The following is a 136,357-nucleotide window of genomic DNA, read 5'->3' on the forward strand; positions in this document are numbered from 1 at the left end:
ATTGCTAAACTCAGGGTTCTGTAAAACCGATCTCCACCTATTTATATTTCTCTTTAAATATTTCTCTCTATCATTTGTATCAGGGAGTGGAAATGGTGCAGCAAAGCAAGATTTGGCTAATTAAAAATAAAACTACAATGGCTTCTTTAGCATCTTAAATCACTGGCTGGCCTGGTTAGCATTGACAATGTGAACCACATTCTCTATAGATTTTCATTAGCTGGCCAACATTTTCTAATCCAGCAAGTTTCAGAAGAAACAAAAATTAAACGCTTGAAAGAATTGAACAAAGCGACTTTGCTACTGACGTTTGCTTTGCATCAATTTGCTACCTGGAGGCGTAGAGGGGTGAAAAACAAGCTGTTAGTAAACAAAACCAAGAAGTAAGAAAATAGTCACCCCAACATAATTTTTCATTTTGTATCTTTAATTTCTCATCGTAATAAGTTCTGTAGTGTTATTTCAGTTAGTGCAATTCTACACATGGCCGCTAGGGGCGCTGACGCGTTAGTGACCAAGAAAAGATTGAACACACCAGAAGAATAAATCTTCCTGCTGAAGGTAAAAGGAGCTCAACGTGTGTCTCGTCTTTTCTATATCGCAGGTCAGTAAAAATGTATTTTGATGCATAAATGTTTTGTCCTTTAAGAGTTAAGAGGTTATAGACTCGAGAGTCAACTGGTGGGTCACTTTGTGCAGCTTTGGACGGACATTGTGTAGAAAACGGGACGTATTTCTGGAGGCTAACTAATGCTAATGCTAGCGAACATTGTACATGTTGAGCTGAGAAACAGTTGAAGGACTAGAGATTGAATTCATTCTGAACTTATTGTATTTTTCACTTTTGAAACGGTAAAAGACATTTTTCTGGTGTCTTTTCTTTATGGGTTATTAAAAAACACAGAAACAATGTTGTTGTCAAACTCAGTGAGTAAATGGTTGCATGAAGAGACAATATTAACGGAGCAGTTTGTAGTTTTTTTGTGTTAGAGATAAAATACTGTAATGTTGTTAAAACAGTGGATACAGTTAAAAGCTACATTGCTTAAATATTAAAGTATATGTTGTGCAGAATACAAATTGTAAAAGCTATTAAAATAGTTAAAAGCAAATCCATATATTTTTATTTTGACAGTTAAAAATACAAAAGGTCTGAGGAAAAGGGACAAGATATTTGAGTTAAAACAAAACTAATTGGTTTGGAGAATTAAAAGCTATCTAAAGTAACAGAGGCAGGTACAAACTGGCTTCCTGCACATCAGTGCTTCCTTCAGTAACAACTTCCAGAGTGTTGTGAGCACAATCAAATGGGTGTCATGTATGGAGCATCGCAAAAAGATCCGATTTTTCAGTTTACAGTTGAACTGAAATGGATTTGATTCAAGTAGGTGCATCTCTGCTTGTGAGCAAATTAAACCTAAACACTAAAACAAGTTGGAAGAATTAAAAAAGGAATCTTTAAAAATATATATACATATTGAGAAAGTATCAGTATGGAAATGACAAATATATGATCCATGCATCTTAACTGTGAATAATAAATGTTAATCACTTATTTCTTTATTTTGGGAACTTGGTGTCAAAGCAATTTTCTGACTTTTCTTGCATGTCATTAAAAGTATTTGATTGGAAATGGTTTTAAATTTTTCCTACAGGCATAAATAAGTAAATGTTTCATGTTTTATCTCTAAACTTTACCTTCAGTATAAATTATGTTTCACCTCTAATTTCCACTTCTGCCTTAATGTTAAAGAGAGTTGCTGGTGTTACAGGAGCATGTTTTCTATAAGTTTATTCTGCCTCTTCAGCTCCACCAGCACGCATTAAACTTTTGGTGCAATTTGACGCGCATTAAAAATAAATGGTATGGTGAAGTTTTAATGATTTAAAAACATTTAAAATTGCATCCAGCCAGAGCCAGGGAGACGATCTGTACTTGGAAAGCTTTTGTTCATTTGAGCTAGGATCAAAGGTAAATGTTTCATACAGGGGGAAAAAAACGTGATTTATAATTTATAAGGAAGTTGTGATTCATGCTGTGCTTTTATAATGTTTTCTACCACTTTGTCAGCTCTGAATCTCATGTTTTATGCCTATTTTTAACCTTTTTCTTATTCAGAGCACTTTGAAATGAAAGTTACAATCTTTCTGTAACTTTTACACCGTTAAACTTGCTATAGTAACTGTTTATTCTTGCAAGGAGTCTGTTTTTAAGCTACATTTGAGATGTACAAAATTAATAAGTAATAATTAGGTGCATTTTAAAATTGGTGTCTGAATTTTCTGGTTAGTTTTCTTAGTATGTATCATATTACTATATATCTTTATCCTGATATATATTGATACTGTTTACTGGTGGTTATATGAGTGTAATTTATTCAGGATTAAACTATATTAGTTGTTCTACCTTGTGCTTGTCTTTATTGATCTGTATTGTTCCTATAGTCATAATCCTGCTCTAGGAAGATGTTAAGATGTTCTGGTAAAGTTGTTTCATTCCCCAAATGACATATTTATGTTGCATTTAGCAAACAGAAATTGTTTTGGTTATCCTAACTTAATGACTTAATGTTTGAAAATGGCAGCAACTTTTTATACAGTTTGTAAATATCTGGTTTCTACTGTACACTATCTATGGGTGAGTAAAAACCCAAATAACTCAAGATGTGGATCAGAAAAATCTGCCATGAATAGATCAAATTTGGTCTCAATGAATGTCAAAAAAAACAAAAAAACATTTATTTAGACCAGAATTAATCACTTTATTTTGTACATTTAACATGATGCTACCATTATAAAGAATATTCCTTCAGAGTTAAAGAATTTCTGCTATTTTTTCTTTCAGTAAGTCTCTCCATGAGGATTAAAATATTGCAGCAGAGTTTCTGACAGGAGTTAGAAAGACGTCAGTACGCGCAGTCCCAAAGATCTTATACAATCTTATTTCAGCACTGCACATTGAATTAAATCCCCAAAAGCAGGACTGGAACCAGAACCCTCAAGTTTTTGCCTCTTATAGAACCAGCTTCAAGTTTAGATGGGAAGATATGAGCTTTGCTTCTAATTTTGCTCTAAAATTGTTCCCCAAAGCTGCTCTGTGTTCTCTCAGTGTGCCTTACTGCAGCCATTTCTGTGTTTATACTCACCCTCATACTGTTGGCTCTGTTTTTCTCTTCTTTCTTCCTGTGCCCTCTCTGCAACTGGTCCAAACAGACGGCGGCATCTTGGTTTTTTTGGCTCACTTTCTGTGAGAAGTTTTAACTTTAGGGATGAAGTGAGAGCTAAACCAGGAATAGATCATTACAAGGTAAAAGACATAATCTGTACCCAAGTTTTTAAGCACACGCTTTATGCATGAGGCCCCTGAGCTCCATGTTGGCTAATGATGGCTAACTGTTTTCCTTACAGTACGACGGTTTTCGTGTAGCAAATGAAAACATACATTGAGGTAAGACAGCTTGGTTTATTGTACTGCACTGAAATGTTTAATTTGTACATTTTACTTGTGGTTTTGGGTCGGCTGTAGTTTTTGGTCTTTGCTGTTGTTGACGTGTGATGCTAACTGAGCAAGTATTTGCTGATTTTAGGGGATTAAAATGGCTGAAAGCAGATTTTTAACGAAGTACTTTGATTTTATAATACAGGCATGTAAATAACGAATGCTTTGAAACATTTTCACGTTATGTTTTAACCTCAAACTGAAATGTTTGTCTTGGGATTTTATGTGATAGAGAAACAAAGTAACACATAATTGTTGTGAGGTGGAAGAAAAGTAAAATAATGCGGTTGTTTTTTAATTATTTCGTTTTTGTTGTGTATAAATAATCTGAAAAGTGTGTTGTGCATTTAGTTCAAATGGTTTCCAGGCATGCATAAATATGGAAAAACAAAGCAAAAATACAAAAATATATTTTTTCTTTATTTCTGTCCATCCTTTCATTCTAGTGTCTGCCCTTCTTTCTCGTTTGTATTTTAACTTTTCTTCCTCTCTTCTTCCCTATGTGCCTTCACTGATTTTCTTTCATGTTGTTTTGTTAGAAAAATGTGCAGCAACCTTGTTGACAGTTTAAAGTTTTTAGCTGCCTCTTTTCTTAGTCTTGCAAAGCTCTGTCCAATATTTCAATAAAATATATTTCAGTTTGTGGCTTTAAAATACAGATTTGAATCTAAGATACTGGATTGTTAATTTTCTCTGGGCCGTATTTTGAATTGTAACGGTTGAATGTTTTCCACTTGACTTTAGGTGAACATTTGACAAAAATTTAGTTTCTTTTTATCTTTTTGCTGTGATTATTGAAGCTATGATTTTAGTCATTAATGCTTGAATAATTAGAGTGAATTCGAGTAAAACATAATGACTATAATGAATCTTAACCTTCTGAATGGTTTGCTATAAAATATTTTCTTCTAAATGTGCAGGAAGCACATTATATATGATTTGCTGGGTTTCCTATAAACTAATGTTAATTAAATCAACTCCTATTAACTGCTTGTAAAAGATGGGAATCAATGACAAACTACTAAGTTGGAGCTTAAAATGTTGTTGTACATTTTTGTTTTTAAAAAATCAGTCATAGGAAAATGAATCCGGACTATTTCTGTAGCGTTGTTCCAGGGTAAAACATGGCTGCCATGACCTTGCCTCCTGTTTTCTACCATGAGAACCAGCTAAATAAATCTGTCCTGTATAAATTTAGAAAGTTGATGAGCTGACACACACACACACACACACATACACACACAGCGGCAGTGTGTGTTATCTGGTCAAAACAGGACCACATTAGTTGCCTACTCCCTGACACTGAACTCGGAGCCATTTATCTTATGGGGTCTCTGGTTACTGTTGCTGCACTTAGAGCATTGCGACTGTCAGGTTTGGGAAACTATCAGCCACGGTGCAGCACTCTGAGCAGATATATGATGGGGGAATGAAAAGTTGATGTGTGTGTCGCTTTATTTACTGTTTGTGGAGTGATAAATAGTCATGAGTGTTATGCTGTATTGTAGATTCGGTGCGATACACTATAGGATTAAGCTTGAATGATTCAGAGTGCTGTGATACTCAGACTGATACTATGCACTTGTTGTTTTTCAGAGGATTTTCTTTTCTAAGTCCATTCACAAGGCAACAGGAGAAATAAGTGAGAATGTTTACTTGGTTCTGATTAGATCTTGTTTGCTGTTCACACCTTTTGTGTGATTCTAGTTTTTTCTTTCTATAAAGTTGGAGGAATACTGATTTCTGCAACTTTTTCCCCACTACTTCTTTTGTCAGTTTGCCTCAATCATTCAGTCATTCACACACTTTGAAATCTCAACAGAAGTGGTTTTCAGTTTCTAAGGCCTGGCTGAGGTGTCTGTGCTAACCTCATTAATTCAGCTTATTCTGGCCTAATTAATCTTTGTCAAAGTAATTACAGCTATCTGGAGTTACCGACATAGATGCAGCAATCTCAGATGTTTGTTGTGGTGTAAAAAGCTGATCCAATGCGAATTCAGTTTGCATTTAATTGTGGTGCAGAGGAGATTAATATCTTGAAGTTACAATTTGGTACTTTTAAATATTGATGCACCAGATTATCGGCATTGTATCGGTATCTGCTGACATTAGCTGTAAAATTTAATATAACTCACAGATATAAAAGCCATTGTTTTGATGAACCAGTGACAATGAGTGTTTGAGTGTTGTCATCGTCTTAGAGAGAGCAAATGTCAAATAAAGGTGACATTAAACACAATGCAAGTTGAAAGTGTATCATTTTAGCATTTGCATTTGGTAGCTTGCTAAATTGATCAAATTAATGCAGTATTTTATTTCCACAGTAGAGAAAACCATATAGTTTCAGTAAGTCGGTATAGGACCAAAATATCGGCATTGGTATCGTTTATTGGTTATTGGTTATCTGCCAAACGAGTTTTAGTAAATCAACATTTAGGCCAAAAATCCAATATTGTGCATCTCTAATTTTAAATTAGATTTTGAGATTTATTTTAAATTCAGATTATAATCTCCACCTGGAAAACATGTCTATTTAAAAAAAATGCTTCAGCCAAGTTAATTAGTCACTGGAGCAGCAGTGAGTTTTCAGAAATGCAGAATAATGGAAATATGAATCTGTAGTCACATTGGGACTAAAGAGGATTTAAAAAGGTTTTGTTTCCAGCTTCCTGTCTGCTGTCTAACACCTATTCTGCTCTCTTTTTGTTCCGCTCACTCACACATTCTCATTCATTTTTCACTGTTTGCTATCTCTCAAGCTGGTGGCTATACAAACTACTATGACCCAACTAACGGTCTGAAGCCACACCTGAACAGGTAAATTCAAACCGAAAGTAAATGTGACGGATGTTGCATAATTGATGACATCACAGCTCACCTGGTTTGTAGTTTTTTCCTTCAGAGCAACAGAACCAGGAAGTAGAAGCTCTGAGGTGAAATCAGAGGCAGGTTGATAAAATCTTCATGAGGAAGGAGAGAAGTTCTGATAAAAATTTGGAAATAAAACTTTAACTAAATATTTAATTTTCAAATCCAATATTTATTTTCTAAACTTCATATTTAATGATCTATTTTCATGTCTAGTTGTTCAGTCAGACGCTCCATCATGTTGTCATGTTCCAGTTTTTCTCCACTCAGCAACAGTTGGTGAACAGGATTTAATCCAGTTTAGTGTAATTGTCTTTCTTGCTACTAGTAGCAGAAGGTGCAACAATATGTAACATTGATCTTTAGTGAGTAAATCCTTGGTGTTTATGTCCAGCAGAAATAGAAGAGGCTCCATGGGGAGATCTGTCCTTAGAATGTCCTCAATCTCCTGTTTCATTTCCTCCCAGAAGGTCTTTATTTGTGGTCAGTCCCAGAAGACGTGTGTGATGACCGACCATTCCACAAATTCCTCCAACATCTATCTGTGGTTGGAATCCTGGAAATGAAACTTTTTAATGGAGTTCTATTAAATCTGGTTTTTACTTTCCAGTCAACCTCTTTCCAGATTTGGTTTCCAATCCATTTATGGCACAAAAATGCACAGAAAAAAACTCCACTCCGTGTTTTATCAATCTCCAGTTCAGTGCAATAAATTGATGCTCTCAGTTTTCCCATCAATCCACCAATGGAGACACCAAACTGTGCAGTAAGAGACTGGTGTATTCAGTGTTTCTGTGCTTTGAACCCTCATCCTATTTACTTCTATGTCAACGGTGGAGCAGGAAGTGGAAAATCCCACCTGATTAAATGTATTGACTCTGAAGCAAGCACTGCTCTGGATCATCAGATCCATCAGTAGCCTCTTCTACTGATGGAGAGGAGGCTGACATATCAAATCAAACTGTCATGTTGACTTCATTTACAGGAACAGCAGCTTTTTCTATCAATGGCTGTTTGTTACATTCACTGCTCAAACTACCCAGGAGTCTAAAACCTCCCATTCAAGGACTTGATACTCAACTAGATGAAGTCAGATTTGAGCTTTTAAATGCTGAAATTATTGCTACTGATGATATTTCAGTGCTTTCAAAACCTCTTTCTGCTGATGTGGATGCAAGACTGAAAGAAAAGGAAATCACTGAGATTTTGGAGGAACGTCTGTTTCAGGGTCGTTGACGTATCAGGATTTCCATCAGGGGAAATTAAACATTTAAAAATATGTTTATCCATTGCAATTATTAGAACATTTGAAATGTTGTGCACACAGAAATTATAATTACAAATTAAAATGAGACGTTTTCAGAGGTTTTTTATCAATATGATTCGGCTGTGGTCTTAAAAAATGTCATGTGGTGCGACCGTGATTTATCTTAAAATAAAGTATTTTCCATCATTTATTAAATATTTTTTATAAGTTTAATTTTACTGAAGGTGTTTAAAAACAAAGTTTTTAATTTCTTTGTATTTTTCTGACAATTATGACAGTTTTTCCCCAAAAATGAACCAGTTCCATTTATAATTGTCTTATATTTTTCTTCACCATTTCATCAAACTGTGTTAAAAATAAATAAACTCCAGTCACTTGAGGAAACTGTATTAGTGATTAATATTTCTGCTCCAGAAATTAGATATTCCATTTTTAGTTCAATACATTTACTTTTTAATTGGTCACCAAATGATTTATAGAATAAATGTCGGCCAGTAAACGGGTCAAAATCCTTTAAAAAATAAAAATAGTATTACATCCAGTAACAGTACATTACAAAAAACACAAATTAAACACACCAATTTAATTCACATCAAAATTAATGCAGTAATCAACTTTGTAACAAACATTTCAAACAGATCCTCATAAAATCAGAATGTTCAGTAGATTGATTTTATTTTATGAACTTTTTAAAGTTTTATTTTAAAAACTTAATAAAAACAGAAATGTTCAATCTCCCAAATGTAAGAACAATAATGACAATAGAATAATTCAGTTGAATTGAATTATTTTAAGCAGAACCAAGTATGATAAATAATGTAATCATTCACAAGTTCCCCAAATGTGAGCTTCTTTCAAAACGGAAAAGATTTCAATGAACTTCTAAACCATCATATTACTCCTGGGTAGAGACGCTCCCATCAGGGTTTTTCCTGCCGGTTCTGATCACCATGAGGTCCGATCACTGCCGATCACAGATACCGATCACATGGATTGGCTGTTAATGTTTGGCTTTAGGTAGAAATGCTACTATGTGATCTGGCAAAATGGAGCCATAAAATCACCTCATTTAGACAAAAACATGTCCAATACTTGCAGGCTCATGGCTAATTGTTCTGGTTCTGATGGCTTGTTTCTGACCCAGTAGAGTAATTCAGCAGAACACAGGGAGGAGGCAGAGGAACTCCATTTGTTCTCTCAGATTATCTCATGTTAGGACATAGAGAAAGTTACATTAAAACTGTTTTAAAGTTTCCTCCTCAGTACCGCGTAGCGATGGTCCAACAAAGAATTATTGTGATGATTAATCAGGTTAAAAATTGGCTCATTCTGGAGATTTTTCATTTCACCATTTACACCTTTTTTATACAGTTTTATACATTACATTACGACAGCTTGTCCTGCTCTCTCCCGTCTTTACTGATAACTTTGCCTGAGCTATTTTTAAAGTGACAGTTTTTATAGTTATATTCACATTTTCAACATCATAACTGGATTACTACAAACCTAAGAACTGGGGGATTTTCTTACTTTTATTTTTACCTTACTTTTCTTCATCTCCAAGTTGAACCAGGACAAAATGCCTCCGGCCGACCCCAAGGACATTAGCAGTATTATTCAACGACTTCAGTCTATAGAAATGAAGATCAAACAGCTGGAAGTGAACTTTGAAATCAGCGCTAACTGTGGAAAACAGACAACTCTTCCTCAAATCAACGGAGAGGCTGTACGCCTCGCATCAAGCAGCTCACCCTGGAACGCTCTGGGTGCCAAGCCGAAGCAAAAGTCTCACACCGCAGATCCAATGAGGCGACTGACAGGGAGAACCCCTCACCTGGACGAATCAGCGTGGCCGGCTCTGAGCCGAATCCCACCTTCAACCTCAACACCTGCTCCACCAAAGAAAAATAAACAAGCAGCTGCAGCCAAAACGGTTCCACCAACCCCGCTCTCAAGGTCAAAGCGATGAGCCCGAGCCTCAAAACATTCTGACTCTGTGGGAATCCCACTGAAAAACAGATTTTCTGTACTCCAGCCTGAACCTCTGAGTGAAACCTTGCCTTCAAACATCAACAATGAGGCAAGACCAACACATCCACCCCCCAAAGCTCCAAAGGACAAAGCGACCACCAGGAAAACGAAAGGTATGCCAAAAGTGCTTATTGTTGGAGATGAGGCAGTAAATGGAATCAGTCACGTTTGCAATCCCAAGAAAACGAGAGTGATTTCTTTTCCTGGTGACACTGTATCTGATTTAACTCGCAAAGTTCTTTCGCTAACCGCTGATCAGCCAGATATTGAGTCTTTAGTTGTGCATGTTGGAGCCAACGATGTGGCAAAGCAGAAATCTGAGATTCTGAAAAAGGACTTTAATATTCTACTGAACACTATGGGAAAGTTAAAAATGAAGTTATTTCTCAGTAGTCCAATTCCATCACCTCAATGGGGAGACAAAAAACACTTCAGGCTGGACATGATAAACAAATGGCTGATTAAAAGCTGCTCTGCCAGCTCAGTGACCTTCATCGATAACCTCTGGATCTATTGGCAGCGCTTTCACCTTTTTGGAAGAGGCGGACGCAATCTTAATAAACATGGGATAAAGCTACTCACTGCAAATCTTTTTCATTTTATCAACAAGGACAGCAACGTGATCATCGCTTCAGAAGAACAGGCTCAAGGATTTCTGACTAGGATGAAACTCTCTGCTTATCAGGAACAACCAGCTTCAAAACAAGCTGATATAACATCGACTGAAGACGGAGCGACTGGTTCCCTTCCTCCTTCCCCCCTCCCTCTCTGCTCACCCACTAATTCACAGGATTCACAAGATACACATGGAGAAATGTCTTCTGGACCGGAGTTTCTTAAATTTACAGATGGAATGAATCAACAGGTTGTACTTGTTACGTCTCCCCTTAGTGCTCACGTAGCAGACCTCACTTCATTTAAGCCACCTGACTCTAACTTCCCAGAGGATCCATCACTCTGAGTTTCTGAGGTCTGAGGCCGGGGTCCAGATTTTATCTTTATACCCGTCTTGCTCCAGAATGTGTCTGGCCCCTCGGCACTGCAGAACAAGACATTACCTGTCCGGATCACTACAAGAAAATTTACAAGAAACAGAAACATAAAATACAGCTGTTTTAATTCAAACATCAGACTGATACCCTGCCTAAAGGAACCTCAGACTGAAGATCTCTTGGTCTCCAAGTCACTTAAACTAGCTCTTTTAAATACAAGATCTCTCTGTGCTAAAGCTCTATAAATTAATGATTTCATCACTGAGCATAATATTGATGTTATGTTTCTGACAGAAACATGGTTGAATGATAATAATGAATCGATCGTACTAATTGAATCTGTGCCTCCTAACTGCAATTTCTTCAGTCAGAATAGAAAACATAAGAAAGGAGGAGGCGTGGCTTCAATATTTAAGAATACCATAAATTGTAGTAAAATCTCTTTGGGTCACTTCACCTCTTTTGAGTATCTTGGAATTGAGGTTAAAGGCCACAAACGAACTTTGACAGTAACTCTATACAAAACTCCAACTTTTGTGGAAAATTTCTTTACTGACTTGAATGAGCTTCTATCTCTTATATGTATTGATTATGATTGTTTAATAATTGTTGGTGATTTCACCATTCATGTTGACAACCCCCAAGACAGAGGGGCAAAAAAGCTTGCTAATATTTTAGAGACTTTTGGTCTAACACAACATGTCAAACAAGCAACACACACTCAAGGACACACACTGGACCTGGTTATCAGTAAGGGTGTGAATATTTCCAATGTCTCTGTAACTGATGTTGCCTGTCGGATCACTTCCTGTTATCTTTGAAAGTTCTTTATCTTTTAACCCACTTATACAAACAGCAACCATCACAAAACGTTCTCTCACTGAAAACACAGCAGAAACTTTTAATCAAATCTACTCTTCTTCCTCGCCCTTAAGCTGTAATGATGTAGATAAGTTGGTAAATGATTTTCAGTCTAAAGTCTCAGATATCATTGCTTCCATTGCCCCAATTAAAATGAAGGTTGTCTCTGGCAGGAAGAAATCTCCATGGAGAAATGCACAAACAGTTAGATCTGCAAGAGAACTCTGCCGTAGGGCAGAACGAAAATGGCATAAAACTCAACTTCATGTTCATTGTGACATCTATAAAGAAAGACTACGTAACTATCATTTAACACTAAAACAAGCAAGAGAGACTTTCTTTGCAGATGTCATAAACAAAAACATTAACAATGCTCGAGCTTTATTTGCAACAGTTGACAGAATCACAAACCCTCCTGTGACGTTACCGCCTGAATTCCAATGTATTGCCGCCTGCAACCAGTTTTCCAGCTTCTTTTCAGAGAAAATTCAAAAAATCAGAGGATTAATCTGTACATCCACTATAAAGTCAGTACCAATGCTGTGCCCAAACAAAACAAATACAGGAAAAATGACCCAATTTCAACTACTTAATTATAAAACCCTACAGGAAATTATAAGTCAACTAAGCTCCAGTTCCTGCTGTCTGGATGTCCTAGATCTATAACTCTAGAACATTTCTTTAAGAAAGTCCTGCCTGTTATTGCTGCTGATCTGATCCAAATAGTAAACTCATCGCTCTCGTCAGGCGTTTTCCCCCAGGCTTTGAAAACAGCAGTAATCAAACCACTTATAAAAAAGAACAATCTGGGCAAATCACTAATGCAGAATTACAGGCCGACCTCTGACCTCCCATTCATCAGCAGAGTTATTGAAAAAACTCTGTGTAAACAATTAACTAGCTTCCTAACGATAACCAAACGCTTTGACTCCTTCCAGTCTGGTTTTCAGTCTCACCACAGCACAGAGACCGCCCTCGTAAAAGTGTTCAATGACATCCATATAAATACGGACTGTGGGAGAACCACAGTGCTGGTTCTGTTGGACCTCAGTGCAGCTTTTGACACTGTTGACCATGACATATTACTGAATCGACTGGAGAGTTGGGTCGGACTCTCCGGTCCAGTGCTAAACTGGTTTGAATCCTACATAAAGAACAGGGATTTCTTTGTTTCAATTGAAAACTTTTCATCAAAGAGGTCAAAGGTCACATGTGGGGTACCCCAAGGTTCAATCCTAGGGCCCCTTTTATTCAATATTTATATGCTCCCACTAGCTCAGGTTATAATAGGAAATAATATTAGCTACCATAACTATGCAGATGACACACAGCTCTACATTACGATGTCACCAGGTGACCTTTGACCCCATCCAATCACTGAACAGATGCTTAGAACAGATAAATGTGTGGATGTGTCAAAACTTTATCCAGCTGAACAGAAACAAAACTGAAGTTATTATTTTTCGACCTAAAGAGGAACGATCTACAGCAGGGGTCTCAAACTCCCGTCCTCAAGGGCCTGTGTCCTACAGTTTTTAGATGTGCCACAAGTACAAAACACTGGAATGAAATGGCTTAAATACCCCCTCCTTGTGTAGATCAGTTCTCCCAGCCTTGCTAATGACCTAATTATTCTATTCAGGTGTGGTGCAGCAGAGGCACATCTAAAAGTTGCAGGACTTCGGCCCTCGAGGACTGGAGTTTGAGACCCGTGCTTTAGACTCAACTCAGCACAGAAACACTGAGGAACCAGACCAGGACCTCCAGACCCCAAATCCAGGAATCAGAGGTTCAGTGAATGTGGTGTTGAAGGTGTGGAGGAGGATCAGTGAGTCAGAGGAAACTCTGTAGAAAGACAGAATGCCAGCAGGACAGTCCACATACACTGCTACTCTGGTAGAGACAGAGGAGGAGGAGAGACGAGTTTCTATGTTATTGTGACAGACAGAGTAACCCTTAGCGTCAGAGCAGTTCAGACTGCAAGAATGATCATTCCTTCCAAACCAACAGTCTCTACTGATTCGTTTCCTCCTGATTCTTCTGTAACTCACTGATATATAAACTCCTCCTCTCCACTCGACCTCCCAGTAACAGCGACCAGTCAGACCAGTTCTACACAGCAGCTGAGGATAGTTATCAAATCTGTCTGGATGATCAGGATATGACTGAAGCTCCTCTACATATGTCACCTTCCTGTTGTCTTCAGACAGTTTGAGGTTTCTGTTCACTGTGTTTGTGTCGATGGTGAGTTGACAGGAATCTGATGGAGAGAACAAACACAATCTAGCTGCAGTTATTGATCATTTATTGACACTTTGATGATGACTCCTGAATGAGTGATGTGACAGTTTGAAGATGGTTGAATGTGAGCTGCTTTGTTGTCATGAATCAGATGAAAAACACACTTACACTTCCTCAGACCTGGTGTCAAGAATGGGACTCCAGCAGGCTCCACCCTGAAAGGAGGAGGGGGGTCAGACCATCAGTCTCTTTCAGCAGCAAACATGGACATTACATGTCTCTCAGACGCACATTGTCCTCCACTGAGACAGGAAAAGTCCAACATTTGGATTGCAAACTGCACTGGATGTAGGAAGGACAGTTGGTGCTGCTGCAGCACAACTCATTTCTCCAAACACAGGAAAAGCTCCAACAGAGAGGAGAAAGGAAATCCCTCAGTAACAACCTGAAGAAACTCACTGAAGCCTAAAAGGACAACAGGAAACTAAGGAAACATTTCTAGAAGCCCAACCTGATTTAATAATCAGCATTAAAATACAATCAATCTAAACTCTGACACAACACCTGGATACCTGTTCCATCCACACTCCCACACACAGATGAAGGAATGAAACACTAAACAGCCCTGCTGCTGAAAACCTGCTGTGGCCTCACTGTAATATCCAGAAATACAAACATTAAAAAGGAGAAGCTGCATCACATTCAACAAAGAGTTCAACAAGAATCAAAGATTTGATCTCTGAGCTCAGACTCACAAACCAGGGAGAGGCTTCCATCATCACACACCTCTGACAAACACCTCCAACCTTTCAGCACTTCCTCTACCAACCAACACCACCAGGTGGCGCTGCTGCACACATTTACAATGAGACCAAGAAGAAGAAGCAGCATCCTGAATCCAGCAGCTGCAGTAATGGCTTGTGAAAGTGTCCAAGGAGCATCTGGAACCAGAACCAGCAGATCCAACAGTCCAGAGAGTCTTTGTTTGCATCTTTCCTCTCAGATTTCCAAGCTGCTCTAAGAGGGAAATTACATCATCACTCTACTGATGATGTCACGCTCTGATGTCACTGATCAGGAGCTGCTGGACTAAAATGTTGGATTGTCCTGCTGTTGCAATCAGAGGCCTCATGATATCAGGGAGGCAAAGGTGGCACCAGAATCATTGATTACTTTCAAACTAACCAACAAATCAAAAAGCGCAAAGCGACTTGGATGTAACTTGTAACGCAACGCTTTATAGAAATGTAATGAAGTAGAAAGTACAGATACTGTAAAATGTAGTGAAGTAAAAGTTCCCACCATTAAATCTACTTACGTACAGAAACATGAAAAATGTCCTAAAGTTCAGTAACAAAGTTCTTGTCCCAACAACCAGGATCAGGTGAAGGACCTCTGCAGTCCCATGATGCTTCCTCTCCCTCTTCTAAACCATCTGATGGGCTGATATCATCCCTCTACTTTATCAATAAAATGTTTTTCTTACGATTCCATTATTTATCCTAAATGTGACGTCAGAGCTGTGGATCTGGAATCTGATTGGTCGGATGGATATTTCCCTGGTTTTCCAACATGAAGGGTCTCTGCCTTTTTCCAAGACATTGGGAATTTTTCCCAAACTTTATTGAACAATCCCAAAAGCTTTCCCAACTACTGAAAACCTAAACACATTAGTCTTTTCTTGGATCTGTCTAAAAGGTCTTATTATTGTTTTTCATTTCTACCACAGTCAACAGAGCACAATTCTACTTTTTCACCATCATTCACTGCAATTCTTCATTTCCTCTGGAAAACAAGGGATTTCCATTCTCTCCTGATTCCTTTCATTCTTTGGATAATTTTCCAGATGTTTAGTCAGAGTCCCTATTAAACTATTAAACCCATCCCACTCTTAATTTTCTTTGTGAGCCGTTCTTAGTCTGGAGAATATTCCAGAAAACTGGGTAATGATCTCTGCCTCCAGATGAGGCGTCTAAATATTTAATGATCAAATTAAACATTCAGCTTCAAACTAAATGTTTCCCAGCAGACTGACTAAAGACATTTCTCCCTCTTCCTCCTCTATCAGACCTTCTCTGCTCCTGCAGCAGGTTCCTCCATACCTGAGAGCTTCCAGTCTCCAGTGTGGATCCTTCAGTCCAGCCGACAGCAGCTTCACTCCTGAGTCTCCTGGATGATTGTAGCTCAGGTCCAACTCTTTCAGATGGGAGGGGTTGGAGGTCAGAGCTGAGGCCAGAGAAGCACAGCCTTCCTCTGAGACCAAACAGCCTGATAAGCTGCAGACACACAATTCATCACATGATGAGAAAATGAGAACATTGAGGTAGAACCCAAGATCTGAACTGATGGATGGATGGATGGATTTGTAACATGTGGAATAAATAAGAAAGCCAAGCAACTGCTAGGATCTGTAATAATGTTTCTTTTTGCTCCTAAGATGCAGCAATTTGTCAAGTGCCCAGAGTTACCTGAGAGTTTCCAGGTTGCAGTTTGGACTCTTCAGTCCAGCAGAGAGAAGCTTCACTCCTGAATCCTGCAGGTTGTTGTTACTCAGGTCCAGTTCTCTGAGACTGGAGGACTGGGAGCTGAGAACTGAGGACAGAGCTTCACAGCTTCTCTCTGAGAGGTTACAGCCACTCAGTCTGAGGAGACAGAGAGAAAAATCTGTTATTCAGCAAATCAGAAATATTTATTTCTTTATTTCCAGTCAAGAATTTTCTTCTTGGAAAGATTGAAAGGACTTTTTACTTCACATATTTTTATGTTGACTTTTATTGTGAATTGGATCATTTTGTAGATGGTTCTCCTGTCTTGAAGGATTGAACAACAGACAACAAGGAGGCTGGCAAGAGAAATATTACAATCCACCATGAACTAAATGAATCCAGTGTCAGTTTTAACAGAAAGAGTCCAGTGGAAATCTAGGCTGAATATCAGCATCAGAGCTGGTTTGAGGGAAAACACCAGCTTCAAGCAAAGCAGAGAGAATCTCAGATTTCATCTTTCCCTTTTTAACTGCTTGGATACAGAGATGGAAAACTGAGCAGCAACGGACAAAAGCTGTTCCTTTGAGCAACAAGCTAACTATTTAGCTTCAAACTAAATGTTTCCCAGCAGGGACGTCCGGTTATGGCGTCTTACTGAGCAGCTGCTGGGCTCTGAGCTCCGACCAATATATCCTGCATTTAGATATCTAGACCACTGCTAAGATATTTTCCGTACGAGCAAACTCCCTGGGATTCAATTCAACCTGCCAAGATGCCGAGTAAACAAATTAAAAGCGAAAACAACCAGCAAAGAGGGATCCAGGTTGGAACCAGCTGAGGAGACGGAGAGGAGGAGGACTGACTCGCTGAACTTCGGTGTTAAATGCGACTTAACTCGGAACATGACGACGTTGGATTTGGAAAGAAGAGACTGTAATAGTATGGAGTGTAGTGACGAGGAAGGAAGGAGTGGTCGGAATGAAGATAAAGAGTGGGAATTGGTGGGAAAGGGTGGAAAGAAGCAGCGAGCTGCTGAAAGAAAGAGGAAAAAAAGGAAATGAGGAAAGGACTGAAGACACTGATAATGAAGGAATTGAGGAAGGAAAAGAAGATCCAAAAAGACAAAATCTGAACATTATAATAAGATTTGATGAAGGAGAAGGAGTCAAGAAGATTGATCCACTTAAACTAACAAAAGCACTTAAGACACATGTTGGGGAAATTAAACATGCTAAAGTACTGAGAGACGGAAATCTTTTGATTGGCTGTAATTCTGAAGGTCAGGTTGAAAAGGCAAAAAAGCTTGGATGGGTGTGTAAAGTCAAAATTAGAGCAGTTGTTAAAGTGGGTGAAAAAAGAAATAATGAAAGCAAAGGAATTATAACAGGAGTGCCGTTAAGTGTTGATATGAAGGAATTAGTTGAAAATTTGAAAGAAAGAAACAAGGAAGTAAAAGGAGCACGAAGAATGACAAGGGGTACAGAGAAGATTGAAACAGAAACTGTGTTGCTGGAGTTTGAAACAAAAGAAATGCCAAGGGAGGTTTTCTTTGGCTTGATAAGATTTAGTGTCAGGGAATATGTGCCCAAACCAGTGAGGTGCTTCAACTGTCAGGAATTTGGCCATATTGCATAAATGTGTAAAGGAAAAAGGAGATGTGCCCGTTGTTCTGGAGACCGTGAATATGGTAAATGTGGAGTTGGAGTTAAACCAAAGTGCTGTAGTTGTGGAGGAGAGCATAGTGTCGCGTTTTGGGGATGCGAGGTAATGAAACGACAATCAATGATACAGAAAACAAAAGTTACGCAGAAAGTAACGTATGCAGAGGCGTGTAAAGTAGTTGAGAAAGAGAAACAAACTGGGAAATCTCTAACAGGAGAAAAACAAGTAATTTCAAAAATTATGGAAATGGTTGAAAAGAAAATTGAAGAGGAAAAAAAGAAAATGGTGACTTTTATTGCAGGAGTTATAAATGCAACATCGGATGTGAAATCAAAAACGGAAAGGATTCAGATTATTGTAAAGGCAGCGTGCCATAGTTTAGACTTAAAGAATATTCGGTGGGAGGACAGAAGGGGAGAACTGTGTAGTCAGGCAAGTCAAGAAGGATAGTCTCAATATTGCAATGGAATGCCAGGAGTCTTCTGTCAAATGGGCAAGATTTTAAACAGTTTATTTACGAATTAAAAGAAAAACCTGATGTAATTTGTATACAGGAAACTTGGCTGAGGCCTTTTTTGGATTTCAAATTAGATGGATATATTGCAGTTAGATATGATAGAGAAGAAGGAAATGGGGGAGGGTGTCTTTCTCTGATTAAAGAAGGTATTCCGTATAAAGTTATTGGAAGAAAAGGAGACTTGGAGTATGTTGCAACTGAAATATGGGTGGAAGAGAAGGTACTGTTGGTTCTAAATTTTTACAATCCTTGTAAAAAGCTTGAGGTAAGTAAACTTGAAGAGATGGATATGAAAGGAAATGTTATTTGGTGTGGAGATTTTAATGCACATCATTCATTATGGGGTAGTGAAAAAATAGATTATAATGGGAACATTTTAGAAGAATTTCTAGATAGTAATAATTTGGTTTGCTTGAATAATGGAAAGAAGACAAGAATTGATATAAATTCAGGTAAAGAATCTGTACTAGATCTGACATTTGTTTCTAGCTGTTTAGCTCCACTATGTGATTGGCAAGTTAAAAATAAGTCATTTGGTAGTGATCACTACATTATAATCAGCAAAATAAGGATGGGCCAGGTGCATAGGCCTGAAATGATAGGAGGGAAGTGGATATTTGAGAAAGCAAATTGGGAGGAATTTTATAACCTATGTGATAGGAAAATTTTAAATGTTCAAAATGATCAGAGTATTGAAAGTATGAACCGAGTGATTAGTCAGGGTATTTTAGTTGCTGCAGAGGAGGCTATTCCAAAAACATCAGGGAAAAATAGGAGAAAGTTAGTTCCATGGTGGAATGAAGAGTGTAGGAAAGCAGTTAGAGAAAGAAATAAAGCATTTAAATTGGTTAAAAGGTCTCATAATTTTCAACATTTAATTGAATATAAAAAGCCACAAGCCAAAGTCAGGAGAACAATAAGGAGCACAAAAAGAGAATACTGGAGAGGTTTCTGTGACACAATTGGCAGTAGTACAAAACTAGGGGATGTTTGGGGGATGATCAAAAAAATGGGAGGAGATAGAAGGGAATGGAGTTATCCTATACTAAATAAAAATGATATAGTAGCTGTAACTGACAAGGAAAAGGCTGATATGTTAGTGAGAACATTTGTGGAGATACATAGTGGTAAAAATTTATTAGGTAATGAAATGGAGGGAAGGGAGAGAACTAAAAAGGAATATGATGGAATCTTAAGAAGAAAGGAGAATGATAATGATCTGATGAATTATCCTTTCTCTATTGGAGAGCTAAAAAGAGCTTTGGATAGAACTAGGAATAGTGCTCCAGGTAAGGATGAGGTGTGTTATATTATGCTAAAACATGTAAGTGAGGAAGTTTTAAATAAATTATTAATTTTATTCAATAAGATTTGGAAGGAGGGGAGACTGCCTTGTAAGTGGAAAGAAGCTATTATTATTCCGTTGAAGAAACCTGGGAAAGATCAGAGTAACCCTGTAAATTACAGACCAATAGCGTTAACATCTAATCTGTGTAAACTGATGGAAAGGATGGTGAATGAGAGATTGACACAATATTTGGAGTCAAAACATTTAATTGTTCCTTATCAGAGTGGTTTTCGTAGAGGGAGAGGAACAATGGATCCTATTTTATGTTTAGAGGATGATATTAGAAAAGCTCAGATTAATAAAGAAACTGTTGTTGCTGTGTTTTTTGATGTGGAGAAAGCATATGATATGTTATGGAGGGAAGGGTTACTGATTAAATTACATCAGATAGGTATAGGAGGTAATATGTTTAATTGGTTATGGGATTTTTTAAGGGATAGAAATATTCAAGTTAAAATAGGATGTCAGTTTTCGGAAATATGTAAAATAGAAAATGGAACCCCTCAAGGAAGTGTGGTAAGTCCAACATTATTTTCAGTTATGATCAACGATATTTTAAAGAAATATCCATCGGTTTTGGTAAGTCACTTTTTGCTGATGATGGAGCATTATGGAAAAGGGGAAGAAATGTGGACCATCTTATTGTTAAAATACAGGAAGGTATAGATAAAGTGGGTAAGTGGGGAGTAAAGTGGGGCTTTAAATTGTCAATTGGAAAGACAAAAGTAATGTTTTTCACAAATAAAAAAATAGGGGTTGATAAAAAAGTTGTGTTTATATGGGAAAGAGTTAGAAAGGGTTGATTGGTTTCGTTTTTTGGGAGTAGTTTTTGATAAGAAACTAACTTGGGGAAATCACATAGAACATATTATGGAGAAGAATAAAAAGGTTCTAAACATTATGAGGTGTTTAGCTGGGTTGACATGGGGTGCAAATTTCGATTCCCTTAAAAATATATATGTGTCTCTAATTAGATCAAGAATAGATTATGGGAGTGTGGTGTATGGATCAGCAGCTAAAACTAGGTTAAAAAAGTTAGATGTTATTCAAGCCAGAGCACTGAGAATATGTTTAGGGGCAGTTAAATCAACACCAATATGTGCATTACAAGTAGAGTCAGGAGAAATGCCATTATGCATTAGAAGACAGCAGCTAATGGTCAATTATTGGATAAGTTTAAAGGGACATAATGCAGATCACCCGGTTAAGAAATTATTAGGAGAGTGTTGGGAAAGAGGAAAGAAACAAATGGATAGCTTTGGGTGGGTTGGGGATGATAGAGCGAAACTTTTTAATGTATATTGTAAGGAATTTAGTCCAACTGTATTGTGGCCTTTGAGACCGACATGGACTTGGAAATATATTAATGTAGACAGAACATTAACAAATATTAGGAAAAGGAACACATTAGATACTTGTCAAGAATTTTATAATCAAATGCAGAATAAATATAATGAATATTTGCAAATTTATACGGATGGGTCGAAAGACCCTAAAAGTGAAGCAACCAGTATAGCCATAGTGATTCCTGAATTAAAGATTAGTATTTCAAAAAGAACATCTGATTATTTGAGTGTATTCGCGGTAGAACTAGGTGCTATTTTAGTAGCTTTAGAATGGGTGGAGGAAACTGATAGGAATAAAATAATAGTTTGTAGTGACTCTCTATCTGCGTTGATGAGTATCGGAAAGGGACGTACAAAAAATCATCAAAATATTTTATATGAGATTATGGCGGTTCATCATAGGATATGTGAACAAAATAAAAATGTTGTATTATTCTGGACTCCTGCTCATGTAGGTATTATGGGGAATGAAAGAGCGGACAGGCTGGCGAAGGAGACAATTAAAAAAGATGATATTGATATGCAAATAAAGTTATCTAAATCTGAAGGCAAAAGTATAATTTGGAAAGAAAGCAAGAAGATATGGGAAGCTAGGTGGGTAAATGAAATAAAAGGAAGACATTTATTTAGAATACAAAATACAGTCGATGTAGAAAGGATCAGAGGATTAAACAGGAGGGAAGAGATAATTATAAATAGAATACGAACTAGGCATAGTTTCCTAAACGGAACTCTTTTTAAGATGGGGAAACACCTTACTGGTTTATGTAGATGGTGTGATGAAGTAGAAACAGTGGAACATGTTTTGATTAAATGTAGGAAATACGCAAGTCAAAGAAGATTATTAAAAACAGAACTAGGTGTTAGTAGGGAATTGAAATTTGAGAAGGTGATCGATCAGCTGAATAGTATTGAGGGGAAAAAGAAGATTTTTCGTTTTTTAAAAAACACTGGGATTTTTAAGAGTCTTTGAGGAGTAGGTGGTAGGAGGCAATAGAGGGCAGTAGTGCAACATAATTGGATGCAAGCTGCCGTTAAAATCTAAAGAAGAAGAAGAAAGAGGGATCCGACGCTGGAAGCGAAGCGGAAACCGATACATGGAGGAGGCTAACGCTAGCTCGCTGACCTCTGAAGCTAACCTCCTGGAAGCTATCCAAGCCTTGGAAACTCACTTTACCAGGCAACTACGGGAGATTATAACTTCAAATCAAGAAATTAAAGACACAGTTGGAGTATTCCTCGAGAGGTTTACCTCTGCAGAATCCCGCATTAGCAACCTGGAGGACGGCGTCGCCTCGTTAACAGGCAAAGAAGCGACCATACAAAAGAAAACCCAGGATCTCGCTTTGAAGGTGGACGAGCTTGAAAACAGAAGATCCAACCTGAGACTCGTGGGTTTACCCGAGAAGACAGAGCAAGGGGACATCGCTGCTTTTCTGCAAACCTGGCTGATGGAGGTCCTGGGGCGGGACGCGTTTCCATCCCCCCCATTATCGAGCGGGCCCACAGGCTGCAGGGCCAGAGAGCTCCAGGCCGCCCGCCACGCGTGATCATCGTGAAATAACTAAACTATCAAGACAAGATGAGGGTGATGACTGCAGCCCGTCTGAAAGGAAAGATGATGTACAACGGCGGCCATGTGATGTTCTTCCCTGCTATCCGCGGATGTGGTGAAACAACGGAAACAAAACGACCGGGTGAAACAACAACTCCGTAATCTGAATATAAACTTTGGACTGATATTCCCAGCAAAGATGAGGATTTTCCACCGCGGTAAAAGCTTCCTCTTCCACACGCCAACGGAGGTGGAGAAATTTATACGGGAAACAAAACAAACTGATGGGTAACCACATTTACATGCTAGATGGCGCCAACGAGGTTTAATAAGGATCAATACTCCAATTGATCGGTGATCCTGGACAATACACATTTCCACTAAGTCTCCCCCTCTTAGCGGTGGGGAATAAGTTTTAGATACCATGGTCGGGGTTCGCAGTTTAAGGTTGAGGTGCGAGTTGTTTAAGTAAACGTTTTTTCTGCTCCTGTTGTTCTGGGATCAGTAGCAAAGCCAAGTCACAGAATAGAGGGGAAGGGGAGGTGGAGATTCCCACTGGTGGGAAATCTCAGGAAAGTCTTTTGTGTTTGTAAATGTTCAGTGTCTCAAGGTGCAATGTTCTTCAAGTTGTACATTTCAAGTTCCTACAGTTTAGACAAAAACAGAAAGAGGTGATAAATGGACATTAAGCAGAACTGAGTCCATTGTTGATGTGATCTCCTGGAATGTAAGAGGCCTTAGGAAATTGATCAAACTGAAAAAAGTAATGAATAGACTTAAACAATACCATCCAAAAGTGGTTTTTATCCAACAAACACATTTACTTACAAACCAAGTTGCACGTCTAAGAAGAAGATGGACAGGTCAAGTATTTTCCAGCTCATTTTCTCCACATGCTGGGGGCGTGGCAATTCTTCTTCATAAATCTTTACCTATTTGTATAAAAAGGACCGTCATAGATCCTGCTGGGAGATTCATAATAATCCAAGCCTCACTGATGAACCAAAACTTAATTTTGGTTAACCTGTATGGTCCTAATATAGATGACCCTGATTTCTACAATAATTTGTTTCTCTCTATTACAGCTTTACACGGTGATGTGATCTTTGGTGGAGATTTTAACTGTACTTTAGATCCTAATCTCGACCGATCATCGGGTTTAGATTTGTCCCACCCTAAAAGTAGACGGGTTATACAACATTTTATGTCTGAACTAAACTTAAGAGATATATGGAGAGTATAGAATCCAACAAAGAAAGAATATTCTTGCCACTCAACTACCCATAATAGTTATAGCTGTATAGATTATTTCCTAATTTCAAACTCTTTGGTTACCAGAATTAAGAGTTGTGCCTACAAAAGCATATTGATCTCCAAACACTCACTATGCATGCTTAAATTTTCACTCTTAATTGTGTTTAGACATAATCCTATTTATCGATTAAAACCCCACTGGTTGCAAATACCCAAATTTCTGAAATATATTGAAATAAATATTAATGATTACTCCAGCCTTAATAAATCTGAGACTACAGCATCTATTAGATGGGAAGCCTTTAAGGCTTTTATACGGGGTCAGATGATAAGGTACACAAAAAAAAAAGCTAATAAAATATCATGGAGATGCTAAAACTTGAAGAACAAATAAAAGAGACTGAGCTGGAAATAAATCTAAAGGGTTCTAAAGAAAAGCAACAAGAACTGCAAATATTGAGAGCAAAATATGACAAACTATCTACTAACAAAGCTTCATCAGAGATATTCAGATTGAAACAATCCTACTACCATCAGGGAGAGAAGGCAGGAAAACTTCTAGTGTGGCTCATTAAAGCTTTGCAGAATGAGAGGGCAATAAATGAAATTACAACTGCAAATGAAAACACTACTGATCCTCAAAAAATTAATGATCTCTTTAAAGATTATTACTCAAAATTATATACGTCTAAAGGCCACAAACCACAAGCATCACTTGACTCCTTTATTAATTGTGTAAACATCCCCACACTTAGTGAAACAGCTAAATCAGAACTGGATATGCCAACATCTATAGATGAACTCTCAAATGCAATAGATAAATTAAAATCAGGAAAATCACCTGGTCCAGATGGGATTCCTTTGGACCTATATAAAATATTAAACAACAAATTATTGCAGCCCCTGTATAATATGCTATTGGAAAGTTATACCATTAAAGAATTACCTCCTTCCTTGTGAAATGCGATCATAACAGTTCTACCTAAACCTGGGAAATCTCCCACTAGATGTGAATCTTTCTGACTAATCTCACTTATAAACTCTGATGCCAAAAAATATCTAAAGTTCTAGCAATCAGGCTTGAGAAATTTTTACCATCCCTTTCTGACCCTGATCAGAACGGATTCATAAAGGGGCGGCAAGTTCACCACGGTATCCGTCATGTTCTGAATATAATTCATGCTAAATATGAACATCCTGATACAGCTTTGCTTTCACTTGATGCAGAAAAAGCATTGGATAGAGTGGAACATAATTATCTCTACAAAGTTCTCTCTCAATTCGGTTTTGGTAGTGTTGAGGAAAAATTATTATTTTTAGTGTTTAATACAGTTAATCTTACGGCATGTGTAAAAGGCATATTGAACACTCTTATTTTGAACAAATTTCTTAATTTTGAACAGGTTTGTGTTAAAGATTTAAAATTAAACCAGATGGGCAAGCATTCAGACCACAGGAGGCCGTAAAATTAGCATCTTCTCCAGGGCACTATTACTTGAGCCTGGGGGAGATAACTGGAGAGACTTTGGATTTCACAGGCATCTGTGAAATCTTATCTCATGTTTCTCTGTACCCAAAATGACCGTAGAACCCAGGAGGCCAGGACGCAGCTGTTGGCTCTTTTGTTTTACCAAGAGAGCAAATGGCCTTTGATCTTTGGCGTAAATTAGGGGGAGTTTCTAAGTTTCTCTGAGTGTCCAAAGTAGCTTCCAGTTGGTCAGCCGGAGGTACGCCTTAATTCAATATATTAAAAAGGGAAGACACACCTTCAGTATAAGACTTCGTGTACAGGAGTAAAAATTCAGAGAGCTGCCACTATTTTGGTTTTTTGCATCTGCTCTCTCCAAAGACGCGTCTTTGTTTTTTTTGTTTTTTTGTTTGTCTTTGTCTTTGTCTGTCTTTGTCTGTATAAGGTAAAGAATGCATATCTCTGTTCCTCTGCAGCTTTGTTGTTGATTCATGTGTTGCTTTGTATGGGATTAAACTCTGTGATTCTGTGACGTCAACGCGCAGTGTTGTTTTCCCTGTGGCTGCACATCGCCCGCTGAGAGGACCCGGAAGTTTAAGGAAGAGAGAGCCAAACGTTTTGTCCAAAGTTAATTTATAAATTATTCTTCCTTAATAGTAGTTATTTCATAAACTGGATTAAAATACTTTATAATAAACCCTCTGCCTCGGTTATAACTAATAACATTATATCTAAATCATTTAATCTAAGTAGGGGACACGTCAAGGCTGTCCCCTCTCACCCTCCTCTTTGTTCTGGGAATTGAGCCACTGGCTATTGCCATAAGGAAAAATCAAAACATACATGGTGTCAGAATAAAAAATATTGAATCTAAAATTGGACTATTTGCCGATGATATTATGTTAATGTTGTCCAGTCCAAATTGCTCAATCCCCCAACTACTTAAAACTATCAATGAGTTTAGTTATATTTCTGGTTATAAACTTAACGAATCTAAATCCGTCATCCTATTTTTAAAACAGGCTGAAAGAAACAATCCTCCAATTCACACAACATTTCAGGTGGCAAAAGACAGCCTTACTTACTTAGGCATAAAAATTACTCCAAACATAGATGATCTGGTTCAGGCAAATTACACGCCGGTGGTTAATTCAACAATGGAATCACTTGATAGATGGTCTACCTTACCTATATCTATGATTGGCCATATAAATATTCTCAAAATCAACGTTCTCCCTAAATTCCTATATTTTTTCCAGGCTATCCCTCTTAATCCTCCTGACAGTTTTTTTTACAAAAAGTCAAACCATCCTAAATAACTTCATTTGGAACAACAGACGAGCCAGATTATGTTTATCATTATTATATCTTCCATATGACAGAGGAGGGCTAGGTGTGCCAAATTTCAAGTGGTATTATTGGGCTGCTCAGCTCTCTAGCGCATCCTGCTGGTTTTCAGCAACTGTTCTGTCATGGGTAAATATAGAAAATATAAATACCACTCCTTTATCCCTAAATTCATATCTATACTCAAGGAAATGCAAAGAGTTATTAAAAAAATACTTCCAACCCATTTGTTAAAAACACTATCCAAGTATGGTATGATGTACATAAATTCAAAAATGAAATACCAACACTTCCCAATTCTCCCCGATCTGGGGCAACATGACATTTGAACCAGGTAGGAAAGACATGGGTTTTAAAACATGGTATGCTAAAGGTTTATGCAAAATTTCAGATTTATTTGATAAAGGGATTATGATGATTTTTGAAGATTTGAAACAAAAATTTGACATTCCAATTAAACATTTTTTTAAGTTTATGCAAATCAGAAGTTTTGTCTTGGGTACTCAAAAGTCTCTAACATTACCTAGTCTTACTTCTATAGAAGAACTGGCAACAAATTGCCATTTGAAGAAGGACCTAATATCCTGCTTTTATTACATCATCAGAGACAGAATCCCAGACATCCTCACAACACAAAAGACTGGCCTGGTGTGAAGACTTGAAATGTAATATATCAGTAGAGGAATGGCAGAGGGCCTGTCTGAAGGCACAGACACAATCTATTAATACTCAGTTTAAGTTAATCCAATACAAATGGTTGATGAGAACATATTTTACTCCAACATTACTAAATAAATTTAATTTCAACATTCCGGATACATGTGCTAAATGTGGAGATAAAGACAAATTGATTCACTGCCTTTGGGAAAGTCCTGAGATTCAGAATATTTGGAAGGAAGTTTTGGATAAAATTTCACTTATCGTCGGTACCAAACTTAATCCCTGTCCTGGTTGTGTATCTTAGGGATTTTTCAAACTCAAACTCAAATAAGCAAGGTTGATCAAAAGTCCATAATTTACTGTTTGGTGCAGGACAAATATAGTACAGCCAGTCCTGGAAATCTGTAACCAGACCCCAATTAATAACTTGGATGTGTAAATGATCAAGCTCTCTTGCCTTGGAGAAACTCACCTTTATGATTCAGGGTAAATACTGTGTGTTCAAAAAGATATGGGAAAATTTTTGCTATTCTTGGAAAATATAAATACTCATAATGATGAATGACTGAACGTACTCTAGTTAATTTTGCTTATGTTTTTATTCTTATAGTGGCTATAAGTCTGTTATCCTCATGTTAATACCAAATTTACTCACTGGCTCGAAAAATGTAGGAAACTAAAACACTGTTGTCAGGATGCCTAGAACCAGGGAGGAAGTTGCCATCACCTCATACCTAGCTTGTGGACTGAGATTAAATCTCTTGGACTAAGTCTCAACATACACCCTGAGATAATAAACTTAAAGTACTCTGTCTCACTGTAATCAATTGTTTGTCACCTTGAATGTTTAAGTTGTTAATGTGTTTTCTTTTGGTTTTGTTAGGGGTTTTGTGCATTTGTGAGTTACTTGTCTGTGTCTCTTTTGGATTGTAAAAGTCAATAAACAGATTTTGAAAAGAAAATGTTTCCCAGCAGACTGACTAAAGACATTTCTCCCTCTTCCTCCTCTATCAGACCTTCTCTGCTCCTGCAGCAGGTTCCTCCATACCTGAGAGCTTCCAGTCTCCAGTGTGGATCCTTCAGTCCAGCCGACAGCAGCTTCACTCCTGAGTCTCCTGGATGATTGTAGCTCAGGTCCAACTCTTTCAGATGGGAGGGGTTGGAGGTCAGAGCTGAGGCCAGAGAAGCACAGCCTTCCTCTGAGACCAAACAGCCTGATAAGCTGCAGACACACAATTCATCACATGATGAGAAAATGAGAACATTGAGGTAGAACCCAAGATCTGAACTGATGGATGGATGGATGGATTTGTAACATGTGGAATAAATAAGATAGCCAAGCAACTGCTAGGATCTGTAATAATGTTTCTTTTTGCTCCTAAGATGCAGCAATTTGTCAAGTGCCCAGAGTTACCTGAGAGTTTCCAGGTTGCAGTTTGGACTCTTCAGTCCAGCAGAGAGAAGCTTCACTCCTGAATCCTGCAGGTTGTTGTTACTCAGGTCCAGTTCTCTGAGACTGGAGGACTGGGAGCTGAGAACTGAGGACAGAGCTTCACAGCTTCTCTCTGAGAGGTTACAGCCACTCAGTCTGAGGAGACAGAGAGAAAAATCTGTTATTAAACAATTCTTCAAAATGTGTCATTTTTCCAGTCAACAATGTTCCTCTTTACTGATTTATGGGACTGTTTTATATATAATTATGTTGCCTTTTGTTGTGAACTGGTTCAGTCTATAGATGGGCCTCCAGCCATGAAGGACTAAACTAAAGGCAACAGGGAGGCTGGCAAGAGAAATATTAAATTCCTCTATGAACTAAATTAATCCCATGTCAGTTTTAACAGAAAGAGTCCAATGAAGCCTGAGAATCAAGGCTGGGCTGAAGAACAGCATCAGGCTTAGTTTGAGGATCAGCATCAGAGCTGGTTTGAGGGAAAACACCAGCTTGAATCAAAGCAGAGCAAACCTGGAATTTCATCTTTCCATTTTTTAACTGTTGGATACAGAGATGGAAAACTGAGCAGCAACTGACAGAAACTATTTTTTGAACAAAAATTACAACAAAACTAATGTGGGAAAAATAGAAACAAATTCGCTCCTAAAACAATCCAAAAACAAGCACTACCCAAACATTAAATACAGGGAAATTTAACCCAGTATTTAAATTAAAGAGTTCTGAAAACACCCCACCAACCTGACACTAAAGGTTACTAAACACATGGAAAACACACTTTCAGAAGTCACCACAATTAAAACTGCATTCATAAATATCACAACATTGAACGGCCCTCCAAATATGTTTTAAACGTTTTGTTGGAATAGGATGGGCCACCAATATGTTACGATCCTCATGTCATCACACAGAACTCACAAAATACAAAGTCCAGACCAGATGATGTTTTTAACAAAGAGGTTTTATTAAACCCAAGTCTGGACACAAAGTGGTTCTGGCAGTCTTGGTAAAATAAAAGAGTGAGAGAACGAACAACTAAGGCAGCAGTTGGCCGTCGGATTCAGGCCTCTGTGGGGCTCATACTGATTCTAATCTAACGTTCATAATAGTTATCTCTTCTTTCATTTCTAATTAATTATTATTCTTTCTATTGCTATACTGAAATTCAAATTAAAAAACAGCTTATTGATCCCAAAAGGAAATAAAATCTTGTGACTCAAATTAATTCAAATTCTTCAAAGGATTATTTTAGATATTAATGACTGTTTAGCTTAAAAGATCTCTTGTGGTCTGTATAACAGTGAATTTCAAGAAGGTTCTGACTTTATATTATATATATTCTAGATAAATTCCTCTACTTGTTTCTCTGAATATAGATGATTATTTAACATGTTGCTCATCCTCTTCCTGTTGAAACAATTTTATTTTATTTTTTATTTTTTTAATTTATTTCTCCACAAGAGATATTTTAAGCTAAACTGTCATTAATATCTAAAATAACCCTTTGAAGAATTTGAATTAATTTGAGTCACAAGATTTTATTTCCTTTTGGGACACAGAAACTCAAAATAAACACAGAAAACCTCAAATCATGAAACATTTCCACTTATTCTAGAATCTATAATTGCTCTCAGCCATATCTCTTCAATGCCAATAATATCTGTTAATGTAATTTATCTGAACAGTCTAACTTCCTGTCCATCAGCCAATCAGCTTCTTGTATTTTCTCAGTAGATCCATCAGTGGAAGCCCCGCCCAGCCCATGATGCTCCTGGTTTGTGAAGACAGAGAGACAAACTGAACTCTGATAGGAAACAGTTTCAAACTGATTTTCTCTCTCCAACCTCTTGGTTCCACGTGGAGCTATACTTGCCCCCCTGCTGCTCTGACTACCATGTCATTGTGGTTCCAGTAGATGGGTCGGTTTCCCAGGTTCATTCAGCATCATGTGAAAGATTAGTATAATTTTTAATTGGATGGAGTTTGCAAACGTACATAGCCAAAATCACCAGCAATATTTATAATTTAACTGTAATAAATACAAGCTGAATTAGCATAATGAATTTTAATCTTCAAACTAAATGTTTTCCAGCAGACTGACTAAAGACATTTCTCCCTCTTCCTCCTCTATCAGACCTTCTCTGCTCCTGCAGCAGGTTCCTCCATACCTGAGAGCTTCCAGTCTCCAGTGTGGATCCTTCAGTCCAGCCGACAGCAGCTTCACTCCTGAGTCTCCTGGATGATTGTAGCTCAGGTCCAACTCTTTCAGATGGGAGGGGTTGGAAATCAGAGCTGAGGCCAGAGAAGCACAGCCTTCCTCTGAGACCAAACAGCCTGATAAGCTGCAGACACACAATTCATCACATGATGAGAACATGAGAACATTGAGGTAGAACCCAAGATCTGATCTGGTCATTTTCACAAGAGGAAAAAAGTCAATAAATTAAATTGTCACTAAAATGAAATCATAATAAAAGTCTAATTCCGTTAAATGAGTAATAAAAATCAACATTTGTTACTTATTGAACGGATCAGAATAGAAACATCCTTCATTTTTACACAGCAGGGAGTTCAGGTTTACCAGCAACAAGTTTAAGGTAAATGGAAAAATAAAACATTGAAAAAAAGGTAAAAAATAAAACATAATATTAGGCTGTAGAGTAAGGACACATTTACAATAGAGGGATAATAATGTTGTACATTTAATACAAACATCATAATCAGTTTGAAAAAATGTGCAGCTGAGTAGAGCAATTTATAATCATATGTAAGAGTTTTTTGGGAGCAGTTCTGGTTAGAAAGTCTAACAACTCCTGGGAGGAAGGATCTGCAATAATGCTCTTTTTTCTTACAAAGCTGGATTGCAAGAGTCTTTGTTGCTCTGATCGTTTCACTGGCCTGGTGGAGCAGATTTATTTCTATAGATATTTTTATAGTTGATGCATTTAAAACCAGGAGAGTGGACCAATCACACAGCTGGTGCCTCTACATGTTGCCTGTGCTGCCACTGCTTGATCTCTGAAGCCTGGATCACCTGCACATCTTTTCACTCAAACTGGACACAGGCTGACCTGTATGGACATGGGCGTAAATCCCAGGTGGGTCGGGGGGTCCGGACCCCACAATCTTGGAATTGTCTCCCAAAATAAATCATGAAAGAAATCTTTGTATTTAAACAATATCAATATAAAAATGCAAAAGAAATAAAGAACAAAGTAAATCTGCCATTCATCTAAGAAAAGAACAAGAATAAATTTTAAGGAACCCCCCCACCATTCTTAGAACAATGGTTCAGTCCAAAGTGTAGGAGGAGCAACAGCAGCTGAACAGCACAGGCTCCGTTAGAGCCGCTGAAGTGAGGAGCTAGCTGTTAGCTGTGGCTCTGCAGCACAAACAAAAAACCCTCCACTAAGTAAATACTTAAAGCAAAAGACATGTAATACATTTTATTTACTTTCACTGCTCAATAGGAAGAAACACACTAACAAAAATCAGACCACAGTTTGTTCATTTCATTACTTCAGCTGAATCATGATAAACTGCATTATTATGCCTTAAATCAAATGTAGCAAAACTATCTACATTGCTTTCATAGACTTAGCTCCTTTTTCTGTTGAATGTTGCCAATATTTCAATTATGTTTAACTCTTTAACTCTTACTTTAGTAAGAAGAGTTTGAAACTGGAGGCGCTGAGTGTTACCACTAGCCGACAACTCCGTATGTGAGCCGAGAGCAGAGGGGCTATTGAAGCTGATAGTAATACAAAAAATAAAGTATGTCTTTATTTCTTATCATCTTCAATGTAGAGCCTTTAAAACCACAAAATAAATTCAGAAATTTTTTCTAGGAAACTCTGGTGCTCAGCTTTAAGTTTACGTTATGATACTTCCCAAATATTCAATTTCTACATATTTATAGGTTCTCAGTTGTCCAGGACATACAAAAACCCACTTGTTGCACATCCTATCACAGTTCCACTCTGGAATTCACTGAGTTTCTGAGAGCAACACATTTTTTCACAAATGTTTGTAAAAACAGTCTACATGCTTAGGTGCTTATTTTCATACACCTGTGGCCATGGAAGTTATTGGAACACCTGATTACGCTCATTGGGATGGGTGGTCAAATACTTTTTTCAATCTCTGCTAGCAGCTAGTGGATAGAAATAACTAGCATCTAGAAAGTTTTACCTGAGAGTTTCCAGGTTGCAGTTTGGACTCTTCAGTCCAGCAGAGAGAAGCTTCACTCCTGAATCCTGCAGGTGGTTTTTACTCAGGTCCAGTTCTCTGAGACTGGAGGACTGGGAGCTGAGAACTGAGGACAGAGCTTCACAGCTTCTCTCTGAGAGGTTACAGACACTCAGTCTGAGGAGAAAGGGAGAAAAATCTGTTATTAAACAATTCCTCAAAATGTATGTTCTTTCAAATCAACAATGTTCTTATTGGACAGAGAAGGAACTATCTTATTTTACACAACCTTTGCATTTGTTGTGAACTGGTTCATTATATAGTTGGACCTCCAGCCAAAAGGACTGAACTACAGTTAACAATGAGGTTGGAAATAGCATTATAAATTTTCACAATTAACTATATTAATCCAATTTCAATTTTAACAGTGGAGAAGTTTTGCTGCTTTAATATGTAACACTATGTCCAGCTGCTGAAGAAAGTCTGTTTCTATTTTGAGCAACACCCCAATGAAGAGACAATGCATCAATATATAAACTGCAACATGAATATTTACCTCATAATTAGCAGATTCCTATCTATAAAAAATACAGTAACAATCTGTGTCCTTACAGAGCTTTGTTGGAGGCTTTAACCACTGGCAGCAGCCTCAGAAGAGCCTTCTCTGAAGCAGAGTATTTCTTCAGGTCAAACACATCCAGATCTTTTCCTGATGACACTAAGATGAAACCCAGAGCTGACCACTGAGCAGGAGACAGTTTATCTGTGGAGAGACTTCCTGAACTCAGAGACTGTTGGATCTCCTCCACTAGAGAACGATCATTCAGTTCATTCAGACAGTGGAACAGATTGATGCTTTTCTCTGCAGACACATTCTCATTGATCTTCTCCTTGATGTACTGAACTGTTTCCTGATTGGTCTGTGATCTACTTCCTGTCTGTGTCAGCAGACCTTGTAGGAGTCTCTGATTGGTCTGCAGTGAAAGTCCCAGGAGGAATCGGAGGAACAAGTCCAGGTGTCCATTTGGACTCAGTAAGGCCCGGTCAACAGCTCTCTGATGGAGAGACTTTAGGTCAGATTTATTAAGTAATGAAGATTTCTTAGGTATTTGTGTTTCTTCCATCACGTCAGAACCAGAGTTGATAAAGGTCAGATGAACATGAAGAGCAGCCAGAAACTCCTGAACACTTAGATGGACGAAGCAGAACACCTTGTCCTGGTACAGACCTCTCTCCTCTTTAAAGATCTGTGTGAACACTCCTGAGTACACTGAGGCTGCTCTGATATTGATGCCACACTCTGTCAGGTCTGATTCATAGAAGATCAGGTTTCCTTTCTGCAGCTGATCAAAAGCCAGTTTTCCCAGAGACTCAATCATCTTCCTGCTCTCTGGACTCCAGTGTGGATCTGTTTCAGCTCCTCCATCATACTTGACCTTCTTCACTTTGGTCTGAACAACCAGGAAGTGGATGTACATCTCAGTCAGGGTGCTGGGCAGCTCTCCTCCCTGTCTGGTCTCCAACACATCCTCCAGAACTGTAGCATTGATCCAACAGAAGACTGGGATGTGGCACATGATGTGGAGGCTTCGTGATGTCTTCATGTGGGAGATGATCCTGCTGGCCTGCTCCTCATCTCTGAATCTCTTCCTGAAGTACTCCTCCTTCTGTGGGTCGTTGAACCCTCTGACCTCTGTTACCATGCCAACACACTGAGGAGGGATCTGATTGGCTGCTGCAGGTCGTGTGGTTATCCAGAGGAGAGCAGAGGGAAGCAGTTTCCCCCTGATGAGGTTTGTCAGTAGAACGTCCACTGAGGTGGACTCTGTAGCATCAGTCAGGATCTTCTTGTTGTGGAAGTCCAGAGGAAGTCGACTCTCATCCAGACCATCAAAGATGAACAGAACCTGGAAGTGTTCAAAGCTGCAGATTTCTTTGGTTTCACTAAAGAAGTGATGAACAAGTTCCACCAAGCTGAACTTTTTCTCTTTCAGCACATTCAGCTCTCTGAAGGTGAATGGAAATATGAACTGGATGTTCTGGTGTGCTTTGTCTTCAGCCCAGTCCAGAGTGAACTTCTGTGTTAGGACTGTTTTCCCAATGCCAGCCACTCCCTTTGTCATCACTGTTCTGATTGGTTGATCTCTTCCAGGTGGGACTTTAAAGATGTCTTCTTGTCTGATTGTTGTTTCTGGTCTGTGTGTTTTCCTGGATGCTGTTTCAATCTGTCTGACCTCATGTTCATCATTGACCTCTCCAGTCCCTCCCTCTGTGATGTAGAGCTCTGTGTAGATCTGGTTCAGAAGGGTTGGACTTCCTGCTTTAGCAATCCCCTCAAACACAGACTGGAACTTCTTCTTCAGACCAGATTTAAGTTTAAGTTCACAAACTGAAGCAAAATGTCCTAAATTAACACAATAACAAAAATCAGATATGAAAAAAAATCATCTTTTGAATTTGATTACATCACTTCTGAAGATGTTTTACATAAATGTGATTCCATCTCTTCAAATTTCAGTAAATGTGTGATTTATACATCAGGTTAAACCTTTGTAGAAATCCTCTTACTTCTCTCCAGACAGTCAGCCAGCTCCTCCTGCTTCATCCTCCGCAGGAAGTTCAGTGTGATCTTCATCACTGCCTCTCTGCTGCTCCTCCTCTGCTCTTCATCCTCACCTTCCAACACCTCATCATCTCTCCGACTCTCTGAACATTCTGTGTCATCTGGACTCAGAACTTTCTGGATCTTCTTCAGTTCTTTCTTCACAAAAGTGACAATATTGTCCTCCAGCAGCTGGAACAGAATAATAGATGAAGGAAACATCATGGAGCCAAACACCAGATGGATGTTGAACAGACTGACAGTCATCTGGTTTACAAAGAGCAGCATGAAGGTGACTTTGAACAGAACTCATGGTAAAGTAGTTCTTGTTCATGTACAGACCATAAATATGGAGTCCAGCTGTGTTTGTTTCTGCTGGGCAGACGGACCACTGGGAACCTCTGACCTCTGCTGGTCCACTCTGTGGAGGAACCAGGAACAATTAGGAAGTCAGGAAATATTCATTCATCAGTTTTCACAGATGGAATTACCAAGAATTTGACATTAAAATTCCATAAAGCAGAAAAACAGAGCATCACATAAAAATAATACAAAGAAGTTAGGAGGAAGATTAACTACAACAATGGAGACCAATAACATCAGAAACACCCAGTAGACATTTCAAAAAGTTGGTACTGATAGTGGACTTCTAACAGTCCACACTGTCAGCAGTTCTGATGCTGGTGGAGACAGTTTCCCAGAGGTTGGGGACAGTGGAAATGAAGACTCTGTCCACACAGGTCTTCAGGACAGTGTGGGACATCCATCAGGTTCCTATGAATAGATCTGAGGTGATGTGGACATGGAGGATGTCATGGAAATGTCTTCAACAGTCTGACATGGAGCCAGGAAGCAGAAGAACATCGTCATCAACACCCCAGAGATGAAAATAAGATTGTATTTTCAATAGAACAGATCAGCTGATTTTTGTAGATAGTAGATCAAACCTCTCAGTAAATATAACTGGGAACATCTGAGTTCTTACCGGTTCTATTTCTACAGTTACAACAATTAGTAACAGCGCACCTCTCTGATGATGGCGGTCCAGAAGATTTGAAGTCAGTCTTTTGAACCATTGAATTATTGCTTTTAAAGGACACACAGCTGGGTTCTGGTTCTTTTTCTTGTGTGAAACTCTGATGGAACCTGGTAAAAAAAAACAAAAAACTTTTTGTGGAGTTCTGTTTTAAAGATTAATTTTATTGTGACCGTTTGTAAAATAAAGAGTTGTGAGACACAACAGAGCCAAACAGATCGTCAACTTGATGTTTTAAATGATTCGTATCAGAATCGGTCCAATCCTCCAACATGTTCCTGATCATTGATCCTCCTGTCTGTTCTGGCCTGATATAGTGAGCGCTGTGTGAAAAGGGCTGTGGACAGTTAGAGATGGCGACCTCACCTCCGACGTTTCCTCTGGGGCTCATCTTCCCCACACAGAGTGGTTTTACAGGGAGGGACTCCCTCCTCTCTGTCCTCAGACTGATCCATGCTGCTGAATTCACATCAGCTCACACACACTTTCTACCTTCACCTGCAGAGGAAACACACATCATTCATCTGCACATCAACTCTGATCATCCTTTACATCATTAGAGCTGGAAAAAGATCAGCTGCTCCTCCTCTGATTGGCTCTTCTTCTCTGCTTCATATCAGTGTCAGGTGAATGCAGTCAGACAGCAGAGAGGCAGAGGAAGCTGCCATCAGCTGCTGCACTTCTACTATCAGTCCACTAGATGGTGACCCTGAGGTGCAACCACTTCACCAAATTCAAAAACGCTACAACATTAACAAAATGGAAAGGGTATGTCCCAGTTGGAGACCTGATAAATCACTGATTGGACGACAGCGCTTTTGAACCGGACGTTATCTCTTGATAACTTCCGGTCGGCTCGTTGTTGCGATGCTCTATAGCAGTGGTCCCCAACCTTTTTAGTCGCACGGACCGGTCAGCCCTTCGTAATTTTGCTGCGGACCGGGGAGGGGGGTGCGGTTTAGGGCTAACCCCCTCGTTTTTCGCGGCGGTTACGTTCCAAAAAGAACCCGTGATAGGCGAAATCCGCGAAGTAGGAACCTTTAATTTTTTTACAATTATTATACAATAAAATATTCCATAATACATTGAAACCAAAGAACAAAACCTTTTTACAGGCCCAAACATTTGTTTAACAAATAAAAAGTACTGTATAAACTTTTTTTTTTTTACAAATAACTACTGTACTGTAAAATAATAATTTTAATATGAACTGAAGGCAGATTCCTGTGCCCGAATTGCGGAGATCAGCGCCGCCCCACCGTGACCTGAGTTATTGGATTAGAAAGGGAGAAAATAAAAAATGATTATGAAAAACAAAGTATAGTAGGACAAATAGTGACTCGCGTGTATTTTACTGCTCTTCTGACTGAGCCGCTGCATCCTGACTCCCCTCTGTAGCGGGTTTTTTTCTTTTCTTCTAAAGCCCGCGGTGCAGGTGTGTTTTTTCGAGAGAAGAACATAGTTATCTAGTTGTTGTCGCTCTTTTTTCTTCTGGGCAAAAATATTCTTATAAACCGACATGCCACCATCAGTTATGTTAAATATGGCAAGCTGTTTTACGTATGTGTACATATTAAACCGCAACGTTGTTGACACATAGGTAGAGAAGAAGCGGAGAGACTGTTTAGCCAATCAGAATGCAGAACACAATGCATGATGCAAAGCGAGACCGCGAAAGGTGAACCGCGAAATAGCGAAGGTTCACTGTACTCCGATGTTGTTTTGTTACTCATTCTGCTGCAAGTTGGCTCAATTTTGACTCGCAAGACGTAACCGGTAAAATCCGGTTTAGGATTTTCATAATAAAGATCCGGAAGTAGTTCATTATTTCTTGCGCGGCCCGGCACCAATTGGTCCACGGACCGGTACCGGTCCGCGGCCCGGTGGTTGGGGACCACTGCTCTATAGCGTCCGCCATATTGAAAGTGGCTTATCTGCCAGCAAGCTAATACAATTAAATGGACCGAACTTCGTAAAGTGCTGTTCTACAAAGTATTTTAAGGTAATGAATGCCACTGACACAATCTCTCACACACTATTATATATATAGGAATGACAAAAAAAACTAATGGCAACGTTTCAAACTTGTTGATGTGATTATTTAATTGTTTTGAGGCACAATAATTACATTTGATACAGTTGATTCTGATAAATCATTTTTATTGATGAACACACACACACACACACCCACACACACCTTAACAGTGATGTATTCATGAACATATTAACATAATTCCATAATTCAATGTGCATTTGCTATTTGAAGATATGAATAAAAAACGTAACTTCATTAACATTTTAGGCATTTTATTGTAAAGATAAACTTTGACAATAGTTGTCAAACTTTAGCTACATATTTTTACTTTAAAAAATATTTATATGATATAGTGTATTATATTATTTATATAGTGTAATATGTCAAATATGCTGTCAATAGCAATGTGAAGAAAATCTAACAGACAAAATTATTTTTAATTTCTTTACATAAACTGTCATAATACTCTAATACTTCAAATTGAAATATTTCACTTAAAATACACAAAAAGTGAAAGAAAAAAAAGTGCACAGTACATGACAAATTTATTCATATTATACTGGCAACACAGAGCACAGGCAGGGGTTCAGGCTGCTGGTCAAACTGGGAGCAGTTCAGTGACTGGGCCTTCTGAGACATCTGGCCAGCTACAGGTTAAAGCGAATGATAAAAATGATCTAACAGTGTAATAGAAAATACATCCCTGATTCATTCACATTCAGGAAACTAAAACATATCATCACCATATGGGGCATTGGCTTAGAATCTAAACACAAACATTGTGGAGATGAGCTGCGAATCAGAAGTCTGAAGAAAAACATCTCCAGCTCTGATCTTTATGGACGTGTCCTGATTAAATCCCCCGCTCTCCACGCTGCTCTCTGGATTAATGTTCTTTCAGTCTGTTATATCAAACAAATTATTTTAATCTACATCTTACAGACACCATTAAAGTACCTTAAAGTAACCATGTTTGAGACAAACAGCGACTTGTCTTGCGAACTTCTAGGTAACCATGGCAACACTAAACAAATGGCTATAAGGCCCCTTACAGGTTTCTCATTGCCTCTCCCTCTTTAGAAAAACTACACAGTATAAAAAAAGTTAGCTAAGCTGATAGTCAGAGTAGTTAACTGGAGCAATTTAGTTACAAAGGAAATATTTCTCTGTTGTTTGGAAGTTTGTTTCACCGCAGAAATGCACAGTACCGGCCACAAAGTCAAGAAAATCTGCTTGTAAATTTACGATATTATTATCTTTAATTCTTACCTGTGAAAGGTAAACGCAGTGGGTCCACTTTGTACTATAAAATGGTTGAAACTAGACAACGCAGCACGTTCTCTCCACTGCCACTTTCAAGATGGCGGCGACGTAAGTAGGACTCGGCGTATACATATTAATGCCTATTGTCCAATCAGCGATTTCTCAAGTCTCACACTGAGACATACCTCTTCCGTTTTGTTAATGTAGCGTCTCTGAAATTTGTAATTGTGCCATGTTAATGTTGTGTTCTTGAATTTGTTGAAGTGATTTGCCCCTCAGGGCCACAGTAGCTCCAGGGTCTGGGGGACAGAGGCATAGAGGCAGATCCACACCTTCAACACGTCTGATGGGAGCTAGAGAAGGCATCAGAGTTCAGAACGTGTCAGATTAATTGCCATATTGCCCCAGTGGATTATATAGCAGGTTGCCCTTGTCATTGGTTGCTAAAAACTTTACAAGACCGACTGATTTTAGTGACATAGTGGGTGTAAAGTATTGAATAAAAATGTTGTGCTACATGACTGGCTTTATTTTTACTATTACATTTAACTTTATGACACACAAAATTACAAGTGGATCGTCCATCTTGTCTCCAAGTGTATTCTGGGTAAAGCTTGTCACCAGCCGTCCACCAACGTCATCATCAGTCACTTGGCAACAGATGGCAAACTATCTGGAGCATTTTTACGGACTAAGTTAACATGACTGGAGCTCCATGGAGTGAAAAGGATGGAAAAAAAGAGAGCAAGGAAAAGCCAAAAACTGGACGCATATTTTGTCTTGCAGATGAACCGGATTTTTTGTTGGCAGCGATTCAGACCCACCAAAACTGGCAGCCCAGCGAAGGAGCCGGACTAGTTACAGGCAGCAACTCTGACATTATTCACAGCTTGTGAGTTAACTGTAGACTGATTGTAAACTGTGTCAGCCCAGCCGCCTAGTTTACATCCCCTTTTCTCTCTGTCGGTGGTACAGCGGTGCCACTGAAAAAAATGAACTTAGGGGGTTATTACATTAACAAAAGAATATCATGTACTTTTAACTAAATAATTTCATGTTTCAAACAAAAACGCGATACAATCATGTTGGATAAACAAGAAATTCAACAACTTAACGTTTATGAAATTGAATCATGTTGAGATAACATGATTCATTATAGTCAGACTGATCTTGTGCTGAAGACGACGAGTGAGATCACAGGAAATCACGGGATATCACACGAGATCATGGGAAATCACGGGATATCACACGAGACAATCGTTTCTTCTCTCAACTTGGATAAAATGTATTCAAGTTGAGATAACGTGATTCAATTTAGTCAGATTGATCTCCCTCCAAAGAGGGTCTAGCGAGATCAGGAGATCACGCGAGATGCTAGCGAGATTATGGAAGATCACAGGACATAACTGTTTTGCACCTGGGAAAACTTCAATGCGGTTTTAGTCACACATTAAACTATAGATATTTGTTTTTCTCTGCAGGGCACTATTGGCACGTAAGAACTGCACTGTAACAAATGGCTGTAAAAACTACAGCATGAAAATACAGCAAGGTGGCTGGGTTTTGAAAATACAGTTCTGTTGTACCTTTTCTAATTGTTGAGTTTTCTTTCTACCCTTTCACCCAGTCCTGTCTTAAAACACTTAATGTAATGTAACGTAAAAAAATTTCTTTGAATTAACCTAATTAAATCATGGGAAAGATCATGTTTGTTGAGCTAACTTAATTTTCATGAGTTGGATCAACTTAAGTAATGTGAAGGTACCACTGTAACATAAATTGGTTTCTCGGGCCTGCTGTGGTGGCGCAGGGGGTTAGCACGCCTTAGTCCTTGGTGGAGGCCTTAGTCCTTGATGCGGACGTCGCTGGTTCGACTCCCGGTCCCGGTGACCTTTGCCGCATGTCCTCCGCCCTCTTTCCTGTCTGCCTACTGCCGCAATAAAATACGAGGCACTAGCACCGCAAAAACTCTTCGGGGAAAAAAGTTGGTTTCAACAATAAACGTAGCTTCAGCAGTTGCTAGCTGCTTCAGGCTCTGAGTTGAAATTGATAAAGTGTCAAAATAATTCGATTGCTATCCGCGGTTCTAAACTGCTTTGAATTTGTGTCGTTACATCATTAGGGACCAGCAGCCTGATGTTTCTGCTCTCTTGGTTTGTTGTACTTCATGTCTGATTGATGGATTTCAGAATGACAGTCTGTGGTGGTGAAACTTGTAAGCTCTGCTGTTGCGGGCAGGTCTATGTTTTAAAGTTATATTATCATGAGTTTTATTATTTGGGTATAAAGGACCCGGTCATTAGCCCCGCCCCCCGGCCCAACTCTGACTTGTTCCGCTTGTGGACAGCTCACCTGGTTTGTAGTTTTTATTTTCAGAGCAGAAGAATCAGGAAGTAGAAGGTCTGCAGTGAAACAGACTACAAGTGGCTTATGTGATCTGAAAAAAACTAATATTCTGACTGAATCAAACACATTTTAATATTTTATTTTGAAAGGAAGCAGCAGGAAAGTGTTGTATATAAACTTAATGGTGTAGAGCTCTCTTACAAAAGTCTCATTCAGAAATCCAGGATGAGACATAAACCCAAGCTTGACACATTAGTTCATTCTAGCTTCATCCGTTTCACAAAAACCAAACCAAACTAAGGAGGTGCGACTATGTTGAGCCAGGCCTAAATAAATCAGATGAATATAAATGTCTTAAAGAAACCATGAGTTGCTCACAGGTTCACTGATGCTACGCTAGATAAATTCCATTAGTGGAAGTCAATATTATAATGTGCGGATCTGATAGTGTTTATTTTTTTCTCTTTCTCTCAGTGAAGGCGGATGCTTTTATTCTCCTATTACCTTCCTCATCTGCTCTGTGTTCTGCTCTGTGTATTGTACTATCACTTTTGGATCCTCTCTTTCTTTGCATGTCTTCTGAATTGTAAACTATGGATCTGGGTTTGATGAGGAGAATGAACAAAGGAGAGCCTTCCTGCCCCAACAGGACATTTGCATCTGGATACATGATGAATTCCTGGGGGAAGTGAAAGACCCTGCATCTGTCAAATATTGTTGGTTGAGGATTTTTAAGATGTATATATAATTCAATTTTTGATGACAGGATTTCTGCTGTTTGGACTTGGCTGTTATCTGGTGTATCATGAAATTCAGAAAACATTGGCAGCTGTTCTGCCCATTGAGAGGCTGCCTGTCTCATACAAGGAAATGTCTTGCTGTGAACACTCAGACTCAGATGCTGTGGGAGCAGAACCACAAACAAGAAGAGATTCTTGCTGAGAGAAACATTTCAGTTGCAGTTCCTGAAATCTAAGGAACAAACCTTGGAGAATTTACAAGCTCGGCTCGGCAGGACTGATCATGAGTTTGGCTGTCTGGAGTTGGCATTGAGGTTTATCAGTGAGAACAATTATTGTCATCTGAATCTGAATGTTAAAAATAATAATAGTACATGACTGAATACTAAAATTAATTTGCAGCATTTTATTTCAGGGAGGGAAAAAGACCAAGACATGCAGACAAGAAGGTGTAATCAGTGACAAACACACTGGATTCTGATGGGTTTGGGCCACCAGGCTGAACTAAGAGCAGCAGGTTACTGGCAGAGGATTAATTACCATGTAACATATGTGCTGTTGGTTTTGTGAAACCAAATCAAGGTTTAATTAAGTCAGGATATCTGATAAATCATGGTTTAATCTTCTATCCTTTTTGGGAAACATCACTCAAAGTTTGAATCCAGCAAATAGAAACATGAAATAGTTTGTTCAGAGAAAAACCAAAGAAACATCAGCTGTTCATGTTGTTTGATTGCAGTTCATCAATAATATAATAATCCTGAAGATTAACCTTTGAAAGGAAGAGATGAAACTTTGACCAGAAATCAGAAGTGGATGTTTTCTAAAAACATCAGAGAGCAAAAACAAACAAGAAAGTTCCTGAGGTCAAAGTTCAAGTAGGAAAAAAGAGAAAACTTACAGTTTGTTCAAATGATCCAAAGAGTTGATGAAGAATATATGAACAACAAAATGAATCTAAACTGAAAGTAAATGTGAGGGATGTGGTGGGACTGATGACATCACAACTCACATGATTTTTAGTTTCTTCTTTCAGAGCAGCAGAAAGTCTGCAGTGAAATTAGAGGCAGGTTGATAAAACCTTCATGAGGAAGGAGAGAAGTTCTGATGAAAATGTTTCATGATGGAATCATGAGGAGAAAAGAGTCCAGAGAAAAGAGCAGCTGGTTCCTGCTGCAGTAACTGGTCTGACTAGAAATACAAACAGGAAATAATCAGAAAGATATATATTTTTATCTAATTATTCTCTTTCTTATTTCTGAATCATGAGGCTTTTCACATTCCTGGGTAAAAGTTACTCAAGACATCAAAATGTACAAATAATATGAATTCTGATTTACTAGAAGTTACCTGTGGAAAACCACAAGGGTCAGAACTGGGTCCTAAACTTTTCTTACTTTACATAAATGATTTATGCAATGAATCTAATTTGTTAGCATTTACTTTATTTGCTGATACATTATTTTGATCTGGTCAGTTTGGAGCAGCAACAGTTTAATGGAAGGAGAATTACAAATATTAATGATGAGACAAAAATAGATTAACACTAAATTATGGAAACATTTGTAATATTTAGTAACAAGAAAATAAAAAAATGAAAGTGCATACTTTAAAATGTTATGATTTAATAGAGATCAGAACAACATTGATTATTTACAAAGTCTATAATAAACTCCTTTCATGTTGTAAAGAAACATTGTTAGAAATGAAAGAAACAAACTATAAACTAATAGAAAATGATTTATTTAGGATGAATATTAAAAACAATTGTAGGTAATTTAGAGGGATTTCTAGTTTGCAATAATTTAGTGAGGAGATAAAAGTGTTTTTCTCTCTTCAAAATATTTGCTAAACAAATAAAATAAGGTTAATGATGTTTTTTGTGAGTTTGTCTACAAACTTAGCTGGAAATCCTTGAAGATGTTTTATAAAATTATACAGGAAATATTTTGCTGCTTTGATTTTGATGATGATTTATGTAGAACAGAGTGAAAGTTTTATATGTTTGTTTTTCTATCTAAACTTTTTTCAGTTTAAACTTTGTATTCTTGCCATTGACAGTAATTTAAACTTTGTTTAATTATTTCTATTCTTGTCTTGTTTTTCCAGCTTTGTGTTTTTTCTTGGTTTTGTGTTTGTTGGTTTTCAGCTCTTTTCCTTTAATGAATAAAATCATCATTTGAAAACTGTTTATTGAATTTAATCAGTTTTTCTTCATCAAATATTAAAATCAGTTTGATGATCTGAAACATTTCAGGTGGACAAAAAGGCAAAACAGAAGAAATCTGTAAAGGAGCAAATACTTTTCACAGCACTTTATGCACTGTTAGACCTTTTATTGTAATTTTACAGTAACTTACTGGCAACACTGTTGCCAGCAAGTTACTGTAATTACCATTCTACAGTACCTTTACTGGCAACAGTGTTGCCAGTAAGTTACTGTAATTACCATTCTACAGTACTCTTACTGGCAACACTGTTGCCAGTAAGTTACTGTAATTACCATTCTACAGTACTCTTACTGGCAACACTGTTGCCAGTAAGGCAACAGTACCCTTACTGGCAACACTGTTGCCAGTAAGTTACTGTAATTACCATTCTACAGTACTCTTACTGGCAACACTGTTGCCAGTAAGGCAACAGTACCCTTACTGGCAACAGTGTTGCCAGTAAGTTACTGTAATTACCATTCTACAGTACCTTTACTGTTATGATATTTCACAGTTAATTTTTACTGTGAGTGTGCTTTACAGTTATAACTGCATTACTGTAAATGTAGTTTCTAGTATAATACAGTAATTGTATTTTATAGTAAAGCTGGTCTACTGTAAACTTGTTTCACAACATAATGTCAGAGTTTTACTGTAAATTAAAGTTTACATTTCTTTAAGATAAGAATATTTTACCATAAACCGAAAAATTTCATAAAAGAAATTTTAGTCCAAGTACTGTGAATAACAGGTATTTATTTTCAGCAGATTTGTAGAAATAAAATCCATTTACATATTCGCAATGTCATAAAAAACAATGTCACAATACAATATAATGTGCTATAAAACAACAAAACCATAGAACACATTTCCTACATCAGAAGAACTTTTATTCCATTCGTCAAACAAAATCAGTGGGATCCGTCTTGTGGAAGCTGAACTGTAAAGAATAAGACAGACAATGTGGGAGGTCATGAGATGGTCAGGAAGTTATCTACATTTTCAAATCGACAGGAAGTTGACAAATTAAGCTGAAGTGACAATGTTCACATGCATAAAATCTTTGTCATAAAGCAGCATTAAGTTGATAATTTGTTTTAAAAAAAAATCAATTGGACTGAAGTGATAATAGAAGCTGCATAAAGAATGAGCAGGACTGGCTTCACTTCAGGTTTTTGGATTGTTTATGGCAAAAGCAGTCAGTCAGTCAGTCTTCAGTAATTCAAAAGATTGCGTACTACAAATGTCCCCAAGGGGACGATGAAGTACAACAATCTTTTTAGTCATTTTGTTGGTGCTGACGGATTACTGCAAAGGTGTGCCTAATAAACTGAAAACTGCATAGTATAAAAATACACCACACTTAAACGACTACACACTTATACATTTCTGTGATTTATTAAGAGATGCAGCGACATCCACTTTTTACCACGGACACAGAAAAGATGTAGGCTACTCTAAAGGGCTATTGTGTAGGAATCACATGGCATTTATAAATAATCATTAAAATCATATTAAAAAGGCTAAAGTAAAGTCAGAGCATGCAAGATAGGAGGAAAAGACAACAAAATAATAAACATTTACATTTGGTAAAATACTTACCTAGTTGGAAGTCCTCCATTCAAATTCAGCAAGTTGTTGGAAGAAGGTGGTGATCTGGGAGTTGACACTGACTACTTTCTTCTTGACAAGACTTCCCGTCTTGCGGCTTGTACCGACTTTGGCTGTGCATTTGGTACCAACATCTGGATTGATCCTCACAAAGAATCTTTTAACAGAAATAAAATATATTAATTGTAATTTTTAATGAAGACGTACAATACAGCAATCAGCTATGGTTCTTCATCATCAGTCAAACTGTCATTAAATTTAATTCATAAATGGCTTGGTGTAGAGTACTTGCCATTGTATCATCTCCAGCGTGGTGGATGCTGACTCCTGATACTCCAGATTGAAGACAGAATATGACCCAAAAAAGACAGCAAGGACGCTGGCAAAGTCATGTAGTTGCTCAGGCTGGAAAAATACCTTCTCCTCCATACTGACCATCCACCGGGTTGCAGACATCAAGCTATTTCCTAAAATAGACAAACCCTTGTCAGGCTAACGCTAGTGAGTAAAAGTACAGACTACCATAACAATTACATACATTGCTACGAAAAAATTATAGTGATAGAAAATATTCCTCTTACCAAGCATGATTACCCTTGGTGTAGTGGGTAAGGTCATTTCCATTTCAACAGACATCTTGGTGGAAGATACCTTTAAAACATAAAAGGAAAACTCTCTTAAATATGAATTACTGGTAGTAATTTATATTTAAAGGGCCAGTTCACTCAGATTACAACAGGTTTTTGAGAACCTCATCCCGGAGACTAGACTAGATTTTACTCCTACATCCTGCTACCACTCTGAAACAGCGGATGTGAATGACAGTTTGTGGGGCTAAATGCATTTTTTAAAGCATTACATTCCACAAGTGTTCAGTCTGACTTCTGCAATGGTGGTGACTCCTGTGCATGTGGGACCTGAATGCAGAAAATGTTCTGAAGGAAGCAGGACATTGCTCTATTCCACATGCAAACCGATAATTAGCTGTGTGTTGATGTTTCTTCACATGACTACAAAATTCTGTAAATTCTGAAGTACAAATGCTGCAGAATTTACACCTGTACATAGTTGCACCTGTTAGTACTGACTTAACTTTAAATTTACAGGAGCATGGTTTAAACATGTGAACAGTCCTTAGGTGTAACCAGGGTTGGAAATTAACTTTTTTGTCCACCTGCCACTGTGGCTGAACCAACTCAAAAAATAACAGAAACTACTTTAATGTTTTTCACCTTTGTCCTCATTTACAGACTCTTATACACTATGTTGGAGATGTAATGGTACTTTAGCAGGCTAACCAGCTGTAGCAAGCTCAAAGTTATAGATTAGGTTAGCTGCTCCTCTACATTTCCAGACTATTTTGTGGCTTCAAATATGTTTGAAGAGCTGTCTTTTTACCTGTTGTCTTGTCTTTTGAAGAGTTGAAGCTATGTTAGCAGTCAGCAGGACAGAACTGCACAGCCACTTGGAGGGAAAAAGCTTAGGAGTTAAAAAAAAAAGGTCATCTGAAGAAAAGAAAAAAAAGAACAAAGTTAGAAATTCATCCTTGCTGACCTACGTAGCTAATCTGCACTTTTAACATCTGCAAGATCATGGTTTAAACAAATGAACAGTCATTAGATGTAAAAAAAAAAAAGAGAAGGGGGGGATCAATTATCAGTTAAGGTTATATTGTTCGACAAAGGATGTAACAACAATGCTAACAGACACTCAGCACTGAGCTAATCTCAACCCAAAGCCGCCCGAGGAAGATTAAGCGGTAAAAGTCAAGCTAAAACCTTCAGCGGTAAAATTAGCACCTTTGCTAACGTTAATTCCGAACCAGCTCAAAAAGTAACACCATCATATTTTCCTTTCTTTCACCTCATTTACAGACACGTAACTTATAAGGTTGCAATATGCCAGTTATATAAAACACCAGAGTTAGTAAAGGTAACGTTATTTTACCAGGCTAACCAGCACAAACGAGCTCATGCTATAATGCTAAGTTATAGCATTATAGCATGATGCTATAAGTTACGTTAACTCCATCTAAAATGTACATTTCCAGACTAGGCTTTGGCTTCAAACAGTTTTCTAAGAAGTGGTTTTTTACCTGTCTTGAAGAGCTGAAGCAGTGTGAGCCCACAGCACGGAGACAGAGCTGCACTTGCACTTGGAGAGAAAAAGCTTCGGAGTTTAAAACAAACGTCATCAGAAAACAGTTGGAAGCGAAGCCACGCTTGATGACGTAGCTAGATAAACTGCATGTTAATGTTAGCTAGGATGTGAAAAAAACAAAAGTACATGCTCTCTTTTTGCCTTAAAAATATGTTAACCACTAAAGGAGTAAAAATACAGAAACAGGGAACCACGATGAAGCAGCTATGATGACCGTTGGAAATCAAATATAATTCTTACTGTATATGATAAGTACAGTACCACTACTGTAATGTGTAAACAGTAAATTACTGCAAATTCAAAACATACAGTAAATTACTGTAATACTATGTACTATACCCATAATGCAATGCAAACTACAGTAACTACTTGTAAAGATGTCTTATGGTAGGGTGACCAAACGTCCGTATTTCCCGGGACATGTCCGTATTTCACGTCCTGTCCCGGGCGTCCCGGGGTTTTTTTAGAAAGTGAGGAAATGTCCTGTTTTTTTAAATTACCTTCATTGGACCATTATATTTACAGGCACTAGGGCACTGCGCACGGCCCTGCGTGTGACGTAATCCCTGAGCCGCGTCAGTGCGGGCAGCCCTGTTCTTAATCAGAAGATAGATAGCGTGGCTGTCAGTACGAAAACAACATACGAAAGCGCAAATGTATGTTTACCTACTATTTACAAAAGAGTTTCCCCGCTTTCAGACCCCCCCTCGCTACAACGTGTCCTGGTTTTCCCAACTGAAAATATGGTCACCCTATTTATGGTAGTTTTACTGGGCATTTTGTGGTATTTAACTGTAATAAATACAGCAAAGGCTAACAGTGTATGATGACCGTTGGGAATCAAATATAATTCTTACTGTATATTATAAGTACAGTACCACTACTGTAATGTGTAAACAGTAAATTACTGCAAATTCAAAACATACAGTAAGTTACTGTAATACTATGTACTATACCCATAATGCAATGCAAATTACAGTAACTACTTGTAAAGATGTCTTATGGTAGTTTTACTGGGCATTTTGTGGTATTTAACTGTAGAAAATACAGTAAAGGATAACAGTGTGTTTCAGGTCCAAAGAAATCAAGCGGTCCAGTCTGGATTTAGAAGCAGAATGTTCTGTTTAAGGTGTGACTGGAGTCCAGTTGTTCTGGGTTTCTGGATGAGTCCAGAACCTTCTGGATCAACCAAACCAGATGCTCAGATCTTCTCATCTGGAACATCTGGGAGAGCTTCTGACTAAAACTACAGACATCAGGTTCAATGAGGATCTGAGATCTGAGAACGTTTCTATGAAGCATTTTAATCCTCTTGTCTCTGTTAGGTGGACAGTGGAGAAAAAGAAGCAGAAAAAAGCAGAACTAAGAACTGGGACATGATGGAAACCAGAACTTTCTGACCTCAGATCTGGAAAACAAACTTTAACTGAGACGTTACTGAAGCTTGATGTTCAGTTGATCCAAATCTAAAGCTGGTCTGCAGGGACGACTTTAGGGTTTGTTTGTTTCTGCTCACTTGGAGCACCAGCCGGGTGGAGTCAGTCTGAGTTCCTTCATCATCTAAAGAGAGCTGGAGAACATTGAAGATCCTCCTGGAAAAAATGGGAGCTTTGGAAAGAAATGAGCAGGAAGAGAAAGAAAAATGGATCTTCATCACTTCTGAAGTGGACGACATCAGAGTTGGATTCAGTGGAGTCACATGAAGAACAGAACACTGAGGCTAGAATAATAAACATCATGCTAAATATTAGCTGCAGCTCCGTCAGAAGAAGCTTCAGGTTGAATCTAAAGGAGGCTGAAGATCTCAAAGCGGATGAGAGGAAACCTGATGAGCTCTACAGTCCACTAGATCCAGATCAGAACCCTGGAGAACATCTACGCTGGAAGCAGAGCCACAAGCTAGAAAAATATCCAGGTTTCTATCCAACCTGAACACAGGAAGTCCTTTCTTCTTCTGCTGCAGCTGAGAAGGTCCTGCTGCAGAACTGAAGCCACACAGTTCCTCCACAGCAGAACAGAGGAGGTTCTGGAGGAGACCAGGGTCCACATCTGGACTCAGAGTTCTCCTGAGCTTCAGCAGAGCTGCTGGCTTTGGTTCTGATCCGCCTCTGTTCTGGTGTCTGATCTTCAGAGACCATCTGAACCGACCCATCAGAACTCAGTTGAGGTGGTGGAGGATGAGGAGGAGGAGGAGGAGGAGGAGGAGGAGGAGGAGGAGGAGGAGGAGGAGGAAGAGTGCCGTAATCCATCTCTCTGCTGTGGAGACCTGTTTGTCACTGATTTCACCTTCTTGTCTGCCTGTTTGGCTCTTTTTTTCAGCCAGCATTAAAATGCCGCTAATTCATTTTGGTATTCAGTCAGCACTATTATTATTTCAACATTATGATGGTCCCAAACCTATCAGTTCTTCTACTATTCTGGCTGCATACAACTTCCTTGTTCTGAGGACATTGAGTCTGTGAAAAGCATTAAGACAGACAGACAAATATGAGAAACTTTTGTGAGGAGATTCAGAGTGCAGTGGAAGAAGGAGAACAAAACAGAGACAATGTGATTGATGAATGGTGGATTCTTGCTCCTGAATCTGAAGCTGTAAGATTACAGTGTGATGAGAATCTGAGAGATATTCTGATGAGGACAAAGAACAGGATATTGCCCCCGACTACAGTCATCAGTCTGATGCTGGAACAGAAGTCAGAGTCATCAGGGAACAGCCTTCAATTGATCCAGCTGTGTTACGCACAATTGATCAGAACCAGAACCAGAACCAGGCCTGTGTGTTCTATGCAGTAAGAGACTGGTGTATTCAGTGTTTCTGTGCTTTGAACCCTCATCCATTTTACTTCTATGTCAACGGTGGAGCAGGAAGTGGAAAATCCCACCTGATTAAATGTATTGACTCTGAAGCAAGCACTGCTCTGGATCATCAGATCCATCAGTAGCCTCTTCTACTGATGGAGAGGAGGCTGACATATCAAATCAAACTGTCATGTTGACTTCATTTACAGGAACAGCAGCTTTTTCTATCAATGGCTGTTTGTTACATTCACTGCTCAAACTACCCAGGAGTCTAAAACCTCCCATTCAAGGACTTGATACTCAACTAGATGAAGTCAGATTTGAGCTTTTACATGCTGAAATTATTGCTACTGATGATATTTCAGTGCTTTCAAAACCTCTTTCTGCTGATGTGGATGCAAGACTGAAAGAAAAGGAAATCACTGAGATTTTGGAGGAACGTCTGTTTCAGGGTCGTTGACGTATCAGGATTTCCATCAGGGGAAATTAAACATTTAAAAATATGTTTATCCATTGCAATTATTAGAACATTTGAAATGTTGTGCACACAGAAATTATAATTAAAAATTAAAATGAGACGTTTTCACAGGTTTTTTATCAATATGATTCGGCTGTGGTCTTAAAAAATGTCATGTGGTGCGACCGTGATTTATCTTAAAATAAAGTATTTTCCATCATTTATTAAACATTTTTTATAAGTTTAATTTTACTGAAGTTGTTTAAAAACAAAGTTTTTAATTGTCTTTGTATTTTTCTGACAATTATGACAGTTTTTCCCCAAAAATGAACCAGTTCCATTTATAATTGTCTTATATTTTTCTTCACCATTTCATCAAACTGTGTTAAAAATAAATAAACTCCAGTCACTTGAGGAAACTGTATTAGTGATTAATATTTCTGCTCCAGAAATTAGATATTCCATTTTTAGTTCAATACATTTACTTTTTAATTGGTCACCAAATGATTTATAGAATAAATGTCGGCCAGTAAACGGGTCAAAATCCTTTAAAAAATAAAAATAGTCTTACATCCAGTAACAGTACATTACAAAAAACACAAATTAAACACACCAATTTAATTCATATAAAAATTAATGCAGTAATCAACTTTGTAACAAACATTTCAAACAGATCCTCATAAAATCAGAATGTTCAGTAGATTGATTTTATTTTCTGAACTTTTTAAAGTTTTATTTTAAAAACTTAATAAAAACAGAAATGTTCAATCTCCCAAATGTAAGAACAATAATGACAATAGAATAATTCAGTTGAATTGAATTATTTTAAGCAGAACCAAGTATGATAAATAATGTAATCATTCACAAGTTCCCCAAATGTGAGCTTCTTTCAAAATGGAAAAGATTTCAATGAACTTCTAAACCATCATATTACTCCTGGGTAGAGACGCTCCCATCAGGGTTTTTCCTGCCGGTTCTGATCACCATGAGGTCCGATCACTGCCGATCACAGATACCGATCACATGGATTGGCTGTTAATGTTTGGCTTTAGGTAGAAATGCTACTATGTGATCTGACAAAATGGAGCCATAAAATCACCTCATTTAGACAAAAACATGTCCAATACTTGCAGGCTCATGGCTAATTGTTCTGGTTCTGATGGCTTGTTTCTGACCCAGTAGAGTAATTCAGCAGAACACAGGGAGGAGGCAGAGGAACTCCATTTGTTCTCTCAGATTATCTCATGTTAGGACATAGAGAAAGTTACATTAAAACTTTTTTAAAGTTTCCCCCTCAGTACCGCGTAGCGATGGTCCAACAAAGAATTATTGTGATGATTAATCAGGTTAAAAATTGGCTCATTCTGAAGATTTTTAACCATTTACACCTTTTTTATACAGTTTTATACATTAAAAGATACAAAAACAGATAATTAAATCACTTGTTAGAATATATTTACAAAGTTTTTTCCATCTATTTTTAAACTTTCTAACTTCTTTTCTTCTTTTCTATCCTTTATTTTCCGGTTTGGGTTGAATCAGGTGTGGCCCACGTTGGCGCTGTGGCGGGTCATATCCATGTTGGTTTATTCACTAAAAACAGGTTTACTTTTTGTTATCAGATTTAAATGTAAAATATAGCAGAGATGCAGCGATCAGACCTTTTCTGTCCAACACTGATCTCCAGTTTTCATTCTGCTCTGATCTTCCAGTTCCTGGGATTTTTCCTCCAAAGAGAAAAATGTTCTGCAGGTTCTGAGTTTCAGGTAGAAGTTCTGAATGAAACAGAAAATATGAAGATTTTCCCACTTTAGGCTTCAAAGCATTGACCTCTGACCTTCATGGGATGGGAATGTTTTACTTTAAATCAGGACTTTCTGAAAGGCAGAGTTGATGAAAAAATCTTTTTAATGCAAATATTTAAATTTGATCAGGAAAAGAACAGAATGAGCAGCAAATGAACCAAATGCTGAAGAAAATGTTTTTATTTAAAACACATGAAGAAAAACTGCAGCAAATTTACAAAAGGAAGATTTAATATTCAAATCTGACATGTTGAGAAAAATAGGAGCCGATAGAAACAGAAAATGATCAGTGATTGAGAAAAACTGATCAACATTTCAATGAAATCTGATGAATGAAAGGAAAAAATAAGAGAAACAACATCTTGATATTCAGTGTGAAGCTTTGACTGGAAACAGACAGGAAAACATGAGGATCCTGGAATAATCCTGGAATAATCCTGGAATAATCCCAGCTTCCATATTTAAAGGACTGGAAGAAGAAAAAGTTTCCAAGGACTCAATCAGAATTGTTTCACCAAGAAATAGATTGTAGAGACTGAACTATCTGTTCAACAGTGAGAGAGTTTCTCTGACAGGAGGAAAATCTTTAGACTCTTTAGACTCAACTCAGCACAGAAACACTGAGGAACCAGAAATGGACCAGACCCCAAATCCAGGAATCAGAGGTTCAGTGAATGTGGTGTTGAAGGTGTGGAGGAGGATCAGTGAGTCAGAGGAAACTCTGTAGAAGGACAGAATGCCAGCAGGACAGTCCACATACACTGCTACTCTGTTAGAGACAGAGGAGGAGGAGAGACGAGTTTCTATGTTATTGTGCCAGACAGTGTAACCATCATCAGAGCATCTCAGACTCCAGGAATGATTATTCCATCCAAACAAACAGTCTCTACTGTGTCCTTTCCTCCTGATTCTTCTGTAACTCACTGATATCTCAACATCTCCTCTCCACTCGACCTCCCAGTAACAGCGACCAGTCAGACCAGTTCTACACAGCAGCTGAGACCAGTTATAAAATCTGTCTGGATGATCAGGATATGACTGAAGCTCCTTTACATGTGTCACCTTCCTGTTGTCTTCAGACAGTTTGAGTTTTCTGTTCACTGTGTTTGTGTCGATGGTGAGTTGACAGGAATCTGATGGAGAGAACAAACACAATCCAGCTGCAGTTATTGATCATTTATTGACACTTTGATGATGACTCCTGAATGAGTGATGTGACAGTTTGAAGATGGTTGAATGTGAGCTGCTTTGTTGTCATGAATCAGATGAAAAACACACTTACATCTCCATGGACCTGGTGTCAAGAATCGGCCTCCAGCAGGCTCCACCCTGAAAGGAGGAGGGGGGTCAGACCATCAGTCTCTTTCAGCAGCAAACATGGACATTACATGTCTCTCAGACACACATTGTCCTCCACTGAGACAGGAACAGTCCAACATTTGGATTGCAAACTGCAGTGGATGTAGGAAGGACAGTTGGTGCTGCTGCAGCACAACTCATTTCTCCAAACACAGGAAAAGCTCCAACAGAGAGGAGAAAGGAAATCCCTCAGTAACAACCTGAAGAAACTCACTGAAGCCTAAAAGGACATCAGGAAACTAAGGAAACATTTCTGGAAGCTCAACCTGATTTAATAATCAGCATTAAAATACAATCAATCTAAACTCTGACACAACACCTGGATACCTGTTCCATCCACACTCCCACACACAGATGAAGGAATGAAACACTAAACAGCCCTGCTGCTGAAAACCTGCTGTGGCCTCACTGTAATATCCAGAAATACAAACATTAAAAAGGAGAAGCTGCATCACATTCAACAAAGAGTTCAACAAGAATCAAAGATTTGATCTCTGAGCTCAGACTCACAAACCAGGGAGAGGCTTCCATCATCACACACCTCTGACAAACACCTCCAACCTTTCAGCACTTCCTCTACCAACCAACACCACCAGGTGGCGCTGCTGCACACATTTACAATGAGACCAAGAAGAAGAAACAGCATCCTGAATCCAGCAGCTGCAGTAATGGCTTGTGAAAGAGGCTGCCTCCTCCTGACTCTAGCGCCACCTACTGGCTGTTCACCAGAGGTGGAGAAAGAACTCAAACAATGTACTGAAGTAAAAGTACAAATAAACAGACAAAAATGTTCTCTAGTAAAAGAACCACATTAACATTTTTGCTTGAGTAAAAGTAAAACAGCATGAAAAATATGTTTAATATCTGCTGAAGTTGTTTTAAAACCTGACAAACGAGCCTCATGGGAACCAATATTCTAATTTATTGAATATGACTGTAAATGTAAATATGAGATGGAGATTATTCACATTAACTCAGTAACCAGGATGTGGAGGAGTTTAACGTTACTGGGACATTCATGGCAGGAGACGCTGCGCTCCATGCGCCCCGACCGCAGTAATCAATGTTACTGCCAGTTCAGCTGCTTACAACTATTTAATTGTTTTATTTATTGCAGTCGATTTAAACTAGAAGCTTGGTAAGATTACATAAAACTTCTCTAACCTAAATCAGTTTAACACCCAAAACTCAGACAGCGTTTAGCAGCTTAACTTTCCTCGATATGTTTTTCCGATTTGATGGTGAATTTTTGAAAGCTAGCAGTTCATGATATCAGGGAGGCAAAGGCGGCACCAGAATCATTGATTACTTTCAAACTAACCAACCAATCAAAAAGCGCAAAGCGACTTGGATGTAACTTGTAACGCAACGCTTTATAGAAATGTAGTGAAGAATAAAGTACAGATACTGTAAAATGTAGTGGAGTAAAAGTTCCCACCATTAAATCTACTTACGTACAGAAACATGAAAAATGTCCTTAAGTTCAGTAACAAAGTTCTTGTCCCAACAACCAGGATCAGCTGAAGGACCTCTGCAGTCCCATGATGCTTCCTCTCCCTCTTCTAAACCATCTGATGGGCTGATATAATCCCCCTACTTTATCAATAAAATGTTTTTCTTTCTCTTATTACGATTCCATTATTTATCCTAAATGTGACGTCAGAGCTGTGGATCTGGAATCTGATTGGTCGGATGGATATTTCCCTGGTTTTCCAACATGAAGGGTCTCTGCCTTTTTCCAAGACGTTGGGAATTTTTCACAAACTTTATTGAACAATCCCAAAAGCTTTCCCAACTACTGAAAACCTAAACACATTAGTCTTTTCTTGGATCTGTCTAAAAGGTCTTATTATTGTTTTTAATTTCTACCACAGTCAACAGAGCACAATTCTACTTTTTCACCATCATTCACTGCAATTCTTCATTTCCTCTGGAAAACAAGGGATTTCCATTCTCTCCTGATTCCTTTCATTCTTTGGATCATTTTCCAGATGTCGCCCCCTGGTGGAGATCAAACTACTAAATGGATGAAACTGTTAAAATTCTCACTTTCTTTCTTTGCCTCATCAATAGTTTTCTTCACTTTTTATGTAATTTATATTTTATTAAATCCTGAAAGTTGTGAGTTTTGTTTAAAATCTAAAGTTATTTATTTTTCTCTCCCATAACTTTTAAACATCCATCTGACCAACATGGAGTTACTTTTCTTCTCATCTTTGCTTCTTGGGGCTGATTGGTCTGGAGCTCCATCAAATATTGTTTTAAAGTCCTTTCTGCCATCAGTAGATCATCATGGAAATCTAACTGAACTTCTTTTATTAATTTAGTCAGAATCCCTATTAAACTATTAAACCCATCCCACTCTTTAATTTTCCATGTGAGCCGTTCTTAGTCTGGAGAATATTCCAGAAAACTGGGTAATGATCTCTGCCTCCAGATGAGGAGTCTAAATATTTAATTATCAAATTAAACATTCAGCTTCAAACTAAATGTTTCCCAGCAGACTGACTAAAGACATTTCTCCCTCTTCCTCCTCTATCAGACCTTCTCTGCTCCTGCAGCAGGTTCCTCCATACCTGAGAGCTTCCAGTCTCCAGTGTGGATCCTTCAGTCCAGCCGACAGCAGCTTCACTCCTGAGTCTCCTGGATGATTGTAGCTCAGGTCCAACTCTTTCAGATGGGAGGGGTTGGAGGTCAGAGCTGAGGCCAGAGAAGCACAGCCTTCCTCTGAGACCAAACAGCCTGATAAGCTGCAGACACACAATTCATCACATGATGAGAACATTGAGGTAGAACCCAAGGTCTGAACTGATGGATGGTGGATGGATGGATGGATGGATGGATGGATGGATGGATGGATGGATGGATGGATGGATGGATGGATGGGTAACATGTGGAATAAATAAGAAAGCCAAGCAACTGCTGGGATCTGTAATAATGTTTCTTTTTGCTCCTAAGATGCAGCAATTTGTCAAGTGCCCAGAGTTACCTGAGAGTTTCCAGGTTGCAGTTTGGACTCTTCAGTCCAGCAGAGAGAAGCTTCACTCCTGAATCCTGCAGGTTGTTGTTACTCAGGTCCAGTTCTCTGAGACTGGAGGACTGGGAGCTGAGAACTGAGGACAGAGCTTCACAGCTTCTCTCTGAGAGGTTACAGTCACTCAGTCTGAGGAGACAGGGAGAAAAATCTGTTATTAAACAATTCTTCAAAAAATATTTTACTTTCCAGTCATTTATGTTCTGTTTTGAAAGATTGAAGGAACTATTTTATTTTGCACATATTTATGTTGCCTTTTGTTGTGAATTGGTTCGGTCTCCTTTACACATCCCCCCCAGTGAGACACTTTGAAGAGACAATGCACCAATATATAAACTGAAACATGAATATATATATATTTACCTCATCATTAGCATATTTCTATCAAAAATAACTGAATTAACAATCTGTGTCCTTACATACTTTTGTTGGAGGCTTTAACCACTGGCAGCAGCCTCAGAAGAACCTCCTCTGAAGCAGAGTATTTCTTCAGGTCAAACACATCCAGATCTTTTCCTGATGATAGTAAGATGAAGATCAGAGCTGACCACTGAGCAGGAGACAGTTTATCTGTGGATAGATTTCCTGAACTCAGAGACTGTTGGATCTCCTCCACTAGAGAACGATCATTCAGTTCATTCAGACAGTGGAACAGATTGATGCTTTTCTCTGCAGACACATTCTCATTGATCTTCTCCTTGATGTACTGAACTGTTTCCTGATTAGTTTGTGAACTACTTCCTGTCTGTGTGAGCAGACCTTTTAGGAGTCTCTGATTGGTCTGCAGTGAAAGTCCCAGGAGGAAGCGGAGGAACAAGTCCAGGTGTCCATTTGGACTCTGTAAGGCCTGGTCAACAGCTCTCTGATGGAGAACCTTTAGCTTAGGTTTATTAAATAATGAAGACTTCTGAGATCTTTCTTCCATCAAGTTGACCCCAGGTTTGATGAAGGTCCGATGAACATGAAGAGCAGCCAAAAACTCCTGAACACTCAGATGGATGAAGCAGAACACCCTGTCCAGGTACAGACCTCTCTCCTCTTTAAAGATCTGTGTGAACACTCCTGAGTACACTGAGGCTGCTCTGATATTGATGCCACACTCTGTCAGGTCTGATTCATAGAAGATCAGGTTTCCTTTCTGCAGCTGATCAAAAGCCAGTTTTCCCAGAGACTCAATCATCTTCCTGGTCTCTGGACTCCAGTGTGGATCTGTTTCAGCTCCTCCATCATACTTGACCTTCTTCACTTTGGTCTGAACCACCAGGAAGTGGATGTACATCTCAGTCAGGGTTCTGGGCAGCTCTCCTCCCTCTCTGGTCTCCAACACATCCTCCAGAACTGTAGCAGTGATCCAGCAGAAGACTGGGATGTGGCACATGATGTGGAGGCTTCGTGATGTCTTCATCTGGGAGATGATCCTGCTGGCCTGTTTCTCATCTCTGAATCTCTTCCTGAAGTACTCCTCCTTCTGTGGGTCATTGAACCCTCTGACCTCTGTTACCATGCCAACACACTGAGGAGGGATCTGATTGGCTGCTGCAGGTCGTGTGGTTATCCAGAGGAGAGCAGAGGGAAGCAGTTTCCCCCTGATGAGGTTTGTCAGCAGAATGTCCACTGAGGTGGACTCTGTAGCATCAGTTAGGATCTTCTTGTTGTGGAAGTCCAGAGGAAGTCGACTCTCATCCAGACCATCAAAGATGAACAGAACCTGGAAGTGTTCAAAGCTGCAGATTTCTTTGGTTTCACTAAAGAAATGATGAACAAGTTCCACCAAGCTGAACTTTTTCTCCTTCAGCACATTCAGCTCTCTGAACGTGAATGGAAATATGAACTGGATGTTCTGGTGTGCTTTGTCTTCAGCCCAGTCCAGAGTGAACTTCTGTGTTAGGACTGTTTTCCCAATGCCAGCCACTCCCTTTGTCATCACTGTTCTGATTGGTTGATCTCTTCCAGGTGGGACTTTAAAGATGTCTTCTTGTCTGATTGTGGTTTCTGGTCTGTGTGGTTTCCTGGATGCTGTTTCAATCTGTCTGACCTCATGTTCATCATTGACCTCTCCAGTCCCTCCCTCTGTGATGTAGAGCTCTGTGTAGATCTGGTTCAGAAGGGTTGGACTTCCTGCTTTAGCAATCCCCTCAAACACAGACTGGAACTTCTTCTTCAGACCAGATTTAAGTTGATGTTGACAAACTGCAGCAAGATGTTCTAAAATAAGACAAAAAGTAAAATCAAGAACTAAATAAAATCAGATTCTCAAGACGTTTTGCATAAATGTGATTCCATCTCTTCAAATTTCAGTAAATGTGTGATTTATCCATCAGGTTAAACCTTTGAAGAAATCCTCTTACTGCTCTCCAGATGGTCAGCCAGCTCCTCCTGCTTCATCCTCCGCAGGAAGTTCAGTGTGATCTTCATCACTGCCTCTCTGCTGCTCCTCCTCTGCTCTTCATCTTCATCCTCACCTTTCAACACCTTATCATCATCTTTCTGACTCTTTGAGCATTCTGGGTAATCTGGACTCAGAATCTTATGGATCTTCTTCAGTTCTTTCTTCACAAAAGTGACAATATTGTCCTCCAGCGTCTAGAATAGAATAATAGATGAAGGAAACATCAGACTGAAATCATGGAGCCAAACACCAGATGGATGTTTGACAGACTGACACTCCTCTGGTCTTCAAAGTGCAGCATGGAGATGACTGTGAACAGAATGCTTGGAAAAGTTGTTGTTCATGTACAGACCATAAATATGGAGTCCAGCTGTGTTTGATGCTTCTGGGCAGACGGACAACTGGGAACCTCTGAGCTCTGCTGGTCCACTCTGTGGAGGAACCAGGAACAATTAGGAAGTCAGGAAATATTCATCCAGCAGCATTCAGAGATGAAATCACCAAGACTTTCACATTAAATGTACTTGAAGCAGAAAAACGGAGCATCATATGAACAAAATGGAGTGAAGTTAAAAAGAGAAAGATGAACTACAAGGATGAAGAGCAGTAACACCAAAATCACACAGAAGACATTTTAAAAGGTTGATGCTGAACTTGGACTTCAAACAGTCCAAACTGTCATTAGATCTGATGCTGGTGGAGACAGTTTCCCAGAGCTTGGGGACAGTGGAAGTGAAGGCTCTGTCCACACAGGTCTACAGGACAGTGTGGGACAACCATGAGGTTCTGATGACTAGATCTGAGGTGATGTGGACATGGAGGAGGTGTGAGATATGTGAGTGTGTGTCCATGTGGGGTCCTCTTTGTCTTTCAGCATTAATCTGTGTTTAATCAGACTTACAGACTAATCCAAATATAAACCTAGAAATGAAATTGGTACAATTATGTTTTGTTATCATTCTTACATTAGTAGTTTTACTAAATTGTTTTTCATTTAAACGTTTAGTGTTCTCACCACAGAGAGGAGGAATTTGTTAAACTGTGTGAAAGACAAAACTTGCTTTTTCCCTTAACCTTGAACATGTTTTCTGCAGCTTTTCCCCCATCTACTATCAGAAATTTACTTCTGCCTTTGTGTTTCTGTGTTAATATTAATATGATTAAATAAGTGAGTCTGTTTCATTTGGAAAAATTAAGTTGATGCTAAACAGAAGAAAATGCAGTTAAATGTTTGTGGGTCAAAGGTCATGTCAACATGATAGTTTCTGTGTCTTGATTGAAAAGTGAGTTCATTATGGGTCATTTTTGTCCCCGTTATTCATCAGCAGTAATTGGGTGATTCTCTGAATTCGATACATTTTGGCGTCTCAGATTACTTAAAAATATACCACAATAAATTGTGTTTTTGATCACTGCATCTATTGAAAGACTCTTTAAACCTCCAGGAAAATATGTCTCCCCACCTTATTCATGAAATCCCAAACAGTATTAAGAATTTCTTTGTTACTTAGGTTGCTTTAAATTCAACCCCATAACAGGACAATTTCATTCCTCTATGAGTAAAACTCTATGTTACATCCCCAAGGCAGTCTAGGGGTTTTGGAGGGGGGCTGTAACAATAGATAAACCAGGGGAAAATGAAGAGACAAAAACCAGGAGGGTAAAGTTAAAGGGTTTATTCTTTAAGTGGGATCGGAAGTTTCTAGTAGACAAATCCTCCATCACAGCACCACAAACTGCAGCACACACGCTTCCCAATTGGCCAAGAGGCCCTGAAAGTCAGTTTCACAGCTAGCCTTATACTCTGCTAATCAAGAGGCAGAGTGAAACCAGCTGGGCCTGCTTAACCCGCGGGAGCTCAGCAGCAACCTGAATTGGGGGGGGAAATCCTACATGCAGCCACCACTGCATGTAACACTCTATAACATAATTAAACTAATTCTTCCAGTTCCTTTTAGATGACCTCACCCTTGATATTAATGTATATCTTATTTGATTTTGAATCATAATAATTAGACTGATAAGTAGAATATGGCAACTTGATGTAAAAGCTCTTTTCATAAATCATAAAAATATACTTTAAAATAAACAGTAAATCAGGCTTTTTTATTGTTTTTGAATCATTCTTTAAACTTTGCATAGAATCCAGCAAATATTAGTCTAATATTTGCTGTTATTATGAAAAAAATCATAACAATGTATCAAGTAACGTGGTTGAACCCATTGTAAGATTTTTACTAAAAGTTGCCATAAGTCCACATTAGCTAGGTTATGGAGCAACATATGATATGATGAAAACAATAAATTAATATGTGTTTCAAAGATCATTCTTTACTTTTTCCCAAACAACAATAATTATCATTTACATGCCTAAAAGTGTTGAAAGTTGAGCTTGACAATGACAATGTTTGGATAAAAAATAATAAAATATCAGTAAGAAACTATATTAACACTAAAATCTCTTTACAGTGTGAGTGGGAAAAAACGTAAGTGATGTCACTTCCAGGGTGCTGAGGAAATTGGACTGAACCATTATTTATAAAAAGGAGGGATTGGTCTGCTGTTACAGGGTTAAACAAAAGAGAGATAGATAGATTTTTATTGTCATTGTCACAAGGACAACGAAATTTAAAAGGTGCCATCAGTCAGTGCATATGCTTAAAAACAAAAAATAACTGTCTCACAATTCACACACATTTAGCAAAGATGCATTGTCAGATTTATTTCCTTCAGTATCCTTGCAATAGCGATAATAAAGAAATAACATTTTCTACATAATCACATTTGTTCCCTTAACTGCTGGTATGAGTTTTATATCAATAGGATGATATTTGAGAAAAATAGAGGGGGCATGCATATTTTGGCAGGCTAATGACAGGCTTTGCCAAAAAATGCATCCCCTGCTAAAATGGAGAAATAAAGAGCTATGAGTGGAATAACTTTTTCTACATAATCACATTTGTTCTCTTAACTACTGATATTAGTTTTATATCAATATTATAATATTTGGGAAAAATAGAGAGGGCATGCATATTTTGGCAGGCTAATAATAGGCTTTGCCAAAAAATGCATCCCCTGCTAAAATGGAGAAATAAAGAGTTAAGAGGGATTTTTACCTTTTCTACGTAATGACACTTGTTCTCTGAGCTACTTCTGTAAGTTTCATATCAACAGGACAATAGAAAGGGGATACAAATATTGGCAGGCTCAGAAATTAAAATACATCCCCCCTACATTAATAGACTAGACAGTAAAGGATGATATAAAATGTTCTACATAACGGGCTTCTGTTTTGTAATGCTTTAAGCCATTGTGTTAAAAGAAAAATCGGGGAATTTCAAACCATCTGCGGAGAACATTTTCATCAGACGCTGACTGAAAAACGTTCGACTCATATGTTTCAATAAAGCTGTAAAAACCGTATTTATTTCAATTAATCTGCGAAATAAAACCCGCCGTTTTATGGCTTACATGGTTAAGAAACGTGATAATGTTACGAATATCTTCAAAAATTTCCTCTTCGGTCATATTTCAGTCCGTTTTCTCATCAATATGCGAGAGTTTAGAGCGATGCGCGCTCCCGCGACAGGGCATGCATTTCTCGGCATAGCACCGGCCCTGCAGCACCGCTTCTGCCTTCTCTCTCTACGCCGCCGATGCTTCCTCCCTGCTGCGATGGTAATCCACGGCGCGCCGGGGCTCCTCGCTATGTCCCCCGGAATATTGAACAAGCGTTGAAAATCAGCTGTAACATCTAGTTCGTAGCGGGCAACGATCGTCAGGAGACCGTCCCGACTGTATATTTTGTTTGTCCGACATGACGGAACACAAAAGCACACAAGCAGCCAAACAGCATCAACCGAGAGAGCAATGAGCCGCTGCAACTGCGTGCGCCGCCAACTGGAGGGACATGATTAAAAAGTGATATTTTATAAATAATTCATGTATTTTTCTTCATATTTCTTTTATTTAGATTAAAGTATACCTAAAATGTTTAAAGTGGTACAAATAAGTTGCAGTTACTGGTTAGTTAATTTGTTTTATATTCAGTGAAAAATTAACATTGGTCAGTGGGGACATGCTCATTTGGCTGATCTCTACGCTTCAACAACCCATCAAATCTTTCAAAACATAATTATTAAAATATATTTGCACGTTATATTACCAATAAACATGGATATTTCCATTACTTGAGTTTTCTTTAAAAATGTGGGTTGCATTATATGAAAATATTTGAGATAAACCTGTGAGACACAAAATGCACTGAATTCAGAGAATGACCCAGTTGCTTATTTATGGTGTCAGTTAGAGACCATCTGGTTCTGAAAGATATCCACATGAGATATTTATTATCTTAACTGTGTAAATGGTTAATAATCCACTATGTTGGATGATGTTTGAACCACAGAGATGAAACTTTAATCATAAAATTAATTTATAAAAGCCTTTTTTCTTTCAGCATTACTCTGTCTGGAAAATAAATTACATTTAGATTTAGAGAACAATCCAAATATCAATCTAGAAATTAAACTCACTTCTGACTTTTGTGTTTGTGTGTTAAATTAATATTGGATGGTCATAATAACAGATATAAACTGAACAGTTACAGCAGTTAGAAACAGCTCACCTCTCTGATGGTGGAGATCCAGGAGATTTAAAGAAAATGATCACATCCTTTGACCAGTTGCTCTTAAAGGACACACAGCTAGGTTCTGGTTCTGGTTCTGGTTTGCGTCTCTGATGGATCCTGAAAGAAACATGATGATTAAAACTTAATCAGCAAAGAGGAGCAGCAGCAGCTTCATCACCACGTCTGTTCTGGCCTGATATAGTGAACGCTGTGTGAAAAGGGCTGTGGACAGTTAGAGGTGGTGACCTCACCTCTGACCTTTGCTCTGGCTCTCATCTTCCCCACACAGAGTGGTTTTAGAGGGAGGGACTCCCTCCTCTCTGTCCTCACACTGATCCATGCTGCTGAATTCGCATCAGCTCACACACACTTTCTACCTTCACCTGCAGAGGAAACACACATCATTCATCTGCACATCAACTCTGATCATCCTTTACATCATTAGAGCTGGGAAAAGATCAGCTGCTCCTCCTCTGATTGGCTCTTCTTCTCTGCTTCATATCAGTGTCAGGTGAATGCAGTCAGACAGCAGAGCGGCAGAGGAAGCTGCCATCAGCTGCTGCACTTCTACTATCAGTCCACTAGATGGAGACATGGAGCAACATTTACATTCACTGATTCAACCTGAACAACAGGAAGTATTTTAGTTAGTTAATAATTAAACTCTACAAGTGGATTATCTTCTCTATCAAATATTAACTATTTAATAATCCGACTGAATTAAACATATTTTAAAAATAACATTATTTTATTTTGAAAGGAAGCAACAGGACTGTCTGACTTTAATGGTGGAGACCAGAGTTTGATTCCTGGAAATAAAACCAAGAATCAGTTTGTTCAGAGAAGAAAATAAATAAAACCAGCTGTTCAGCAGAGAACTTCAAACAGCAGATTTTAGTTTTTTAGCTGAAATCAGAAGTGAACATTTTCTCCAAACATCAGAGAGCAGAAACAAGCAGGAATATCCTGATGACAAAGTTCAAGTAGGAAACAAAGCAAACTTACAGTTTGTTCAAATTATCCAAAGAGTTGATGAAGAATATCTGAACAACAAGCTGAGACCCAACAGAACCACGGTAGATCCAGAGTGGTGCCACAAATAAACAGGTTAGTTTGAACTGAAAGTGTTATGAGGAGAAATGAGCCCAGACTGGTCTGACTGGTCAGACTGACTGGGAGTCAGAGGAAAGTTATTCTGTTGACGTCTGAAGACAGAATCACTTCTCATAAATCTGGATCCGCTGTTATTCTGCTGATCCAGGTTCTGTTCAACTCCAACAGAACCAGAACCTTTTTTAACTTGGAACCAACTGAACTCTTCATTAGTGGGGGTTTGTCTCCCTCTGCTGGTGAAACTCTTACCTGCATATTGTCTGGTTATTAATAACAGATTAAGTGATTTTTAAATGATCCAAATACAGCTCTTGAAAAAATTAAGAATCCTCTTAAAATGACCAGTTTCTCTGATTTTACTTTTTATACATCAATGTTTGAGTAAAATGAACATTGTTTTTTTTCTATGTGTCGGAGTTATTTATCTATTTTCAGTTAAAATTTAGATTATTTAGTTCATTTTTATTTGTTTATATTCTAGTTGATTTATAGTTAGAATTTTTGTTTAATTTGTTATTTTAAATAGGTTCTTTGGTTAGTAATTCACTTAATTAGTTAATTAATTTCAGTTTGGGAAGTGGGTGTCTCACCGTATAAATAGGTCTTAGGCAGGCAAGTACAGAGGGGGGGAGCGAGGGGGGCTTGAGCCCCTTCCCTTTTTGAGTTTTTTAAAAATTTTTTATTTTTAATTTGTATGTCAGAAGGCCTGTTTGTGCCCCTCAGCCATAATATTTAGCTAAATATAATAGTTTAGTAAAAATAAACTAGTCTGGCTGCCCTCAGTCTAATAATGACTCTCAGAGCCTCCATGTTGTTCAGACTCCGGGTCCATGGTGAGGAGGAGGAGGATCTGTGTCCTCTAACTATCAAATTATGGGCAAGAATATTTTTTCATCCACTGGTTTGTGAATAAAAACGTAGGTCTGATGTTGACGTTAGAAAAACTGTTTCTATTTATATTTTCATAATCGTCCTTGCAATAGCGGGACAAAACCCGCCTCGCCACTAAACTCAGAAATGCTGCAGAGAAACTTCTGACTTTAACTTCATCATTCTGCTAAAGGCCCGGTTCGCTACAGGCAGCTTGAGTCGGTCCACCGACAGATAGAAAGAATATCTGTCTTTATATCAGACATCCTGATATAAGACACGGTACCGACTGTCACCGCGAGTCGCGACGCAGATCAAAGCCCCGGTACCACCTGATACCACCTGATACCACCTGGTACCACCTGGTACCACCTGGTACCACCCGGTACCACCTGCTCTCTGTTCGCTCTGCTTCTCCTTAACGTTTCTACCAGGCGGGTTAAAGCCGCTGCTGACAGGATCTGGGCTGGAGGTTCTGGGCTGTAAATAGAAGTTACTGCAGAACCTCAAGTGTTAAAGGAAGATTCGGCCCATTTAGAGTCACAAAATAAACATCAGAGAAAAAACTGTAGCAATAATTAGAGCTGCAGCAAAAAGCCAAACATGTCACAATGAAAAGAATCAAAATGTCCACAAAGCATCAGGGGACTGACAGGGGCCACCGGGGGATTCCAGGTAGATTCCAGGTGGATTCCAGGTAGATTCCAGGTGGATCAGTCTGCAGCCAGATTGTTCTAGAGGTTAAATAAATATTATTAGGGCTTAATTAGTAGAATGGCAGCAATTTTGCTTATTTCATAACTTCATAACCTTTGACCTTCTCTCCTCTGGTCTGTTTAACAGCTACAGTCTCAGATCAGCTCAGCCCTCCAGGACTGTCAGCAGCAGAAACAGAAACTTTATACCTGTTGGGGAAAATATAGATTATATTTGCTTTGCATTTCCCCACATGATGGCAATGATACAGTAGGATCCAGTTAGATTCTTGATTAATATGGGTTGTTGCTATGTTGTTGTACGGAGTTTTTGTTCAATGTGCCATTTTTTAAATTTGAGCCCCTGCCCCTCCATAGGTCTCTGCACGGCCCTGCTCATCGGCAACAAGCACCAAACTGTCATGTCTCTCATGAATAACCGAGAGTTTTTTTGTTTTTCTGCCAGGTAGAGAGAAATATGGGAATGTGAGATGAGAAAACGTTAGACCAACTGCCAATGATTTAACAGGAACTAAAAGGAAATCTTAAATATGAGATCAAAAAATGGACAAATGGGTAAATGTTCTTCCTGCACCTGGATTGTCTCCGTTTGTGATATTTATCACAACATTCTTGCAGTAAAACATTTGTCCACCTCAACTCTGACCTGCCTTTCAGAACCCAAACTCAGTGCTACAGTACTCCGTTTTCTCAAAGTTACCCTGACATCCTAGTTCATTTCTTCAAGTCTCCCTTTATGCTCAGTCCTGTAAATAAGACAATAAAAGCAACAGCTTACTATCTGCAACATATAAAAAGTTATAAAGCAATACAGAAGATGTGTATTTTCTGAAATGTAGCAGAGAAGTTTTACAGATTCCTTCCATATACATGATGTTTATTGCTATATAAATACAAAAAAAGCATATTTGAGTGAGTTCTGGTAAAATTGTACTGTACAGAGTAAGTGCCACATTCAATGCTCAGATTTATCTGGATTTCTTTGTTACTTTGGAACCAAGTATGAGTTTGTGTTACTTGTTTGCATTAGCAGCTTGGTGTTGGAGTTCGTTATCGTTGGCCAATGGGTTATGTTTTTACCAGTGGAGTGATTGTACATAGTTTTGCTCTCTTTTTTCTGAACACTTAAAATGCAAACTTCTGTGTGTTTTTCTGCACTTGTTAAATTTGTTTGTTTGAACAAGTTGAGGAAAAAGGTGCTGAACTTGCAGGAGATTTTGATGTGGAAACATTTCCAGCAGACCTTAAAATGCACAAGGAAGAGCAGTTTACAGGAACATGTGGGAAACGGATTTTCTCTGTTACCGTAATTATTATAATAAAACTTGAATTGTTGAATATATGAAACCAAGTGAAACAATTAATTTAAAGTATTGCAAAAAAATAAAGTAAGGTTTATTCTTTATGTTTAAATGAAACAAAAAACAGTGACTAAGATGATATTTGGAGGAGCTAAGATAAGATGTTAAATCTACAAACACTGTACCAAATATCAAACATGGCAGTGGCAGCATCATTCTGTGGGTCTGTTTTTCTGCCACTTTCATCCACTTTTACAAAGTGGATGAAATAATAAAGGATGATGCTTTTATATTCTTTAATATTACCTCAGCGAAGTTCCCAAATTGTGATTTAAAACACTCATAACCTTTGCATAAAGCTTACTGATGTCAAGCTTGAAGAAGCATCCTTACCTGAAACCTAATAGAAATATGTGCACAATGTTTCAAAAGCAGTTCTGTTTAAATAAATAAATAAAGGTCCGGGTTTACCTCCAATGTATTTTTCCTTGCACATTTCATTTTGTTTCTCTGTATGTTCACTTAATCTTAATGTTTTTTATTTGTTTATATCACAGTTTAAAAGGTTTACTGTACCTGGAATCAGCATGTTTTAAAACATGTATTGGTGCTTTAAGAGGACAATGATCTCACACACACTTCTAAAGTGGTTTTGATATTAATACTTTACATAAGCAATAAGCTCTTGGAGAGCCATGAACTCTGATACTGAAAATATGCCGTTGTTTAATATGCCAGTGACGTTTACATTGGAATAAACCTATGTTGTCATCTGTACACGTTACCAGGCAACACCAGTTACCTTCAGGTGTCGTATGTTTCGTACAGCTGACAGTGTTGGACTGACCTGTTCCTGTTATTTTTACTAAATGACTAAAATGTCTGAAATATAGTCAAGTGTTTTTTATTTCACATTTTGTTACAATAAAACCACAAACTTCATAGCATTTTATTTGGAAATTTATATAATAGACCAACTAAAGTTGGTGATTTTATACTTTTTTTTACTAGGAAACATAAAAAAATGTGTTATGCATTTTTGTATTCAGGCTCTTTAATACGTATATGATCCATGCATCTTAACTGTGAATAATAAATGTTAATCACTTATTTCTTTATTTTGGGAACTTGGTGTCAAAGCAATTTTCTGACTTTTCTTGCATGTCATTAAAAGTATTTGATTGGAAATGGTTTTAAATTTTTCATACAGGCATAAATAAGTAAATGTTTCATGTTTTATCTCTAAACTTTACCTTCAGTATAAATTATGTTTCGCCTTTAATTTCCACTTCTGCCTTAATGTTAAAGAGAGTTGCTGGTGTTACAGGAGCATGTTTTCTATAAGTTTATTCTGCCTTTTCAGCTCCACCAGCACGCATGAAACTTTTGGTGCAATTTGACGCACATTAAAAATAAATGGTATGGTGAAGTTTTAATGATTTAAAAACATTTAAAATTGCATCCAGCCAGAGCCAGGGAGACGATCTGTACTTGGAAAGCTTTTGTTCATTTGAGCTTGGATCAAAGGTAAATGTTTCATACAGGGGGAAAAAACGTGATTTATAATTTATAAGGAAGTTGTGATTCATGCTGTGCTTTTATAATGTTTTCTACCACTTTGTCAGCTCTGAATCTCATGTTTTATGCCTATTTTTAACCTTTTTCTTATTCAGAGCACTTTGAAATGAAAGTTACAATCTTTCTGTAACTTTTACACCGTTAAACTTGCTATAGTAACTGTTTATTCTTGCAAGGAGTCTGTTTTTAAGCTGCATTTGAGATGTACAAAATTAATAAGTAATAATTAGGTGCATTTTAAAATTGGTGTCTGAATTTTCTGGTTAGTTTTCTTAGTATGTATCATATTTCTATATATCTTTATCCTGATATATATTGATACTGTTTACTGGTGGTTATATGAGTGTAATTTATTCAGGATTAAACTATATTAGTTGTTCTACCTTGTGCTTGTCTTTATTGATCTGTATTGTTCCTATAGTCATAATCCTGCTCTAGGAAGATGTTAAGATGTTCTGGTAAAGTTGTTTCATTCCCCAAATGACATATTTATGTTGCATTTAGCAAACAGAAATTGTTTTGGTTATCCTAACTTAATGACTTAATGTTTGAAAATGGCAACAACTTTTTATACAGTTTGTAAATATCTGGTTTCTACTGTACACTATCTATGGGTGAGTAAAAACCCAAATAACTCAAGATGTGGATCAGAAAAATCTGCCATGAATAGATCAAATTTGGTCTCAATGAATGTCAAAAAGCCCAAAAAACATTTATTTAGACCAGAATTAATCACTTTATTTTGTACATTTAACATGATGCTACCATTATAAAGAATATTCCTTCAGAGTTAAAGAATTTCTGCTATTTTTTCTTTCAGTAAGTCTCTCCATGAGGATTAAAATATTGCAGCAGAGTTTCTGACAGGAGTTAGAAAGACGTCAGTACGCGCAGTCCCAAAGATCTTATACAATCTTATTTCAGCACTGCACATTGAATTAAATCCCCAAAAGCAGGACTGGAACCAGAACCCTCAAGTTTTTGCCTCTTATAGAACCAGCTTCAAGTTTAGATGGGAAGATATGAGCTTTGCTTCTAATTTTGCTCTAAAATTGTTCCCCAAAGCTGCTCTGTGTTCTCTCAGTGTGCCTTACTGCAGCCATTTCTGTGTTTATACTCACCCTCATACTGTTGGCTCTGTTTTTCTCTTCTTTCTTCCTGTGCCCTCTCTGCAACTGGTCCAAACAGACGGCGGCATCTTGGTTTTTTGGCTCACTTTCTGTGAGAAGTTTTAACTTTAGGGATGAAGTGAGAGCTAAACCAGGAATAGATCATTACAAGGTAAAAGACATAATCTATACCCAAGTTTTTAAGCACACGCTTTATGCATGAGGCCCCTGAGCTCCATGTTGGCTAATGATGGCTAACTGTTTTCCTTACAGTACGACGGTTTCCGTGTAGCAAATGAAAACATACATTGAGGTAAGACAGCTTGGTTTATTGTACTGCACTGAAATGTTTAATTTGTACATTTTACTTGTGGTTTTGGGTCGGCTGTAGTTTTTGGTCTTTGCTGTTGTTGACGTGTGATGCTAACTGAGCAAGTATTTGCTGATTTTAGGGGATTAAAATGGCTGAAAGCAGATTTTTAACGCAGTACTTTGATTTTATAATACAGGCATGTAAATAACGAATGCTTTGAAACATTTTCACGTTATGTTTTAACCTCAAACTGAAATGTTTGTCTTGGGATTTTATGTGATAGAGAAACAATGTAACACATAATTGTTGTGAGGTGGAAGAAAAGTAAAATAATGCTGTTGTTTTTTAATTATTTCGTTTTTGTTGTGTATAAATAATCTGAAAAGTGTGTTGTGCATTTAGTTCAAATGGTTTCCAGGCATGCATAAATATGGAAAAACAAAGCAAAAATACAAAAATATATTTTTCTTTATTTCTGTCCATCCTTTCATTCTAGTGTCTGCCCTTCTTTCTCGTTTGTATTTTAACTTTTCTTCCTCTCTTCTTCCCTATGTGCCTTCACTGATTTTCTTTCATGTTTTTTTGTTAGAAAAATGTGCAGCAACCTTGTTGACAGTTTAAAGTTTTTAGCTTCCTCTTTTCTTAGTCTTGCAAAGCTCTGTCCAATATTTCAATAAAATATATTTCAGTTTGTGGCTTTAAAGATTTGAATCTCCAGTCACTTGAGGAAACTGTATTAGTGATTAATATTTCTGCTCCAGAAATTAGATATTCCATTTTTAGTTCAATACATTTACTTTTTAATTGGTCACCAAATGATTTATAGAATAAATGTCGGCCAGTAAATGGGTTTAAAAAATAAAAATATTATTATATCCAATAACAGTACATTACAAAAAACACAAATTAAACACACCAATTTAATTCACATCAAAATTAATGCAGTAATCAACTTTGTAACAAACATTTCAAACAGATCCTCATAAAATCAGAATGTTCAGTAGATTGATTTTATTTTCTGAACTTTTTAAAGTTTTATTTTAAAAACTGAATAAAAACAGAAATGTTCAATCTCCCAAATGTAAGAACAATAATGACAATAGAATAATTCAGTTGAATTGAATTATTTTAAGCAGAACCAAGTATGATAAATAATGTAATCATTCACAAGTTCCCCAAATGTGAGCTTCTTTCAAAACGGAAAAGATTTCAATGAACTTCTAAACCATCATATTACTCCTGGGTAGAGACGCTCCCATCAGGGTTTTTCCTGCCGGTTCTGATCACCATGAGGTCCGATCACTGCCGATCACAGATACCGATCACATGGATTGGCTGTTAATGTTTGGCTTCAGGTAGAAATGCTACTATGTGATCTGGCAAAATGGAGCCATAAAATCACCTCATTTAGACAAAAACATGTCCAATACTTGCAGGCTCATGGCTAATTGTTCTGGTTCTGATGGCTTGTTTCTGACCCAGTAGAGTAATTCAGCAGAACACAGGGAGGAGGCAGAGGAACTCCATTTGTTCTCTCAGATTATCTCATGTTAGGACATAGAGAAAGTTACATTAAAACTTTTTTAAAGTTTCCTCCTCAGTACCGCGTAGCGATGGTCCAACAAAGAATTATTGTGATGATTAATCAGGTTAAAAATTGGCTCATTCTGAAGATTTTTAACCATTTACACCTTTTTTATACAGTTTTATACATTAAAAGATACAAAAATAAACAGATAATTAAATCACTTGTTAGAATATATTTACAAAGTTTTTTCCATCTATTTTTAAACTTTCTAACTTCTTTTCTGCAGTTCCAGGGTGAGTCTTTCTTCATGACTCTTTAAGGAATGAGAAGCTCAGCTCAATGTTTTTATCCAACCTTGTTATTAATCAGTGAAATAAGTTGGAGGAGAGACGTTTGGTTCCTGTTGCAGCTCAGTGTTAATCTGGTTAATCTGAGAGATGAGCTCCAGTCTAACACTGCAGTGAGGATTAAAACCGGCCAGACAAGGTGAGGGACGGAGGAGAGGTCACCATCAGGAAGTTTGAACCTCTGCAACAAACTGCATTTTAATCACAACCAGCTGCTGATTTTACTGGGTTTTGCTTTTTCCACTTAAATCCTTTATTTTCCGGTTTGGGTTGAATCAGGTGTGGCCCACGTTGGCGCTGTGGCGGGTCATATCCATGTTGGTTTATTCACTAAAAACAGGTTTACTTTTTGTTATCAGATTTAAATGTAAAATATAGCAGAGATGCAGCGATCAGACCTTTTCTGTCCAACACTGATCTCCAGTTTTCATTCTGCTCTGATCTTCCAGTTCCTGGGATTTTTCCTCCAAAGAGAAAAATGTTCTGCAGGTTCTGAGTTTCAGGTAGAAGTTCTGAATGAAACAGAAAATATGAAGATTTTCCCACTTTAGGCTTCAAAGCATTGACCTCTGACCTTCATGGGATGGGAATGTTTTACTTTAAATCAGGACTTTCTGAAAGGCAGAGTTGATGAAAAAATCTTTTTAATGCAAATATTTAAATTTGAACAGGAAAAGAACAGAATGAGCAGCAAATGAACCAAATTCAGAAGAAAATGTTTTTATTTAAAACACATGAAGAAAAACTGCAGCAAATTTACAAAAGGAAGATTTAATATTCAAATCTGACATGTTGAGAAAAATAGGAGCCGATAGAAACAGAATCCTGGAATAATCCTGGAATAATCCTGGAATAATCCCAGCTTCCATATTTAAAGGACTGGAAGAAGAAAAAGTTTCCAAGGACTCAATCAGAATTGTTTCACCAGGAAATAGATTGTAGAGACTGAACTATCTGTTCAACAGTGAGAGAGTTTCTCTGACAGGAGGAAAATCTTTAGACTCTTTAGACTCAACTCAGCACAGAAACACTGAGGAACCAGAACTGAACCAGAACCACAATCCAGGAATCAGAGGTTCAGTGAATGTGGTGTTGAAGGTGTGGAGGAGGATCAGTGAGTCAGAGGAAACTCTGTAGAAGGACAGAATGCCAGCAGGACAGTCCACATACACTGCTACTCTGTTGGAGACAGAGGAGGAGGAGAGACGAGTTTTTATCTTATTGTGACAGACAGAGTAACCATAATCAGAGCATCTCAGACTCCAGGAATGATCATTTCTTCCAAACAAACAGTCTCCACTGTTTCCTTTCCTCCTGATTCTTCTGTAACTCACTGATATATAAACTATTCCTCTCCGCTCGACCTCCCAGTAACAGCGACCAGTCAGACCAGTTCTACACAGCAGCTGAGACCAGTAATCAAATCTGTCTGGATGATCAGGATATGACTGAAGCTCTTCCACAAATGTCACCTTCCTGTTGTCTTTAGACAGTTTGAGTTTTCTGCTCACTGTGTTTGTGTCGATGGTGAGTTGACAGGAATCTGATGGAGAGAACAAACACAATCCAGCTGCAGTTATTGATCATTTATTGACACTTTGATGATGACTCCTGAATGAGTGATGTGACAGTTTGAAGATGGTTGAATGTGAGCTGCTTTGTTGTCATGAATCAGATGAAAAACACACTTACATCTCCATAGACCTGGTGTCAAGAATCGGCCTCCAGCAGGCTCCACCCTGAAAGGAGGAGGGGGGTCTGACCATCAGTCTCTTTCAGCAGCAAACATGGACATTACATGTCTCTCAGACACACATTGTCCTCCACTGAGACAGGAACAGTCCAACATTTGGATTGCAAACTGCAGTGGATGTAGGAAGGACAGTTGGTGCTGCTGCAGCACAACTCATTTCTCCAAACACAGGAAAAGCTCCAACAGAGAGGAGAAAGGAAATCCCTCAGTAACAACCTGAAGAAACTCACTGAAGCCTAAAAGGACATCAGGAAACTAAGGAAACATTTCTGGAAGCTCAACCTGATTTAATAATCAGCATTAAAATACAATCAATCTAAACTCTGACACAACACCTGGATACCTGTTCCATCCACACTCCCACACACAGATGAAGGAATGAAACACTAAACAGCCCTGCTGCTGAAAACCTGCTGTGGCCTCACTGTAATATCCAGAAATACAAACATTAAAAAGGAGAAGCTGCATCACATTCAACAAAGAGTTCAACAAGAATCAAAGATTTGATCTCTGAGCTCAGACTCACAAACCAGGGAGAGGCTTCCATCATCACACACCTCTGACAAACACCTCCAACCTTTCAGCACTTCCTCTACCAACCAACACCACCAGGTGGCGCTGCTGTAAAGCTTTGTAAATGTGTGCATTTACAATGAGACCAAGAAGAAGCAGCAGCATCCTGAATCCAGCAGCTGCAGTAATGGCTTGTGAAAGTGTCCAAGGAGCATCTGGAACCAGAACCAGCAGATCCAACAGTCCAGAGAGTCTTTGTTTGCATCTTTCCTCTCAGATTTCCAAGCTGCTCTGAGAGGGAAATGACATCATCATTCTACTGATGATGTCGCATCTGGAGTCTCTCGTTCGTCCCCGACCGCAGTAATCAATGTTACTGCCAGTTCAGCTGCTTACAACTATTTAATTGTTTTATTTATTGCAGTCGATTTAAACTAGAAGCTTGGTAAGATTACATAAAACTTCTCTAACCTAAATCAGTTTAACACCAAAAACTCAGACAGCGTTTAGCAGCTTAACTTTCCTCGATATGTTTTTCAGATTTGATGGTGAATTTTTGAAAGCTAGCAGTTCATGATATCAGGGAGGCAAAGGCGGCACCAGAACCATTGATTACTTTCAAACTAACCAACAAATCAAAAAGCGCAAAGCGACTTGGATGTAACTTGTAACGCAACGCTTTATAGAAATGTAGTGAAGTAGAAAGTACAGATACTGTAAAATGTAGTGGAGTAAAAGTTCCCACCATTAAATCTACTTACGTACAGAAACATGAAAAATGTCCTTAAGTTCAGTAACAAAGTTCTTGTCCCAACAACCAGGATCAGGTGAAGGACCTCTGCAGTCCCATGATGCTTCCTCTCCCTCTTCTAAACCATCTGATGGGCTGATATCATCCCTCTACTTTATCAATAAAATGTTTTTCTTTCTCTTATTACGATTCCATTATTTATCCTAAATGTGACGTCAGAGCTGTGGATCTGGAATCTGATTGGTCGGATGGATATTTCCCTGGTTTTCCAACATGAAGGGTCTCTGCCTTTTTCCAAGACGTTGGGAATTTTTCCCAAACTTTATTGAACAATCCCAAAAGCTTTCCCAACTACTGAAAACCTAAACACATTAGTCTTTTCTTGGATCTGTCTAAAAGGTCTTATTATTGTTTTTTCATTTCTACCACAGTCAACAGAGCACAATTCTACTTTTTCACCATCATTCACTGCAATTCTTCATTTCCTCTGGAAAACAAGGGATTTCCATTCTCTCCTGATTCCTTTCATTCTTTGGATCATTTTCCAGATGTCGCCCCCTGGTGGAGATCAAACTACTAAATGGATGAAACTGTTAAAATTCTCACTTTCTTTCTTTGCCTCATGAATAGTTTTCTTCACTTTTTATGTAATTTATATTTTATTAAATCCTGAAAGTTGTGAGTTTTGTTTAAAATCTAAAGTTCTTTATTTTTCTCTCCCATAACTTTTAAACATCCATCTGACCAACATGGAGTTACTTTTCTTCTCATCTTCGCTTCTTGGGGCTGATTGGTCTGGAGCTCCATCAAATATTGTTTTAAAGTCCTTTCTGCCATCAGTAGATCATCATGGAAATCTAACTGAACTTCTTTTATTAATTTAGTCAGAGTCCCTATTAAACTATTAAACCCATCCCACTCTTTAATTTTCCTTGTGAGCCGTTCTTAGTCTGGAGAATATTCCAGAAAACTGGGTAATGATCTCTGCCTCCAGATGAGGCGTCTAAATATTTAATGATCAAATTAAACATTCAGCTTCAAACTAAATGTTTCCAGCAGACTGACTAAAGACATTTCTCCCTCTTCCTCCTCTATCAGACCTTCTCTGCTCCTGCAGCAGGTTCCTCCATACCTGAGAGCTTCCAGTCTCCAGTGTGGATCCTTCAGTCCAGCCGACAGCAGCTTCACTCCTGAGTCTCCTGGATGATTGTAGCTCAGGTCCAACTCTTTCAGATGGGAGGGGTTGGAGGTCAGAGCTGAGGCCAGGGAAGCACAGCCTTCCTCTGAGACCAAACAGCCTGATAAGCTGCAGACACACAATTCATCACATGATGAGTAAATGAGAACATTGAGGTAGAACCCAAGGTCTGAACTGACTGACTGACTGACTGACTGACGGACGGACCTGTAATAATGTTTCTTTTTGCTCCTAAGATGCAGCAATTTGTCAAGTGCCCAAAGTTACCTGAGAGTTTCCAGGTTGCAGTTTGGACTCTTCAGTCCAGCAGAGAGAAGCTTCACTCCTGAATCCTGCAGGTTGTTGTTACTCAGGTCCAGTTCTCTGAGACTGGAGGACTGGGAGCTGAGAACTGAGGACAGAGCTTCACAGCTTCTCTCTGAGAGGTTACAGACACTCAGTCTGAGGAAACAGAGAGAAAAATCTGTTATTGAGCAAATCAGAAATATTTATTTCTTTATTTCCAGTCAACAATGTTCTTCTTGGAAAGATTGAAAGGACTTTTACTTCACATATTTTTATGTTGACTTTTATTGTGAACTGGATCATTTTGTAGATGGTTCTCCTGTCTTGAAGGATTGAACAACAGACAATAAGCCAAAAAGCTCGCTAATATTTTAGAGACTTTTGGTCTAACACAATTTGTCAAACAAGCAACACACACTCAAGGACACACACTGGACCTGGTTATCAGTAAGGGTGTGAATATTTCCAATGTCTCTGTAACTGATGTCGCCCTGTCGGATCACTTCCTGTTATTTTTGAAAGTTCTTTATCTTTTAACCCACTTGGACAAACAGCAACCATCACAAAACGTTCTCTCACTGGAAACACAGCAGAAACTTTTAATCAAATCTACTCTTCTTCCTCACCCTTAGGCTGTAATGTTGTAGATAAGTTGGTAAATGATTTTCAGTCTAAAATTTCAGATATTATTGATTCCATTGTCCCAATTAAAATGAAAGTTGTGTCTGGTAGGAAGAAATCTCCATGGAGAAATGCACAAACAGTTAGATCTGCAAGACAACTCTGCCGTAGGGCAGAACGAAAATGGCGTAAAACTCAACTCCACGTTCATTATGACATCTATAAAGAAAGACTACGTAACTATCATTTAACACTAAAACATGCAAGAGAGGCTTTCTTTGCAGATGTCATAAACAAAAACATTAACAATGCTCCAGCTTTATTTGCAACAGTTGACAGAATCACAAACCCTCCTGTGACGTTACCGCCTGAATTCCAATGTATTGCCGCCTGCAACCAGTTTTCCAGCTTCTTTTCAGAAAAAATTCAAAAAATCTGAGGATTAATCTGAACATCCACTATAAAGTCAGTACCAATGCTGTGTCCAAACAAAACAAATACAGGAAAAATGACCCAATTTCAACTACTTAATTATAAAACCCTACAGGAAATTATAAGTCAGCTAAGCTCCAGTTCCTGCTGTCTGGATGTTTTACCCACAAATTTCTTTAAGAAAGTTCTGTCTGTTATTGCTGCTGATCTGATCCAAATAGTAAACTCATCGCTCTCATCAGGCGTTTTCCCCCAGGCTTTGAAAACAGCAGTAATCAAACCACTTATAAAAAAGAACAATCTGGACAAATCACTAATGCAGAATTACAGGCCGACCTTTGACCTCCCATTCATCAGCAAAGTTATTGAAAAAGCTGTGTAAACAATTAACTAGCTTCCTAACTATAACCAACCTCTTAGACTCCTTCCAGTCTGGTTTTCGTGCTCACCACAGCACAGAGACCGCCCTGGTAAAAGTGTTCAATGACATCCATATAAATACGGACTGTGGCAGAACCACAGTGCTGGTTCTGTTGGACCTCAGTGCAGCTTTTGACACTGTTGACCATGATATATTACTGAATCGACTGGAGAGTTGGGTCAGACTCTCCGGTCCAGTGCTTAACTGGTTTGAATCCTACATAAAGAACAGGGATTTCTTTGTTTCAATTGAAAACTTTTCATCAAAGAGGTCAAAGGTCACATGTGGGGTACCCCAAGGTTCAATCCTAGGACCCCTTTTATTCAATATTTATATGCTCCCACTAGCTCAGGTTATAACAGGAAATAATATTAGCTACCATAACTATGCAAATGACACACAGCTCTACATTACGATGTCACCAGGTGACCTTTGACACCATCCAATCACTGAACAGATGCTTAGAACCGATAAATGTGTGGATGTGCCAAAACTTTCTCCAGCTGAACAGAAACAAAACTGAAGTTATTATTTTTGGACCTAAAGAGGAACGATCTAGAGTTATAGATCTAGAGTCAATGCACAGCTTCAGTTATTACAACTGAAAACCAGCGATCAGGCAGAAACCTGGGAGTAGTGATGGACTCTGACCTGAACCTCCAGAGCCACATAAAGACAGTTACAAAGTCGGCCTTCTATCACCTGAAGAACATTTCCAGGATTAAAGGACTAATGTCTCAGCCAGACCTAGAGAAACTCATCCATGCGTTCATCTTCAGTCGTATTGATTATTGCAACAGCGTCTTCACAGGTCTGTCCAACAAATCAATCAAACAGCTGCAGCTGATCCAGAATGCTGCTGCTCGCGTTCTCACTAAAACCAGGAAGATAGAGCACATAACACCAGTTTTAAATTCCCTCCACTGGCTCCCTGTAGCTCAAAGAATAGACTTTAAAATACTGTTGTTAGTTTATAAATCACTGAATGGCTTAGCACCACAATACATTAAAGATCTGCTGTTGTTGTATCAACCTTCCAGACCTCTCAGGTTCTGGTTCTGGTCTGCTCTGCATCCCCAGAACCAGAACCAAACGAGGTGAAGCAGCATTCAGCATCTATGCACCACAAATTTGGAACAAACTTCCAGAAAACTGTAAAACAGCTGAAACACTGACTTTTTTTAAATCTCAACTGAAAACCCACCTGTTTAGAATTGTATTTGAAATGTAATCAATTACAAATTTATGGATGGAACTTGACTTAATGATTGATTCTATATTGCATTGTGATTCTGTGTTTGTAATGATGTAAAGCACTTTGAAATGCCTTGCTGCTGAAATGTCCTATACAAATAAAATTTGATTGATTGATTGATTGAACAAGGAGGCTGGCAAGAGAAATATTACAATCCACCATGAACTAAATGAATCCAGTGTCAGTTTTAACAGAAAGAGTCCAGTGGAAATCTAGACTGAATAACAGCATCAGAGCTGGTTTGAGGGAAAACACCAGCTTCAAGCAAAGCAGAGAGAATCTCAGATTTCATCTTTCCCTTTTTAACTGCTTGGATACAAAGATGGAAAACTGAGCAGCAACTGACAAAAGCTGTTCCTTTGAGCAACAAGCTAACTATTCAGCTTCAAACTAAATGTTTCCCAGCAGGGACTTCCGGTTATGGCGTCTTACTTATACAACATTTTATGTCTGAACTAAACTTAAGAGATATATGGAGAGTACAGAATCCAACAAAGAAAGAATATTCTTGCCACTCAACTACCCACAATAGTTATAGTTGTATAGATTATTTCCTAATTTCAAACTCTTTGGTTACCAGAATTAAGAGTTGTGCCTACAAAAGCACATTGATCTCCAAACACTCACTATGCATGCTTAAATTTTCACCCTTAATTGCGTTTAGACATAATCCTATTTATCGATTAAAACCCCACTGGTTGCAAATACCCACATTTCTGATATATATTGAGATAAATATTGATGATTACTTCAGCCTTAATAAATCTGAGACTACAGCAGCTATTAGATGGGAAGCCTTTAAGGCTTTTATACGGGGTCAGATGATAAGTTACACAAAAAATAAAGCTAATAAAATATCATGGAGATGCTAAAACTTGAAGAACAAATAAAAGAGACTGAGCTGGAGATAAATCTAAAGGGTTCTAAAGAAAAGCAACAAGAACTGCTAATATTGAGAGCAAAATATGACAAACTATCAACTAACAAAGCTTCATCAGAGATATTCAGATTGAAACAATCCTACTACAATCAGGGAGAGAAGGCAGGAAAACTTCTAGTGTGGCTCATTAAAGCTTTGCAGAATGAGAGGGCAATAAATGAAATTACAGCTGCAAATGAAAACACTACTGATCCTCAAAAAATTAATGATCTCTTTAAAGATTATTACTCAAAATTATATACGTCTAAAGGGCACAAACCACAAGCATCACTTGACTCCTTTCTTAATTGTGTAAACATCCCCACACTTAGTGAAACAGCTAAATCAGAACTGGATATGCCAATATCTATAGATGAACTCTCAAATGCAACAGATAAATTAAAATCAGGAAAATCAGCTGGTCCAGATGGGATTCCTTTGGACCTATATAAAATATTTAAAAACAAATTATTGCAGCCCCTGTATAATATGCTATTAAGTTATACCATTAAAGAATTACCTCCTTCCTTGTGAAATGTGATCATAACAGTTCTACCTAAACCTGGGAAATCTCCCACTAGATGTGAATCTTTCTGACTAATCTCACTTATAAACTCTGATGCCAAAATAATATCTAAAGTTCTAGCAATCAGGCTTGAGAAAATTTTACCATCCCTTTCTGACCCTGATCAGAACGGATTCATAAAGGGGCGGCAAGTTCACCACGGTATCCGTCATGTTCTGAATATAATTCATGCTAAATATGAACATCCTGATACAGCTTTGCTTTCACTTGATGCAGAAAAAGCATTGGATAGAGTGGAACATAATTATCTCTACAAAGTTCTCTCTCAATTCGGTTTTGGTAGTTATTTCATAAACTGGATTAAAATACTTTATAATAAACCCTCTGCCTCAGTTATAACTAATAACATTGTATCTAAATCATTTAATTTAGGTAGGGGACACGTCAAGGCTGTCCCCTCTCACCCTCCTCTTTGTTCTGGGAATTGAGCCACTGGCTATTGCCATAAGGAAAAATCAAAACATACATGGTGTCAGAATAAAAAATATTGAATCTAAAATTGGACTATTTGCCGATGATATTATTTTAATGTTGTTCAATCTAAATTGCTCAATCCCCCAACTACTTAAAACCATCAATGAGTTTAGTTATATTTCCGGTTATAAACTTAACGAATCTAAATCCGTCATCCTATTTTTAAAACAGGCTGAAAGAAATAATCCTCCAATTCACACAACATTTCAGGTGGCAAAAGACAGCCTTACTTACTTAGGCATAAAAATTACTCCAAGCATAGATGATCTGGTTCGGGCAAATTACACGCCGGTGGTTAATTCAATAATGGAATCACTTGATAGATGGTCTACCTTACCTATATCTATGATTGGCCGTATAAATATTCTCAAAATCAACGTTCTCCCTAAATTCCTATATCTTTTCCAGGCTATCCCTCTTAATCCTCCTGACAGTTTTGTTACAAAAAGTCAGACCATCCTAAATAACTTCATTTGGAACAACAGACAAGCCAGATTATGTTTATCATTATTATATCTTCCATATGACAGAGGAGGGCTAGGTGTGCCAAATGTCAAGTGGTATTATTGGGCTGCTCAGCTCTCTAGTGGATCCTGCTGGTTTTCAGCAGCTGACCTGTCGTGGGTAAATATAGAAAATATAAATACCACTCCTTTATCCCTAAATTCATATCTATACTCAAGGAAATGCAAATAGTTATTAAAAAATACTTGAAACCCATTTGTTAAAAACACTATCCGAGTATGGTATGATGTACATAAATTCAAAATGAAATACCAACACTATCCCAATTCTCCCCAATCTGGGGCAACATGACATTTGAACCAGGTAGGAAAGACATGGGTTTTAAAACATGGTATGCTACAGGTTTATGCAAAATTTCAGATTTATTGATAAAGGGATTATGATGATTTTTGAAGATTTGAAACAAAAAATTTGACATTCCAACTAAACATTTTTTTAAGTTTATGCAAATCAGCAGTTTTGTCTTGGGTACTCAAAAGTCTCTAACATTACCTAGTCTTACTTCTATAGAAGAACTGACAACAAATTACCATTTGAAGAAGGACCTAATATCCTGCTTTTATAACATCATCAGAGACAGAATCCCAGACATCCTCACAACACAAAAGACTGGCCTGGTGTGAAGACTTGAAATGTAATATATCAGTAGAGGAATGGCAGAGGGCCTGTCTGAAGGCACAGACAATATCTATTAATACTCAGTTTAAGTTAATCCAATACAAATGGTTGATGAGAACATATGTTACTCCAACATTACTAAGTAAATTTAATTCCAACATTCTGGATACATGTGCTAAATGTGGAGATAAAGACGAATTGATTCACTGCCTTTGGGAAAGTCCTGAGATTCAGAATATTTGGAAGGAGGTTTTGGATAAAATTTCACTTATCGTCGGTACCAAACTTAATCCCTGTCCTGGTTGTGTATCTTAGGGATATTTCCCACTCATACTCAAATAAGCAAGGTTGATCAAAAGTCCATAATTTACTGTTTGGTGCAGGCCAAATATAGTATAGCCAGTCCTGGAAATCTGTAACCAAACCCCAATTAATAACTTGGATGTGTAAATTATCAAGATCTCTTGCCTTGGAGAAACTCACCTTTATGATTAAGGGTAAAAACTGTGTGTTCAAAAAGATATGGGAAAATTTTTTGCTATTATTGGAAAATATAAATACTCATAATGATGATTGACTGAATATACACTAGTTAATTTTGCTTATGTTTTTATTCTTATAGTGGCTATAAGTCTGTTATCCTCATGTTAATACCAAATGTACTCACTGGCTCGAAAAATGTAGGAAACTAAAACACTGTTGTCGGGATGCCTAGAACCAGGGAGGAAGTTGCCATCACCTCATACCTAGCTTGTGGACTGAAATTAAATCTCTTGGACTAAGTCTCAACATACACCCTGAGATAATGAACTTAAAGTACTCTGTCTCACTGTAATCAACTGTTTGTCACCTTGAATGTTTAAGTTATTAATGTGTTTTCTTTTGGTTTTGTTAGGGGTTTTGTGCACTTGTGAGTTATTTGTCTGTGTCTCTTTTGGAATGTAAAAGACAATAAACAGATTTTGGAAAAAAAAATGTTTCCCAGCAGACTGACTAAAGACATTTCTCCCTCTTCCTCCTCTATCAGACCTTCTCTGCTCCTGCAGCAGGTTCCTCCATACCTGAGAGCTTCCAGTCTCCAGTGTGGATCCTTCAGTACAGCCGACAGCAGCTTCACTCCTGAGTCTCCTGGATGATTGTAGCTCAGGTCCAACTCTTTCAGATGGGAGGGGTTGGAGGTCAGAGCTGAGGCCAGAGAAGCACAACCTTCCTCTGAGACCAAACAGCCTGATAAGCTGCAGACACACAATTCATCACATGATGAGAACATGAGAACATTGAGGTAGAACCCAAGGTCTGAACTGATCATTTTCACAAGAGGAAAAAAGTCAATAAATTAAATTGTCACTAAAATGAAATAGTAATAACACTCTAATTCCGTTAAATGAGTAATAAAAATCAACAATTATCACTTATAGAACAGATCAGAATAGAAACATCCTTCATTTTTCCACAGCAGGGAGTTCAGGTTTACCAGCAACAAGTTTAAGGTAAATGGAAAAATAAAACATTGAAGAAAAGGTAAAAATAAAAAATAATAGGAGACTGTCGAGTAAGGACACATTTACAATAGAGGAATAATAATGCTGTACATTTAATAAAAACAGCATAATCAGTTTGAAAAAATGCGCAGCTGAGTAGAGCAATTTAAAATCATATGTAAGAGTTTTTTGGGAGCAGTTCTGGTTAGAAAGTCTAAAAACTCCTAGGAGGAAGGATCTGCAATAATGCTCTTTTTTTCTTACAAAGCTTAATTGCAAGAGTCTTTGTTGCTCTGAGCGTTTCACTGGCCTGGTGGAGCAGATTTATTTCTATAGATAGGTTTATAGTTGATGCGTTTAAAACCAGGAGAGTGGACCAATCACACAGCTGGTGCCTCTACATGTTGCCTCGTGCTGCCACTGCTTGATCTCTGAAGCCTGGATCACCTGCACCTCTTTTCACTCAAACTGGACACAGGCTGACCTGTATGGACATGGGCATAAATCCCAGGTGGGTCGGGGGTTCCGGACCCCCATAATCGTTGAATTGTCCCCCCAAATATATCATGAAAGAAACCTTTGTATTTAAACAATATCAATATAAAAATGCAAAAGAAACAAAGAACAAAGTAAATCTGCCATTCATCTAAGAAAAGAACAAGAATTAATTTTAAGGAACCCCCCCACGACTCTTAGAACAATGGTTCAGTCCAAAGTGTAGGAGGAGCAACAGCAGCTGAACGGCACAGGCTCCGTTAGAGCCGCTGAAGTGAGGAGCTAGCTGTTAGCTGTGGCTCTGCAGCACAAACAAAAAACCCTCCAGTAAGTAAATACTTAAAGCAAAAGACATGTAACACATTTTATTTACTTTCACTGCTTAACAGAAAGAAACACACTACCAAAAATCAGACTGAAGTTTGTTCATTTCATTACTTCAGCTGAATCATGATAAACTGCATTATTATGCCTTGTTGTGAAAACTGGCATAGGGTTGTGAGATCTTTCCAGGTACACGCATAAAACAGTGCATAAAGGCCTGAGGGAAATAAGTAATCTATGAGTTGATTTAAATATAGTTATAAATGAATATATATATGGGCACACATAAACACTGAATGAATTTTCTGACATATATTCTTGTATTTTAATCTGTAAGGCTGATAAAAACATGATGATTATGGTTGATAATTATGTATGATGTGATGATTCAAATGTGTTGATTCAACGTTATGATGGATGTAGAGGACATGATGATTGGATATAATGAGCGTGTTAAACTAATTTAGAAGGAATTAACAGAGACAGAAATGTAATGATTTAAACAGATGGATCTTAGGCTGTGTCGTAATGGGCGAGCTGAGCAGAAGCAGAGTCTCAAGAGACTTGCAAGGAAGCAGATGGCCTTGCAGAAAAGGGGAAGTTCACATGAGGTTAGCGCTGTGAGTCATGCAAGGGCTGACGGTTGGGAGGGGTTGGGACTTTCCACCGACTCATCGAACATGCGAAAAGTCATGTACGCCAGCCATCTCCCCCATACACAACCATGGGCTGAGATAGTATAAAAGATGGCAGAAAGAGGAACAAGTTCGCGCTTAGTCCCCGGCAGCAAGTCGACAGGAGGACGCAGAGGAAACATCAGCAGAGGACCGCACCCTAGAGCCACGGGGAAATTGAGACTTCGCGCCGACAAGAAGGGACAAGAGCCATCATCCCCCAGCCCTGGCTCCTGATTCTACCGCCGACTCTGCCTCAACCCAACAATCTCAAACCAACCGCAACGGACTTGGAGGAAAGACAAAGATCCCGGGAGGGATGAAGAATTGGATGTTCGAAGGACAAGGACCAATTCTGCTTTGCTTCTATTCTAAAGAGGATTTTTCCACACAAAGACAAAGATTCTGAACCAAGGAATTTAAAGACTTCTGTTACCAAGATCAACTGCCATCTGGGTATGAGTCGAACTGCTCCCTAAAAGCCTCTCTTAGCTTATTAGTGACACAGGTCAGGGAAGGAAGTTAGGATAATATGTTTGGGTTATGTTGATTTTATTGTTTTGATTTAGTATTGTAATCTTTAATAATTAATCTGTATGTCACTTACCCCTGCTAAAGCTTGCTTAATAAATATATCTTTATAAAATTCTATAGAGGTTGGTGGACATTGAAATTAATTGAGTCATTGATTATTTTAGTTTCTCCAATTAAAGTAAAATCAGTGTACATGATTCCAGTAATGTGGTGGCTTCGGACTTTCCTTTAGTGAGAGTAAAAATAACGACCCTGGGACTTGAATCTAAGTCACTAAATCTAATCTAGCTGTTTCCAAGTGCAGGTTATTTAAGAGAGAGGGCAACCGTTAACAGAAGTGGTTATTGGGACTACGCAGCTGTGAGGGCTACTCAGTTGACTGTTCCTTAACTGTAGAGGGTCGTAACTTCTGGATCGAAGGTAGTTAGAGCTAGACGAATCTCTCTCGCCACCAGTTTGAACAGATTATCTCTCATAGACCTCCTGTAGGGTAAGACCCAGGTCTTAGAGATATTCCGGACCTGTTAGACAGAGAACTGGTCAGTAGTCAGCTCGGAGGAGTTGTGAGGAGTGGGTGGGGCTGACTATTGTTAGATTAACAGACAGCCTTAAATCAAAAGTAGCAAAACTGGCTACATTGCTTTCATAGACTTAGTTCCTTTTCTGTTGAATGTGACCAATATTTCAATTATGTTTAACTCTTTAACTCTTACTTTAATAAGAAAAGTTTGAAACTGGACGGGCTGAGTGTTACCACTAGCCGACAGCTCCGTATGTGAACTGAGAGCAGAGGGGCTATTGAAGCTGATAGTAATATAAAATAAAGTATGTCTTTATTTCTTATAATCTTCAATGTAGAGCCTTTAAAACCACAATATAAATTCTGAAAATTTTTCTAATAAACTCTGGTGCTCACTGTTAAGTTCAAGTTATGATACTTCCAAAATATTCAATTTCTACATATTTATAGGTTCTCAGCCATCCAGGACATGAAAAAACCCACTTGTTGCACATCCTATCACAGTTCCACTCTGGAATTCACTGAGTTTCTGAGAGCAACACATTCTTTCACAAATGTTTGTAAAAACAGTCTACAATCCTAGGTGCTTAATTTCATACACCTGTGGCCATGGAAGTTATTGGAACACCTGATTACGATCATTTGAATGGGTGGTCAAATACTTCTGGCAATCTCTGCTAGCATCTAGTGGATAGAAAAAACTAGCATCGAGAAAATATTACCTGAGAGTTTCCAGGTTGCAGTTTGGACTCTTCAGTCCAGCAGAGAGAAGCTTCACTCCTGAATCCTGCAGGTTGTTGTTACTCAGGTCCAGTTCTCTGAGACTGGAGGACTGGGAGCTGAGAACTGAGGACAGAGCTTCACAGCTTCTCTCTGAGAGGTTACAGCCACTCAGTCTGAGGAGACAGAGAGAAAAATCTGTTATTAAAGAATTCATAAAAAAAATGTTTTACTTTCCAGTCATTCATGTTCTTTTTTGAAAGATTGAAGGAACTATCTTATTTTGCACATATTTATGATGCCTTTTGTTGTGAATTGGTTTGGTCAATAGTTTGGTCGCCATCTTTAAAGGACTGATCTAAAAAGAACAAGGAGGCTGGCAGCAAAACTTTTGAATTCCACAATAAAACTAAATTCATCCAGTCTCAGTTTTAGCAGAAAGAGTTTTGCTTCTTTAATAATTCATAATGATGATGGTGTTGTTATGGTGATGATGTTACATATTAATAGACTTTCTCCTGGTGTATCCCTGTGGGCGACATCTGGGAGACAATGCATCAATAAATAAAATACAACAACATGAAACAATATTTAGCACATCATTAAAAGTTTTCACTTGATCAACAATAAATACAGTAACAATCTGTGTCCTTACAGAGCTTTGTTGGAGGCTTTAACCACTGGGGGCAGCCTCAGAAGAACCTCCTCTGAAGCAGAGTATTTCTTCAAGTCAAACACATCCAGATCTTTTCCTGATGACACTAAGATGAAACCCAGAGCTGACCACTGAGCAGCAGACAGTTTATCTGTGGAGAGACTTCCTGAACTCAGAGACTGTTGGATCTCCTCCACTAGAGAACGATCATTCAGTTCATTCAGACAGTGGAACAGATTGATGCTTTTCTCTGCAGACACATTTTCATTGATCTTCTCCTTGATGTACTGAACTGTTTCCTGATTGGTCTGTGAGCTACTTCCTGTCTGTTTCAGCAGACCTTTTAGGAGTCTCTCATTGGTCTGCAGTGAAAGTCCAAGGAGGAAGCGGAGGAACAAGTCCAGGTGTCCATTTGGACTCATTAAGGCCTGGTCAACAACTCTCTGATGGAGATCATTTATATTTGATTTGTAATAAAATTTAGAAAAAAATGATGGTGGATTTTCTTCCATCAAGTTGACACCAGAGTTGATGAAGGTTAGATGAACATGAAGAGCAGCCAGAAACTCCTGAACACTCAGATGGACGAAGCAGAACACCTTGTCCTGGTACAGACCTCTCTCCTCTTTAAAGATCTGTGTGAACACTCCTGAGTACACTGAGGCTGCTCTGATATCGATGCCACACTCTGTCAGGTCTGATTCATAGAAGATCAGCTTTCCTTTCTGTAGCTGATTAAAAGCCAGTTTTCCCAGAGACTCAATCGTCTTCCTGCTCTCTGGACTCCAGTGTGGATCTGTTTCAGCTCCTCCATCATACTTGACCTTCTTCACTTTGGTCTGAACCACCAGGAAGTGGATGTACATCTCAGTCAGGGTGCTGGGCAGCTCTCCTCCCTCTCTGGTCTCCAACACATCCTCCAGAACTGTAGCAGTGATCCAGCAGAAGACTGGGATGTGGCACATGATGAGAACGCTTCGTGATGCCTTCATGTGGGAGATGATCCTACTGGCCTGCTCCTTATCTCTGAATCTCTTCCTGAAGTACTCCTCCTTCTGTGGGTCATTGAACCCTCTGACCTCTGTTACCATGCCAACACACTGAGGAGGGATCTGATTGGCTGCTGCAGGTCGTGTGGTTATCCAGAGGAGAGAAGAAGGAAGCAGTTTCCCCCTGATGAGGTTCGTCAGCAGAACGTCCACTGAGGTGGACTCTGTAGCATCAGTCAGGATCTCCTTGTTGTGGAAGTCCAGAGGAAGTCGACTCTCATCCAGACCATCAAAGATGAACAGAACCTGGAAGTGTTCAAAGCTGCAGATTTTTTTGGTTTCAGTAAAGAAATAATGAACAAGTTCCACCAAGCTGAACTTTTTCTCTTTTAGCACATTCAGCTCTCTGAAAGTGAATGGAAATATGAACTGGATGTTCTGGTGGGCTTTGTCTTCAGCCCAGTCCAGAGTGAACTTTTGTGTTAGGACTGTTTTCCCAATGCCAGCCACTCCCTTTGTCATCACTGTTCTGATTGGTTGATCTCTTCCAGGTGGGACTTTAAAGATGTCTTCTTGTCTGACTGTTGTTTCTGGTCTGTCTGGTTTCCTGGATGCTGTTTCAATCTGTCTGACCTCATGTTCATCATTGACCTCTCCAGTCAATCCCTCTGTGATGTAGAGCTCTGTGTAGATCTGGTTCAGAAGGGTTGGACTTCCTGCTTTAGCAATCCCCTCAAACACAGACTGGAACTTCTTCTTCAGAACAGATTTAAGTTGATTTTGAGAAACTGCTGCAAGACGTTCTAAAATAAGACAAAAAGTAAAATCAAGAACAAAATAAAATTTTATTCTCAATAAGTTTTGCATAAATGTGATTCCATCTCTTCAAATTTCAGTAAATGTGTGATTTATCCATCAGGTTAAACTTTTGTAGAAATCATCTTACTGCTCTGCAGACAGTCAGCCAGCTCCTCCTGCTTCATCCTCCGCAGGAAGTTCAGTGTGATCTTCATCACTGCCTCTCTGCTGCTCCTCCTCTGCTCTTCATCTTCACCTTCCAACACCTCATCATCATCTCGCTGACTCTCTGAGCATTCTGGGTCATTTGGACTCAGAATCTTATGAATCTTCTTCAGCTCGTTCTTCAGAAAAGTGACAATGTTGTCCTCCAACGTCTGGAATAGAATAATAGATGAAGGAAACATCAGACTGAAATCAAGGAGCCAAACACCAGATGGATGTTTGACAGACTGACACTCCTCCGGTCTACAAAGTGCAGCGTGGAGATGACTGTGAACAGAACGCTTGGAAAAGTTGTTGTTCTTATACAGACCATAAATATGCAGTCCAGCTGTATTTGATGCTGCTGGGCAGATGAACCACTGGGAACCTCTGAGCTCTTCAGATCCATTCTGTGGAGGAACCAGGAACAATCAGGAAGTCAGGAAATATTCATCCAGCAGTATTCAGAAATGAAATCACCAAGACTTTCACATTAAATGTACTTGAAGCAGAAAAACAGAGCATCATATGAACAAAATGGAGTGAAGTTAAAAAGTGGAAGATGAACTACAAGGATAAAGAGCAGTAACACCAAAATCACCTAGAAGACATTTTAAAAGGTTGATGCTGAACTTGGACCTCAAACAGTCCACACGGTCATTAGATCTGATGCTGGTGGAGACAGTTTCCCAGAGCTTGGGGACAGTGGAAGTGAAGGCTCTGTCCACACTGGTCTTCAGGACAGTGTGGGACATCCATCAGGTTCTGATGACTAGATCTGAGGTGATGTGGACATGGAGGAGGTTTGAGATATGTGGGTGTGTGTCCATGTGGGGTCCTCTTTGTCTTTCAGCATTAATCTGTGTTTAATTGGACTTAGAGACTAATCCAAATATAAACCTAGAAATGAAATTGGTACAATAATGTTTTGTTATCACTCTTACATTAGTAGTTTTACTAAATTGTTTTTCATTTAAATGTTTAGTGTTCTCACCCCAGAGAGGAGGAATTTGTTAAACTGTGTGAAAGACAAAACTTGCTTTTCCCTTAACCTTGAACATGTTTTTTGCAGCTGTTTCCCTTTCTACTGAAATACTCCTTACTTGTGAAACTGCCTGTGTGTAGAATGTAGTTTCTGTGATCCTCCATCATTGTTATCAGAATAGCCCTTTTCTGTTAAGATCACTCTCCCACAACCCATTCACTCCTTCTCTGTGTTAATAAAAAGACAAGCGCTGCAGCAGAGTGTGGGAACGCACGATGAGCAGCTTGAAGAAGCAGTTTTCTGTGTCTTCCCCGTTTTGCAAAAGCTTGGTTGAAAACTAATAAACGTTGTTTGTGGTTCTCTTTTATGTAAGTCGAGAAAATACCTATCAGAAATTTACTTCTGCCTTTGTGTTTCTGTGTTAATATTAACATTTGATTAAATAAATGAGTCTGTTTCATTTGGAAAAATTAAGTTGATGCTAAACAGAAGAAAATGCAGTAAATGTTTGTGGGTCAAAGGTCATGTCAACATGATAGTTTCTGTGTCTTGATTGAAAAGTGAATTCATTATGGGTCATTTTTGTCCCCGTTATTCATCAGCAGTAATTGGGTGATTCTCTGAATTCGGTACATTTTGGCGTCTCAGATTACTTAAAAATATACAACAATAAATTGTGTTTTTGATCACTGCATCTATTGAAGGACTCTTTAAACCTCCAGGAAAATATGTCTCCCCACCTTATTCATGAAATCCCAAACAGTATTACGAATTTCTTTGTTGCTTAAGTTGCTTTAAATTCAACCCCATAACGGGACAATTTCATTCCTCTGTCCCTTGATTAAAATAACTAATTGTATGTATATCTTATTTGATTCTGAATCATAATAATTAGACTGATAAGTAGAATATGGCAACTTGATGGAAAATCTCTTTTCATAAATCATAAAAATATACTTTAAAATAAACATTAAATCAGGCTTTTTAATGTTTCTGAATCATTCTTTAAACTTTGCATACAGTCCAACAAATATTAGTCTAATATTTGCTGTTATTATAAAAAATCATAACAATGTATCAAGTAACAGTTGAACCCATTGTAACAGTTGACCAGACTGTAACGGGGTTGAAGATTTTTACTAAAAGTTGCCATAAGTCCACATTAGCTAGGTTATGGAGCAACATATGATATGATGAAAACAAGAATTAATATGTTTCAAAGACCATTCTTTACTTTTTCCCAAACAACAATAATTATCATTTACATGCCTAAAGGTGTTGAAAGGTTGAGCTTGACAATGACAATGTTTGGATAAAAAATAATAAAATATCAGTAAGAAACTATATTAACACTTAAATCTCTTTACAGTGTGAGCGGGAAAAAACTTGAGTGATGTCACTTCCAGGATGCTGAGGAAATTGGACTGAACCATTATTTATAAAAAGGAGGGATTGGTCTGCTGTTACAGGGTTAAACAAAACTGGAGGGACATGATTAAAAAGTGATATTTTATAAATAATTCATGTATTTTTCTCATATTTCTTTTATTTAGATTAAAGTATACCTAAAAATATTTAAAATGGTACAAATAAGTTGCAGTTACTGGTTAGTTTCATTTGTTTTATATTCAGTGAAAAATTAACATTGGTCAGTGGGGACAGGCTCATCTTGCTGACCTCTACGCTTCAACAACCCATTAAATCTTTCAAAACATAATTATTAAAATATATTTGCATGTTATATTACCAAGACACATGGATATTTCCATTACTTGAGTTTTCTTTAAAAATGTGGGTTGCATTATATGAAAATATTTGAGATAAACCTGAGAGACACAAAATGAAACGAATTCAGAGAATGACCCAGTTGCTTATATATGTTATCAATCAATCAATCAAATTTTATTTGTATAGCACATTTCAGCAGCAAGGCATTTCAAAGTGCTTTACATCATAACAAACACAGACTCACAATGCAATATAGAATCAATCATTAAGTCAAGTTACATCAATAAATTTGTAATTGATTACATTTCAAATACAATCCTAAACAGGTGGGTTTTTAGTTGAGATTTAAAAGAACTCAGTGTTTCAGCTGTTTTACAGTTTTCTGGAAGTTTGTTCCACATTCGTGGTGCATAGACGCTGAAAGCTGCTTCTCCTCGTTTGGTTCTGGTTCTGGGGATGCAGAGCAGACCAGAACTGGAAGACCTGAGAGGTCTGGAAGGTTGATACAACAACAGCAGATCTTTAATGTATTGTGGTGCTAAGCCGTTCAGTGATTTATAAACTAACAACAGTATTTTAAAGTCTATTCTTTGAGCTACAGGGAGCCAGTGGAGGGACTTTAAAACTGGTGTTATGTGCTCTATCTTCCTGGTTTTAGTGAGAACGCGAGCAGCAGCATTCTGGATCAGCTGCAGCTGTTTGATTAATTTGTTGGACAGACCTGTGAAGACGCTGTTGCAATAATCAATACGACTGAAGATGAACGCATGGATGAGTTTCTCTAGATCTGGCTGAGACATTAGTCCTTTAATCCTGGAAATGTTCTTCAGGTGATAGAAGGCCGACTTTGTGACTGTCTTTATGTGGCTCTGGAGGTTCAGGTCAGAGTCCATCACTACTCCCAGGTTTCGGGCCTGATCGCTAGTTTTCAGTTGTAATAACTGAAGCTGTGCACTGACTCTAGATCGTTCCTCTTTAGGTCCAAAAATAATAACTTCAGTTTTGTTTCTGTTCAGCTGGAGAAAGTTTTGGCACATCCACACATTTATCTGTTCTAAGCATCTGTTCAGTGATTGGATGGGCTCTGAGTCACCTGGTGACATCGTAATGTAGAGCTGTGTGTCATCTGCATAGTTGTGGTAGCTAATATTATTTCCTGTTATAACCTGAGCTAGTGGGAGCATATAAATATTGAATAAAAGGGGTCCTAGGATTGAACCTTGGGGTACCCCACATGTGACCTTTGACCTCTTTGATGAAAAGTTTTCAATTGAAACAAAGAAATCCCTGTTCTTTAAGTAGGATTCAAACCAGTTAAGCACTGGACCGGAGAGTCCGACCCAACTCTCCAGTCGATTCAGTAATATGTCATGGTCAACAGTGTCAAAAGCTGCACTGAGATCCAACAGAACCAGCACTGTGGTTCTGCCACAGTCCGTATTTATATGGATGTCATTGAACACTTTTATGAGGGCGGTCTCTGTGCTGTGGTGAGCACGAAAACCAGACTGGAAGGAGTCAAAGAGGTTGGTTATAGTTAGGAAGCTAGTTAATTGTTTACACACAGCTTTTTCAATAACTTTGCTGATGAATGGGAGGTCAGAGGTCAGAGGTCGGCCTGTAATTCTGCATTAGTGATTTGTCCAGATTGTTCTTTTTTATAAGTGGTTTGATTACTGCTGTTTTCAAAGCCTGGGGGAAAACGCCTGATGAGAGCGATGAGTTTACTATTTGGATCAGATCAGCAGCAATAACAGGCAGGACTTTCTTAAAGAAATGTGAGGGTAAAACATCCAGACAGCAGGAACTGGAGCTTAGTTGACTTATAATTTCCTGTAGGGTTTTATAATTAAGTAGTTGAAATTGGGTCATTTTTCCTGTATTTGTTTTGTTTGGGCACAGCACTGGTACTGACTTTATAGTGGATGTACAGATTAATCTTCTGATTTTTAAAGTTTTCTCTGAAAAGAAGCTGGAAAACTGGTTGCAGGCGGCAATACATTGGAATTCAGGCGGTAACATCACAGGAGGGTTTGTGATTCTGTCAACTGTTGCAAATAAAGCTCGAGCATTGTTAATGTTTTTGTTTATGTTAGATGTTATGTTAGAGACCATCTGGTTCTGAAAGATATCCACATGAGATATTTTTTATCTTAACTGTGGAAATGGTTAATAATCCACTATGTTGGATGATGTTTGAACCACAGAGATGAAACTGGAATCATAAAATTAATTCATAAAAGCCTTTTTCTTTCAGCATTACTCTGTCTGGAAAATAAATTAAATTTAGATTTAGAGAACAATCCAAATATCAATCTAGAAATTAAATTCACTTCTGCCTTTTGTGTTTTGTGTTAAATTAATATTGGATGGTCATAATAACAGATATAAACTGAACAGTTACAGCAGTTAGAAACAGCTCACCTCTCTGATGGTGGAGATCCAGGAGATTTAAAGTTAATGAGACGATGGTTTGACCTGCCGCTCTTAAAGGACACACAGCTGGGTTCTGGTTCTGGTTCTGGTTTGCGTCTCTGATGGATCCTGACAGAAACATGATGATTAAAACTTAATCAGCAAAGAGGAGCAGCAGCAGCTTCATCACCACGTCTGTTCTGGCCTGATATAGTGAACGCTGTGTGAAAAGGGCTGTGGACAGTTAGAGATGGTGACCTCACCTCTGACCTTTGCTCTGGCTCTCATCTTCCCCACACAGAGTGGTTTTAGAGGGAGGGACTCCCTCCTCTCTGTCCTCACACTGATCCATGCTGCTGAATTCACATCAGCTCACACACACTTTCTACCTTCACCTGCAGAGGAAACACACATCATTCATCTGCACATCAACTCTGATCATCCTTTACATCATTAGAGCTGGAAAAAGATCAGCTGCTCCTCCTCTGATTGGCTCTTCTTCTCTGCTTCATATCAGTGTCAGGTGAATGCAGTCAGACAGCAGAGAGGCAGAGGAAGCTGCCATCAGCTGCTGCACTTCTACTATCAGTCCACTAGATGGAGACATGGAGCAACATTTACATTCACTGATTCAACCTGAACAAGTCTTATAGTTCACAATTATTAATTTCTACAAGTGGATTATTCGCTCCATTAAAGATGAACTATTTAATCATCTGACTGAATCAAACCCATTTTAATAATATTTTATTTTGAAAGGAAGCAACAGGAAACTGTTGCTGACGTTAATGGTGGAGACTAGAGTTCGGTACCAGGAAATAAAAACATGAATCAGTTCGGAGAAGAAAACAGTGAAACATCAGCTGTTCATCATGTTGTTTGATTCCAGTTCATCAATAATCTAATAATCCTGTAGATTAGCCTTCAAACAGCAGAGATATTAAAGTTTCAGCTGAAATCAGAAGTGAAACTTTTCTCCAAACGTCAGAGATTAGAAACAATCAGGAAAAAGTTAAAGTGATGAAAAAATTCAAGAAATAAACAAATCAAACTTACAGTTTGTTCAAACGATCCAAAGAGTTAAAGAAGAAAATTTAAACAACAGACTGAGACCCAACTAACGAACTGAAGCCGCACATGAACAGGTAAATTCAAACCGAAAGTAAATGTGACGGATATTGCGTAACTGGTGACGTCACAGTCCACCTTTCTTGTAGTTTTTTCCTTCAGAGCAACAGAACCAGGAAGTAGAAGCTCTGAAGTGAAATCAGAGGCAGGTTGATAAAATCTTCATGAGGAAGGAGAGAAGTTCTGATAAAAATGAGGGTGTACTTACTTTTGATCATGACTGTAGTGATGATTGATAGTAACAAAAAATGAAGAACAGTATTTTAGTTTATTCATCATGTCATAAAGAAAAAATGTGAAAATGCATTTTTCAAACTAATATTTTCACCATGTCATCCATACGTTCATTCTAAACTAAATATTTAATTCACAAGCTAAATATTTACTTTGAAAACAAAATTTTTGAAAATAAAAATTTAGCTAAATATTTAACTTCTAAATATATATTTATTTTGCAAACTAAAAATGTATTTTCCAAACTAAACATTTAATTTTCAAATTCAGTATTTATTTTCAAAACTACATATTTAATTATCTATTTTCATGTCTAGTTTTTCAGGACAAATTGAAGGTTTTCTTTAAAAATCTGCCATATGTGTAACATGACGTGGTACAGTGCACCGTTATTGTTCTTACTTCACAGGGAAGTTTCTCCAGAGAGTGAGAGACCACCATCTTCGTATTGTCATCATATCATTCTGTGGACGTCACAGCTTCACATTTAATGAAATCTCCAACAGAAAGCAGAGACTCTCATCTGTTTCCTTACCTCGCTGAAATCAAATGATGCTCCCATCACAAAGTAGTGCATACTGTTGAGAAAAATGTGATTATTACGTCTATACAAACCATACAACAATATGGTGGGTGGAGGCGGATGTTACCATCACTACAAACATTACACAGTTGTTGGACAGTCCTTGTTTAGGCAATCCCTGTGGTGTTTAAGAGAAAATTCAAGAAGGGGGAAGAAAATTAATGTGTCATTACTATAACAATCAGATTGAGGTAAAGGACAACAGCCTTACCCACAGTATTGATTATAAACATTTAAAGCAGGAATGGTTGGAAATAAGCATCTTGTAGCTCTAAAGAACCACAAGTGTCCCATCAGAACATCTCACCTTAACATCATTGCCAACAAATTCTGTCCATGGTCCAGATGACATCTGAAGACAGACTTCTCTGATGATACAAAGTTTTTAAGTTAAAAGTTAGCAAGGGTATATTTCACCACATAAAAATTATAAACATGTATGAGAATGAAAGACAGATGTGAGACAGAACGGTCTCTTGATGGTCCAGCTTTAACCCATGTCTTGTTTAAAAAGAAACAAGACTGCTTAGAAAATGTATGTCCTATTGGATTTCAGGCATTAAAACATTATCCACAAATTCAATTTGGATATTTACTCTTACATAAATATGAAGATTAATGCTGAACCTTTGCCTCCGTGGAACAACGGAACAACATGCTGAACACATGCCACTTTCAAACTCATTCCTATAAAACCTTAATGTTTTGATGTGATTTTCATCTGTGAAGCCACTGATAGAATCAAGGAAGAAAATCTCCCTTTGCTTAGGTTTCAGAATCTGAAAAAATATGTCACACTGATGATGAACACTACCGCAGAGTAATAAATGAATTAGACAAGTGTCAAGAAATGCAGTAAATATGTAAATAAGTATTGTACTAACGCATAGTGTCCAATGTCCAGGACGCCACACAGGAATCAGAACCCAGTCCAGATCTTGTGCCTGCGGCTTCCAATTAAATCACAAAATTAATATATTGTGGTGAATCTGACATCCAAAGCAAAAATATGTACTGGTAGGTGTAGTGCTGGGTCAAGGGAAAGTGGTGGAAACCAGGTGTGGACTACATGACTGTTTCCTGTTTCCTGTTGGTAGCTGCTGGCTGGACAGGTGGCTGGGCTGATGCACAGCTGGACACCATATTGAAAGTCATTGTCTGGTTAACCAAATGATTAACAAACCTGTCCCTTCTGTCAATGGCTGAAAAACAGTTCGGGCAATGAAAGTGAGATGTGTCTCTCCAGGGTAGGCCACATCTGAATATATGGAATTCTGCAGGAACAAAAAGAAATTAATACAATTAAAAAACAACATCTTTATACTTTGCAGATAAGTTTAAACGAGACATGGTTAATTCCCACTCAAAATAGAGCGAGGACACAACGTAATAGCTACTAACATTAAAAAAAGGTTATTACACATCAGGAAATATACAAATGATTGGTAGAAAAAAAGGCATGTTTGAAATTAATCACTGTAGATTTTTTAACATTATTGTTACTGTTTTGTAGGATTTAACAATTAATTATACAAGTCACAATGGCTTACACATAACAAATATATATTCTGCAAAACATTATTAGAAACTGTAAAAGTGATATTGCTCAAACAGCCAAGGGCAGGTATTAACTAATTAAATATTTACTCAATTACTCTGTAACTTTTGACAAACAACAAATTATGACTATTTTTCCATATGTAAAACTCTTGAGTAAATGTTGTTGATATGCAACCTAATGCGAGTAACTTAACTGAATGAAGAACACATTTTAATCCATAAAAACTAAAACATGATACACAGATAAATGTTTATGTTTGGTTTCTTCAAACCTTCATTTGTTGTCTTGTATTAATATTTTTCATTTTTGGTTTTAAAATACCTAACAGTGGACATAACTTCATTTTTATTCATGTCTGCTGAAATAAATGGGTAATATTACATTGCACATTATGATCAGTAAAACAGTAGTTAATAAAAACCATTTCACCAAATATTTTGTTACTCTTACTTGTGTAGTTTATTGCACAGTTACTTACTAAAAATATATTGAACTATATTTCAATATATTGAAATATATGTGATACGTCATTAGAGTATCACATCTGGGTACTAAACCCACCTATGATGGCAGCTGTTAGTTTATAATAAATATTAGACTTTCCAGAAATTTAACATTGGTGTACAAAACATATTTAAAAAAGATTAACCTTTAAAAATAAAAGAAAAACACTAAAAAACTAGTAAGTATGTAAAAAAATATTAATTAATTATTCTTAATTAAATAAGAACAATATTTTAGTTTATTCATCATGTCATAGAGAAAAAATGTGAAAATGTATTTTCCAAACTAAACATTTAATTTTCAAATCCAATATTTATTTTCTAAACTACATATTTAATGATCTATTTTCATGTCTAGTTGTTCAGTCAGACGCTCCATCATGTTGTCATGTTCCAGTTTTTCTCCACTCAGCAACAGTTGGTGAACAGGATTTAATCCAGTTTAGTGTAATTGTCTTTCTTGCTACTAGTAGCAGAAGGTGCAACAATATGTAACATTGATCTTTAGTGAGTAAATCCTTGGTGTTTATGTCCAGCAGAAATAGAAGAGGCTCCATGGGGAGATCTGTCCTTAGAATGTCCTCAATCTCCTGTTTCATTTCCTCCCAGAAGGTCTTTATTTGTGGTCAGTCCCAGAAGACGTGTGTGATGACCGACCATTCCACAAATTCCTCCAACATCTATCTGTGGTTGGAATCCTGGAAATGAAACTTTTTAATGGAGTTTTATTAAATCTGGTTTTTACTTTCCAGTCAAACTCTTTCCAGATTTGGTTTCCAATCCATTTATGGCACAAAAATGCACAGAAGAAAACTCCACTCCGTGTTTTATCAATCTCCAGTTCAGTTCAGTAAATTGATGCTCTCAGTTTTCTCATCAATCCACCAATGGAGACACCAAACTGTGCAGTAAGAGACTGGTGTATTCAGTGTTTCTGTGCTTTGAACCCTCATCCATTTTACTTCTGTGTCAACGGTGGAGCAGGAAGTGGAAAATCCCACCTGATTAAATGTATTGACTCTGAAGCAAGCACTGCTCTGGATCATCAGATCCATCAGTAGCCTCTTCTACTGATGGAGAGGAGGCTGACATATCAAATCAAACTGTCATGTTGACTTCATTTACAGGAACAGCAGCTTTTTCTATCAATGGCTGTTTGTTACATTCACTGCTCAAACTACCCAGGAGTCTAAAACCTCCCATTCAAGGACTTGATACTCAACTAGATGAAGTCAGATTTGAGCTTTTAAATGCTGAAATTATTGCTACTGATGATATTTCAGTGCTTTCAAAACCTCTTTCTGCTGATGTGGATGCAAGACTGAAAGAAAAGGAAATCACTGAGATTTTGGAGGAACGTCTGTTTCAGGGTCGTTGACGTATCAGGATTTCCATCAGGGGAAATTAAACGTTTAAAAATATGTTTATCCATTGCAATTATTAGAACATTTGAAATGTTGTGCACACAGAAATTATAATTAAAAATTAAAATGAGACGTTTTCAGAGGTTTTTTATCAATATGATTCGGCTGTGGTCTTAAAAAATGTCATGTGGTGCGACCGTGATTTATCTTAAAATAAAGTATTTTCCATGATTTATTAAACATTTTTTTTATAAGTTTAATTTTACTGAAGGTGTTTTAAAACAAAGTTTTTAATTTTCTTTGTATTTTTCTGACAATTATGACAGTTTTTCCCCAAAAATGAACCAGTTCCATTTATAATTGTCTTATATTTTTCTCCACCATTTCATCAAACTGTGTTAAAAATAAATAAACTCCAGTCACTTGAGGAAACTGTATTAGTGATTAATATTTCTGCTCCAGAAATTAGATATTCCATTTTTAGTTCAATACATTTACTTTTTAATTGGTCACCAAATGATTGATAGAATAAATGTCGGCCAGTAAACGGGTCAAAATCCTTTAAAAAATAAAAATAGTATTACATCCAGTAACAGTACATTACAAAAAACACAAATTAAACACACCAATTTAATTCACATCAAAATTAATGCAGTAATCAACTTTGTAACAAACATTTCAAACAGATCCTCATAAAATCAGAAATGTTCAGTAGATTGATTTTATTTTCTGAAATTTTGAAAGTTTTATTTTAAAAACTTAATAAAAACAGAAATGTTCAATCTCCCAAATGTAAGAACAATAATGACAATAGAATAATTCAGTTGAATTGAATTATTTTAAGCAGAACCAAGTATGATAAATAATGTAATCATTCACAAGTTCCCCAAATGTGAGCTTCTTTCAAAACGGAAAAGATTTCAATGAACTTCTAAACCATCATATTACTCCTGGGTAGAGACGCTCCCATCAGGGTTTTTCCTGCCGGTTCTGATCACCATGAGGTCCGATCACTGCCGATCACAGATACCGATCACATGGATTGGCTGTTAATGTTTGGCTTTAGGTAGAAATGCTACTATGTGATCTGGCAAAATGGAGCCATAAAATCACCTCATTTAGACAAAAACATGTCCAATACTTGCAGGCTCATGGCTAATTGTTCTGGTTCTGATGGCTTGTTTCTGACCCAGTAGAGTAATTCAGCAGAACACAGGGAGGAGGCAGAGGAACTCCATTTGTTCTCTCAGATTATCTCATGTTAGGACATAGAGAAAGTTACATTAAAACTTTTTAAAGTTTCCTCCTCAGTACCGCGTAGCGATGGTCCAACAAAGAATTATTGTGATGATTAATCAGGTTAAAAATTGGCTCATTCTGAAGATTTTTAACCATTTACACCTTTTTATACAGTTTTATACATTAAAAGATACAAAACCAGATAATTAAATCACTTGTTAGAATATATTTACAAAGTTTTTTCCATCTATTTTTAAACTTTCTAACTTCTTTTCTGCAGTTCCAGGGTGAGTCTTTCTTCATGACTCTTTAAGGAATGAGAAGCTCAGCTCAATGTTTTTATCCAACCTTGTTATTAATCAGTGAAATAAGTTGGAGGAGAGACGTTTGGTTCCTGTTGCAGCTCAGTGTTAATCTGGTTAATCTGAGAGATGAGCTCCAGTCTAACACTGCAGTGAGGATTAAAACCGGCCAGACAAGGTGAGGGACGGAGGAGAGGTCACCATCAGGAAGTTTGAACCTCTGCAACAAACTGCATTTTAATCACAACCAGCTGCTGATTTTACTGGGTTTTGCTTTTTCCACTTAAATCCTTTATTTTCCGGTTTGGGTTGAATCAGGTGTGGCCCACGTTGGCGCTGTGGCGGGTCATATCCATGTTGGTTTATTCACTAAAAACAGGTTTACTTTTTGTTATCAGATTTAAATGTAAAATATAGCAGAGATGCAGCGATCAGACCTTTTCTGTCCAACACTGATCTCCAGTTTTCATTCTGCTCTGATCTTCCAGTTCCTGGGATTTTTCCTCCAAAGAGAAAAATGTTCTGCAGGTTCTGAGTTTCAGGTAGAAGTTCTGAATGAAACAGAAAATATGAAGATTTTCCCACTTTATGCTTCAAAGCATTGACCTCTGACCTTCATGGGATGGGAATGTTTTACTTTAAATCAGGACTTTCTGAAAGGCAGAGTTGATGAAAAAATCTTTTTAATGCAAATATTTAAATTTGAACAGGAAAAGAACAGAATGAGCAGCAAATGAACCAAATGCAGAAGAAAAATGTTTTTATTTAAAACACATGAAGAAAAACTGCAGCAAATTTACAAAAGGAAGATTTAATATTCAAATCTGACATGTTGAGAAAAATAGGAGCCGATAGAAACAGAAAATGATCAGTGATTGAGAAAAACTGATCAACATTTCAATGAAATCTGATGAATGAAAGGAAAAAATAAGAGAAACAACATCTTGATATTCAGTGTGAAGCTTTGACTGGAAACCAACAGGAAAACATGAGGATCCTGGAATAATCCTGGAATAATCCCAGCTTCCATATTTAAAGGACTGGAAGAAGAAAAAGTTTCCAAGGACTCAATCAGAATTGTTTCACCAAGAAATAGATTGTAGAGACTGAACTATCTGTTCAACAGTGAGAGAGTTTCTCTGACAGGAGGAAAATCTTTAGACTCTTTAGACTCAACTCAGCACAGAAACACTGAAGAACCAGAAATGGACCACAAGACCCTAAATCCAGGAATCAGAGGTTCAGTGAATGTGGTGTTGAAGGTGTGGAGGAGGATCAGTGAGTCAGAGGAAACTCTGTAGAAGGACAGAATGCCAGCAGGACAGTCCACATACACTGCTACTCTGTTAGAGACAGAGGAGGAGGAGAGACCAGTTCCTATCTTATTGTGCCAGACAGAGTAACCATCATCATCAGAGCATCTCAGACTCCAGGAATAATCATTATATCCAAACACACAGTCTCCACTGTCTCCTTTCCTCCTGATTCTTCTGTAACTCACTGATATATAAACATATCTTCTCCACTCGACCTCCCAGTAACAGCGACCAGTCAGACCAGTTCTACACAGCAGCTGATCCCAGTTATCAAATCTGTCTGGATGATCAGGATATGACTGAAGCTCCTTCACACGTGTCACCTTCCTGTTATCTTCAGACAGTTTGAGTTTTCTGTTCACTGTGTTTGTGTCAATGGTGAGTTGACAGGAATCTGATGGAGAGAACAAACACAATCCAGCTGCAGTTATTGATCATTTATTGACACTTTGATGATGACTCCTGAATGAGTGATGTGACAGTTTGAAGATGGTTGAATGTGAGCTGCTTTGTTGTCATGAATCAGATGAAAAACACACTTACACTTCCTCAGACCTGGTGTCAAGAATGGGACTCCAGCAGGCTCCACCCTGAAAGGAGGAGGGGGGTCAGACCATCAGTCTCTTTCAGCAGCAAACATGGACATTACATGTCTCTCAGACACACATTGTCCTCCACTGAGACAGGAACAGTCCAACATTTGGATTGCAAACTGCAGTGGATGTAGGAAGGACAGTTGGTGCTGCTGCAGCACAACTCATTTCTCCAAACACAGGAAAAGCTCCAACAGAGAGGAGAAAGGAAATCCCTCAGTAACAACCTGAAGAAACTCACTGAAGCCTAAAAGGACATCAGGAAACTAAGGAAACATTTCTGGAAGCTCAACCTGATTTAATAATCAGCATTAAAATACAATCAATCTAAACTCTGACACAACACCTGGATACCTGTTCCATCCACACTCCCACACACAGATGAAGGAATGAAACACTAAACAGCCCTGCTGCTGAAAACCTGCTGTGGCCTCACTGTAATATCCAGAAATACAAACATTAAAAAGGAGAAGCTGCATCACATTTGTGACGCCCCTGCGGTGCTGTTGTGTGTGCTGTATAGTGCAGGCTGCTTTTCCATTAGGTCCTTGATTGTGGGAGGTGTCTCCCAGACCTGGATGGTATATAAGGAGCGCCGTTCCATCAATCGGTGTGTGGCCGGCTGACAACAGAAGCAGACGATCTGGACTCAGAGGCGGCGCTGACACCTTGTGATTTTTAATAAATGCCTCGCAAGAGGTTAAAAACCGTTGGGTTTGCCGTGTCCTCCCTACTTTTGTTGCGGCCATCCGAGCCGAGCCGTAACAAATGGGGGCTCGTCAAAAACAAATTTTCTACAGTTTGGAAATTTGTTGGTTTGAGTGCATGACGTGTTTCTTTGATCTTTTTCCTATTTGTAGGAGTACGCGGTGACATCATCGTTGTCGGTGGGACGCGGCTTTCTTAACCGGTTTGTTTGTTGTGGGCAGCTGTGGCCTGTTTGGTAGATTGGTCTGGTATACAGGTGAGTGGAATGTTTTGGGCCTTGTGCATCAATGTTGGTTCTGCTCTGGTGATTGTGTCTCCTGCTAGGCTAAGAGGTGCTGTCGCTTTAGACTTCACCTGTTTGTTTTTTTTGGTAGTGTCGTGGGGGTTTGCGGTTGGCGTTCACTGTGCAAGCAGTGATCTCGGGGGCATTCCGTAAGATTAATTTCTTACTGGGTTAGTGCTTAATAAACCCGCCGCCGATCCACGTGAAGTGCCAGGTATTAGTTAGGCAGGTGAGTCGTGGCAGGCAGGTTAAGTATAGTGGGGACATAATTACTTTGGGCCCGTTGTGCACTGGTTTCAATTTCCTTTCACTTTTCACTGTATTTGCGGTTTCGCTTGTTTTTTCTCTTCCTGTGGTGTGCGATTACAGTTTTGCTTAAGAATGGAGTTTGATCTGGACGATTTTGTAGCTGAGCCTTCTTTGGAGAAGTTTGGTGTTGCTACTAAAAACGATCTCATAGCTATTGCTGCTCAGTTTGAAGTACCTGTGGTTAAACAGGAGAAAAAGGGGGTTATTAAAAGGCAACTGTATGCCGCGTTGGTTGAGCAACACATTTTGCCAACTCCCGAACCCACCACCCTGGGTGAAGTTGGGGCGTCTAACGCTGAGGTACGTAAAATGGAGTTGGAGTTGGAAATGCGTCGTTTGGAGCTCCGTGAGAGAGAGCTGCACCATCAAGTGGAGATGCGCAGATTGGAATTGGAGGCAGCTGCGAAACGCGAGTCTGCGCGCGTTTTTGTTGATCAGGATGGTAGTTCTGCGCGGGCGGAGTTTGACGTAAGCAAATGCATTCGCTTGATTCCACCGTTTACAGAGTTGGATGTGGATAAATATTTCGTCTTGTTTGAACGTGTGGCAAAGACACTGAAGTGGCCTCAGGAGGTTTGGCCGCTGCTTTTGCAGTGCGTTTTTACCGGTAAAGCACAGGAAGCCTATGCCTCGCTGTCAGCTGGTGACAGTTTAAATTATAATAAGGTGAAGAGTGCAGTGGAAAAAGCCTATGAACTCGTGCCTGAGGCGTATAGACAAAAATTTCGCCACTATAAGAAAGCCGACATTCAAAGTTACACTGAATTTGGCCGTATTAAAACAGCCTTATTTGATCGGTGGTGCGCTGCACAGGACGTTAGGACCTTTGATCAGCTCCGCGACCTGATTTTGTTGGAGGAATTTAAAAATGGCTTACCGGAAAACATCGCAACTTACGTAAATGAGCAGAAAGTTAAGAATGTGTCAGAGGCTGCAGTGTTGGCAGACGATTACGTGCTGACTCATAAGGATTTTTCAGATCATGTGGGTTTCAGATAATTTGTTGGGCGTAACGTGAACCGCGTTGATCGGGTTGGTGTTGCTGGGCAACTTGAGGCGAGACAGTTTAAAAGTCCGGTCCCAGATAGTCGGGTTTGTCACTACTGTCACAGACGTGGACACATTAAAGCGGATTGTCATCGGCTCAAAGTTGGAACGGGAAAGTTTCACACTGCTCCTATGGGAGTTGGCTTGGCTGCGCCGGTGCGGAGTCCTTCGATGACCACCAGGAGCGCTCGCTCTTCTGAAGTAGGTGACTCGTATCTGCCTTTCATTCGTGAGGGGTTTGTGTTTCTGCCAAACGGCGGGGAAAAGGTTCAAGTTAAGATTCTGAGGGACACTGGGGCGTTTGACTCTTTCATTAGAGCTGACGTGTTGCCATTCTCGGCAGAGTCTGAGACAGGTGCCTGTGTTCCGATTCGGGGAATGGGATTAAACGTAATGTTTGTTCCGTTACATGAAGTGTCTCTCGAGTGCGAACTATTTACTGGTGTCGCACAATTAGCTGTGCACCCTGCTTTGCCGATTGACGGAGTCTCTGTGATTTTGGGTAACGGTTTAGCTGGAACGCGTTTGTGGGCGGGCACTGTGCCGTGGGATGGCCTGGTTACCTCGGTGCCAGTTGAGCGAGTCGTTTCTCAGGTTGATGGGAATCGCAGGGAATTCTCAGATGTATTTACCGCATGTGCAGTTACTCGGGCCATGGCGCGCGCGCAGAGCGGACAAGAGGAGAAATGTGCGAATAAAATTAATTTGCCTTTGTCCAGTTTTCCTGTGTCTCTGTCTTGCAGTGAGTTCACGGCGGAGCAGCAAGCCGATGATTCTTTGTTAAAAGTTGCTCATGACGAGGCTGGCCATTCTGGTGTACGCAAGACGTATGGCCGGGTTCTAAGACATTTTTTCTGGCCGCGTCTTAAAAAGGACGTTTCGTCTTATGTTAAAATGTGTCATGTCTGTCAGCTCATTGCCAAGCCTAATCAGGTTTTGAAACCGTTTCCTTTAAGCCCAATTATTGCCGCATCTGAACCATTTGAGCATTTGATAATCGACTGCGTGGGCCCGTTACCCCGCTCAAAGGCTGGGTCATCATATCTGCTCACTGTGATGTGTCAAACTACACGTTATCCAGCAGCTTATCCATTACGTACAATTACTGCTAGGTCAGTTGTACGTGCTCTCACTCAGTTCTTTTCGGTGTTTGGCATCCCTAAAGTAATACAGTCTGACCAAGGAACTAATTTTTCATCTCATTTGTTCAGTCAGGTTCTGAAACAGCTACGGGTGCGACACAGTAAAGCGACGGCGTATCATCCAGAAAGTCAGGGGGCCTTGGAGCGCTTCCACCAGTCTCTGAAGTCTCTCCTGCGCGCTTACTGTACAGAACTGGCGGGTGACTGGGAGGAAGGATTGCCTTGGCTAATGCTGGCCGCCAGGGAGGTAACCCAGGAAAGCACCGGGTTTAGCCCAAATGAATTGGTTTTTGCGCACACCGTGAAGGGTCCGTTGGCTGTGGTGGCGGACGGGCTGAAGGAGCCTGCTCCACCGAAAAACCTGGTGGATTATGTTAATGGTTTCAGAAGACGATTGTATTTGGCACGGGAACTCGTTAAGGAGAAATTGACTGTGGCCCAGGAAAAAATGAAAAGCTTGTTTGATCGGCGTGCTGAGGCGCGCACATTTCTGCCGGGTGATCAAGTGTTGGCTTTGTGTCCAGTCGTGACTTCTCCGTTTCAGGCGAAGTTCACTGGTCCGTATACAGTTCTGGAGCGGGTTTCCGATCAGAACTATCTGCTATCTATGCCAGAGCGGAGAAAGAAAACCCAGTTGTGTCATGTCAACATATTAAAACCGTATTATGCTCGTGATGATTTATTTCAGCCACAGAGTAATGTTGCCACGCCTGCGTGTGCCATAGACAACCTTGCTGGGAGGAGCGAGACTTTCAGCACCACGGACAGCGCACTGTCACCTGTGGGGGATGACGGTGACACGGATGGGTTGGACAGCTCCCTGATTCATGGGCGTCTTAAAAACTCCGAAACCTTGAGCTTTTGAGCAGGTGAAAAGGCTCCTCTGTGCTGCTCCTGTATTGGCTGCACCACGTCTTAAACATCCTTTCCAGCTCTACGTGGACGCCAGTCACGTGGGTGCTGGAGCTGTCCTTACACAGACTGATGCCCTGGGTATTGGCAGGCCGGTGAGTTATTTTTCAAAAAAGTTCAATAAGCATCAGTTGAACTACTCTGTGATTGAGAAGGAGACGTTTGCTTTGATCTTAGCCCTGAAACATTTTGATGTTTATTTAAGTGGTGGCGTTAACATCGTGGTGTTTACAGATCATAATCCGCTGGTTCCTGTCATCACTGAAATGTCCAAATCAGCGTTTGATTCGCTGGTCATTGTTCCTGCAGACATACAATCTGGATATTCATTACATTAAAGGAAAAGACAATGTCATGGCCGATGCGTTATCGCGCGCTCCACTTTTGTAGCATGTTTGTTTTTTTGTGCCTGTTTTTCTTCCTGTTCCCTTTCTCTGTTCCTTAAAAGAGCTTCTGAGTGCACCAGTTGCTGGTCTGGAGAGTGAACTGAGGAAAGAACCTGTACATTTAACATCAACTTGGCTAAGTATAATATGTGGGAAAAAGCAATATGTTAATGGTGACTGGGTTTTGCTTTGCACTTGTGGTGAATTTAGGTTGACGCAGGGTTCCATATAGGAACCTGCTTCTTTATGGGCGGGGGTGTGACGCCCCTGCGGTGCTGTTGTGTGTGCTGTATAGTGCAGGCTGCTTTTCCATTAGGTCCTTGATTGTGGGAGGTGTCTCCCAGACCTGGATGGTATATAAGGAGCGCCGTTCCATCAATCGGTGTGTGGCCGGCTGACAACAGAAGCAGACGATCCGGACTCAGAGGCGGCGCTGACACCTTGTGATTTTTAATAAATGCCTCGCAAGAGGTTAAAAACCGTTGGGTTTGCCGTGTCCTCCCTACTTTTGTTGCGGCCATCCGAGCCGAGCCGTAACACATTCAACAAAGAGTTCAACAAGAATCAAAGATTTGATCTCTGAGCTCAGACTCACAAACCAGGGAGAGGCTTCCATCATCACACACCTCTGACAAACACCTCCAACCTTTCAGCACTTCCTCTACCAACCAACACCACCAGGTGGCGCTGCTGCACACATTTACAATGAGACCAAGAAGAAGAAGCAGCATCCTGAATCCAGCAGCTGCAGTAACGGCTTGTGAAAGTGTCCAAGGAGCATCTGGAACCAGAACCAGCAGATCCAACAGTCCAGAGAGTCTTTGTTTGCATCTTTCCTCTCAGATTTCCAAGCTGCTCTAAGAGGGAAATGACATCATCATTCTACTGATGATGTCACGCTGTGATGTCACTGATCAGGAGCTGCTGGGCTTGTACATTTCCAGCATGGAGGACAGAGAAGATCTCAGCTCTGATGAGGAGCTGGCCTGCCTTCAAACTGATTCAGGGTCAAAGAAATATTTCCAGATGAAGTCAGACTAAAATGTTGGATTGTCCTGCTGTTGCAATCAGAGGCCAAGAAGAAGCTTCAAGTTCTTCTCCTGTTCAGCTCTACGTTCCTGTCAGAGACTTCAGCTCCTCATGAGGAGAACAACTAAAGCCTGGAACAGACTGACACTAACATCCTGACATCTCATCCCTGAACAAAGCTTTGCAGCATCAAGGTGACTCTTAGCGCCATATATGGACAGATTTCCTCTAAAGGGGGCGGAGCCTGGATTGGAGGAACCAGCAGCAGCTTCCAGGAACAAACCTTGGGAACCTCTGGAGGAGAACATGGAGATGAGATTCCTGCTTTAATCAGTGGATTCATTGATAGAAAACATGACGACTGAAATATCTGAGAGCTGCAGCTCCATTTTCTACAGATCTGCTGGAACATCAGATAGAAATGAAGAATTTCATCATTTCACATCAAATCTGTTCATCTTCCACAGAAACAACTGAATTATTGACCTGAACTGGTTCTAAAGGGTCTGGATGGTAAAAACATCCATTGTTTTTATGTCTCATTAGTTTCCAGAAAGAGTTGAAATGTTTCAGAAGCTTTTATCCAGCAGCTCAGTAAAGATCTCTCCTCTTTCCAACCTGATTTAGTCCATGAAGAAGAACATCTCTGCTGCTGCAGCAACAGGAGGAAACTTCTCCAGCTCTCAACTTCTACACTCTGACTGCTTGGAAACAGATCAGGGAGGAACAGCCTTTTCTCCAGGCTGCCTCCTCCTGACTCTAGCGCCACCTACTGGCTGTTCACCAGAGGTGGAGAAAGAACTCAAACAATGTACTGAAGTAAAAGTACAAATAAACAGACAAAAATGTTCTCTAGTAAAAGAACCACATTAACATTTTTACTTGAGTAAAAGTAAGAAAGCATGAAAAATATGTTTAATATCTGCTGAAGTTGTTTTAAAACCTGACAAACGAGCCTCATGGGAACCAATATTCTAATTTATTGAATATGACTGTAAATGTAAATATGAGATGGAGATTATTCACATTAATTCAGTAACCAGGATGTGGAGGAGTTTAACGTTACTGGGACATTCATGGCAGGAGACGCTGCGCTCCATGCGCCCCGACCGCAGTAATCAATGTTACTGCCAGTTCAGCTGCTTACAACTATTTAATTGTTTTATTTATTGCAGTCGATTTAAACTAGAAGCTTGGTAAGATTACATAAAACTTCCCTAACCTAAATCAATTTAACATCCAAAACTCAGACAGCGTTTAGCAGCTTAACTTTCCTCGATATGTTTTTCAGATTTGATGGTGAATTTTTGAAAGCTAGCAGTTCATGATATCAGGGAGGCAAAGGCGGCACCAGAATCATTGATTACTTTCAAACTTACCAACAAATCAAAAAGTGCAAAGCGACTTGGATGTAACTTGTAACGCAACGCTTTATAGAAATGTAGAGAAGTAGAAAGTACAGATACTGTAAAATGTAGTGGAGTAAAAGTTCCCACCATTAAATCTACTTACGTACAGAAACATGAAAAATGTCCTTAAGTTCAGTAACAAAGTTCTTGTCCCAACAACCAGGATCAGGTGAAGGACCTCTGCAGTCCCATGATGCTTCCTCTCCCTCTTCTAAACCATCTGATGGGCTGATATCATCCCTCTACTTTATCAATAAAATGTTTTTCTTTCTCTTATTACGATTCCATTATTTATCCTAAATGTGACGTCAGAGCTGTGGATCTGGAATCTGATTGGTCGGATGGATATTTCCCTGGTTTTCCAACATGAAGGGTCTCTGCCTTTTTCCAAGACGTTGGGAATTTTCCCCAAACTTTATTGAACAATCCCAAAAGCTTTCCCAACTACTGAAAACCTAAACACATTAGTCTTTTCTTGGATCTGTCTAAAATGTCTTATTATTGTTTTTTCATTTCTACCACAGTCAACAGAGCACAATTCTACTTTTTCACCATCATTCACTGCAATTCTTCATTTCCTCTGGAAAACAAGGGATTTCCATTCTCTCCTGATTCCTTTCATTCTTTGGATCATTTTCCAGATGTCGCCCCCTGGTGGAGATCAAACTACTAAATGGATGAAACTGTTAAAATTCTCACTTTCTTTCTTTGCCTCATCAATAGTTTTCTTCACTTTTTATGTATTTTATATTTTATTAAATCCTGAAAGTTGTGAGTTTTGTTTAAAATCTAAAGTTCTTTATTTTTCTCTCCCATAACTTTTAAACATCCATCTGACCAACATGGAGTTACTTTTCTTCTCATCTTTGCTTCTTGGGGCTGATTGGTCTGGAGCTCCATCAAATATTGTTTTAAAGTCCTTTCTGCCATCAGTAGATCATCATGGAAATCTAACTGAACTTCTTTCATTAATTTAGTCAGAGTCCCTATTAAACTATTAAACCCATCCCACTCTTTAATTTTCCTTGTGAGCCGTTCTTAGTCTGGAGAATATTCCAGAAAACTGGGTAATGATCTCTGCCTCCAGATGAGGCGTCTAAATATTTAATTATCAAATTAAACATTCAGCTTCAAACTAAATGTTTCCCAGCAGACTGACTAAAGACATTTCTCCCTCTTCCTCCTCTATCAGACCTTCTCTGCTCCTGCAGCAGGTTCCTCCATACCTGAGAGCTTCCAGTCTCCAGTGTGGATCCTTCAGTCCAGCCGACAGCAGCTTCACTCCTGAGTCTCCTGGATGATTGTAACTCAGGTCCAACTCTTTCAGATGGGAGGGGTTGGAGGTCAGAGCTGAGGCCAGAGAAGCACAGCCTTCCTCTGAGACCAAACAGCCTGATAAGCTGCAGACACACAATTCATCACATGATGAGAACATTGAGGTAGAACCCAAGGTCTGAACTGATGGATGGATGGATGGATTTGTAACATGTGGAATAAATAAGAAAGCCAAGCAACTGCTGGGATCTGTAATAATGTTTCTTTTTGCTCCTAAGATGCAGCAATTTGTCAAGTGCCCAGAGTTACCTGAGAGTTTCCAGGTTGCAGTTTGGACTCTTCAGTCCAGCAGAGAGAAGCTTCACTCCTGAATCCTGCAGGTTGTTGTTACTCAGGTCCAGTTCTCTGAGACTGGAGTACTGGGAGCTGAGAACTGAGGACAGAGCTTCACAGCTTCTCTCTGAGAGGTTACAGTCACTCAGTCTGAGGAGACAGAGAGAAAAATCTGTTATTAAACAATTCTTCAAAATGTGTCTTTTTTCCAGTCAACAATGTTCCTCTTAACTGATTTAAGGGACTGTTTTATATATAATTATGTTGCCTTTTGTTGTGAACTGCTTCAGTCTATAGATGGGCCTCCAGCCATGAAGGACTGAACTAAAGGCAACAAGGAGGCTGGCAAGAGAAATATTAAATTCCTCTATGAACTAAATTAATCCCATGTCAGTTTTAACAGAAAGAGTCCAATGAAGCCTGAGAATCAAGGCTGGGCTGAAGAACAGCATCAGGCTTAGTTTGAGGATCAGCATCAGAGCTGGTTTGAGGGAAAACACCAGCTTGAATCAAAGCAGAGCAAACCTGGAATTTCATCTTTGCATTTTTTTAACCGTTGGATACAGAGATGGAAAACTGAGCAGCAACTGACAAAAAATATTTTTTGAACAAGAATCAAATTGTTCATTAAAAGGATTGTATAAAAAACTCTTTTGTTTGAAAAAAAAAAGTTACAATGAAACTAATGTGGGAAAAATAGAAACATATAGAAACAGAAATGCTCCTAAATCAATCCAAAAACAAGCTCATTATCTTCCTGTCAGTGAAACATTTAAACTTAAAATAATCTGTATTTGATCTCAGCCATGTCACTTGAATACCAGTAATATCTGGTTTATGATGTCATTTATCAGCATATTTTAAATTCCTGTCCATCAGTAATTTGGTTTCTTGTATTTTCTAAACTCTCTCCAACCTCTTGGTTCCACATGGAGCTATATTTGGCCCCCTGCTGCTCTGACTACCATGTCATTGTGGTTCCAGTAGATGGGTCGGTTTCCCAGGTTCATACAGTACCATGTGAAAGATTCCTACAGTTTAAATTGGTGGCCGTTTGCAGAGTTACACAAACAAGCATAACAGCAATAACTTGAGTTATTTATCTTGTCATAAGAGACCAAAGGGGGATTCAAAATGTTATCCATTAGTTTATAAATGACATGGTTGTAAACTAAATATTTAATTATCAAACTAAATATTTAACTTTATACTAAATGTTTTCAGCAGACTGAATAAAGACATTTCTCCCTCTTCCTCCTCTATCAGACCTTCTCTGCTCCTGCAGCAGGTTCCTCCATACCTGAGAGCTTCCAGTCTCCCGTGTGGATCCTTCAGTCCAGCCGACAGCAGCTTCACTCCTGAGTCTCCTGGATGATTGTAGCTCAGGTCCAACTCTTTCAGATGGGAGGGGTTGGAGGTCAGAGCTGAGGCCAGAGAAGCACAGCCTTCCTCTGAGACCAAACAGCCTGATAAGCTGCAGACACACAATTCATCACATGATGAGAACATTGAGGTAGAACCCAAGGTCTGAACTGATTGATGGATGGACGGACGGATTGATTTGTAACATGTGGAATAAATAAGAAAACCAAGCAACTGCTGAGATCTGTAAAAATGTTTCTTTTTGCTCCTAAGATGCAGCAATTTGTCAAATGCCCAGAGTTACCTGAGAGTTTCCAGGTTGCAGTTTGGACTCTTCAGTCCAGCAGAGAGAAGCTTCACTCCTGAATCCTGCAGGTTGTTGTTACTCAGGTCCAGTTCTCTGAGACTGGAGGACTGGGAGCTGAGAACTGAGGACAGAGCTTCACAGTTTCTCTCTGAGAGGTTACAGCCACTCAGTCTGAGGAGACAGAGAGAAAAATCTGTTATTCAGCAAATCAGAAATATTTATTTCTTTATTTCCAGTCAAGAATTTTCTTCTTGGAAAGATTGAAAGGACTTTTTACTTCACATATTTTTATGTTGACCTTTATTGTGAACTAGATCATTTTGTAGATGGTTCTCCTGTCCTGAAAGATTGAACAACAGACAACAAGGAGGCTGGCAAGAGAAATATTACAATCCACCATGAACTAAATGAATCCAGTGTCAGTTTTAACAGAAAGAGTCCAGTGGAAATCTAGGCTGAATAACAGCATCAGAGCTGGTTTGAGGGAAAACACCAGCTTCAAGAAAAGCAGAGAGAATCTCAGATTTCATCGTTCCCTTTGTAGCTGCTTGGATACAGAGATGGAAAACTGAGCAGCAACTGACAAAAGCTGTTCCTTTGAGCAACAAGCTAACTATTTAGCTTCAAACTAAATGTTTCCCAGCAGACTGACTAAAGACATTTCTCCCTCTTCCTCCTCTATCAGACCTTCTCTGCTCCTGCAGCAGGTTCCTCCATACCTGAGAGCTTCCAGTCTCCAGTGTGGATCCTTCAGTCCAGCCGACAGCAGCTTCACTCCTGAGTCTCCTGGATGATTGTAGCTCAGGTCCAACTCTTTCAGATGGGAGGGGTTGGAGGTCAGAGCTGAGGCCAGAGAAGCACAGCCTTCCTCTGAGACCAAACAGCCTGATAAGCTGCAGACACACAATTCATCACATGATGAGAATATGAGAACATTGAGGTAGAACCCAAGGTCTGAACTGATTGATGGCGGATGGATGGATAGAGGGATGGATGGATGGATGGAGGGATGGATGGATGGATGGATGGATGGATGGATGGATGGATGGATGGATGGATGGATTTGTAACGTGTGGAATAAATAAGAAAGCCAAGCAACTGCTGGGATCTGTAATAATGTTTCTTTTTGCTCCTAAGATGCAGCAATTTGTCAAGTGCCCAGAGTTACCTGAGAGTTTCCAGGTTGCAGTTTGGACTCTTCAGTCCAGCAGAGAGAAGCTTCACTCCTGAATCCTGCAGGTTGTTGTTACTCAGGTCCAGTTCTCTGAGACTGGAGGACTGGGAGCTGAGAACTGAGGACAGAGCTTCACAGCTTCTGTCTGAGAGGTTACAGCCACTCAGTCTGAGGAGACAGAAAGAAAAATCTGTTATTCAGCAAATCAAAAATATTTATTTCTTTATTTCCAGTCAAGAATGTTCTTCTTGGGAAGATTGAAAGGACTTTTTACTTCACATATTGAACTGGATCATTTTGTAGATGGTTCTCCTGTGTTGAAGGAATGAACAGACAACGAGGGGCGACTGTGGCTCTATGGTAGAGTAGTCATCATGCAATCGGAAGGTTGTAGGTTCGATTCCAGCTTCCTCCTGCCACATGTCGATGTGCCTCTTAACCCCAAATTGCCTACATATCTGCGTGTCGGTGTATAAATGTGTGTGTGTTTGTGAGTGCGACTGGGTGAATATGACAAGTGTAAAGCGCTTTGAGTGGTCAAATGACTGGAAAAGCGTTATATAAGTTCCAACAAAGAGGCTGTCAAGAGAAATATTACGCCATGAACTAATTTAATCCAGTGTCAGTATTAACAGATAGAGTCCAGTGGAAATCTAGGCTGAATAACAGCATCAGAGCTGGTTTGAGGGAAAACACCAGCTTCAAGCAAAGCAGAGAGAATCTCAGATTTCATCTTTCCCTGTTTTAACTGCTTGAATACAGAGATGGAAAACTGAGCAGCAACTGACAAAAGCTGTTCCTTTGAGCAACAAGCTAACTATTCAGCTTCAAACTAAATGTTTCCAACAGACTGACTAAAGACATTTCTCCCTCTTCCTCCTCTATCAGACCTTCTCTGCTCCTGCAGCAGGTTCCTCCATACCTGAGAGCTTCCAGTCTCCAGTGTGGATCCTTCAGTCCAGCCGACAGCAGCTTCACTCCTGAGTCTCCTGGATGATTGTAGCTGAGGTCCAACTCTTTCAGATGGGAGGGGTTGGAGGTCAGAGCTGAGGCCAGAGAAGCACAGCCTTCCTCTGAGACCAAACAGCCTGATAAGCTGCAGACACAATTCATCACATGATGAGAATATTGAGGTAGAACCCAAGGTCTGAACTGGTCATTTTCACAAGAAGAAAACAGTCAATAAATTGTGCTTAAGCTGTCAATAAAATAAAAGAGCAATAGTGCTCAAATTTTGTTTTTCTGAGTAATAAAAATCAACATTTGCCACTTATCGAATGGATCAGAATAGAAACATCCTTCATTTTTCCACAGCACAAAGTTCAGGTTTACCAGCAACAAGTTTAAGGTAAATGGAAAAAGAAAACATTGAAGAAAAGGTAAAAATAAAAAATAATAGGCTGTAGAGTAAGAACACATTTACAATAGAGGAATAATAATGCTGTACATTTAATAAAAACAGCATAATCAGAAAAAATGCGCAGCTGAGTAGAGCAATTTATAATCATATATAAGATGTGTATATTTGTATGTTGAAAAGGCAATAGACTATTTAAAAGACATTTAAAAAGACCGCATGTAACAGCCAGGATGTAAATAATTAAAGAGTTTTTTGGGAGCAGTTCTGGTTAGAAAGTCTAACAACTCCTGGGAGGAAGGATCTGCAATAATGCTCATTTTTTCTTACAAAGCTGGATTGCAAGAGTCTTTGTTGCTCCGATCGTTTCACTGGCCTGGTGGAGCAGATTTATTTCTGTAGATAGGTTTATAGATGATGCATTTAAAACCAGGAGAGTGGACCAATCACACAGCTGGTGCCTCTACATGTTGCCTCGTGCTGCCACTCCTTGATCTCTGAAGCCTGGATCACCTGCACCTCTTTTCACTCAAACTGGACACAGGCTGACCTGTATGGACATGGGCGTAAATCCCAGGTGGGTCGGGGGTCCGGACCCCCGTAATCTTGGAATTGTCCCCCCAAATAAATCATGAAAGAAACCTTTGTATTTAAACAATATCAATATAAAAATGCATAAGAAATAAAGAACAAAATAAATCTGCCATTCATCTAAGAAAAGAACAAGAATTAATTTTAAGGAACCCCCCCACCATTCTTAGAACAATGGTTCAGTCCAAAATGTAGGAGGAGCAACAGCAGCTGAACGGCACAGGCTCCGTTAGAGCCGCTGAAGTGAGGAGCTAGCTGTTAGCTGTGGCTCTGCAGCACAAACAAAAAAAACCCCAGTAAGTAAATACTTAAAGCAAAAGACATGTAACACATTTTATTTACTTTCACTGCTTAAGAGGAAGAAACACACTAACAAAACTCAGACTACAGTTTGTTCATTTCATTAGTTCAGCTGAATCATGATAAACTGCATTATTATGCCTTAAATCAAAAGTAGATAAACTGGCTACATTGCTTTCATAGACTTAGCTCCTTTTCTGTTGAATGTGGCTAATATTTCAATTATGTTTAACTCTTTAACTCTTACTTTAATAAGAAGAGTTTGAAACTGGAGGGGCTGAGTGTTACCACTAGCCGACAGCTCCGTATGTGAGCCGAGAGCAGAGGGGCTATTGAAGCTGATAGTAACACAAAATAAAGTATGTCTTTATTTCTTATCATCTTCAATGTAGAGCCTTTAAAACCACAAAATAAAATCTGAATATTTTTCTAGAAAACTCTGGTGCTCATCCTTCAGTTCAAGTTATGATACTAACCCAAATATTACATTTCTACATATTTATAGGTTCTCAGTTGTCCAGGACATGAAACAACCCACTTGTTGCACATCCTATCACAGTTCCACTCTGGAATTCACTGAGTTTCTGAGAGGAACTCATTCTTTCACAAATATGTGTAAAAACAGTTTAGATGTCTAGGTGCTTACTTTCATACACCTTTGGCCATGGAAGTTATTGGAACACCTGATTACAATCATTTGGTTGGGTGGTCAAATGCTTTTGGCAATCTCTGCTAGCAGCTAGTGGATAGAAATCACTGGGATTGAGAACATTTTACCTGAGAGTTTCCAGGTTGCAGTTTGGACTCTTCAGTCCAGCAGAGAGGAGCTTCACTCCTGAATCCTGCAGGTTGTTGTTACTCAGGTCCAATTCTCTGAGACTGGAGGACTGGGAGCTGAGAACTGAGGACAGAGCTTCACAGCTTCTCTCTGAGAGGTTACAGTAACTCAGTCTGAGGAGACAGAGAGAAAAATCTGTTATTAAACAATTCCTCAAAATGTATGTTCTTTCAAATCAAAAATGTTTTTATTGGCCAGAGAAGGAACTATCTTATTTTACACAAACTATGCATTTGTTGAGAACTGGTTCATTCTATAGTTGGACCTCCAGCCTTCAGCCAGAGAATTATAAAATCCCACTATTTACTAAATTAATACAATTAAAATCTTAGCATAAAGAGGAGTTTTGCTGCTTTAATATGTAATAGTATGCTCAGCTGCTGAAGTAAGTCTGTGTCTCCTTTACACATCCCCCCCAGTGAGACACTTTGAAGAGACAATGCACCAATATATAAACTGAAACATGAGTATTTACATCATAATTAGTATATTTTTATCCATACAAAAATACAGTAACAGTCTGTGTCCTTACAGAGCTTTGTTGGAGGCTTTAACCACTGGCAGCAGCTTCAGAAGAACCTCCTCTGAAGCAGAGTATTTCTTCAGGTCAAACACATCCAGATCTTTTCCTGATGACACTAAGATGAAACCCAGAGCTGACCACTGAGCAGGAGACAGTTCATCTGTGGAGAGACTTCCTGAACACAGAGACTGTTGGATCTCCTCCACTAGAGAACGATCATTCAGTTCATTCAGACAGTGGAACAGATTGATGCTTTTCTCTGCAGACACATTTTCATTGATCTTCTCCTTGATGTACTGAACTGTTTTCTGATATGTCTGTGAATTACTTCCTGTCTTTGTCAGCAGACCTTGTAGGAGTCTCTCATTGGTCTGCAGTGAAAGTCCCAAGAGGAAGCGGAGGAACAAGTCCAGGTGTCCATTTGGACTTTGTAAGGCCTGGTCAACAGCTCTCTGATGGAGAGATTTTAGGTCAGATTTATTAAATAATGAATACTTCTTAGATATTTGTGTTTCTTTCATCACGTCAGAACCAGAGTTGATAAAGGTCAGATGAACATGAAGAGCAGCCAGAAACTCCTGAACACTCAGATGGACGAAGCAGAACACCTTGTCCTGGTACAGACCTCTCTCCTCTTTAAAGATCTGTGTGAACACTCCTGAGTACACTGAGGCTGCTCTGATATCGATGCCACACTCTGTCAGGTCTGATTCATAGAAGATCAGGTTTCCTTTCTGCAGCTGATCAAAAGCCAGTTTTCCCAGATACTCAATCATCTTCCTGCTCTCTGGACTCCAGTTTGGATCTGTTGTAGCTCCTCCATCATACTTGACCTTCTTCACTTTGGTCTGAACCACCAGGAAGTGGATGTACATCTCCGTCAGGGTGCTGGGCAGCTGTCCTCCCTCTCTGGTCTCCAACACATCCTCCAGAACTGTAGCAGTGATCCAGCAGAAGACTGGGATGTGGCACATGATGTGGAGGCTTCGTGATGTCTTCATGTGGGAGATGATCCTGCTGGCCTGCTCCTCATCTCTGAATCTCTTCCTGAAGTACTCCTCCTTCTGTGGGTCATTGAACCCTCTGACCTCTGTTACCATGCCAACACACTGAGGAGGGATCTGATTGGCTGCTGCAGGTCGTGTGGTTATCCAGAGGAGAGCAGAGGGAAGCAGTTTCCCCCTGATAAGGTTTGTCAGCAGAACATCCACTGAGGTGGACTCTGTAGCATCAGTCAGGATCTCCTTGTTGTGGAAGTCCAGAGGAAGTCGACTCTCATCCAGACCATCAAAGATGAACAGAACCTGGAAGTGTTCAAAGCTGCAGATTTCTTTGGTTTCACTAAAGAAATGATGAACAAGTTCCACCAAGCTGAACTTTTTCTCTTTCAGCACATTCAGCTCTCTGAACGTGAATGGAAATATGAACTGGATGTTCTGGTGGGCTTTGTCTTCAGCCCAGTCCAGAGTGAACTTCTGTGTTAAGACTGTTTTCCCAATGCCAGCCACTCCCTTTGTCATCACTGTTCTGATTTGTTGATCTCTTCCAGGTGGGACTTTAAAGATGTCTTCTTGTCTGATTGTTGTTTCAGGTCTGTCTGGTTTCCTGGATGCTGTTTCAATCTGTCTGACCTCATGTTCATCATTGACCTCTCCAGTCCCTCCCTCTGTAAAGTAGAGCTCTGTGTAGATCTGGTTCAGAAGGGTTGGACTTCCTGCTTTAGCAATCCCCTCAAACACAGACTGGAACTTCTTCTTCAAAACAGATTTAAGTTGATGTTGACATACTGCAGCGAAATGTCCTAAATTAGCACAATAATAAAAATCAGGTATGAAAGATAATCATAATTTGAATTTGATTACATCACTTCTGAAGATGTATAATTTATCATTTCAAATCTCTGAAGAAATGCTCTTACTGCTCTGCAGATGGTCAGCCAGCTTTTCTTGCTTCATCCTCCTCAGGAAGTTCAGTGTGATCTTCATCACTGCCTCTCTGCTGCTCCTCCTCTGTTCTTCATCATCACCTTCCAACACCTCATCATCTCTCTGACTCTCTGAATGTTCTGGGTAATCTGAACTCAGAACTTTTTGGATCTTCTTCAGTTCTTTCTTCACAAAAGTGACAATGTTGTCCTCCAGCAGCTGGAACAGAATAATAGATTAAGGAATTGTCAGAGTGAAATCATGGAGCCAAATGTAACAGGTGGCATCAATCAGTCTCAGAAGTCGTTCAGGTGGGTCTCAACCAGATATTTTATTTTTTTATTCTGGGGGAAGAAGGGAAAACAAATGAACAACCTCCTCAACTCCTTCTCCCTGCACTCCGGCTCCACAGCAGCGCAGAACAACGCTCTCTGAGGGAAAAGGGGGGGCAGAGGAGCTATGAGGGCTGGAATAGACTACGGAAGCCCAGGAAACACAAACGAGGCGGAGAGCAGAAGGGCGACCCCCGCAGGCAAAAACAACAAAATAAATAAAAATAACTGAATAAGATAAAATTCACAAATTCTCAATATAAAATGAATAAGAAATAATAATTTAACAAAGAAACACATTTGTAATTCTGTTACACAAACACCAGATGAATGTTGGACAGACTGTCACTCCTCTGGTCTACAAAGTGCAGCATGAAGGTGACTTTGAACAGAACTCATGGAAAAGTAGTTCTTGTACATGGACATACCACATATATGGAGTCAAACACAGCATGAAGCTGTATTTGTTTCTGCTGGGCAGTCGGACCACTGCGAACCTCTGAGCTCTGCTGGTCCACTCTGTGGAGGAACCAGGAACAATTAGGAAGTCAGGAAATATTCATCCATCAGTATTCACAGATGGAATCACCAAGAGTTTGACATTAAAATTCCATAAAGCAGAAAAACAGAGCATCACATAAAAATAATACAAAGAAGTTAGAGGGAAGATTAACTACAACAATGGAGACCAGAAACACACAGTAGACATTTCAAAAGGTTGGTACTGAAAGTGGACTTCTAACAGTCCACACTGTCAGCAGATCTGATGCTGGTGGAGACAGTTTCCCAGAGCTTGGGGACAGTGGAAATGAAGGTTCTGTCCACACAGGTCTTCAGGACAGTGTGGGACATCCATCAGGTTTTGATGACTAGATCTGAGGTGATGTGGACATGGAGGAGGTCTGCAATATGTGGGTGTGTGTCCATGTGGGATCCTCTACTGGATGTTTATAGGGAGGATTTTAAAAAGGATCCTGTAGATCCCTGGAAGCCAATGAGCTCACATTGTATCTGTCCACACAGAGACAATCAGAATGTAAAGATCCATGATGTGATATCTGGATGTGAGCAGTGAACCAGGTGATCTAAGTAGCTATAAAGATTTAATGTTCCTGCTGATCCCATTAAGAAACAGCAGAACCTCTGATGGTCCACATCAGCTCAGTTTGGTTGAGATCCAGCAGATCTCACCAACCACATCATGAAGCTTTCCTTCCCTGCTGAACTGCTCTCACAATGCACACAGGAACCAAGTCCTGATGGACCAGACTGGCTTTACCAGGTATTTCCCAGTGGAAATGTGTTCCACTGTTAGTCTGACATGGAGCCAGGAAGCAACAGAACATCATCATCAACATCCCAGAGATAAAGATATGAAGGTGTTTTCATGAGAACAGATCAGCTGATTTCTGTAGATAATGAATCAAACCTCTGTAAATATAACTGGAAACATCTGAGTTCTTACTGGTTCAGTTTCCATAGTTACAGCAATTAGAAACAGCTCACCTCTCTGATGATGGAGGTCTAGGAGATTTAAAGTCAACAAAACGATCATCCATTGACCAGTCGCTCTTAAAGGAGACACAGCTGGGTTCTAGTTCTGGTTCTGATCTCTGATGAATCCTGAAAGAAAAACTCTCATTAGAAACTTTCTGTTGTTTGCTTTCAAGGTAATTTTTATATGATTGTAAAATAAAGAGCTGTAAAACAAAAACAGAACCAGACAGATCATCAACCTGATGTTCTGAATGATTCCTATCAGAACCGGTCCAATCCTCCAACATGTTCCTGATCATTGATCCTCCTGAATAATGTCCAGCCTTCTTTAAAGAGCAGAAAGATTTGTTTCTGAGACCAACATGTTGGTTTGAAATGACTGAGAGAAGTTTGGTGATCTTAGCGTTGAGCTCTGACATGGAGAAGAACCAGGAATCATTTCCACTCTGACCATCCAAGGAGGATCTGATGGAGCTTCAATCAGAACCAGATGGTCCGTTAGAGACACTGAAGCCCACTGCTCAATCAGATCCACAAAATATTTAGTTTAACTGTAGAAATGGTTGATAATCTGCCATGTTGGATGATGTTTGAACTTCAGAGGTGGAATCATTAAAATAATTAATAGAAAAATTTTATTTCAGAATGAATCTGTCTTTTGTCAGATTTTAGAGAAAGATGCAAATATCAACCTAGAAATAAAATTCACTTCTGTATATTTGTTCTTGTGTTAATATTAATATCGGACAAAATAAATGAGTGTTTCATTTGGAAAAATTAGGGTTATAGAAAACAGAATAAAACACAGTTAAATGTTTCTGGTTCAAATGTCATGTCAGCATAATAGTTTATAAGAGTGTGTCCTGGCTGAGGATTTTTAAGTTTCTTTCTGTATGTTGTCAATAACTGTCCAATGAGTTATTGAGACACATTGGTGTCTCTGCTGTTTGGACAGCAGAGACACCAATGTTAAATTGATGTCAGGTAAACATCAGATTAGATTTTGAGACTTCTGTTAACTAGTGAAGCTCTGGGTAGAGACTGTGGATCTAAACGGACCTGTTTGATTTTTGTACAAAGGAGCCAGTTGAACTTTATTACGTTCATAGGAACATGTTCTTTATTGGAACATGTTTCCATGGAGACATGTAATACTGGACTCAGTATTACATCTTTGACGTAATACGTATGAAAGGAAAAATAACCTGACATTCAGTCCAATGTTTTCATGACAACAGAACCCAACAGAACTTATCATCACACGGCCACAATAACAGATATAAACTGAACAGTTACAGCAGTTAGAAACAGCTCACCTCTCTGATGGTGGAGATCCAGGAGATTTAAATCCAATGGGAATACCCTTTGACCTGTCGCTCTTAAAGGACACACAGCTAGGTTCTGGTTCTGGTTTGAGTCTCTGATGGATCCTGACAGAAACATGATGATTAAAACTTAATCAGCAAAGAGGAGCAGCAGCAGCTTCATCACCACGTCTGTTCTGGCCTGATATAGTGAACGCTGTGTGAAAAGGGCTGTGGACAGTTAGAGATGGTGACCTCACCTCTGACCTTTGCCCTGGCTCTCATCTTCCCCACACAGAGTGGTTTTAGAGGGAGGGCCTCCCTCCTCTCTGTCCTCACACTGATCCATGCTGCTGAATTCACATCAGCTCACACACACTTTCTACCTTCACCTGCAGAGGAAACACACATCATTCATCTGCACATCAACTCTGATCATCCTTTACATCATTAGAGCTGGAAAAAGATCAGCTGCTCCTCCTCTGATTGGCTCTTCTTCTCTACTTCATATCAGTGTCAGGTGAATGCAGTCAGACAGCAGAGAGGCAGAGGAAGCTGCCATTAGAGGCTGCACTTCTACTATCAGTCCACTAGATGGAGACATGGAGCAACATTTACATTCACTGATTCAACCTGAATAAGTCTTATAGTTCATAATTATTAATTTCTACAAGTGGATTATTATCTCCATTAAAGATTAACTATTTAATCATCTGACTGAATCAAACCCATTGTTATGTTTCTTCTCATAACTTAACTATATGAACTCAACAGAGCCTCAGTGGAACGTGACTTAGTTTATTGAACATTTCTCCCAAACATAGTGAGATCAATGCGCTACCACATTTGATATTCTTCCACATAGTACACAAAATAGTGCCATTGAATAATGTATTGTTTTATCACATACATAACAGTTCCTTCCATCCAGCTTTGACGAACCAAAAATATATTTAACTAAATGTTGTAATCCAATAAACTTGCTCAAACAGAAACATGACAACTATTTAGATATCTGCAACGCAAAAACAAGCTAGTTACTCTTAACATTTAAACTGCTCCTTTATACATGAACAGGTAATCTACAAATTCAGTCTCTGAGGTGCTCTGCGATTTCTCTCAGGGTAACGTCTACCTGTTTGACCAGAGTCTATGGTGCTCTGTGTGGAAGGTTCAGCTGTTGGCACACTGGTGGTTTCACACGAACTCTGAACCCCAGAAGATGTAGCAAAAGTGAACTCTTCTGAATCTCGAGATGTAGATGTGTCCTCAGGTTGCTCTAGACTTTTGTGGATCTCCACATCTAGAATCTGATCAACATGTCTACGCCAGACTGAGTTGTCTCCAACATTTATGTTGTATGTCAGAGGTCCTGTCTTTGACAGAATTGTGCCAGACTGCCATTTCTGACTTGGGCATCTATAGTCCCTGGCGAGTACTTTTTGTCCAATGTCAAAAGATCTGCTTTTGTTCCTCCTTGTTTCCACCAAGGAAGGCTGTTTGTCCTCAACATCCTTCCAAATGTCCGGTTTCAACAGATCCAAACGAGATCTCAGATTTCGTCCCATGAAGAGCATTACAGGTGTTGTCCAGTTGTTGCATGAACGGTGTTTCTGTAAGCCAGTAAGAAGTTGTCGATTTTCAATTGCAGAGGTCTCCCCTCTGTCCAGCTGGCTTTCATGGACCTCTTGAATGACTGGATGAACCGTTCAGCTTGTCCGTTCATTGAAGGGTGATAAGGAGCTGAAATGATATGTCGTACCCCGTTGTTCTTAAGAAAACACTGGAACTCCTCTCCAGTAAACTGACGGCCATTGTCACTAACAAGCTGTTGAGGCAGACCTGTGCGGGCAAAAAGTGACCTAAGGGCGTTGATTGTGCTGGCTGTTGTTGCATGCTTTACAGGAAAAATTTCTGGCCACTTTGAGTGAGAATCAACCACAATCAGGAACATTTGGTCCATAAAAGGTCCAGCATAGTCTATATGGATGCATTGCCAGGGGGTGGATGGCCACTCCCACGTGTGTACAGGTGCTGGCTGGGGCTGGCGCAGTGTCTGCTGGCAACCAGTGCAAGACTTAGCCATGTTCTCTATTTCACAGTCTATGCCTGGCCACCAAACATAGCTCCTAGCAAGGCTTTTCATCTTAACCACACCCAAATGTCCATTATGAAGTGAATTCAGTACCCTTTTACGTAGTAGGGGTGGTATTATGACACGGGTTCCCCACATTACACATCCTTGGCAAACTGATAGCTGGTCTTTGCGGCTGGAGTATGCAGAGAACTGAGTGTCAATGGAGAATGGCCAGCCATTCACAGTAAAATCGTATACTTTGGACAAGATTGTGTCTCGACTTGTTTCTCTTTTTACCTGAGCACTTGTCACAGGCAGAGGTTCCATTTGTGCAATGTGAAACACAGTTTCTGGATCAGTAGTCTCTTCAGTGGTTTGTGTTTGTGGAAGACGTGAAAGTCCATCTGTGTTTCCATGCAGTTTTGTCCCTTTAAATTCAATGTTGTAGGTGTGTGAGCTAAGGAACAAAGCCCATCTCTGTAACCGCGCTGCAGCCATGGTTGGCACACCTTTCCGAGGGTTAAAGATGGACACCAGTGGTCGATGGTCTGTGATCAGGGTGAAGTGTCTTCCATATAAATATTGATTGAACTTCTTCACTCCCCTGTCAAGAAAACTGGCATAGGGTGTGAGATCTTTCCGGGTGCATGCAGAAAAGGTGCATAGAGGCCTGAGAGAGAATAAGTAATCTTGTAGTTGATTAAAAGTTAATTAAGTTGAATATGAATGAATATAATTAGTAAACTGACTACCAATAATCACATAATAACCTTCTGAAATGTACTTTTTCTGAAATATGATCTGTAATGATTTCTGTAATGATTTAACTTGATTTCTGTGATGATTTAACTATGAAACGATTATGGTCGATGAATTATAATAAGTGAGAGATGTGATTAATTATTAACTAAGGATCAAACTTGTGATAATTTGAAGTCAATGTTCAAATGGGTTTAATACAGGTTAAATGTGTTTAATGATTGTAACAGATGGAAAAGTGAGTTAGAGAAAGAAGAGGAATGTATGGGTGAGGTCCCGAAACAGGAAATGTCGCAAGCAGTTCTGAACAGATGGCCAGGGCGCACAGGATGGTTGGTGTGTTGAGTTTGGCTGAAGCAACGGAAAAAGGGGAAGTACGGGAACTTCCACTCCGGTCAGCAAAAACAGGTTGGGAAATGCAGGGACTTTTTCATGAGAGACAGCAGATATGAAGAACGTCACGAAGACCAAACCCTCCCATACACACACAGGGTGGAGAAATGCATAAAAACGGGGCGAAAAGAGGAACCAGTTGTTCCCAGTCCGGCGGTGCAGAAGGAGAAACAACTTGCAGAAGCAGATTAAACTACGGACGGCACCGCAGAACCACGGGGAAGCTCGGACTTCACACCGCCAAGAAAGGACTGGGTCCCATCGCCCCACCTCTGGTTCTTTATTCGACTGTTGGTCTCGTCTCAACCCAGCCATCTCAGACTCCGCAACAAGACTTGGAGGAAGGACAAAGGTCCCTCAGGGATGAGGAATTGGGTTTCACAAAAAGGATTCGGACCCGTTCTGCTTTGTTTCCTTTCTACGAAGGGTTTTTCCACACAAGGCAAAGACCTCAACCAAGGCTGCTAGAAATTCCTGTTGCCAAAAGATCCACCATCGCCTGGGTATGAATTGAATCTGCTCATTGAAATTCCATTTCAGAACGTGCGACTTAACTGCTAGGGAAAGGAATCAGGGTAGTATGATTGTACATGTAAATTTTATTACACTGTTTTTGAACTATATACGATTGATTATTGATTTGTATGTCGCATATCCCTGCTTAAGCTTGCTTAATAAATTTATACTATAAAATTCTAATGAGGTTGGTGGACATTGGAATTAATAGAGTCATTTAATCTTTGTCCAGTTCTTTTAATTAAGGTAAAACTAATGTACATGATTCCAGTAAATAGGAGGCTTCATAATTTCCTTTGGTGAGAGTAAATAATGACCCTGGGACTTACATCTAAGTCACTAAACAAAATCTAGCCGGTTCCAAGTGCAAGTTATGATTTAGAAAGTGGGCTACCGTTAACAGAAGTGGTTATTGGAATTATGCAGCTGCGAGGGCTACTCAGCTGATTGTTTCTTAACTGTAAAGGGTCATAACTTCTGGATTGGAGGTAGTTAGAGCTAGACGAATCACTTTCGCCACCAGTTTAAATAGATTATCTCTTATAGAGTACTTTTAGGGTAATACCCAGGTCTCAGAGATTTTCCGGACCTGTTAGACGGAGAACTGGTCAGTAGGCAGCCCTTCGGAGTTGTGAGGAGTGGGCGGGGCTGACTATTGCAGGATAACCTTCACCCCACACCAGACTTAGCGCTTCTCTGTCTATCTATGCATAATTACGCTCGGCTGCATTTAGGGACCTTGAGGCAAAAGCGATTGGTCGTTCCACTCCATCAGGCATTTTGTGAGATAGCACAGCACCGATGCCGTATGGAGAGAAATCACATGCAAGGCGAAGGGGAAGATTTGGGTCAAAGTGTGTTAGCACCTCCTCTGATGTAATGAGCTGCTTAGCTCTATTAAATGCCTTTTCACAGTCTTTTGTCCAGTTCCACTTGACATTTTGTTGCAGCAGTGTGTGTAGCGGGTGCAGAACTGTTGACAGGTTCGGTAGAAACTTGTGATAGTAATTAATTAAGCCCAAGAATGAGCGTAACTCACTGACATTTTTAGGCTCTGGTGCCTTCAAGACTGCTTCAACTTTGTCTTTGGTTTTGTGGAGTCCATACTTGTCAATCCGATGTCCACAATACTCTATGGAATCTTTGAAGAACTCACACTTTTTCCTGTTTCCATATTTTTCTAACCTGGCCAGGACTGCTGCTAGGTTAGCTAAATGCGTTTCTTCATCGACACCTGTGACAATAATGTCATCCAGAAAACATTGTGTTCCTGGAACGCCCTGCAGAACCTGATCCATGGCACGTTGCCATACTGCTGGAGCACGGGCGATACCAAATACCAGTCGGTTGTACTGAAATAGGCCTTTGTGAGTATTTATCACTAGATATTTCTTGGCTGTCTCTTCTACTTCCATCTGTAGATAAGCTTGTGCGAGGTCGATTTTTGAAAAGTGTTTGCCGCCTGCCACTGCTGTGAATATGTCTTCTATCCGCGGAAGTGGGTACTGATCTACGCGGAGTACTGGGTTCACTGAAACCTTAAAATCACCAGATTCTCACACTGTCACCTGTTTTCTTGCTCACTGACACTATTGGTGTAGCCCAGTCTGACCATTCCACCTTGGTGAGTATTCCTTGCTCTTCCAAGCGTTGCAGCTCTGCTTCGACTTTGGGCCGTATAGCATATGGTACAGGACGTGCTTTGTGGAATCTGGGTTTTGTGTCGTCTTCCAATATGATCTGTGCTTTAATATTTTTCAGAGTGCCAATTCCTTCTTTGAACACCGGAGCATGTTCCTCAAGTATCTGTTTCAGTCGTTCCTCCACAGAATTTGCACTCAGGTCTGGTGCCAGTCTCATGGACTTTATTTCTTTCCAGTTGAATTGGATGTGTTTCAACCAGTCACGTCCAAATAATGGGACGCCACCATTTTTCAGAACATAAAGTTCAAGGTTGCATTTGTTTTTCTCATATTCCACTTTCACTTTTAGTTTTCCCAAGGGACTTATTCTTTCACCTGTGTATGTTTTTAGTTTCACTGAGGTGTGCTTTAGTTTCAGATTTGGAAACTTGTCTCTGTAGTCTTCATATGAGATCAGTGAAAGGGCTGACCCAGTATCCAGTTCCATCTTTAATGTAACCCCTTGTACTTTAGGTGTGAGCCATATTGCATCCTCATATTTCTCCTTGTCTTGTATTGTATGCAACTCAAGGCATGCCAAATGTTCCTGGGAAGAAGTTGAGTCTGTCTCATTTACTTCATGCAGTTTCCTATCTTTGTTCCACACTTTGTTTTTCTTACATTGTTTTGATCTGCACAGTTTCTGTATATGTCCCTTTTTGTTGCATTGGAGACATTCTTTATCTTTAAACCAGCCATTAGCAGCGTTATGTGACTTTTTGCCGCATCTGTAGCAGGTCTGTAATTTATCATTAGGCTGCGCACGCATTTTATTGACAGAACACGGCTCCATGAATTTTCCCTGAAGCTCTCCTGCATCTTTTGCTGCAGTTTCCATTGATATGGCTATTTCTAATGCACGATGCAACGACAGATTATCCTCTGTGAGGAGTCGTTTCTGTGTGCTTTCATTGTGCAGCCCACAGACGAAACGGTCTCTCAGCGAATCTGACAGCCCCTCCCCGAACTGACAGTGCTCCGACAGCCGCCGAAGCTCCGCGATGTACTCCGAAGTGGACTCGGTTTTTAACTGATTTCGTTTATGAAATCTGATTCGTTTGGCTATGACCAGTGGCTTCGGTTGGAAATGTTTTTGGAGAACCTCTGTGATCTCCTTGAAACTTTTGTCTGCTGGTTTGGCTGGTGTGATGAGGATGCGCAGCAAGTTATACGTTTTCGCTCCCATTACACTCAGTAACACAGCGACTTTCCTCTCATCCTCTACTTTGTTAGCCAGACAGAACTGTTCTACTCGCTCCACATATGTTGTCCAGTCCTCTGTGCCGTTTTCAAAAATGTTCATTTGTCCAACGCCTCCCGACATTTTCGTGTGGTGTTCGTTACTCACTTTCTCTCTGTAGGTCGTTAGCTAGCAAGCCGCATTAGCTTCCAGACGGAGGGTTTTCCTGTTCTCCTTTTCTTCTCTTTTTGTCACTTTCACAAGGCTTTTCCCGCTCTCTGTCGTTACATGCACATCGGGGATCCGTTTAAATCTCGTCGCCAGTTTGTTATGTTTCTTCTCATAACTTAACTATATGAACTCAACAGAGCCTCAGTGGAACGTGACTTAGTTTATTGAACATTTCTCCCAAACATAGTGAGATCAATGCGCTGATACCACATTTGGTATTCTTCCACATAGTACACAAAATAGTGCCATTGAATAATGTATTGTTTTATCACATACATAACACCCGTTTTAATAATATTTTATTTTGAAAGGAAGCAACAGGAAACTGTTGCTGACGTTAATGGTGGAGACTAGAGTTCGGTACCAGGAAATAAAAACATGAATCAGTTCGGAGAAGAAAACAGTGAAACATCAGCTGTTCATCATGTTGTTTGATTCCAGTTCATCAATAATCTAATAATCCTGTAGATTAGCCTTCAAACAGCAGAGATATTAAAGTTTCAGCTGAAATCAGAAGTGAAACTTTTCTCCAAACGTCAGAGATTAGAAACAATCAGGAAAAAGTTAAAGTGATGAAAAATTCAAGAAATAAACAAATCAAACTTACAGTTTGTTCAAACGATCCAAAGAGTTAGAGAAGAAAATTTAAACAACAGACTGAGACCCAACAAACAGACTGGAGCCGCACCTGAACAGGTAAATTGAAACCGAAAATAAATGTGACGGATGTTGCGTAACTGATGACGTCACAGTCCACCTGGTTTGTAGTTTTTTCCTTCAGAGCAACAGAACCAGGAAGTAGAAGCTCTGAGGTGAAATCAGAGGCAGGTTGATAAAATCTTCATGAGGAAGGAGAGAAGTTCTGATAAAAATGAGGGTGTACTTACTTTTGATCATGACTGTAGTGATGATTGATAGTAACAAAAAATGAAGAACAGTATTTTAGTTTATTTATCATGCCATAGAGAAAAAATGTGAAAATGTATTTTTCAAGCTAATATTTTCACCATGTCATCCATACGTTCATTCTAAACTAAATATTTACTTTGAAATCTCCAATATATATTTTTATATAATTATTCTCTTTCTTATTTCTGAATCATGAGGCTTTTCACATTCCTGGGTAAAAGTTACTCAAGACATCAAAATGTACAAATAATATGAATTCTGATTTACTAGAAGTTACCTGTGGAAAACCACAAGGGTCAGAACTGGGTCCTAAACTTTTCTTACTTTACATAAATGATTTATGCAATGAATCTAATTTGTTAACATTTACTTTATTTGATGATACATTATTTTGATCTGGTCAGTTTGGAGCAGCAACAGTTTAATGGAAGGAGAATTACAAATATTAATGATGTGACAAAAATAGATTAACACTAAATTATGGAAACATTTGTAATATTTAGTAACAAGAAAATGAAAAAATGAAAGTGCATACTTTAAAATGTTATGATTTAGTAGAGATCAGAACAACATTGATTATTTACAAAGTCTATAATAAACTCCTTTCATGGTGTAAAGAAACATTGTTAGGAATGAAAGAAACAAACTATAAACTAATAGAAAATGATTTATTTAGGATGAATATTAAAAACAATTGTAGGTAATTTAGACGGATTTCTCTCATGACCCTCCGCAAATAATTTAAGAACAGGGTGTTCAGCGGTTAGAGATGTTAGACATGGCTAAAGTGATAAGCCTATTTTGTAAAAGTTCAGTTACTAGTATCAGTAAACTAGACGGATTTCTAGTTTGCAATAATTTAGTGAGGAGATAAAAGTGTTTTTCTCTTTTTAAAATATTTGCTAAACAAATAAAATAAGGTTTATGATGTTTTTTTGTGAGTTTGTCTACAAACTTAGCTGGAAATCCTTGAAGATGTTTTATAAAAATATACAGGAAATATTTTGCTGCTTTGATTTGATGATGATTTATGTAGAACAGAGTGAAAGTTTTATATGTTTGTTTTTCTATCTAAACTTTTTTCAGTTTAAACTTTGTATTCTTGCCATTGACAGTAATTTGAACTTTGTTTAATTATTTCTATACTTGTCTTGTTTTTCCAGCTTTGTGTTTTTTCTTGGTTTTGTGTTTGTTGGTTTTCAGCTCTTTTCCTTTAATGAATAAAATCATCATTTGAAAACTGTTTATTGAATTTAATCAGTTTTTCTTCATCAAATATTAAAATCAGTTTGATGATCTGAAACATTTCAGGTGGACAAAAAGGCAAAACAGAAGAAATCTGTAAAGGAGCAAATACTTTTCACAGCACTTTATGTTTCAGGTCCAAAGAAATCAAGCGGTCCAGTCTGGATTTAGAAGCAGAATGTTCTGTTTAAGGTGTGACTGGAGTCCAGTTTCTGGATGAGTCCAGAACCTTCTGGATCAACCAAACCAGATGCTCAGATCTTCTCATCTGGAACATCTGGGAGAGCTTCTGACTAAAACTACAGACATCAGGTTCAATGAGGATCTGAGATCTGAGAACGTTTCTATGAAGCATTTTAATCCTCTTGTCTCTGTTAGGTGGACAGTGGAGAAAAAGAAGCAGAAAAAAGCAGAACTAAGAACTGGGACATGATGGAAACCAGAACTTTCTGACCTCAGATCTGGAAAACAAACTTTAACTGAGACGTTACTGAAGCTTGATGTTCAGTTGATCCAAATCTAAAGCTGGTCTGCAGGGACGACTTTAGGGTTTGTTTGTTTCTGCTCACCTGCAGCACCAGCCGGGTGGAGTCAGTCTGAGTTCCTTCATCATCTAAAGAGAGCTGGAGAACATTGAAGATCCTCCTGGAAAAAATGTGAGCTTTGGAAAGAAATGAGCGGGAAGAGAAAGAAAAATGGATCTTCATCACTTCTGAAGTGGACGACATCAGAGTTGGATTCAGTGGAGTCACATGAAGAACAGAACACTGAGGCTAGAATAATAAACATCATGCTAAATATTAGCTGCAGCTCCGTCAGAAGAAGCTTCAGGTTGAATCTAAAAGAGGCTGAAGATCTCAAAGTGGATGAGAGGAAACCTGATGAGCTCTACAGTCCACTAGATCCAGATCAGAACCCTGGAGAACATCTACGCT

At 38.9% G+C, this 136,357-nt stretch overlaps 2 protein-coding genes and 2 long non-coding RNA genes across 4 annotated transcripts; 1 reads left to right on the forward strand and 3 right to left on the reverse strand.

Annotated features, from left to right (window-relative positions):
• Window positions 1-13,202: 13,202 nt before the first annotated feature.
• Window positions 13,203-66,777, reverse strand: LOC116724470 (NACHT, LRR and PYD domains-containing protein 3-like). The gene is made up of 10 exons (XM_032570188.1): window positions 66,522-66,777; window positions 37,045-37,176; window positions 36,669-36,788; window positions 35,985-36,063; window positions 35,609-35,834; window positions 33,653-35,444; window positions 28,817-28,990; window positions 28,451-28,624; window positions 13,928-13,974; window positions 13,203-13,778 (listed from the first exon to the last, which is right to left on the reverse strand). Exons 2-10 carry the CDS (start codon window positions 37,131-37,133, stop codon window positions 13,246-13,248), a joined length of 3,234 nt encoding a protein of 1,077 aa, XP_032426079.1. The 5' UTR covers window positions 37,134-37,176; window positions 66,522-66,777; the 3' UTR covers window positions 13,203-13,245.
• On the reverse strand, window positions 54,633-97,616 carry LOC116724451 (NLR family CARD domain-containing protein 3-like). Its single transcript, XM_032570169.1, has 10 exons — window positions 97,528-97,616; window positions 97,274-97,381; window positions 92,468-92,546; window positions 92,081-92,309; window positions 90,146-91,937; window positions 89,493-89,666; window positions 78,874-79,047; window positions 78,541-78,714; window positions 76,084-76,130; window positions 54,633-55,237 (listed from the first exon to the last, which is right to left on the reverse strand). The coding sequence occupies exons 1-10, from the start codon at window positions 97,614-97,616 to the stop codon at window positions 54,711-54,713; spliced, it is 3,393 nt and encodes a 1,130-aa protein (XP_032426060.1). The 3' UTR covers window positions 54,633-54,710.
• LOC116724665 (uncharacterized) lies at window positions 69,784-78,550 on the forward strand. The gene is made up of 4 exons (XR_004340221.1): window positions 69,784-71,043; window positions 72,283-72,375; window positions 72,477-72,516; window positions 78,507-78,550. It is a non-coding gene; the product is annotated as an uncharacterized LOC116724665 (long non-coding RNA).
• An 872-nt stretch (window positions 97,617-98,488) lies between the features above and the next one.
• On the reverse strand, window positions 98,489-100,712 carry LOC116724633 (uncharacterized). The gene is made up of 7 exons (XR_004340188.1): window positions 100,094-100,712; window positions 99,517-99,577; window positions 99,277-99,327; window positions 99,162-99,204; window positions 99,029-99,090; window positions 98,601-98,612; window positions 98,489-98,520 (listed from the first exon to the last, which is right to left on the reverse strand). It is a non-coding gene; the product is annotated as an uncharacterized LOC116724633 (long non-coding RNA).
• Window positions 100,713-136,357: the final 35,645 nt, after the last annotated feature.

The sequence above is a fragment of the Xiphophorus hellerii genome, chromosome 8, assembly GCF_003331165.1.
Source record: "Xiphophorus hellerii strain 12219 chromosome 8, Xiphophorus_hellerii-4.1, whole genome shotgun sequence".
NCBI lineage: Eukaryota > Metazoa > Chordata > Actinopteri > Cyprinodontiformes > Poeciliidae > Xiphophorus > Xiphophorus hellerii.

Coding starts and splice junctions, on each gene's coding strand:
- LOC116724451 (XM_032570169.1), bottom strand. CDS start 97,616: ATGGATCAGTGTGAGGACAGAGAGGAGGGAGTCCCTCCCTCTAAAACC. Junction 97,382..97,527: donor AGCCAGAGCAAAGGTCAGAG/GTGAGGTCACCA, acceptor GATCCATCAGAG/ACGCAAACCAGAACCAGAAC. Junction 89,667..90,145: donor AAAGCCTCCAACAAAGCTCT/GTAAGGACACAG, acceptor CTGTCTCCTCAG/ACTGAGTGGCTGTAACCTCT.
- LOC116724470 (XM_032570188.1), bottom strand. CDS start 37,133: ATGGATCAGTCTGAGGACAGAGAGGAGGGAGTCCCTCCCTGTAAAACC. Junction 36,064..36,668: donor GGACCGCCATCATCAGAGAG/GTGCGCTGTTAC, acceptor GTTCCTCCACAG/AGTGGACCAGCAGAGGTCAG. Junction 28,625..28,816: donor TGCAACCTGGAAACTCTCAG/GTAACTCTGGGC, acceptor GTGTGTCTGCAG/CTTATCAGGCTGTTTGGTCT.